This window comes from Abramis brama, assembly GCF_963993115.1.
Source record: "Abramis brama genome assembly, chromosome: 7".
Taxonomy (NCBI): Eukaryota; Metazoa; Chordata; class Actinopteri; order Cypriniformes; family Leuciscidae; genus Abramis; species Abramis brama.
In genome coordinates, this window is record NC_139969.1 from 24401095 (window position 1) to 24528531 (window position 127437).

Genomic DNA, 127437 nt, shown 5'->3' on the forward strand with positions numbered 1-127437 from the left:
GCGCTGATTCAGTCCGTTTCGTGAATGGTTCAAACAGGTTTTGTAACAGGTCTTTCTACCGATTCACTAAAAAAGATCCGAATCAAAAGAACGATTCGTCCATAAATAGAGCATTGTTATTCGCTCAGTTGTTTGGTCTAACATTTATGGGCGTTATAGCCATAGCCTACATGCTGTTTGAAAGCAATGCTGTTACTATAAAATATGTTTTGATGCTCATTCAGAATGTTAATATAACCAGTTCGACCTAACCGGCGCCGTATTCTAGCATCAGCAGACTAAACTCAACTGAAGTGACATTTCGAAACTCATTGGGCCCATGTGGTCTCCATAGGGGGTCTCCAGGACTGCATTAGAAAGTGGGGAAAAGTCTATTGTCTATTTAGAATATAAACATCTAGAGGGCATTCAGATAAAAAACATATGGGCATGCAGACCCTTGTTTGGACAAGATCCCCTTAAGATCCCCTGCGTTTGGGGCGGGGGATACTGTGGCTCTAGCCAAGCTGTTTGGGTTTGTAGAGGGGGGCTGCCAAACCTCCTTAGCCTACTACAAAACATCCCATGATTATGCATTTCTACAAGCCTGCAGTAATAGTCAGTGTTCAGTGTCAGTATTCTACTGTTAGTCCGTATTCTACTGTAATCATGCTTCTAAAGAGACTCAGTCGTGAAAAAAGACACATCTATGTGCACATCTTTGTCAAAATGTCACTTTCAAACAAGTGGATTTCATGCTTAAATATACCATAACTTTCCAAATGTCAGTTGTGGACTGAACAGCACACTATTCAGGATGGGTCAACGGGTGCATAAAGCTCTAGGAAGAAAATGGTCTTTGTGTAAATCCGCCTCCTTGTACCAAAATCCAAACGGTGACCATTAAAGCTGGTTTGAGATCAACCATGCTGGGCAGCTCTTGTCTTTGAGAGCTTCACAAGACTTTCCAAGGAGCCGTGCCTGTGCTGTGTTAAAGCTCACTGATGCACGGCTTGAAGAGGAGTGATTAACCTGCTGTCTAGACAACAGGAGTCTGCTTAATTTGCCTACAGTCGCTTGCCCTTTCATCTGGGCCGTTAGGGGGGCTCCATCCACCTTCGTCTCCATCTCTTCCCTAAAACTGCCCTCCACTCATCTCTCTCTCTCTCTCTCTCTCTCTCTCTCTCTCTCTCTCTCTCTCTCTCTCTCTCTCTCTCTCTCTCTCTCTCTCTCTCTCTCTCTCTCTCTCTCTTAAGTAACAAAGTCTATCTCATCTTTAATGTCTAGGCTTGTCTGAGTTTCTGAATTCATAGACAGCCAGTCTGTTTCCAATTTCAGCCAAAGTGTTTTCCTTACTGTCATATTTTTCTTTTTTTTTATTCTGCTCTCTATTCTCTATTCTCTCTATTTTATTTATGAATGTGTCTTGAGTTGCTTTTTGTCTTAAAAGTTTTTAATACTTTTTAGTTAATGTAGTAAACAAGACCTGTGCTACAACAACATTTGACTAATATTAGTGCCTTGAGAGCCATGACAGCTTTTACCCACAAGTTACACAGAGAAGTCGTTGTGTCTGACAATAATTGCCATTGTTTACAGATTTTCCATGTTATCATGCAAGTGTGCAGCAGTGAAGCACTGTGTCTCTGTCTTTGCCAGGACAGCAGTGAGGGGAGGGAGGATTTCCAGAGGCAGCCAGACGAGGTAGCTCAGTGGTGGGGTGAATGGAGCAGCTGGTCCACCTGTTCCCGTACCTGCGGAGGAGGAGTGCGCTCTCAAGAGCGTCACTGTCTGCAGCAGAGGTAAACCACTCTTAACTTGTACACACATGCTCATTCAGATCCAGCTCACCCGAGGAAAAAAGACCCTCTGAATCTGTACTAATCAGAAGTGACAAGTCTGATGCTTTGTGCAAGGTTCTCCACTATGGGTTGAGAGCTGTCATTTTGACCCTGGTCTGAACCCACTTTTCACACCGGGCAATGTCACTCACGATCAACTAACAAAATTCATTTAATGTTGGATTATTTGGCCCTGAATGCTCAGTCCCTCTTTAACGTTTTTTACTTTGATTTCATGAACAATTTTGATCTGTAACTGGTTTACATTTAAAGTCAGCATGAAACGGAAGTTGTGAAAATCTTTTCTGCCCTATTGTGATGTATGTCCGAGTCTCAAACAAGAAAGAATGTAGGACATGGGACTTGATTTTGATTGGATCTTTTGATAGTTGTGGTTTGCTATTGCTGTGATCTCATGTGAGTGACAGGTTGTCCAGTCCTCACGCCAGTAAACATCATCAGAGAAGAGATTATGAGAGCACATGGATTTTAAAAATTAATGATGTGCATAGATAAATCATTAATAATAAATACGGCAATATTTCATAAAAATAAGAATTGTCAATTTTGCTCATGGGGACTTTAATTATTATTATTATTATTTTACATTTAGTATTTATTTTAGTTTATTATTTTCTTCAAAGAAAGAGAGAAAATAGTGAACAATTGTCCCATCCATTGAAGATAAACCATGTATAAAACAGAGTTTCCCTTCCTCAGCCTATACCAGAACGCAGACTAACCCAAGTGAACCCTCACATGAGAAAGGGGGGAAGTGGGAGAGAATTCCCCTTTGACTAATATCCTCCAGAGCACCCAGAGGAATGTCATGTGGAATTAAAATCAATCCACTGGCCCACATGACACAGGGAATTCTGCTCAGAATGACAAACATATTTATAAAATGGCTCTTAAAGCAAATGGTCAAACATTTTGAGGAGATTCCACTGAAGATAAGAGCCCTGGCTGAGCCAGTCCAGCTGGCTCCCATTAGCACTTCCCAGTATGGTGGAGGCAGCGAAAGGTGTGTGTGTGGGGGGAGGGAACGGAGAGAGCTAGAAAGATGAGGAGAATCATATACGGATACGTTTAGAGAGATCCCAGTGGTTACCACCAGTATGGGATTATTAAACACATTTTTTTATTTTTTTATTTTAGCTTCATTTCAATTAACAAAAGTCAATAAATATTAGATGAACAACTTTTAACAAAACAGCAATTAGATTAGCAAATTTGCCTTGACATCTAACTGAAATAAGTTTGATATGAAGCACTAAAATTGCTTACTGGAAATAAATAAATGCTAATACTGAACTGAAACTAAAACTGAAATAAAAATGAACCCAAAGTGGAATATTTTTTTGATATTTTTATATAATATTTAATATTTTTTATTATAATATTTTTATTTTTATTCAATGACAAAATTTTTAATTAAAGCTAATTCAAAATATTAATAAAAACTATAGGCTAATATAAATACTAAAATAACACTGGTCCAAAGCTGAATAAGCACCAGACCAGTGCTAACCCCCCAAAAAAACCCAGCCTTGACTGGTTTGGTCCAGTCCTGGTGTCAGTTTTCTGTAGGAATAGGAATCATAGCCAAAAAAAACAAAAAAACACCTGAAATAACATTGCTATTTTCTAAGGATATCGATCCATAAAGATTATCAGTCCATATTAAAGATTTATTGGTATTTGCTGATATTAGATATTTAATTGTGCTGCTCATTTAGTCTATTTTTATATTCAGATCACCTTTGTCGCCATCTAATGCCCATTAAAAGTGAATCTTTAAAAACACTAATAACACTGTTAAATATAATCTTAAACTAATCTCATGCGATGCCTTAATTCACTTGTAGCATTTAAAATGACAGATCTCAAAGTGTTTTATTTTTTAAGAGGGAATAGTAAAGAATTTTAATGTCGCCCATTTATCGGTTGTCCGCCATAGCAGATCCTTTCATGAATGAGTAAAAATGTCCCATCAAGATGGACTTATATACAGATGAACTGTTTTCAGACTGACGTCGACCCACAACATCAACAGTTCCTTCTGCGCTGGACCATCCAAACAGTATCAGCTGTGTACAAACCAGGTATGACCTAAAGTTTATCTTCATAAAGATGCTTGTGTATAATTAAATTATAACCCATAATGTGACTGTGTTTACTGGGTGGAATACTCCATCCAGGCCAACTGGCATAACTGTGCATTTTTACACATGTTGGCTTGAAGCTCTAATATCTGCAGGCTGTTTGACCTGCTGCCTGGCTCACGAGCTGTGTCTTTATTGTTGTCTGGATGTTTGCCTAGCCGTGCCCAAACAGCAGAATCAGCTTCAAACAGCACCAGTGCTCTCAGTTCAATGCCAAAGCCTTCGGCAGGAAGCACTATGAGTGGGTTCCACTTTATCCGGGTAAAAAAACGTCCCTCAGTGTTTTCTTTTTCCACCTCACTCTCTTTCTCTGTTTTTTTTTTTTAAATCTCTCTAGTGTTCTGAGTTAATTTGCTCTCCTTCTCCATCTTTTAGCCTTTCAGTGTTCTAGACTCTTCTGAATTTCTTGTCTTGGCCCCTGGCCAGCTCTATTATAGCTCACAGATGCCCCTTTAGGATTATTTCCTCAGCCCATAGTCCCCTATGTACAAAAGAGGCCTCTCAATGCCATAAATACCTATTATCTCTAGAGGAATTCTCTAAAGCCTAGATCGTAATGATATTTTGCTGATGTCACCTCCTGTTCAGATGATTACATCAACATCTCCAATAAGCCATGTGACCTCCAGTGCACCACAACCACAGGAGAAAGGCAGCTGTTGGTGCCTGCCCATGACGGGACCTTCTGCAGGGACGGCATCTACCAGGGCGTTTGCATCGAGGGACAGTGTCAGGTGTGTCAGAATAATATTTGGTGCAAAGATTATTTCCAAGCTTCAAGAAGCCAAGGTTCTGAAAGGCGAGAAGGCTACGTTAATGCTATATGTAGGATGCTTGACATTCTAGCAAAAGCAGTTTTTCAATTGAATTTTTATTTGTTGATAGCATTGGGTCTCAGCTAACCGTTTTGTGTAGAAATCATGAAGCATCAATAAGCTCACACTTACATTTATTCGACATTTATAATAAGGCCAGACATGGAAACATGGAATCTGTTGAGCTAACATTTAAATATAAATTGATTATGTACTAATATTTAAAATTCTGACCGAATTAATTACGGTATTTGCATGTTAAGGCTGACAATTAAAATAACTAACCCCCAATATTAAAATTACTTTTGTCCAGTTACATAGTGTACCTTTAAAAAAACTGAAATAAAAAAAATAGTTGACTACACATGTATTTAGGCATCACTGCATTATAATATAAAAAAAGAAAATTAGAAATTAATTTTAGTATTTCTAGAGATTACATTTAACAGTGTTATTAAGTTATTAGTGATTTTAAATTAGTGTTAGATAGCAGCAAAGATAATCTGAATGTAACAATAGAGGAAATGAAAAGGAAGTGTGTCCTAATGGGATAGAGATCAGGGATGGAGGGGGCCTGTTGCATAAACTTAGCAACTATGTTAAGACTATTAAGAACTAGTTTGACCAACTTGCTGTTAACCAACGGGTAATCTCCATCTAACTTTTCCAATTCAAATTAGACCGATCTACCATCTCATGTAACTGACTTTAAAAAGTTATGACCAGTCTTGAAGAAAAAATTTAGGTGACTAAATTTTAAGACTAGTCTAAGCAGTTTATGCAACCGGCTGGTTTAAGCTCTTTGGTGTCGTAAAGTGATCACTGTAAACTTTCTGTTAAGTGCTAACTGTTCTGTTGTCTTTGTTGCAGGTAGTAGGGTGTGATGGGAAATTGTATTCCAGTAAAACCATAGACAAATGTGGAGTCTGTGGTGGAAACGGAGGTTCTTGTTATCGTGTCTCAGGATCTTATCGGAAAGGGATCACACAGTTAGGTATATCTTATGTTAGCATTAAGGGTTGATGAGACCATCTGTTTCCTTTTTTCCATGCATTTAATAAATTAAAGGAATAGTTCACCCCAAAATTAAAATTCTGTCATCATTTACTCACCCTCACATTCTTCCAAACCTGTATGAATTTCTTTCTTCTGCAGAGCACAGAAAACAAATATTTTGAAGAATGTTGATAACCAAACAGATTTGGTTCCCATTGACAACCATTGTTGTTGTTTTTTGTCCATACAATAGAAGTCATTGGGAACAGAAACTGTTTGGTTAGCAACATTCTTCAACATATCTTTTATGTTCTACAGAACAAAGAAAGTCATATGGGTTTGGAATGAGATCGAGTGAGTCAATAATGACAATTTGTTTTATTTTTGGATGGACTATCCCTTAATGAAGATGTTTCATTTGACACAGTCATTAAACACAAGCATTATTTTAGCAAATAATTTAAAATGTTTTCGTTTGTCTTTGTGTCTTTAGGTTATGTGTTCATAACCAATATACCAGTTGGTGCCACTGATATCCAAATCATAGAGCGGCGGAAAACTGAAAATATTTTGGGTCAGAGTTTCATTGGTGGATCAGTCAAAATTCTGGTGGGCAAAGAGAACAATAAAGAGTGATTAAATGTATCTTTCATTATCTTCTAGCTCTCTCTGATGAAGCTGGTCACTTCTTCTTCAATGGGAACAGTGTGATTGACAATCCACAGAACTTCCATGTTGCTGGGACGGTCTTCAAGTATAGGAGGCCGGCTAACCTCTTCTCTGATGGCTTTGAGTACATCATGGCTCAGGGTCCCACACATCAGGCCCTGAATGTCATGGTAGGTATATAGGTATGTAAAAATCACAACCATGTTTTTATTTTATCTCATATGTGACCATCTGATAATATCTCAGACAGCATGTAGTATGTATAATTAAAGACAATTAAAGGATTAGTTCACTTCAGAATGAAAATTTCCTGATAATTTACTCACCCCCACATCATCCAAGATGTTCATGTCTTTCTGTCTTCAGTCGAAAAGAAATTAAGGTTTTTGAGGAAAACATTCCAGGATTTTTCTCCATATAGTGGACTTCAAAGGTGTACAACGGTTTGAAGGTCCAAATTGCAGTTTCAGTGCAGCTACGCGATCCCAGACGAGGAATACGGGTCTTATCTAGCGAAACGATCTGTCATTTCCTATAATAAATTAACATTTATATACTTTTTATTCCACAAATGCTCGTCTTGCACTAGCAAATGTTTCCCTTTTAAAAAATGCGAATGTTTTCTTCAAAAACCTTAATTTCTTTTCGACTGAAGAAGGAAAGACATCCACAGCTTGGATGACGTGAGTAAATCATTCAGGAAATTTTCATTCTGAAGTGAACTAATCCTTTAATATTTAGTAATATTTAACTGCACTGACACTATCGGATGAGAACAAAATTTGAACAGAATTGAGCTGAATAATAACTGTAACTTTGCAACATCAACACTATTATAACAGAATTGAATCATCATTGAACTGACTTGAGCTGAATAATGACACTGTTGTCTTCAGCAGAGCTTGTTTCATAACTGATGAACTTTGCAACACTGGCATTTATAGAACTGAACTGAAACAACATTGAATTATACTGTGCTAAATAATGACGCTATTATCTTCTTGTAGGGTATTTTTACAGCTAAAATTTAATTTGTTTCATAACTGATGAATTTTACATTAACACTGTTATTCTCCTGTTTAATAATGTGAAGCTGCTTTGAAACGATCTATAAAGCGGTTTTAAGTACAGTCTGTTTTTTTTCTTTGTATGTTTATGTGCAGTATTACAACCTCAATGGAAAGATGCCTCACATCACATATGAATACACAGTTCCTCGAGCTCCAGAGTTGAGAGCGGCACCTCCCATGGCCTCCACCCCTGAGCAACCTCAAATAAGCAATCTGATGTCAAAGACATCCAAAGACCCTTCATCGGCAGAGCAGAAGGTTAACGGGTCCTCTACAGAGCTCTTCTCCACTCATAATGAAATCGAGGCTCGTAAGGAATATGGAAAGAAAGACAATCAGAGCAGTTCTTTGGTAGCCCAAGATAACGTGGAGGTGCATGTGGGCCATGAGGAGCTGTTGTGGGGACTTCAGGCCTCTGTAAACTTCAGTGAGCTCCCTGGTCTGGTGTTGTTTAGACCTGCCAGTGAGGTCCTCCAGAACGAGCTTGATGATGAAATGCACCATCTTGAGGCACAAGGCAGTTTTGGTAAGTCATTTTAAGGGGGAAACATTTTGGGTTCATTCGTTGGCATTTCATTCTGCTTTCACATGCAGACAAGGGTAAAGTTTAGTTTAGTCTGATTTGTGTAAAAGCTGTTTTGCTTGGGAATTACCTGTGGGTCTGTTCGGAAAAGGGGGTTCTGTTCATGTGAACTACAGTATGGTTCATGATTGATGTAAATGCGGGAATATTTTGCCAATATGAAACAAACATTGTTCATTGTACAATTATATACACTACCTTTCAAAACTTTGAGGTCAGTAAGATATTTTTTAAATGTTTTTGAAAGAAGTATCTTATGCTCACAATGGATGCGTTTATTTGATCAAAACACACATGGTATACACATTAATATTGTGCAATATTATTACGATTTAAATAACTGTTTTCTATTTTAATATATATATATGTAAAGTAATTTATTCCTCTGAAGCTGGACTACAGTCTTTCAGTGTCACATGATGCTTTATGATTGTCAATGTTGAATTTTTTTTTTTGAAACCGTGATACATTTATAATGATACAGCATTTATTTGAAATAGAAATCTTTTATAAAATAAATGTCTTTACTGTAACTTTTTATCAATTTAATGCATCTTTGCTCGCTGAATAAAAGTATTAATTTCTTTTAAAAAATGGACCCCAGACTTTTGAACGGTAGTGTATATTTTATTATTAAATATAGTACATTTTTCTATAGTACATTCTGTAGAAATAATTGAAAAAAAAAATCCAAAATTGTTAAGTGCATATACTGTAAATATTGTACAGAACATTTATAATATAAAGGAAATCTAATCTTGGCTAAAATTTCATGGACTCATTGACAGATTTCACATTTAAGCATGCTTTGCTGTTGTCCAGGTCCTGATTCCAACTTGATTGACGGTGATTCGTCTAGTTCCAGTGACTCCAATCACACCTCTATGCCAGTTCTGAAGAGTCTCTTCTATGATGGGGCGCAATGGCCCTCAGGCTCCAGACAGCCCTGTAAGGACGGTTCTGCACTCTCAGGTTGTGCCATCATCAAGCTCAACTCCAGCTCTTCACTGGACAACAGCCTGACACTGGAGATTTACCCGGGCAGCCTGGACATGCACGGTTCAGATGGAGAGCCTCAGCCTGAGCCCAGGACTAATGACTCCACAAAGCACCAGTCCAACCTTCTCCTGCTCCACCAGGTGGAGCCAGTGCAGACCCCCCACAGTGAGAGGTCAGACAGAGGGCATTTGAGCGGATTGAGCCTTTTAATGAATGCTCTGACATATTTATTGCCATGGTCTGGCTTGAGTTGTTATGAATGGAAATGTGCACCAATCTTTCAAAACGTCAATGCATCCTTTCCACAGATGTGCTTGTTAGGGTAGAAAAAAGGTAGAAAGCTTTTCCTTTCCCAGCCTTCAATGTTTTATTCTCAGAGGGCAAGTTGATATGAAATTATGAAACATAAATGAGCCTTTTCTTAAATTATGGATATGCAGGAACTCAGGGGATTTACATTTTCTGCTGTAGTAACTGTATTGATGGTAATGTAGTTCAATGAATCAAATTCTGGTTCAGACTTAAACTTAAAAAAAGTGTGAAAGCGACAAAAGTGTCAGGGTGGGTGAATTCAAGGTCTGATGAGTTATGTGCACTATTTTAGCCTATGTAATCTAAAACAACAGGCTTTAGTTTTTTTTTTTTTTTTAAGCTATATTTTTGTGCCTTTCTGGCTTTATTTGATAGGACAGTTTGAATTGAGACAGGAATCACAGGAACAGGATTGCCAGTCTCACCTTATTCAGTCAAATGCCATATAATCTCTTGTGGAAATCTCTTATATTTTGTCTTGTCGTAATTAAATTACTAATTCGAAATAACTAATTTCTGATTAATTTTCTTCTTTAAATTCTGATTAATTTCTTCTTAAATTTCTTTTTGTGCTGGTTTTTGTGGATTTATTTTCACTGTCCCAACCACAAAAGAATGAACATTTTCCTTTTAGCAATTTATTTTTTAAATATAATATATGTAAAATATATACATACATTTTTTAAAAAGTAATGTTAAGTTTTCTTTATGATTTTTTTTCTATACTTTGCCTTTTTGTTTCACAAAATTTTTTTTTTTCTTTAAACCAATTTATTTACTTTAAAAAAAGACAATTTGACAAAATGTGTACAGTTATACAGCTACAATATAACTAATGTATAAGTGAAAACAAAAACATCTGCATATTTTGTCTATACTGTATGATAGCATATAAAAGTCTATTTCCTTGTTAAAATATACTTGTTTTTTCCCTGTGAATAAATATGTTGACTGATGAAAAACATTATTTTAACACTATATAAGCTTAATATAGTATATACTACATAATATTTCAATTGTGTGACATGTCAAAAGTAAAAAAAAAAAAATGAATCAGTCATTTAAACTGTCCTTTCTCTCTCTCTCTTTTACTTACATCGGCAGTAATGAGTTTGAGGTGGAATCTCTGGATCATGACATCAGCATGTCCGACATGTACAGATGGAAGGTATCTGCGTATGCACCCTGCAGCTCAACGTGTACCACAGGTGAAATCACAAGCACACACAGAGCATATACACAGACACTGATGCACATTTGCAAACACACAATGAATCTGACCTTATGCTCTGTGTCTGTAGGTATAAGCACTTCTTATGCCTTATGTGTGAAGTATGATGGGTCAGAGGTGGATGAGAGCTACTGTGACGCTTTGACCAGGCCGGAGCCCACACATGAGTTCTGCACAGGGAAAGAGTGCCTGCCCAGGTTTGATACTGACACTTCGTGCTGTGTTATGAGTTTAATATAATTTGCTTCATTATACAGTAAGTAAATTCTTAAGCATAGATGCAGATGCTGTTGATGATAGGTATTCTGTATTCTGAGGCAGGTGGGAAACTAGTCGCTGGAGCGAGTGTTCCCGGACATGTGGGGAGGGGTTTCAGTTCCGCACGGTGCGCTGCTGGAAGATGATGGCGCCGGGATTTGACAGCACTGTGTATGATGCGCTGTGTCAGGCTGCGGAGCTGCAGAAGCCCATGACACGGAAAGCCTGCAAGAGCAAAAGCTGCGGCCCGCAGTGGGAGATCTCAGACTGGTCTGAGGTCAGTGTGTAAAGCCTTTAGTCTCAAGACTTTATTTAAAATGTGCACGTGAACTGAGTATTAGATGCCAAAATTGACGTATTCCTTCACAGTTAGTTGCATTGATATAAAAAAATGTGAAAAAATGTGCTTTACCGCTATAAAGCCAAAACAATCTCTGTTACCTTAAATTATACGTTTATCTCTGTAAAGCTGCTTTGAAACAATCTACATTGTTAAAAGCGCTATATAAATTAAGATGACTTGACTTGACTTGACATTGATCTTAATTCAGTTTATTTGTATGCTCCAAATCAGCTTTACAGAAAACCCTTATGGAAAGGAAATTAAAAAAGAGAAAAAGAGTACTTATTACAGAAATAATATACTTTAAAAGAATATACTTAAGTGCGTACAGAATGTAATGTTTTCAGACACTTAAGTGCATGATAATTGGAATTAAATGAAAATGTATTATAGTTTAAAATTATATTAAATGCAATTAGCTGAACTAGAGAGCTTTTTTAACCCACTTGAGTACAACTTTTTATGTAATAAGTCATTTATTTTACAATACTTCTATTGTCTTTGAAATATGGTTAAAGTGTACTGCCAAATGGACTGACAAACATTTATCATAAACGAAATATTTATTAAAACCTGTATGTTATGCATTTAAATATATTTGTAACTACACATTTGTAATGATCAAGTGATTTAAGAAACAGTCATAAAGTATACTCTCTTTAAGTACACTTAAGTGGTCTTTTATTTCATTAATATTATATTATCTGCATATACTTTGAAGATTTGAAGTACAGTAAAAGTTCACATTCAGTACAATTAAGCACACTTTTTGTTTTTCACAAGGGATGTGCCTTTCAAACCCAATGGACCCACATCTCTGGGGTTCTCAGAAGCAAAATTCGTCATAGTTGGGTAAACTTCTATAGTGGTGAATGGGAGAAGAGAGCAAATATAATTTTTGCATTTGCATTTGCAATAGCAAAATTAAAAATACACAATAGTGTTTCAACAAATTGAGCGTCAGCGTCAGTTCTGGCAGGCCAGGTAGTCAAGACGCTGCTAATGCTGTTTGCTAACAACACTGTCCCGTCAGCTGATCTGCTCCAGCTGAGCTGCATTAGCTCGTTAACTCCCCTCGCTGCTCAATGGCCAAGCTCAAACAAGGCGCCCTATTTAAAGCACATTCAGTTTGCTCATACATGCTTGCTGCTCGCTTCTGCTGCCTGCCACCTCCCCAGCTCCTCCTTATGCATAACATTGCATTTGCTTTGTCATGTTGCCTGCTCTGTTCACAGGGGGGATATTTTAGCTCTCACAGTCCTAAACTGTGTGAGCGTTCCCTAATGCTGCTGCTGCTGTCCTCTGACTCTCTGCTATTTCATGGTGCTCATGAAAGGTCAGAGGACTCCCTGAACAGAGCCATACCGCCAAATTTCAATTCAGGAACATCAACTTGTTTGCAATCTATTCAATAAAAATTCTTTAATTATTTTTATTGTCTGTGTTCTTGACTTAATGGACCTGACAGAACTTTCTATAAGAGGGAAAAATATAGAGAGATTGATTACAGCAATCAGAAGAGAGAAAGATTTCCCATCACAACACCCTCGAAGCAGCATTAATCCATTTTTTTCTTTTTTTTCCCTTTCATTTACTGACAAGGTAATATAATAAAGTTATATTATAATACTAGTAAAGTTTAGAGTCATAAATGTGTATTAATTTTTTTTTTTAAATATTAAACACTTTACTAGATTTGTTATGTTGATAACTGTGGAAATGCGTCCATAGTGAGCCGAATGTGGCAGGAACCGTAGTGTTTTTCATTGTGACAGTGTTCAGCGCGGTGCGGCGGTCGTGGGGTGAGGAGCCGTGAGGTGCGCTGCTCCATGGAGACCAGACTCTGTAACGAATCCACCAGACCGGCCAGCCAGAGAGAGTGTGAGGGGCCGCCTTGTGACCGCAGGTGGACCGTCTCTGACTGGGGGCCGGTGGGTTTCAGAAAACATCCTGTAAAATATCACATAGAAACTTCAAATAGATTGTCCATTAAACATGACATTATGTGTCTTTGTTTCTCCCTCTCTAAGTGCTCAGGGCCGTGTGGGGAGGGCAGGATGAGACGCTACGTGGTGTGTAAGAACAGTAATGGGAAGGTGATTTCTGATGGGCAGTGTGATCCAGAGCTCAAGCCGCTGGCGGTGCATCCGTGCGGAGACAAAAACTGCCATGCTCACTGGGTGGAACAAGAGTGGGAACAGGTGAGCTGAACTGCAGTTTATGAACGCTAACTCTTCCCATCCAACTCATATGCTGTGTTATGTACTATTATAATATTTATCAATATTTTTAATTGGTTCGATTTTTGTTTTAGTGAACGATAACAACACGGCTCCTATGTGTATGAGTTTTTTACTGTAGTATTTTGTCTTGAACATTCCCAGTGTAATGCCACATGTGGCCGTGGGGTGAAGACGCGTCAGGTGGTGTGTGCAGGGCTGGAGGGTGGTGTGTTCAAGGAGTTCCCCGAACGGATGTGTGACAGATCCCTCAGGCCTGCAGACAGTGTGGCCTGTTTCGAGAGACCCTGCTCCAAGTGGTTCACTACTTCCTGGTCCCAGGTTAGGAGTGGTTATTATAGTTTAACTGGTTTGGAAACTCATTATTAAATCTGATATTTTCTATAGAATTCAATTTATGCCATATGTAGCAAGTTCATTGGGATGTTTACATATTAGGCTCATGCTGTGACAGTGTCGTTCAAAATTCTAAATATTACACAAAATGTCATGTGCCATTTTTAAACTGTACAAATCAATTTAAAATCTCAGTTATAATTTTGATTTCCATTGAGTAGATGTTCAACATCCTACTGGTCATTTATGGAAGCCTGTTTAAAATAAGAAATAAAGTCATTGTGAGACATAGTCACGTCGTGAGAAATGGAGCCTCGGTTACAAGAAATAAAGCCACAATGATGAGAAATCAAGTTGCAATTGTGAGATATAAAGTCACAATTACAACAAATTGTCAGATTTAAACTAAAATAAGTTGTTTGAGATGATAAAAGTCAAAATTGTTCGATAAAGCCAGAATTATGAAATAGTATAGAATTTAATTGTAATTACAATAAATAAAAGTCACAATTACAGGAAATTGTCAGATTTAAACTCGCAATTATGCAAAATAAGTTGTTTGAGATGATAAAAGTCTAAATTGTTTGATAAAGCCAGAATTATGAGATAGTATAGAATTTAATTGCAATTACAAAAAATAAAAGTCACAATTACAGGAAATTGTGACATTTAAAATCACAATTACAAGAAATTAAGTTGTGAGACAATATAAAGTCAAACTTGCGAGAGAAAGTCTCAGCTATGAGATATTGTGGGATTTAATTAAAATGACAAGAGGTAAAAGTTGCAATTACTAGAAATAAAGTTGCAGTTGTGAGAAATTAAGTCTCAATTCTGAGACATGAAATCGCACGTGTGAGCTCAAGAACATGTCCTATGTGAACGCCTCCTGAAGGTGCAGTCACATTTGCTTGGGGTAATTTTGCGAGTGAAATCCAGTCATTTAAATAGGAATCCGCACGATCTGGAGTTTCATGTGACGGTGTAAAAGTTTTTGCTCATGTGCAGGTTGGTCACACAAATTTGTCACATTGACCAACAGGCTTAAAAGTGACTTCTATGTGAGGAGTGCTACATGCATCAAGGACAACAGACCTTTTTTTCCGAAAATGAATGTGTCAGCATTTTAAGAAACACTTCTGTATGGTATCTGATGCACATGACTGTAACCCAGCCTAATTACAGGGCTTCTGTAAGACCAACATTTTAGAAAATATTTGCTTTTTCAAATCTCTTTGAAAGTCATCAGTGCAAACAGGCTGTGATTTCTCTGTTCTGGTTAATAGTTCATTAAAATGTTAGCCGCTCACACATGTGTTTGTGTGTATGTCTGTGCCCTGCAGTGCAGTAAGACATGTGGGATTGGAGTGCGTGTGCGAGAGGTCAAGTGTTATCAAGGAGAAGAACTGGGCCATAGCTGTGATTCAACACTGAGACCAGAGGCCAGACAGAGCTGTGAGGTGCAGCCCTGCACCACTGAGCCACCAGGTACTGTTAAAGCAAACCGCAGCACTACAATACAAATAGATTGAGGTTTCCAGACCCGCTTGAGATGGTCTAAGCTTGGATACGGACAGCAGATTTTCAACAAGACAGGCCCTGAGAGAATTGAAAAGAAATCCAATCTATCTTTATTTGGAAAGATGCTATAAGGACGCACTCTGGCAAGGCTGTTATTTGATCATGCCAGTTGTAAGTAGTTTACGCTGTACCTTTTAATAAAACACAGCAACGAGTGCGTGTTAAAACGCTTGGCTCAATTAAAAGCACATGTGGATCTATCTTGGCACAACACAAGCTAATTCCTGTGAAATTTAGACCAGATTAATGCTTTGTTGTTTTTAAGCTTTGCAGGGCAAGTGCATTATGCATGTTGTCAATTTGGCAGCCAATTTTGTGTTTTTGGACAGCAGTGACATTCCTTGTTCTCAGTCAGAGATTTAGTAGGGAGAACATGGTACAGACCTGCGGTCGCTGATGTTCATCGAGATCTACTTAAAGCACTTTCCTCGACATCTCTGCAAAGACTTGCCTTATGAAGGTGAAGTGTGTAATGTCTGTGCAACAAGCCGTACTGCAAAAATCATGATAGTTTCCAAACAGGTTTCCCAAACACTCCACCCATTCCACAGTTTTTTAGTCAAACAGACAGTCCCCTGGGATTTGAACCTGAGTTTAAATCTTAGCACCGGTTCTATGCTTGTCCCGGTCCCCTTTTTCCTCTCCATTGTTTCTAAAAAAGGCATAAAAATGCCACAAATATACTTATAACAAAAAAATAACAAATGTCCTATGGGTGATTCAGAGAACGAATGTCCGCACAGAAAATGTGCGTACGCCTCTCTTCCAAATGTGAAATCTATACATCGCAAATTATCTTAAAGCTACACTGTGTAGGATTTACTTCGATCTAGCGGTGAAATATGACTACCAACTGAATATTACTTTCTAGCCCCCCCCATTCCGAGGTTGTTTAACTCCTACGGTGGCTGTATTATTTCAAATCTGCCGGCAGTCGCGAGTAATCTCCCCCTCGCATTCGTCACGGTGCCACTAAGTGTAAAAACGCGAAAGGCGAAGCTTGAATTTCCAGGTATGTCCCTCTTTGTCTAATGTATTTTCAAGATGGATGCGCAACATGGCTGCCGCCATTCGAGCGACTCGCTCGTATATATTCTAAATGGCAGATTATACACTTACGAGAATACTTAATTAGTTGGTTGAAGTGATTACTCATTAATGAGAACGTATAATTTTGAAAGGACAAAGTGTTCTTTGCTAAAAATCAACTTAAAATATTACACAGTGTAGCTTTAAAATGTTGCACAGCTGAATGATTAAAGATCTCCACCTTATAAATGCCGCCTAATTAATATCATTAAAATATAAAAGAGTACCAGTCAATGTCCAAATGCTTTAATTGAGAATGGCGAACAGCAAGAATTGTTTAGACTTCCAAATACCTGCAATGACTTCGACTCTCTGCCTCAAGGAAAAGTGTGTACGTCTGCTTAGATCCTGACGTGGCGCTAAGCACTTTTCCACTTCAAAGACAGTTTTTATAAATATGAACGTTGACGTGGATTTCAACACTCTAAGTTGAAATCTGCCCAGACAGCAACACAGTGTCGGCCCAGATCCGGCCCACATCTGGTACGCGTTAAATCCACATGCACCAGATGTGGCCCAGATCCAGAGGTGGACAGTAACAAAATACATTTACCTGAGTACTTTACTTTAGTACACTTTTTGAGTATCTGTACTTGAGTATTATTTTTTCTGGAAACTTTTTACTTTAACTTCACTAGTAGTAGTAGTAGGAGTAGTAGTAGATAACTTTATTGTCCCCGGTTAGATCTAAAAATCTAATTAATTTGGTTAGATCTAAAAATTTTGATCTGTTCTTGGTCAGAGGGTTTGGGCAGAAACGACGCCTAGATGGCAGTAGTTTAAAATGAGATATAGGCACATACAATATTATTGGCCTTTCTCACCATTCTGTCTTTGTAAATGTGTTCAATGCTCGGTAGTGTTATCCCAAGTAATTTGATGGCTTATTAAATTTACTGATTATCTTTTTCTGTGATTCAGTGGCATTTCCGAACCAACAGATAATACAGCAAGTTAAAACACTTTCAATAAAAGTCAAGGTCCTCGAGTAGAAAGTGGTAACGTCAGTCAGGGGATGATTTTGGTAGCAGGGGTTGCATTTTGGTTGGAAATGAAAGTCGGATTGACGTCAGAACCCGACTGATGTTGGTTTCTGACGTCGACCCGATTTTCATTTTCAACCACAATACAACGTCTGTCCAACGTTGGAGATTAATGTCAATCTGACGTTGGATTCTGACATTCAACGTTGAGTTTTGGTCTTCTAAATGCAAATTTTGTCATTGTTTTGGAGCACACTAGCTTATAGATAACAGTAAGGTTAACATTCATACTAAAAGCCAAAAAACTTTAAATAGGACACTATTTGAGGGAACAGCCATTTGGGTGTCTGAAACCATTGTGGACATTATTGAGTGCACTTATTCAATCTCACATTCCCACTACTGGAACTGTGTTCTAGAAATAAATATGATATTGATATGAGGGTAGGTAGGCAGGCATAGATTCAGAGGCATAAGGTACTGTAAGTATTAATGCAACAATAATAAAACAATGCATTGACATTTACTTTTTACTTTTGATACTTAAGTACTTTCAAAAACAAGAACTTCTGTACTTTTACTTAAATAAAAATCGGTCTTTACAACTTTTACTTGTAACGGAGTAATATTTGACCAGTAGTATCTGTACTTTCACTCAAGTAAGGAAGTTGTGTACTTTGTACACTTTGTACTATTGCTGACACTATGTTTCTGTCTGGCTGTGCAGTGTGCATATGCATGTTTTTATTATGTGAGACAATATAAATGCAAAATTGTGTGATAAAGCCACAATTATGAGATATTATGTGATTGCAATTACGAGAAATGAAAATCACAATTACAAGAAATTATAAGTTTGTGGTCCTTTGCCTGTCTTGTTCCCCTCTCTCTCCTCCCAATTTTTTTCCTGTCTCACCTACACGGTCCTATATAATAAACCAAACAAACAGATCAATCTTTTGAAATCTTAATTATACCAAGGAAATAACTCAGGATCCAGTCGTGAATGCAGTTCAACAGTTTATTTAATAAACAGTAAATAATCAAAGAAATGTAGTCAGATGTCATGGGTTGAAAATGGAGAACTGTAGGCCTTGGCAGAGAGGAGAGTGCAATGGGCTGAGCGTCGTCTTCCGATCAGTAAATCCAGCAAGTAATCCAGCAAACAGTGAGGCAGAAAATATCCAGAACACGAGCTAATTCCTGTGTAAACACACTGGCACAGAGAACTGACAACAAACTGAACAGAGAGATCCAGCAGACATGAGCACCACAACGATCTGACAAAAGACAAGAGCAAACACACCAGATATAAAGGCAAGACTGATGAGCTTCAGGTGCACCGAGCTGATTAGCTCATCAGAAGATTGGCGTTGCACAGCAAAAAAATTAACGAATTAACTAATGTATTTATTTATAATACAGTTTTCTCTGTTTTTCTACATGAGATTGTTTTTTTGGTAATATTTAAATGTATGTATTTATTATATAGCTTTCTCTACTATTACAGTAAACTGATTCTTACATGGGAAATATAAATGTAAATATTGAAATGTATGTACTTTATGTATTTATTAAATAACTTTCTCTGCTATTAAACTAGCAAAAAACATTTTTATTTATTTCTATTGTGATTTTAACATTTAAAAAGTTATAATATAATTAATGTATTTGTTTCATACAAATGATACAAATGTAAGAATCAAGTTTCACATCTTTTATGTCTTTTAAAATTTCCTATTTTTCCCCAGCTGAGGATGCTTGTCAGGATAAAGCGACAGCCAACTGTGACCTCGTCCTGCGGGTGAAGTTGTGCACTCACTGGTACTACAGGAAGGCCTGCTGTCTGTCCTGCAGGAACAAGAGCCAGTAGAGTCTGTCTGGCTCCTCACTGTGGCCTGGCAGTTAATGTGAAGACCCTCCTCCATATACTGGACGCACTGAACCCAGAACTTTACCCCTGCCTGTCCATATTCCAACCCTCCAACCCTCATTGCTGTCACTCTCCCCTCCTTAAAGAAAGGTGCTATATCAAAAGGGCACTGGCCCTTAAGTGGTCCCAGGAAAGGCAGCTCCTGTAACTGGACTGCGGAGGAGCCGTGGGTCTACTGATGATAGAGACACACTGTTCTCTGATCAAACAACTGTACAGGCTCCTCCTGTGTACTGTAGAAGCCTTGATTCTGCTCTTACATACTTCTAAACACATCGTATGATATATGTATGTACAAAGTTTTTTTGTTTTGTTTTTGTTTGTATTTTGTGTCCACTTTTGGTCTGGAAGAAGAAATAAAACTAAAGCGGATTTGAGATCTGGGCTGTCTTTTTTTTCCGTACATCCAGACTCTTGTGTTCACCCATACTGTAAACATTCATGCTTTCGTAACTAACCTGTAAAAGACACTCTTGCAGAAGTAAAATGAATGAAAGCAAATGTACTGAACTAAACATGTTTTTTTATTTTATACAAAATAAAATTGGACTCTCATATTGCTACAAAATCAAAGCCATATGTCTAACCAAGTTGTTGATACAAATTAAGCCTGTTTTCATGGTAAGGCAATGTCTAATTTCAAGTTTTGAGTGTTTAAGCTTTCAAATGATACCTAATTTATGATAATTACTAAAATATCTGATAGGAAAAAAAAGTGCACAATTTCCCACTACCGAGACACTGACATTTAACAGGCTACATAGTCTTAACATTTGATACAAGCTTCATTATATACTGTAAATATAAATATGACAGTAGGGTGCAATGAGGCTTTTATGTTGCCCTATTAAAAGAAAATTTATTTATATTACAATATCAATATACTGTATCATTGAAAAATGTAATATATTTTGAGACCATAAAAATTACTTTTTTTAATACCATTGTACTTCAACAATATAAACCTATTTGAATTTTAAACTAAAAGCCTATAAAACTGATTAGATTAAGGATTTTGTCCAGGTTTTCTTTTTTAAATAATTGCCAGCAGAGGTAGAAAAAAAAGAAGACACCATGTGAGAGATGTTGATGGACTATCGTTAGTTGTTTGGCTGGGTGTGGAGACCGGTGGGGAGACTGTCACGTTTGGAGGATTTGTTGCCAGAAATCTAACAGAATCACTTTGAACACCAACCCAGAAGAGAGTGAAATTCTGCACAAATGTTGCCCTGCAAAAAACAATTAAATCCATTTCCAATCCTCAAAAAAAGGCACTGCATATCATAATTATTTGTTGAAAGCCTCTTTTAGTGTGTCATTTCAAAGGTAATGAGGCAAGGGAAGTGAAAATCCTCAATTGCTGCATTATGAATGCAATGTTTAAAAATGCTTGAAATATGATTAATCACTTGAAATATGATGAAATTGCTTATCACTTTTGACCAATAGGTGTCGCTGTTACCAAATTGATGTTGTGTGGTTAGTGTGAGGAGACAATGACATGTACAAAGTTTGGTGTCAATATACCAAAGCATTGCAGAGATACAGCCTCAGAATCAGCTTGGCACCATGCCAACAATTTCGTTTATGTGTATATTCAAGAACGGTTTGTTCAACCAAAAAGCTTGTAATAACATTTGGCCAGCATGGTCTAAAGATGATCTGAGAATATATATAGGCCTATATGTTTTTTTTTTTTGAAAATCAGACTAACAATCTAGGATGAGTTCAAAAAGTAAATTCAAAATGGCGGACAGCAAGTTCGATCGGTATGACTCAAGGAATCTACCAAGACCAGTTTCATTAAAATAGGCAAAATTAATCAAAAGCTTTTAGCATTATTTGAAATTTCATTATAATTGGTGAACCTTTTTGAGAACCTTCAGGGCATGGTCCTGATGACACATAACCAGTTTCATAACGATACACTAATGTGTTCAGAAAATAAAGCATTTTATGACAATCTTTAAAATGGCCAATGCCCAAAATTGCTGCTATGGGAAAATCGTATGACTCGGTATGCTGCAGTGAATTAAAAGAGAACCGTTTTATGAAATTATGCAAACTGTATAAGCAAACTTAGCCATTTTTAAGATCTCCTAACCAGTATGTTATGCTGTACCGAAACATTGCCTCGGGTCATGCTTGTGATGGCATTTACCAAGATTCATCGCAATACACTAAAGCTATGCAGAGATATATCCTTGCATCCAATTTGACGTGCTCTTAGTCAAATTCGTTTGCACATTATTCAAGAATGGTTGGGTTTATCAAAAAGCTTTTAATATCTTTTTGTCTGCATGGTCTGGAGATGATCTGAGCCAATTTCTGTGAAAATTGGACGAACCGTGTTGGACAAGTTCGAAAAAGGTTTCTCCGAAAATTCCAAATAGCAGAAATTGTTTTTATTAAACTGTTTAATTTCAAGTTTAATTTAATTTTATTTAATTTCATTAAACTGTCATGTGGTTGGTTTTGACATTGGCTGTCATGAAGCCATTATAACATTTTAATGACAAATTAAATTTGTACCACTGTAGTTGAGGTCAAGAAAAACATTCATGACACAGTTATAATGGCCTCATGACAGCCAATGTCAAAACCAACCACCTGACAGTTTAATGAAATGTTAACCCATAAAGCTAAGTGGTTTCTTAAGTTTGATAATTAATCTGCTATGTCATGTTTATGACAATTTATGTTGTCTTGGTAATGTCAAGTTGTCATGAAAAAGACACTGACAGGTTATGATGTATTGGTTTATGTCAAGTTGTCATAACAAAGACATCTCACACAATGTCATATTTGCATTAAAAATGTCATAATTGAGCGAATGACACTTAATGACAGTTGTCATAAACATGCATAAGACCTCCTTCATATTTATGACATCTGCCATGACATGATTATGAAGGTGTCATGTCAGTCTTATGCAAACCCCTTCAAGTAAAGTGTTACCGAATACTGTTCCAAATAAGTAGTCATTCCTTCTGAAGGATTTGGTAATACTTAAGTCATTACTAGTAGGTTACCATGATCTTTACCAAATAAATTATACAGTACATTGTGCATACTCTCATTAATTATGAACCTGTATTTAGTAGTTCTTAGTAGTCCTCTGGGAGTTATGAAAATAATAGAAGTTACTGAATAGTTAATAGTGAACTAGCCCATTCAACTGAGTGCTATTACTAACTAATTCATTAATCAGAGCTTCTTGTTAGTTAATAGTAGTTACTAGAATGTAAACATTGTGTTACTCATTTGTTCCTGTGTAGTTATTAAATAATGACGGAACCATATTCTCTAAAGTGTTACCAAAAAGTGTCTTTAACTACGTACTAACATTTAAATTAATTATTTGTTACAATACACTTTTTGTGTACATACACGTTTTCACATTGTACTTATATTTACCTACATCTAATTACGGCTGCAATTAATTTCTGTAATTGCATTGGTGATCGATCGACCAATCAATCAAATCTGTTAGAAAAGGTTTTTTTTTTTTTTTTTTTTTTTTTTTGTTGATGCACGTTTCCATTCTCCTGCTCTTGTGTGTGTGTGTGTGTGTGTGTGTGTGTGAGGGGGCTCACATCTTTCCCTGGTGGGCGAGTGGAGGATTCCTGTCAAAGCATGACCCCCTATCACTCGAACTCTGAGTCTCAGACAAGCAGCTCTCCTTACAAAGTCTCTGTGAACCGCACCACATTCACACCAGGACAAACCGTCACTGGTGAGGGGCAGTTTCTAACTGCTGCTTCTTCTTTATAGGTTTTTAGATATTAGGTTTATTGGTAACCAATTGTTAATAAATTCGATTTTTAAAAGACTGACAAGCACAGTTTTCTATCCTATGCTGATGTATTTCCTATTGAAATAGCAAGTTTGGGCAGGACATATCCAAGGGCTTGTCCCTTTCAAAACACAAACAAAACAAAACTTAAGTTTCATCACAGATTCAAACTGCTGGTACTGAGGGAGGGACTTTCCCATTCTAGAGACCATCTGATTGGACAAAAATCTGTGCAGTGCAGGATGAGTCATTAATATTTAAGACTACATATCAGAAATTGCTAGTAAATTTCACAGTTAATTACTACGGAAGAGGATTAGGGCCAGGCAATAATAAAAAATAAAAAAAACATCTCGAGATTAAAGTCATTATAATGCGAGATTAAACTCGTTAAATTTCGAGGAAAAAAAGTCGAAATACAATCTTGATAATAAACTCATTAAATATTGAGAATAAAGTCGTTGTGTTTCGAGAAAAAACTCGTTAAATTTCGAGAAAAAGTCGAAATACAATCTTGAGAATAAACTCATTACATTTCGAGAATAAAGTCGTGTTTCGAGAAAAAAACTCGTTAAATTTCGAGAAAAAAACTCGAAATACAATCTTGAGAATAAACTCATTAAATTTCGAGAATAAAGTCGTTGTGTTTCGAGAAAAAACTCGTTAAATTTCGAGAAAAAAGTCGAAGTAATTGTGAGAATAAACTCCCTACTGATAGAGGACATGGCAGAGTTAGATCACTTAGTCAATCTATATTTTTGACTTTCTTTCAGTAACAAAGAATAGAACATGGTCTAGGTCGGCTAGGTGTTTTTAGAAGAAAGAATCAGTCCAATTTGCGCGATGTACTCGCTTTTGTCCAACATGAAATTCATCGAGGTTTCGTGGTTTCCCAGGATACCATAAGACGCATTATTAAACTTGTTGATCCTCAAGGTGTGGAATTTTGATGAAAGGAGACGCTTGAGAAGACGTCACTTGCGCTGGCCCAAATGCACTCTGGCATATGGACAGCTATGATAAATTAAAACCGTACAGCATTGCCATTAATGGCTGTATAGATGGTTACAGTCGTTACATTCTGTGGATGGAGGCGTACACAACCAACAACGATTAATAATGCGTCTTATGGTATCCTGGGAAACCACTAAACCTCGATGAGGTTGATATCAGTAGACTATGCAATGAACACTGATCGAATGCGTTATTCTTTACATTTCATTTCGACTTTTTTTCTCGAAACACAATGACTTTATTCTCGAAATTTAATGAGTTTATTCTCAAGATTGTATTTCTAGTTTTTTTCTCGAAATTTAACGAGTTTTTTCTCGCAACACAACGACTTCTCGATATTTAATGAGTTTATTCTCGAGATTGTATTTCAACTTTTTTTCTCGAAATTTAACGAGTTTTTACTCGAAACACAACGACTTATTCTCGATATTTAATGAGTTTATTCTCAAGATTGTATTTCGACTTTTTTTCTCGAAATTTAACGAGTTTAATCTCGCATTATAATGACTTTAATCTCGAGATGGTTTTATTTTTTTATTATTGCCTGGCCCTAATCCTCTTCCCTAAATTACAGACATAAGTGACATTAATTAAATGTGACATTTTGAAGAAGAATGAGAGAAAAAAATAATTTTCTTGTGAAATATACCCCAATAATCTTTTATTTACATCTTTTTTTCAGTGTATACATTTTAAGTGCCCATATCAACTAAAACTGAATTTGTCAACATTTGCACGATCACGTAGACGCTAGAGAAACAAGCGCGCAGCCATCTTTAGAAATTTGTGTTTGTACTTGCGTTTTTGCAGTAGCTCTGTATATTTCTATGGCTTCGCTATCAAAGAGTAATTAGCTGGTGATGTGGATTTACTTATTGTAGAGTTAGCAAAAGTTATCATGAGCATTGTAATGTTTGAAGGGGATGTCATTATGTAAGAAGATTTTAAAACAAGCAGTTCATTCATAAATCCGTAAGATTACCTTCATGCTGTGGAAATACAAACAGGAAGACAGAGCGCAGCGCTGAAAACAGGCAATGTTACATAAGGTCAATCCCAGATAGCAAAAAATATCTGCACGGCTTCTTTTTGCCGCCGGCCCCAAGCTGTCGGCTATAGGTGCGCCCCGCTGGCGGAGATGAAACGTTTGCCGCCGAATACGTCACTCCCATTTCTTGCGAGATGCCACCGGCGAACAGCCGCCGGGCCGCCGACTTCATTCTCTCTGACGGCTGCCGCCGTCTAAATGAACCGCGGCTGGCTGGCGGCAAGTCGCTTTGAAATCGACCAGCCATGAGTGAAACTGACAGCATTTTAACTACTTTTCACATTTAAAGCGATTATAATTATTATGTGAATTATATCAATTTTTGTTGTTGTTGTTGCTTCAAAGCCATTAGGGGTTAACAGATTTGACTCTGATTCCATGATAAGGTTTAGGAAATTACATTTAAATTACTTTGAAACTCTGAAGCGATAGCAGATATGTAAAATATATAGAATTATTTTATTCACTTAAGGTGACAATTCTTTACATTTCTTATGCACAATTTGAGATGCACCAATAGACCAAAAAGAATTCCTTTTGTAAAACTTACTTGGCAATAAATATCTTTCTGATTCTGATTAGTTTTTAAAATAAATATTTAATTCATGGTATGAACAATTTAGCAGAATAAATGGATGAAGTTAGATTTTTCACCAATGCTTGAAATCAGTGAACAGTGAACGATATCTGCAACTTGGCCAAAATCTTGGGTTTGCTTTATATTTTTTTTATTAATTTGCAACCATGGTAATGTCTATGAGAAACATGAAAATCCCTGTTTTGACCTGAAGGATAAAGTGAAATATTTAGAAATATTTTGTCTCTCTGTCACTCCAGGAAATTGTGGTTATGTCTTTCATTGTTTTACAAGCTCAATTTTTAATTTATTTTACCTTTTACATGTATAAGGGATTACTTTGCAGTTTGCAATTGCGAGTTTTGCGACCTGTACAAATGTTTAAGAAAGTGTTAAAGCACAAACAGAGAAGTACCTCCACCGGTCGAAAGGGGCAGCACCTAAAAAACTGAAGCAGATTTACTCGTCTCGTCACACGGTTTCAGTACCTTCGTAGTGTTGTGACGTATTTCCAAGTGAAGAGAATTACAGTGATCGCTACCACATGCTGTTTCACCTTTTTTACACACCTTTTTTACACACTGAGTTCAAGCATGTTCTAACGTTTCATGTTGAAATGTATCTAGCTACAGGTAGTACGCCCTCACGCCATTGCTCATGACCGGAAGAGAAGTCATTTCGAGGGGGGAGGGAAGGGTAACGTATTTGATTAAAGATTATAAGGGTACATGAATAAATAAAAAAAGTGCACAGATGAATCATTTACATAAACACTACAATATTACATATAAAAATACAAATAGTAAAATTTGATTTCATGCTGACTTTAAGATGATGAATCCTTTAATCATAATCTGTTTTTCACTAGGACACTTGATGGGATTCGCTGCAGCAGTTTCTGGATGAAAGGTGTTGAGGTGTGTTGTACATTCCATTCTCTTGCACAGTTCAATTATTGTTTCATTACTGAATATGCAATACTCTGCATTGAAATGAAAGCTGTTATGTTTGCTCCCCCAGCTCAAGTACTAAGCTTTACACCCCCGGCAGCAAATTTACCCTTGCAGCATATGGGTGAAAACTATGGAGGTATGTAATACGTTGCGCTTAACTAAGTGTTAAATTTAAGTCCAATTCATTAAATGTATGCAATAACTTCAAACATATTTTTACATGTCAATGATTATCAATAGGAGGGAGAAAGTCATTGATCTATTGTTGGCCCTTGTACTCCAATGACATCTCATGTCAAGCATGAAGTTTTCAGCTGTGAAGGTATATTCTAGCCCTATGTCTTAATGTCCAGTGTTTTAACAGTATTGAAAATAGTGCCTTTAGTTGTTTGTTTTATTTTATTTTTTAAATGTAGAACCAAGCCCTGAGGGAAAGCAATGCACGAGCAGGTGAGAACTTGCCCTGTTTCTTAAATTGTACTTTTTTGTGTGTGATGTAAGTCCAAAATTACCATATGCCTTTCATTTTGTAGCTTCGGATGACAGCGGCTTACTTCAAGAGTAGGTGAAGCAAGTTCAACAAACAATGTTGAAGACGTTTGCTTGCACTGGGCAATCAGGTTCAACTTGCAAACAGCACCTGTGGTTGTTGGTTTAATTCCCACTGGGGCTACCTGTACATGTAGTAGACCTAGATATAAATGTCATAGTTTAGTAGTTGAGGGACCAGGACTGACTATTTTATTCTGGGAAACCCTGTAGGTGCAGATCAGACCCTTATGCTGTGACGTCTTGCAGAGTTTGGCGATGTTGTGTCTGTTGGAGTTACTCCTGTCAGGGGATCTGTTACTCCCCCTACACACCCAGGAAGATTTGCCGGTTCTTGACAACAGTTTGAAGCAGGATAAAAAGCTCCAGGAACAACTTGTAAGTTTGCTGATTATAACGCCGTAGAGTAATCTAAAAAGTAAAATTTAAGATTGTATACTGCATATATTACAGTCTGAATCCTTAGCCTTTCACATTTTTAATTTATTTATGAGAAGCTTCAGAGAAATGTAATTTGTAACACTTTTTTGGATTTTCAGCTTGGTGTAGGGGATAAAGCATGTTTTAGAGACATGTTCCTTTAGACCATTGTTCAAAGTAAGTTGAATATTTTTTTAATTATATTTTAAGTAGATGTGTATGGCCTCATGCAATTCAAATGAAATGACAGATCTGTATTTTCTAAATTAGCCATCCGGATGAACTCAGCAACCCAGGATGCCACTGATGCGGTCTAGGTTAATGTTTCACGTTACCTGAAAGGAGCATCTGACCGTGAAGGCAGAAAAAGGCACCGCACAGCTGAGAGGGACCCACAGCCGACCACTTGGGCTGACTACTGAAACCCCAGAATCACTGACAACTGGAATCCTTTCTTTATCTTGCAGTCAGTAACATCAAGACCCCTAAAGAAGTCAGAAGTGTCACACTATACTCACTCACTGTGGAAATTACTTTCTTTTTTTTCTTTTTTCAAATAATGCTTGTAAGTCCTTGTGCCACAGGTCAGCATTGCAGTTATAATGGTCTATTCTACTCCAGAGCTTTACTATAAATTACTACCACTTATCCTATTGTTAGAAATGGCTTGTAAATGTGATGTCATACTTTGATTTATTTGGTATCCTGCACATTATTTGGTATCAAGTATTCTCTTTAATTGTCATAATGTTTACTGGTAATTTGTTTCACCCTAGAGCTGTCCTCTTTATATGAACAATTATTGTAAGAGTTGTAATTTGCTTCTAAGGCTGATTTTATTTTTTATTTTTAACCAAAATTTAATTAGAAACCTGCATGTTAGTATATTGATTTATATATTTTTCTGTTATGTTTCAGTGATCTGACACATCTTGTTTAAAATACAGTTACTGTACTTTGAAGTGGAATAAAAATGGCAAATGGATATTTGTCTGGTTTGAGCAATCATTATTCTTGATAAACTGCATGCTATATATATATATAGCCAGAATAAGCGGCGGCTGATCGCTCGAAAATAGCGCTTGCCTCCGGCGGGCCGCGGAAGGGCCGCCTGCAATATAAAGGCGGCGGAACGGTGGTTGGCCCGCGGGCCGGCCGCGGAACGAAGGCGGTAGGAAGGCGGCTGCCGCTTTTAAAAAGCGGCTGCCGCCGGCAGTGCGCCGTCCAACGTGTTTGCGATGTCGCCATTCTGCCGCTTATACTGCCGCCGGAGCACCGACGGTGGTCCGCCGACTCATTGCTATCTGGGATAGAGTTCATGGGGTCTTCTTCAAGACTTTTATTTGTAATTCTACCTTAACGCCTTAAAATTACGCTGCGTTATTAAGAGTAATTTCATGGTTTCACATTATACCACATCACTACCATTGTAGTTTCCCCAATAATGAAAAGCTCATGATTACGTAAGCAGCAGGGGTCAACTCGAGTTACGCTGACAGGCCCGGAGAGGTCAACACACATCTCTGCGTTTAACTCTCAGTAACCCTGCAGGCGGCGGAGAATGCCTCCGAATTCCAAGGCTTCATGTTACAGGCTCGAGAGGTGGACGGAAAAACTGCAGTGGGACGCTTCACATCAATAAATACCGTCCAATTCCGTGCCATGAACTGCTTTAATATAGAGGTGCTTTATTGTTATTTTAAGATGGAGTTAATGTATTACATTGTTCATTCGTATTCATTGCAGACATTTAAATATTAGCTGCTTTAGTGCTAAAAGGAGGCATGAGTCATGGAAACACTCTGGTTTTGGCCCTCAGAATTCAGCTCTCAGCCAAGCATCTGCAGTCAAGAAATCCCAGTTTGAGGCTACATGGGAAGCACCGACAAACACCTCCCTGGTTGATATTCAGTTTTTGTATGTATTTAACACTTGTTTAAATAGCCAAATTACTTTGCAGTCTCTTAAATTATTAAAACTCCTTGATCATAATTCTCCATTATTTTAATGCCCTTACAGTGTGACGTTTGTCAGAGACTATAGTTTTCTGGACCGCTCTACAATTCGTTCAATTGACTTTACCAGTGAGTATTCAGAGACATGCGTCTCATTTTCAAATCATCAGGTGCTTGAATGTTTTTTTTTCTTTTCACACACACACAAAAAAAAAAATTCCTGCCACAAAAACACACATCTGAGTGCGATGCAACTCACTGTGATTCTCCTTGCACTAACTTTCACTTCAATCAACCTTTAAGTATAAATAAGTTCTATAGAAAAATACTCTGATGTGTTAGATTAAAGGTAATAAAACTTGATGATAAAAGATTAGTATTTATAGCATATAGCCATGCAATAATTGTGGAGAATGTGAATACTTTAAACATGTAATAAAATAAATTGCTGGCAACAAAAATGTCTTCGCTTTTTGAATTAAAAACAAAAAGTTATAAAGTTTTTAAAAAAATAACATTTTCCAGATACTCAGTCTTTAAACCTTTTTATTTCACATTTATCCAATGTTTTTAGTTTTTATAATTATTCAGTCATTTCAAACAAGCAAACAAAAACATTTTTTTTTTAGTTTTAAAAGATGCATCCTAACCTTACAGCAGTGTGAAAGACGTTTGTGTGCAAAGAAGAAGGACTAACACCACACATTAACTTACAGCACTAACAATGGGTTAATGGGTTAATTATAGGTTATACTAGACAGGTTCTGAATATTCTGACAGAATAACAACCGCATTTTGACTATGCTCCTCAATTCAGCTAAGGGCAGATTCACAGTCTCTAGTAGTCTAGTAGAAGCTGGATGAGGGAGGGAAGACAGTGGAACAAGGAAATATCGTTTTAACATTACTGGAAGTAGAGCATGTTGTCTTGTACTTTATACTGTAGCTCAGGGAGGTGATGTGTCCTCAGACCTGTTGAAGTAAAGAGCACACAAATAAGATTGCACAGGATCTCTGCTCACAGGTCATGAAGAATCTCAAGCACAGCGGAAAGAGACCAGGCCTGAGTTTCACAGCTAAAAGGGCAGTACTGGCCATTCTCATTAGTGAGCTCTGGCAATCCCTTCCAGGATGACCTGAGGAATAAAACACAGATATATCAGATCCAGATGACATGGGATCTCCAAATACAGCATAATATTTAATCATCTGTTTTCATAATCATTTATTGTTCCATTCACATGCATAGTTTCTCAGTTGCTGGAACCGCATTTTGATGACTACAGTGGTATTGAAATGACTCACTGTAAACTGGATTATTGAACAGGTGTTTATCTTTTTTGAACTTACAATCTCATTTGCTACGTTTCGTTTTTTTGAAGTAATATTTGCACAATACCAGCCATTAGTCATGGCACCAGTAATTTAAAAATCCAATTTGTTCAACAAAATAATTAAGAGAAAATACTGTTCACTGCTTCGGAGAGCAATAATTGTTAATGCAATGTTTACCGTTCCATGTGGATATAATGGCGAGAGAGGACGTTCTTCACCAAATACACTGTTTTGTCATAAGTGTCTTTGCCTAACTTCTTAGCAAAGTAGATCTTTGCACGGAGGAAGAAACCGATAGGCCAGAGCCACTCCTGATGAGGGTAAATGAACAGAAAGGTAAGTGATCCCTTAGACTGAAAAGCTGAAAATGTGCTGATGAAGTAGTACATATATGGATCTTACAGGGCCTTGATGGTAGTTGAAGCCCCTGGCAAGGTTGTAGTTGTCATTGTCCAGAGAATTGTCATAAACGCCACAGTAAACCATGTCACTATTCAAACAAATGATCTTGAGTCACTCACAGGAAGCAGGAATAATGGTAATGCAGTATAATTAATGTAAGCCGGTAGGAAAACATGGACTCTCACTCTGGGTCTAAGGTCTTCATCCCAAGAGGTCCAAGCAGTTTCTCTTCTGTAACATTCAGTGCTTCCCAAGCGCGCTCCACGGTAAACAGCTCTGGAGCCTGGGAAGGGAAACCATTAGAAATATACAAATTACAAACTATAAATCTTTTAGTAACTAACCAATAATTTGCTCCCTGTAATTGATTTTCACTGGCACTTTTGAGTATTATGGCATTTTTTTCTTACCCATATAAAAACTCAGCATGTCGCCTATTTAATAAAATACTCGACTTGAATGATCTCATTTAAATAAACTGCCGATCTAAGTATTTATTGATGCTACATATAAAAATCAAATGAACATAAAACACAAAAATAACTGTAAATGATTCTAAATGCTCTAAATAATGCTAAAGATTAGGAATATCAAGATTTAAAATATCAAATAAATAAGCAAACAAGCAAATAAATAATATTTATAAAGTATATGATCCCCCTATTACGGCACCCCTGCTCACACGAAATGGAGTGAAGGGATCTTTGATCTTTTAGATCTGATCAAGACCTAGTGTGTTACATTTAGAAGGAATCCTCACCACCACCATGGCAATGGTAAAGTTGGGTCTGAGCTGGTAGTCACACCAGGGGCTGGAGGCTCCGTAGCTGTCTTTGTAAATCCCCTGCTTATGGACCAGCTCAGGATGCTTCTCGTTGGGGTCATTTGGGTCATGAGACACATAGAACATCTTCTCAAAGTTCTCTTGGATTTTTCTGTCCCACTCTTCATAGGACACAGAGAGCTGTTTGCCTACAGGTATAACAGAAACATTTGTGATTCAAAGGTTCTGGATGACAGGATAAACCGGTCACAAATATTAGCTCTGTTCCAAAGCTTAGTGAGCTGCCTTGTTGTCTACAAAGGCAGCATCCTATGATTTGAAATGCTCACAAACAATATACACAACACAAATAATTGGAGGAAATTATAAAAGGAATCTTAGAAGGTAACATCACTTGCATTGGGAGTGTGCTTGATGATGCCTTAAAATAATGTCTAGGTAGGCAGCTGACTAAGTTTTGGAACAAAGCTAATGTTATGAGCACTGTCTGGGCCATCTGAGCTCACCGTCTTTGTGAATGGTCATAGTATTGTAAGGAAAGAGCCCTTGCTTATGTAGCTCCACCAGCCAGCGCAATGTAGATTTGCACAGACCCACTATTTCCACCGCTGAGCCATCTCTGCATTAGGAACAAAAGAGTCATATTCAATCATGGGAACAGACATAGAATGTGAGACAAAGAAAAGAGATCCACTTATAAATGGTGTTTTATAAATAGAGTATATGTGGCTTTAAGAGATTTCAGTGCATGCCTGGGTGTAGCCGGTATCCCTTTATTACGGGCCCTCTCGCTCTCTCCCATTTTGTCCATCCAGGTCCCGCAGTTAAACCGATTTCCACCATACACAAAACCAGTGTCGGGGTTCACCTTGGCCACTATATTGAAGCCTGAGAAAGATCATAATAAAACAGATTCAAAAGTTTTTTAAAGAAAAGAAAAGTCTAAAATTTATTTCAAAAGGCTTTACCTTCATCTCTCATGTTGCGGTCAACCTGTGGCCCGGCGTTCCTCTCTCTGAACTCTATACCCTGCATGTGGCGCGTCATGGCCTCATGAATGACCTCATACAGCAGCTGATCCTGTGGCATCATCAAAACAAAGCAATACTGGTGACATCTGGCTAACAGTGAAGCTAAAATTTTAATAGAGTGCATTCACAATGCATTAAATAGTCATGCATTTTGAATGACTACTGAAATTGATACTCAGCAAGGATCAATTTAATTATGTTACAGCAAAGACATTTATAATGTTATTTCAAATCAATGTTCTTTCTATTCATCAAATATCATGAAAAAACATATCATGGTTCTCACAGAAACATTAAACAGCACAACTGTTTTCAGCATTGATACGAATAAGAAATAAGTCAGCATATTAGAATGATTTCTCCTGTTTTAAGGATAAATGTATACTTTTAAAATGTATTTTAGTGGAAATCAATACAAAAATACAGGCCAAGAAAATGATTTTTTGGTGGTGTGCTCACCACGGTTCCAGGTGTCAGGGGTTTTGAGTCATCTGTAGGGAACATCCTGGACACGGGGCTTTGGAGGATGTCATTGCCATTGGGCACCATAGTACAGTAGTCCTGAATGCACTGTAGCCACCACCACACTGCATCACGGCAATTAAAACGGGCCCCTACACCCTCTCCCAGCAGGTTAGGGATCAAGCCATGTCTCAGTGTGCCTGCAAAGGCCAGGATGATGTTCCTGTAAAGCAGGATGAAGAGAAACAGAAAGAACAAAGGGAGAAATCTAATAGTCACTCAAGAGTAAAATCCTTTTTCTCAGTCTGAGGTCATCCATATTAGCAGAGGGGGAAAATAATCCATTAGCGGTTGCATCACAAATCTTTCTCAAATGATTCTAGATGGAGCGATACTTCCCTGATAAGTCCCTGAATCAAAATCAAATTCTTACGCCTATTTCACATTGGTCTCAGTTGATTGCTTTAGAAATGAACTGAATTCAGTACCTGGCCTCCAGGTGACGGCCGGTGACCAGCATCAGTCCTCGCAGGGCGATGAACGTGTCCCTACCCCAGCAGCGAAAAATTCCAGCAGAGAAATGTGGCAGACCTATGGAAAGAGGAAATCATCAAGGCCAAGAATGATAACACAGAGCTTAAACACTGTACCTGGACACAGTTAAATTTAAATCAACAATCCTATGTTAGCAGCCCAGACACTTTGGCTATTCGTCTAACAACACTCAATAATTCATTTACTCTGGTGACCTGTGCAACTTGTGACATATTTAGGATTGTCTATGGGTAACTATAGAGTCACCTGCAGCCAAGGAGACACAGCACTGCTCCTTCTTCTCAGTGATTTCATTGACACGGTAAGGCACATCGCTCAGGGCTGGTGAGAGAGGTGGAAGAGCTGGATATCGTCCCACGCCACACATTTGGACCGATCCCAGAGCCAACATCTTCACAAAAGATGAGCCATTCTGCACAAAACTAACACACACATGCACACAATAAATAGCAATCTTATAACAGCCCAACGAAAACAACCCCATAACAACTCTCGAAACAGATTTTAAGTGGATAGATCTTGGCGGACTAGATCTGCAATGCTGTTCAGAATTACAGGCATTAGGATACGCTCTGCTTCTGCAAGGTAAAGTAGGTAGAACCCCATACCGAATCTAGACAAGTGGTGCTGGGGAGGATGAGGAGGGCTAAAGAAAATTCCCATGTCATACAGTATTGAGCTGAACCAGGTTGCGATGGTAATAAATAAGCTTGCTGAATAAGATAGGAAATAGAGATCGATTGGTTGCTGGATTAGGAGAATCAATCGGCTACTCAAAAGAGTTTCATGACTGAACTGTTTGTTTGTTTAATTAGTGATGCACAGACCCTGTAATATAGTTGTTTTTGAAAGTGGAATCATAATAATAATCATACAGCCCAACAAGTTGAGGATGGGCTAGGATCATTCTCAGTCTTGTTTAGACACTGACCTTGACATCTGTTTGAAGGTCGCATCAAGTGCAGTGGTGTAGGCCCCAACCAGGATGGCATCAAAGTAACAGGGGATGAGGTAGCGAGGGATGTGCTTCAGGTAAGCAAACATAGCCTGGAACCACTGACCCACCTAAGCACACAGAGTTGGAGTCAAATTTAGGTCACACTTTAGATTAGATTAGCCTATCTATTAACTTTGACTTTTGCCTTAGCAAACTCCTAATTACTGATTAATAGTTGATAAAGTAGTTGTTACTTTTAGGTATTCAGGGCTGCCAACTTTTGAGTTTAGCTTGGAGTGAGATTTTTTTTTTTGGGGCGGGGCGGGGGGCTTATGTAAAAACAAATATTGCATCACAATAAGTGTAATTGTGATTGTCAAAACATTTGGTAACTAAATAGAATTTTATGAAGTTTAGTGACAACATGTTACAATGTTTACATTGTACAATGACTGGTAGGATACAGTTTTTATTGCTTGACAAAAATTCTTGTGATTTGATTCCGATTTTGATTCAATATTGACTAATTTGGATACATGTTTATTTTAAATTTTATTTAAAAAAATAATCTCACCTAATGCTGTAAACATAGAGGGCCCAATCTGCTGGTATTATTAAAGGTTAAAAATAACAAATTAAATTAAATATAATGCAGTTTTTGTTATAATAACAATTATTTAATGACATAAGTAAAAATATAATAAATATGTAATATAGTGCTCAGAAAAATCTCCTCTCTAGCTATTTTTTCTATTCAATTAACATGCTATGGTCATTAAATGGCTTTCCTGAGGTAAATGTAACGTTATGTGACATAATTGTTCTCCTGCTGTTATATTCACCTCTTTCCGTGGTTGAAAAACACTAATTGGTCGATATTATGTATACTTTCGGTAAGTTGTACTGCATCTTTAAATAAAAAAGTAACAGATGATCGGTTCACGTGCACTTGAACTGAGGCGCTCAGCGATCTGTCACGTCACATTTACAAGCGCCAAACGTATTTTTGTCTGAATTTCGTAATAAAATTGACGGAATCTAAGAGCTGAGAATTAGTTTAATATTAAAAGTACCTCTTTGCTCCGCAATTTTTCTGTGCGTGAGAAAATGGATGTGTGGCGTGAGAGCGTGTGAAAAGTGTCAACTGCGTGAGTCTCACGCTCAATGCGTGAGAGTTGGCAGCCCTGGGTATTGGGTAGGATTAGGGTTTAGGATTATGTAGAATATAGTCATGCAGAATAAGGCATTAATATGTGCTTTTTAAGTACTAATAAACAACCAATATCCTAGTAATATGCAGGCTAATAAGCGACTAGTTAATAGTAAGAATTGGACCCTAAACAAAGTGTTACCTGAATTTAACTAACTACTGGATTTAAAAGTAGGAACAGCAGTTTTTAACTTTGGCTCTTCCCAAAGCTTTTAACAAACACCCTGAGATTATCAGGTATATACAGTATTTATTTTAATCGCTTGACTCATTCACCTCGGTCAGTGTGCCCCCGCGTGACATCAGTCTATTGCTCACATAGTCGATCATCCAATCCCCTTGCCTAAGGTTGTCACAGAACGGGTGGCCAAGATCGTTTTTGGGTCGAATGTCTGCCATCACAGACAACAGACCTGTGTGGGTGAAATCACAACAGTTATTGCCAGTTACTGTGACTTATTTAAAGGGATAGTTCACACAAAAATTCTAATTCTGTCATTAATTACTCACACTCATGTCATAACAAACCCGTAAGACTTTCATTCATCTTCGGAACACAAATGAAGATCTTTTTAAAGAAATCTGAGAGCTTTCTGTCCTGCCGTTGACAGCTGCGCAACGCTTCAAAAACTTCATAAAGAGATCAACCGAACCTGCTTGACGCGTGAGAACAAACCTCATTGGTTCTTCAGGAAGCTCAAACGTGCTGCGTAACACGAGAATGAACCTCATTGGTTCTCGCACGTCAAGCAAACATGCTTGAGCTTTCTTTTACCACAACTGATGTGTGAGTTGATGAAGGTTTACATGTAAATAAAAGCCTAAATTCAATCTGTTCATCCTATAAAGTGATCGTGTCTCTATAGAAAATTTGGACTAAACCACTCAATTCAGTAATTGATTAGTTTTACGATCTCTTTATGGACTTTTTGAAGTGTAAAATTGTTCGTTAATTTTTATTTTTAGGTGAACCAACCCTTTAAGACATCTGGAAAGAATTTATTTGCACAAAATACAAACCTAGTGTATATTGTCCTTTGAATACAAGTTTCAATACAAATCCTTTTAAATACAATCTGTACCTTGCAGACCACCGTATTTGAGTGGCGTCCAGTCGGGGATGTTGTAGCAGCCCCCTCCATCTTCCTTCTCCTCTGCGTCACAGCGAAACAGCAGAATGTTCATATCAGCCAGAGTCATCTTAGACATAATCCTGGTGTGGAGGAGAAACACGAAAAAACGTCTTCAGAACTCCTCAACAATGAACAAAACATACATGTTCAGTCCTCTGTGCACAGAAAGAAAATCTACGTGGGACAGAAAGACTATAAGGCTGCTGTAGCTGTTAAGCACAACAAAAAGGAACGGGATGTCCATTAGCGTCAGTGGAAATGTGCGGAACGGATCTAGATTGGGCACCGGCACCATGGTGGTGGAAACTGGTAAATGTGGATGTGTCTTGAATATATTAGAAGAAAAAACAGTTACATCACATCAAAAACTCAAAAGCTGAAATGTGTTAGTGTGAACTCACTGTGTCAGGGTGCTCTTCAGTATGTCGGGTGTGTTTGGATCAGACAGACTTCCTGCTTTATACAGTGGATTGAACTGAATGAGATGGTTCCTCAACACACCAACCAGCTCCTGGGATTTGGGGTCCAGACTTACCCTGAGAAACAAAGACATTTCACTACGTACTACAAAATACATTTTTATTTTATTTATTTTAAATTTTTATTTTTTATTATTTTATTAATAAATTTTTATTTATTATTATTTTCCATAGGTCAGTGGTTCTCAGTGGTGGGGTCACAGGAGTCTATACTGGATCAGCTGAGTGTGGATAGCAGGAAACAATTATAAATGCAAAAACAGCAAGAACGCTTTAAATTGATCAAAAGTTAGACATTTATAATGTTACAAAAAGATTTCTATTTCAAATAAATGCTGTTTTTTTTTTACTTTCCATTCATTAAACCCATCAGCACATCTGTTCTCAGTATTGATACAATTTTTATTGATAAAAAAATAATTTTAAAATTGTATATTTTCAACGTTGATAATAATAAGAAATGTTTTACTTTAAAAGTACTGAATCAGCATATTAGATTGATTTCTGAAGGATCATGTGACACTGAAGACTGGAGTAATGATGCTGAAAATTCAGCACAATTTACCATCACAGGAATGAATTATATTTGAAAATATATTAATATGAAAATAGAAAAGTTATTTTCTTTGTTTGTTCTTGTTTGTGTTATTGTGTAGTTACTGTTCTGACTCTCCTGCGTATTCTCCCTGTCCATTAAAGACTCTTGATTCTATTTGGATTTGTGTGTTTAACTACACCTGACAATTACTGTTTTTACTGTATTTTTTAATCAAATAAATGCAGCCGAGGTGAGCATAAGAGACTTCTTTTAAAAAACATTGAAAAATCTTTCCAACCCCAAACTTTTCAAAACTTTTCAGTTCTTTGTTGTTGACATTAAAGATTGTGTGTCCAATCAAACTCCATTTGAACTTTTTAAAGTGCTTTTTAAAATTATTTTAAATGGAGTTTACGAAAACAATTTCTCAAAAGTATTTCACGTCAATACCAGTGTATAAATGCTGTCCTATAAATATTGTCCTATTTCGCTATTACATGTTTATTTTGTATATTGTCAGGCCTATGCAGTTCATATTAATATCAAAAACATTTCAAGTTTTTTTTAGGGCCGATAGTCTGAGGACCCTATTGGATTTTTTTTTTTTTTTTTTTACTTTTTGTATGATACACAATTTTGGCATCACCACTTCATGTCCAGTGCAAAATCTAGGCAAAATCCTGATGTAAAACCATTTGAAAACCACTGTCATAGATCGGTTAAGGGACAGTAAAGCTGTTGAAGTCTAACCTGAAAGCAATAACGCTTCCAGGCGTCAGCTGCTCAAACACGATCTCCTGCACATATTCGCTGCGCCCTCGAGACGTCACCCCAGCCTGCCGCACCACCTTGCTGTCCTTCAGCTGAGCAGACAGAGACGCAAACAAAGGAACATCTGAGACCAAAAGATAAGATTAACTCGTGCAGTGTTGACAGTACAGCAAATCAAAAGGCCATGCAAGTCCAGGCGGCAGACTTTTACAACCAGGCAGGAAAGGGGAGGTTTACCAAAACAATTTGTTGAGATGAAACAGGAGCTCTTTGAGGGCTGTAGGGTTAGAGCTTTTGCTATTTTGTGAATGAGTGCTCTCTGCTGAGGCCATTGTGTCGGCTTAGAACGGTTATAATTAGAGCGGTCTCACAGCACTCGAGTTACCTGGATGTGCTCTTTAATTTCCACCGTGTACCCAGGCATGCCATTAATGCTCCTCTCATCTTTTTTGTAGGAGCCCGCCTGCCTCTCCACAGTACGCACTTCCAGCACCACCTCCTCTATCTTACCTGTGAGAAAGGATTTGTTCCAAGAGATTTCAGGGATTGGCTTCCAGTCAGGCATTAAGTACAAAGGACACATAATAGAGACAGAATAAAACCAGACACCAGAACTGAATCTCAGTAGCTGCGTTTACATGGACCCTAATAATCCGATTGTAATCAAACTAGTAGCACAGTCGAAAAAAAAAAGTCACATGTCGATCGGAATGAATTGGCCAAATACGATTAAAATTTCATTCGGATAGTAAGGGGTGGTTTAAACCTTTTCTAATTCGATCGAGAGGAAATGTAAAAACTGGATGGGGTTGAAACCCGAAACTGGAAAGTACTGTGCATGTGCAATGACGTAGAAATGGTGTAACAAAGTATTATGTGTGGAACGAGCTGTTGTTGCTCTCATCCACGGATGCCTTGTTTTGGGTGCGGGAAAGGGCGTTTTTACTGCTTGATAAATATAAGCAGCACGGCACAACGGTTCATGTGCTCGTCGTCTCCTATTTAGGACACGAAATATATAAATATTAAGTCTGCTCTTTAAAACAAAGAAAAGAAGACATACAGGAGAATGGTTAGTATGCATTAACAGCGGGATACTCTGTATATTCGTGCAGTGTCAATCGGAATGAATTCAAACAAAAGGTGTCCATGTAAAAGTAGCTAGTGAGAGCGAGTGAGAGAGGATATCTCATCCAGTTAAACACAAAGAAGGTTCAGCATCTCTGACGAGCAACAGTGAGCCTGTGACACACCTGGGATGCACATCGGTGGAACCTCATCTGCATAGCGATGGTGTTTGGGGTTCTTGAATGCAGTGCGGCACACAGCCACCACTGACTGGTGCGTGCTGGGACAATGACGGGTCACCGCCACTATGTCCTCATCCACTTGGTCCACAAACACCTAAGAAAAGACCCAAAGACATATTGATAAAGCTTGTCAAAGGTTTTTATAGTTTTGAATTTCAGTTTGGTTTTTATTTTAATCGTGTTTACAAATGTATTCTATTCTTTTCAGATAATTTCTAGTTCATAATTGTATATAGCATTTAGCATTTTTTATATATAGCATACTATACATCAAATATATAATATATGAAATACTATCTATAACATTTATTTATTTAGCTGGTTAGTTTCAGCAATTATTTATTTAGTTACACCTTTAATTGATTAAACTTTTCCAAGTTTATTATAGTTCTGCATTTTTTATTTTATTTTTATTTTAATACCATTTATTTGTATCTGTATTTACTCCAACATTTTTTTCTGGTTATTTTTAGTTTATAATATAGCGTTTAATACATATAGTTAGTAGTTTTTATTTTTCTAAATTTTAAAAATGCAGGTTATTTTTAGTTTATAATTAAAATGTAATATTTAAATTTATATCTAAATGTATACTTTTACATAACATTTTAATGTGTTGGCAAAACTTGCTAGATGAACTTTAAAAACAAGTACTGACAACCTTACTTGTGTCATGTGTCATATCGCCATCTGCAGATCTATATATTTATATATACATACATATTTATATATAAAAATATACATTTTTGGTCATTCTTATTTTTTATTAATTTGTACACAAGTCCCCGCTTTGTGGCCATGATGCTCCCTCCAGCCAAACCTGCATTTGTACAGACTTCACAGTGGACTACTACTCAACAGTCTATAGGGGCTTTCCCAAAGGGTAGTTACAGAAACTAGCCACCAGGACAGTCCTCCGAGAACTAAATTTTCCCCTAGGGCAATTTTCCTGGTTGCATTCGCACCACCAGTAGTAACTCTGAAGTGCCGTAATCTACCGCGGCATTCAACAACGTCATCAACTGGAGGATGGTGGACGCCGTGATCTGAGCTGTGTTTTTGTTGCGTGTCGTGGTCTTTGTGATAATGGAGATGGAATGTAGACATATAAGTTAAGTAATTGAAAGAGCAAAAAGGAGAGCTAAGAGACAAAATCTCCTACAGCAACTTGCAGCTACATATCACTGAGGCTGAGAAAAGAACATAATGCAAGGCTACAGGTAAATGCCGTTAACATTAGCTTTCTGTATGCTTATGTCTTATCGCTGCCGGTGTGTTACGTATAGCATGCGTTTGGCCAATCAACGTACAGTTTTATCACTGGTAGTTCCTATTGTGCTGGGTTAGACCCTACTCTGAAGCAGGAGCTAATTTAGTCCCTCCAAAAGGCATTCCTATAACTAAATTCATTCCCAGTTCCTGCGGTGTGAAAACGCCAAAAAGTGGGTACTTCTGCCAATAGTTATACTGTAGGAACTATGAAAACATTCCTCCAGTGCAAAAGCCCCTTATGTGGCTAAACCATCACTGTGGACCCCCAGGGCTGGATTTACCTGGTTAAAGCCTTTTGCAGCCAGTTCCTGGTGTAGCCGATTGAGGGCCAGCTTTCCGGCGATGATTCCTGACTGCAGGTTGACCTCACCAGGGGATGATGGCTTAGCCTGAGGATTCCATTTGCTATAAAAGCGCTCCTCTGAAACCACTGAGATCTGATGGTAGAGATAAAAAAGAAGGGCTTTGAAAATGTACTCAAATAAAGGAACTCAATCCATGTTTTGTGAGTCTGTGTGAAGTTGATATCTTGCCTGGTGGGGTACTAACTCATCGTAGCCTCTGGTGCTACCAGTGGCACAGCAGGCCATAGAAACAACAGCAGAGCTGGGCAGTGAATCATATACAGAGCGGACCTACAACACAGAACATCAATATAAGAACTCTTTCAAGAAGCTCTATCAACATTGATGTAATTCAATGTGTTTGAAAATGCTATACCTGAATAGGGCACTCATTATCATGTGTGACATCTAGGAACATGGCGTGGGCAATGCTGGGCACCAGAGGCCTGAGACTGGGCTGAAGAAAAGCCCCTACCGGTTCCCCTCCGTACCGGTACACCAGCCTGCCCTCCTCATGACTGTCTCCTGCGCTCATCGCCTCTACAACAGCACAAGGAATGACAAGTAACGCAATGCAAAGTATCAATACTCCATCAGTTTAAAGTGCCCCATTATGCTATTTTAAATGTCTCCTGATTTTGTTTTGGAGGTCTCCTCCTTTCAAAATAAACAGTGTTCTTATGAAAAGCTAAAGTACACTGATGTTTATTTTGAAAGAAATTACTACTATTCAGCAAGGATGCATTAAACAGATCAAAAGTGACAGTAAAGATATCTATAATGGTAAAAAGATTTCTATTTCAAATAATTGATTTATATTCATCAATGAATCCTGAAAAAAATAGTATCACAGTTTTCAATGTTGATAATACTAAGAAATCTTTATTAGAGCAGCAAATCATCATATTAGAATGATTTCTGAAGGATCATGTGACACTGAAGCCTGGAGTAACGATTCTGAAAATTCAGCTTTGCCATCATTTTAAAATATATTCAAATCGAAAAACACTTATTTTGAATAGAAATAAAATTTCACAACATTGCTCTTTTTCAAATAAATACAGCCAGGTTAAGCATGAGACTTCTTTCAAAAAACATTCAATCCTTAGTGACCCCAAACTTTTGAATGGTAACAATTCAGGATGTTTGATAATAGTGTTAGACTTCACACTATACACTTATGTACGAACAATATACACTGTAAAAAATGATCGTGATTTTAACGGTAAAAGACTGTAAAAATGCTACAGTGAAAAACTGTTAATTGGTTAACAGAAAGTTTCCGTACTATATACGGTAAATAACTGTGATAGATCAAATTGGTACATTTAATGTAATTTTACAGTAAAATACCGTTAAATTGACAGTTTTTGAAAGTGAAAAAGAACAACTCATTGTATAATTTACAGTGAAAAAACGTAAATTGACATTCCCACAATTCCCTGTGTGACACTTCACATTTGATGTATTTTTGTTGAAATAACTATGTTTCTTCATAGTTTTCTTCATTTGTTCTAATCAGTTATGTACATTAGGGTTTTATGTTACATTTAATGTTGTTAAATTAATGTTTATTGCATTTTTAAAATGTCATGATGTGTGTTACCGTGATGGTGTTTAATGTTTGTGTGAATGACACTGTGCAGCTTCTATATACTAACCTTCATGTGGAAGAGCTGCTTGTGATGAGCTTTGATTGATCATGTGACTCTCATTACTGCTGTGATTGGTGGTTATCAGTGTATTACAATGGTACAATATTAATACTTCAATGGGACGGTAAATTCACATTATATCAGATAATAAAATACGGTTTATTACTGTAAATTTTAAGTTAAGTCTGTAAAACCAATAACGTTGCTACCGTATTTTTGACGGTAAAGTACTGCCAACCACAGCTGCCGTTTTTTTACCGTAAAAATCACGGTTTAATTTTTTACAGTGTAATAAAAGAGCTACAATGCAATTTTGTCAAAGACCTGGGTTATTAGAAGACCATACCTCTGATGAGTGAGGAGATTCCTAATCTAGTCACAAAGACATTATCCAGCTCCTCGCTGCCCGTGAAGAGCTCGGCCACCACGTACAGGTCAGGCCTCAGTGTGCGGGCGGCATCCAGCATGAACTGCAGCAAGCAGGGTTAGTGCATGACAAACAGCCAAGAGGAAACCAAACCACAGGTGTTAGTATGTCAGGTGAGGGGCAAAAAAATGGGTTCAGAAAAGGAGGAGAGTCATGCCTCAAATGAAGCCAAAATGAGTGAACAGGAAACAAGGTCCAGGAGAGAGTTTTAGGACGTAAATATTCAGGAATGATAGTTCAGTGAGGAAATGACAGGATATGCAGAGCAAAGAGAGAAAAACAAACAGATAAGACATTGTTAGTGTCATGCTTACAGACATCAGTACCTCTGATGAGACTGGTTATTCCGAGCCGGTTTACAAACACATTGTCAATCAGCTCGCTGCCTGTAAAGAGCTCGGCTATCACATAGAGATTGGGTCTGACGGCTCTGGCCGCCGCCAGCATGGCCTGCAGGGCACAACATGTGATAAAATTCAGAAGTGTTGCTGCCTAGAAAACCATCAACTGATGTTAAATTTAGCCGGGTTTCATTCATGTCCCTTAAATACAGTACATATGTGTAAAAATAACTTTAACCCTAGAATGCATAAACCATAAAATAATCCACACGAATGCATGAAGTGGGTCAAAATGACCTGTATTGGAATTAATGGTTTTCTTCAAAAATAGGTGCCCTATTAATAGAATAATTAAAATAATTGATGATACACTAATGTTTTAATATATCAAACATAGTGTCCACTTTTCTTGTATATATGCATTATAAAAGATGATATTTTAAATGCAGTTTCTTAAACTCTAAACTAATATAGATTTACTGTAGAGAATATTGTGAAAATGATATTTTCAGACAAAGACAGAACATTTCAAGATCTGCACCTTTTCTAAGCATAACTTTTGGGCAGTTGCACCTTTGTTTGGGCCTTCAGCTGTCCTTTCCTATAGCCTGAAATCACATATACTGTCTTGAGTAGGTTCTACATTTGATGAAGAACTACATGACTGTTACAAAAGTATGCATGTGTATATGAATATTATCAAGCATGAATGTGTGTAGTATTAATGCAGTCTGAATGTACTAAATCTGCCACTTGTAATGTGAGCTATAGAGTGAGTTGCATCATTTCCCTGCTGAATGTTAAAGTGTCCATTGGATGTGATCTTCACAATCATGGCAGAAGTAGTAGGTAATCTGGATACTTTTTTGCCTACTGTTTTGTGAATGCCGTGAACTCAGACATACTACTCATTTAACATACTGCTTGTCACCTATTATAAAGTAGGGAGGTGTCATATGTGTATTGAGACACAGGGTATGTGTCTGAGGCAAATTCTTGGCTCAGAGCAAAAACATATTTTTAAGTAATCCATATTTTAAGAAAATAAGTATTATTGACAAAAAAGATATATATCCAAAGTTACTGTGTTGAGTCAAAGTTCCTAGAGGTAGTAATACAAAAAAAAAGAAAAAAAAAGTGCCTATCAAGAAATATGAAAAGTACATTGATGAGGGTCATGGAATATCAAATAAATAATTGTTTTCATTGATAAAATATTTTTTAAAAATCACACCTTTCCAAGTCAATTTGACCCACTTTATGCATTCCAGGGTTAACAACGAACAGCTGTTTCCAAATTTATATGTGTTATTATAGATATTTTTAGAAACGCGCCAGCTTTATTTCATGTTTCATCTTTATTTTTTCATGAGGTTACTTTTGCCCTTTACTTTCGACTTCTCACTGTATTAGCAAATATGCACATTTTGAAAGCTATCTATTTGTCTTTGTGCCTTCTGTATTTTTACATTTTAGTAAAATCTTAAAGTTGTCTTCAGTAGTCTTAAGCAAAGCAGACTTAAAGTTGTCCCCAGGTTTCACATTTTCAATAAATGCTTATGCAACATTATTTTAATGACAGAATCACTTTAAAGAAGTGAACTATTGGAACTAAGGAAAAGTCAGTCTCTTTTTAAACACTGTTTAAGAGACAATCTGTTACTATGTTTGTGTGTAGTAAACTGATCATTGAAAAACATCATGTCAACCCTGTTACCCTTCATGTATAACTGAGGGCATAACTACATCCCAACATAGATAAAAGATTTATAATTGTATAAAACCTTTTGGGTACCACTTTATATTAAGTGTCGTTACTATGTACTAGCATTTAAATGAATCATTAAAAAAAAAAAAAAAAAAAAAAAGTCGGCACACCATGGCTCCAAAAATGTGAATATTTAATAATAGACTCACACACATATTACTTTGGATGTGCGTGCTTTTGATCTGATTTTACCTAATGAATCATTTGTTACAATGCACTTCTTGTGTATACATGTTTTTACATTGTAAATACCTGCATGTAATTACAGCTGCAATTAATTTCTGTAATTACATCTATATTTACACTGTTGACCCATACCACCAAACCTGTCTTAACCTTACTTGTCTCCCACCTCAAAAGCAGCAAATGTGTTTTGCAATTCAATATGAACACAATAAGTGCATTTATTGTACCAAACCATTTTTTTTTAATGTAAGTACATAGTAGTTAAAAACACCTAATATAAAGCGGGACCAACTTTTGTAATTTAAAAATCACCGTGTTAAACTGGAAAAGGCGTCAGTTGCACAGCACGACTCTTATACCATCACTGATTTATCAATAAGCATAGGACAGAGAATAAGCCACACTTAATATTTCTTAGTGTGAAGTACAGCAAATGACGGAGCTATCGGTGGATGGGGAACAGTCAGCAGCCAAAACGTACTAACCAAGACAGTAACTAACGAGCTCGCCATATAAAAATGTGTAGGGGAAAAAAACATTCCTGCCCCCCATGTCTAATATTCATCTTTACACATAGTTAATCTCAAACAGGTTATTTATCTGCGATCTAGCCAAAAGTAATAATCCATCTTTTGACACTGCCGCTGTACCTCAGCCACATGCAGTGGAGTTGAATGGCAGTTATCCAGACGCACTCCCACAAAGTGCTTGGCCGTGATCTCGGTGTATTTCTGCATGTGGGCCCACAGGTAGGGGCAGTCCTCGGGCCCGTTGCCATACCGCAGTTTAACACTGTCACCCCAGCAGATCAGCTCCCTCCTGATGTAGACATTGGACCCTGACCAGAATGAGGAGAAGAAGAAAAAGCAACTTTGATTCACCTCACTGCCAAAAAGGTTTGGCAAGTGTTGTCAATGATTAGGATTTAGAAATGTGTTGATATCGCCACCTTGTGTTTAAAGTCAGAATGACATCACTGCCATCTTACAAATCCACTGTGACAAAATTCATTTTTACAATACACTTTTAAACTTTATAAAAACTTTTTTTCCCAGTAATTGTGGGGGGAAATCTATGTATTTCTGGGGAGTGGATTTAAATATGGTTAAAGGCTTTAAACTACAGAACTGAGAATATTAAAGTCTTAATGGTAGATGAAAGCTTTTTTTAATTTAGCCATGAATAGTTTTACCTTTTTAAACAATAAACTTAATTACACTACTGTTTAAAAATGTGTTTTTTAAAAAGGTCTCTTATGCTCACCAAGGCTCCATTTATTTTTTATCAAAAATAAAAGTAAACTTTGTAAATATATTATGTATAATAAATGTAAATTTAAGGAATGTAATTTATTCATGTGATGGTAAAGCTGAATTTTCACAGTATATTGTCACATGATCCTTCAGAAATCATTCTAATGTGATGATTTGCAGCTCAAGAAACATTTTTATTATTATCAATGTTGAAAACAGTTGTGCTGCCTAATATTTCTGAGGAAAACGTGATTATTTTTTTTATTTTTTTATTTTTTTAATGATGAATAGCTTTTTTTGGAAATAGAAATTGAATGTGTCCTTGCTGAATAAAATAATTCATTTATTTAATTTAATTTTTAAATCTTACTGACCCCAAACTTTTTAACGGTAATGTATTTTTCAAAGCTCTTTCAAAATTGCCATTTCAATGAAGAAAAAACTAATAAATCAACATGCAACTTTATTTTAAAAGTTTCTTTACGGTCCGTATATAAACTACTATATTTACATAATTAAAGAAAACATGTAACAAAATTCAAGGCAGTCTGCTAAACCTGGCTCTGCGAAGTTCCTCAGAGGATCGTCCGCCATGACCCAGCCATTGTGGGCCAGGAAGTGACATGACTTTTCTGGTTGATTCATCAGTTCCAGATCTTCCTCCAAAGTTGCCTCCTCAAATGGGAAAGTGAAATATCTGCATACAGACAAAAGTTTTCAGAAGCACCATAATTACATATATTGTATTGTATTCAGGGACATCGCTAGAGGGCCGAAAGTTGGTGACGATTCTAGGGCCCAACCGACAGAGACCCACAACAACAACAACCCGCACCGGGGCTCCGGCCCTTATTGTATACATTCATTTTATTAAACAAAGGAACATGATGCTAAAACTTCAGCAGAGGCTGATGGAAGGAACTGTGCTACCTGGTAACCAGAGGATGCTTCCTGGTGACGGGGCCCAACTTGGGTCCATGGTCAGCCAGTCTTTCATAGCTCACGGTTCCATCAATGCAGTTGGTAGCCTGAGAGTAAAGAAATGACATTACTGCACTGGACTACATTGAAATGAGAGGTAATGCTACAGAGAGACACTCACCTGCTCCTGATGGTGCTTAATTTCATGAAACTGTTCACCATTTATTTCCTCTAGTCTCCTCCTCAGCCAGTTACAGCAATCTTCAATGGCACCAGGACTGCTCCTACAACAACATAAATGTATAATTCATCTGTAGAATACCAAATACAGCATAATAAACAGTGTACAGCAGGGGTGCAAAACTCAGTTCCCTGGAGGGCCACAGCCCTGAAGAGTTTAGCTTTAACCCTAAATAAATAACCGCAGGTATGTGTGTTGGAGCAACTCTGCAGGGCTGTGGACCCCCAGGAACTGAGTTTTGCACCCCTGGTCTACACTGAAAACATGCTCAAATGTGCATCAGCATACTAACCCATGGGGCACAAAGGTTTCTAGAGCGGAGTTCATGTCCACTGTGTTACCAAAGCGCCTGTACTGAGGGTCCTGAATGATCTTCAGTTGTTGTTTGCCATCAGTCTTGATCCTATCAGGTTTGGCTCCTGTACAGACAATTTAGAACAAACCACTAAATACATTAAAGGGTTAGTTCACTCAAAAATGAAAATTCTGTCATAATTTACTCATACTCATGCCATTCCAAACCCATGAGACTGGTCAATGTTTATATGTGAATAACAGCCGAAATTAAATCTGTTCATCATATAACATGATCGTGTCTCTTCAGAAGACTTGGATTAAAACCACTCGATTCATATTCATTTATTTTACAATTTCTTTATGAAAGTTTTGAAGCATCAGAGTTTTGGGTGAATAGACTTTCAATGGTGGGACAGAAATATCTCCGGTTTCATTTAAAAATTAAATATTTTCATTTGTGTTCCGAAGATGAAGGAAAGTATTATGGGTTTGGAATGACATGAGGGTGAGTAATTGATGACATATTTTTAATTTCTGGGTGAACTAATCCTCTAAAGTCATCATGAAATCAAATGGAATATTGAAGTATTTACAACAAATAATTTATCTGTGCACATCATTATTTTTTTAATTCATGTGCCCTAATAATAATCTTTAATCGAAATATCTTCCTCCCCCTCTTGCAGAGACATTTCTTCTCTTCTCTAATGATATGTTTACTGGCGCGAGGGACAACCTGTCGCTCACATGAGATCAACCAATAGAAAATCACAACCATCCAACATTTTTCCTTGTTTAATAATCCGTTTCACTCAGATATCCATCACAAAAGCGAACAAAAGACTATCGCAACTTCCATTTTATGCCGAATTTAACATTTTCATTTCTCTTAACCTAAGTGTCTGAGAACCATCCAGGAACTCACCGCTTTGTAGTAAAGCTCTGAACTGCTCCACCGCCGGTTCCACTTTGACTTGGAAGAACTCCCACAGTTTAATCTTGGGAAACACATCCTGCCAGAGAACTCCACGAATGGCCTAGTGAAAACACATTACAGTTAGTTTTAAAGGAAATCAGAGCACCTTACACTTCAAAATGAATTCCATTCTATGGCTTTCACAGAAAGCGATTCACTCACATGGAGGTGCGGGTGATCCGTGATTAGGGCAGGGAGACCCCTGTCTTCGTATTTGCCATCAGCTATAGCACAGGTGACGTGCCACAGGGCCCTGTCCAGAACCCAGGCCGGCTTCAGATGAGGAGAGTTCACCAGGTTATAACCACACTCAGGATGTTTCTCAATCCATTTGCTGTTAGCAGCTGAGAAAGGCAGACGGTTAAAAGACACAGCGGTTATCGTGACACTGTAATGCAAAATAAATAAAAAAGGACATAGAAGATGAAACGGGCATTTCAGAAAGTCACTGCAAGTCACTGAATTGGTGATTCTACTTTTGCTGAAACAAACCCCCCCACCCCCTCAAATGAAAAAAATATGGACTTTTTTGGATTTAAATGACAACAACTTTAAGAATAAGTTGTTGGTTCTAAAGAGACAGTATTTACAATACATGTATAGATTACAAGCAATTTACAATGAGGTCCAAAGGTTTGAGATTTCTTATGAAAATGTGCCTATTTTGCATTTTCCTATTTTAATGCAACAATAGTAATTCCATTAGAGATCTCAAAATAATAATAATGAACATTTATTACTTTATTTTATTATTTATTCATTATTTACAATACCGTTCAAAGGTTTGAGGTCGGTAAGACATTTATAATGTTACAAAATATTTCTCTTTCAAATAATCAAAAATCATGAAAAAATGTCTTGCGGTTTATATAAAAATATCAAGCAGTAACAATTTTTTGTTATAAACTGTATATTAATTGTTAGAAAAATAAGGAATGTTTCTTGAGCAGCAAATCATCATATTAGAATAATTTCTGAAGGAAATGTGACACTGAAAACTGGAGTAATGTTGCTGAAAATTCAGTTTTGTCATCACAGGAATAAATAATAGTTTCAAATATATTAATAGAAAACAACTATTTAAAATTGTAATAATATTTCACAATATTACAGTTTTTATCATTTTTTTTTAATCAAATAAATGTTTGTATATTTATATATGTATATTTGACTTTGATTCTCATAATGTGGCCTCAGACTTTTGGACCCCACTGTATATATGTAACCTGCACAAATACACACATATACTATGCCGTACTGGACTTCCCCTTGTTTAAATGTTTGGCATTTGTACACAGCTTCAGATAAGGTATCACACACCCCCTGACCTTTAGCTGTGCTGAGTTCTGGTAGAAAGAAATGAACTATGAACTTTGCTTTCTATGAAGCCTGACTACTCTAACACATGCATGCACAGCAAGACAAGATTAAGGAAAAAGAAACATGATTTTATAGTGACATGCTTAGAGATGTCAAACAGAGTCTGAAGAAGCTCTGTAACAAGACTACGCAAGACAAGTAAACAATTCAAATTCCACTGCAGTTACTCATCTGTAAACACATTAGCCTTCTCTAAACCTTCACAGTCAGTCAGCTTGTCTGAAAGAAAGTTTTAAAGTGCTTCTCTTTATATTCTGCTCACGTATTGGGTCCATACAACAGCTTAACCGCACTATATCAGACAGGCTAAATGTTTTACCGGTAGATCCTGTCCTCTGCAAATAAACTATTTTTAGAATTGAAGTCAATGCAAAGGCTTTTAGTGGGGGCTTACTGGAGATTACAGTGATTCGCATTGGAACTGTGGCCTTTTCCATTGGAATAAGAGAACCCACTATATCTGGACCCTGCAAATGGATAATTGACATGCAATACTTTTGAGAAGTCACGTGGGTGTGATATGTTATACTTAATTTAAAATTATTTAACAACCTTTTGACAATTCTTTCATAACGGTTATGCATGTAGCTTTTCTGAGTTATTAGGATATTTTAAAAGTTAAAAAGTACCAAAAATGCATAAAGCATTGTTGAAAATTGTCTATAAACTAGATAAACGCGCACCCGTATGATTGTAAACCACATCCGTGATGCAAAGCATATTCCACTCATTCTTCATTTTCTCCACCAGGTTGCCAGCATCTGTCCAGGTGTAAGCTTGTCCAGGAGGGGAGAAGTCTGGGTTAAGCTCCAGCTGATCGGCCAGAGAGTAACAGGAGCGAGACTCACCCAGCGTCTGCAGTGGTGTGAAGTGAATCATATTATACCCTAAAAAATAGAAATGAAATATGAAATCAGTTACTTTGAAACAGAATACGTATTAAGATATATTTCAGTTAATTTACCAATGTAATAAAACCACATAAATGCAATCTATAGTAAACTATGACATACCAAATTAGCCATATGTCTTCATAAATTAACCTTGAAGGCATATTGCTTATGGGAAACATTACTCATAGTTTTAAGAAGTATGATCTACGTGCATTTCAATGATAGACCTTACAGTGTATGATTATATACGGCCATTAGTGATGCACTGCGGATAATGACATTCCAATTAATTGTGGGTGGATGAGAGATAAATCATTAATGTGTTGACATTAATACGATAAGACACGGAACTCTCATTTCATGGTAAAATGCAACGAACGTGCGTCACTCCTTTACTTTGTTTTCAACAACAACTTTTATCTCTTCAGGGAAAACCACCTCCTAGTCGTCATTATATTAAACACAAAGGGAAAAAAGATATTGCTTAATAACTTAACAGCTTTAACTAAAAATATACACAAGCGTAACCAAACTTATTCTGATAGAAGTGTTTTCCAACATAATGATGGAAATATTATTATAAGTGTTAAAAGCTTAATTTTTTGGTCAGGCACCAGTTTGCAGACTCTCAATAAACTATGCAATTGCAGGGTTAGTGGAAGCGAAACAGATCCGAGTTGGAAGCATTTTACTGAAATAGCTAACCAGGATGAATCAAGTGGTGGGTACGTGATATGTAATGGCTGTGAAACTGCAGTATGTATATGACAATAAACTAATATAGCCTATATCCAGCCTTTGCTTGGACTGAACATATTTAATTTCTTCTGTGTGTGTTCGGAAAGTTGGCGGAACTAGTGGCAATTTAAGTTTCAAGGGAGTAAAGCCTTTGTTAACTTTAGACTATTAAGGAAATGTAATTTTGCCAAAGAATAACTTTTACATTAAACAAATGTTCATTTAAAAGCAGCCTACTTCAGTGTAATATGTTACCATATAATTTCGCTTAACATTGAGAATTTGAATAATTGTAATGTGACGATTGGGTGTGGTTCGGGTGCAGATATCTAAATCAGAGAAAATCACTGTTCGGATGGGTGGCGGGTGGATGGTTTATTTTTAACAGTAGATTCGGGTGATGTTAGAGCTGACCCAAGCATCTCTAATGGTCATTATTCTGAAATAAAGAACTCAAAAATGTTCACTTTGGTAAAACTAACTTGGCCTAACTAACTTTGACTAACTTAACCTCATTAAATCTATTTGTTCAGTTTCTGCATAGTTATTGGTTATTGATTTGTTCATGTAATCAAATTGCAGATAAGAGAAGTTCAAATGGAGTTAAAGTTGTAAGTGTTCAAATTGTAAGCTTAACTAATATAGCACCAGCTGTCTTCTTACCTGCCTCTTTGGTGACTCTAAGCCTGTCCAGCCATTCATCCAGGGGGCCGAGGCATTTGGACAGGTATGTCTGGATACTGATGCAGTCTAGGGGCAAGATGTGGTTGTCCACCCCTACCCGGAGCACTGGGTCAACCACAATGTATCCACCACCAGACCTCTCCTTATCTCTGAAAAGTAAAAAATGAAATGAATAAGGACCTGTTGTACAGTTTTTAATAATATTTAAATGCAGAACTGACAGTATAATCTAAAAAAAACTTTTAGATAACACAGACTAACTCACCCATGGCCAAAATAATACTGGTATGAGCCTGATATCTTGAGGTCAAGGTTGCAGAACTTGTCCGAATCATCCTGTCTTCCAGTAGGGTTAATCCAGTCTAAGGCGTGAAACTTGTGGCGCTCAAAGCGCTCCCCTTCTGCAGGGTAGTTGGTGTAAACGTGCACGTGTTTCCCCTGAAGAGTGGGACCCAGGCGAAACTGGAGTTCAAACCCTGAGCAGAAACACAACATAAGCTTCATGACACAGATCTTGCCGTTTTTGAGTTACAATAAATAAATAATAAAAGGAATTGATACAAATACTGGTGGAACTTGGCACAAATTGTTCATGACATATGTATTTATTAACAAGCTTTCTTTTTTTCAAATATATTTCAATGTCTTGTGGTACCACAGTAACAGTATCAGATGGCAATATGATGGTACTTTGTATTGATTCCTTATTATTATGCCATGATATTTACATGGTACTTCAAAGTTCCTTAAAGTGTAACATGGTTTTACCATCATAGTAGTCTCTAAAATAAGCATTGTATTATCATACAATCACAAAAAAGGGTTATCATCAGAAAAAAAAAACATTTTATACCAAAGTATGTACTTATGAAGGATCTATAGGGCTCATAATATTATTATTAATAATATAATATAATTATTATCATTAATATAAAGGCAAATAAAATAATCTCATAGCTTTAGCAGATGCAAATTAGATAAAAACTAGACGCTAACTATATTCATCTATTCTGAAATTATGCATTAACAGTATCTGAGGAAAATGATGCATATGAATTTGAACATATACACTGATAAATGACAACCTCTTCATAAGAGTATCCATGGGATTAAAAGTGAAAAGTTCTGAACAAGATTTGTTTACTGGATTCATTGTATTATGAACAGATTACATTTCTCAAATTTATCATAGCCAGTGCCAATCTCCTCTGCTATATTTACTCTTTGTTAGTGCATGAATGAATAGGTACTTAATAAAGTTGGCTCCTGAGAACACCACCGTCTATATATAAACGAGCACAAACGTTCCGCACGTAACACAGACTACTGGCCATTATCACACTGCAATGAATACACTAGTACTTCTGTCGTGCCTCAGGACAATGCAAAGAGTTAAACATGAGCTGAAACTTGCCTTGGTCCAGACGGAACAGGGTCCTGTCTAGTTTCTCCATGTCATTGAGCACCATCACTCTTGTTTGTTTTGGTGTCATGATTGCCCTCCTTATTTTAGAACGTCCTTAATACAACGATGAACAGGAATTCAACGGGACCCCATTCACTGAAAAGTGAACCAAAATATATGCAAATCATCACACACACACTGAATTGCAATAGATGATGACTTCATTCAACTTAACAGAAACCTGTAGCTTCTGAAAAAAAACACAGAATTGCAACAGTTTCCTTTAAAATTATTGCAACATTTTACCATGACAATGTAAGAGCCACATAACATGATAACGAGTGAGCATTGCAACAACCAAAACACAGAGCTCTGCCGGAATACATACGGAATATACCTCAATATTGTCAAGGTTTGTATCCGTACGTTAGTATCTACGCTCTATGCACCATCTGATATTAACAGTGTCCGATATTCGTGAACGAATCGTTCATATGAATCGGATATTTTCAATAGGTTGAACCGGTTCACTGGATAGAACATGTCCGATTCGTAATGTGCCCATACTTGGAGTGACGTGACCTATTTTTTTACAGTCTATGGACGTGACCCGAGGTCGGATCTGACTAATGGGCGAAAAGTAATTTCATTTCTTAACCTCATATAAAAAAAAATAAAAATAAAAAAAAATTCCCTTTAAAACCTCACTTATCGGGCTTATGCTACTCTGAATGCCTGAACTTTGTATTTTGAGCACTTCTTGCGTTGTTTTTGCCTCCTCATGATGACTCGCTTAATTTAGTCCTAATTTGTAAGTCGCTTTGGATAAAAGCGTCTGCTAAATGACTAAATGTAAATGTAAATTTCATTTGCAGAAATTATTAGCTACACCCAAGAGATGTGAATTCATTTTAGTTTTGTCTAATGTAAATGCAAGTTATATTTATCTTGTAAAATACTTTTTTTATGAGCGACTAAAACTTAATAACACATGAAAATACAATAATTGTTAAAATTATTCTAATCATCCATAATAACCAGCATTATGTGTAAGTATTTACTAGATTATTTTATCACTAGGCCACACCGAGTTGCAAAAAGAATCACTGAATCGTTTTGTAAAGCGGTTCTCTGAAACAAATTGTTCGAAAGAACCGACTTGCGGAAATGTATCGGACTTCCCATCAGTACAGTAAACATGATATACTATTTAAAAGGCACGGCCAAAAAAGTATCTATCTCAGACTGGTCGAGGTTAAGAATTTAGCGGATAAAGGCCAAGTCTATTTTAAATGAGTAGCCTAATCGGGGCAATGTAGGCTAATATTTGCCAAGCCATATTACAACATGCATATATGTCCTATTCTGATGCACGACAGTCTAAAATCTAAACTGTTATAAACATTTAGATCAGTTTTGCACGACAATACAGTGTTATACAGCAGTAGGGTTAAAAGACACACCAGTGTTTTTTTCCTGTTTTCGGCTTAAGGACGTTCCAGTCGCTGGTGAAGGTAGGAGGCGTGTGCACGTCTCTGCTTCCCTCTACCGTAAATACACTAATAAAAGACACATTGACATTTGCATTATATGTTTTCAGACACAGTGTATGCTTATACACGTGATTAGATAGATTTTTTATTTTTTTACTAGTCACGTATAGGCATTAAATTCACAGGTACGAATAAATAAATAATGAATAAACAAATAAATCAAATATGAAAAGTGAAAACAAACATACAAACTGCTGGGAGTTGTTTCAGATTTTGTCTCCATCGTGTGGTGGCAGGCCTACAGACTCCTAAAATGCGACATGACCCGCCCATTCATGTTCAAACCATAAAACTATTATCTGCCAACATTACCTGGTCCTGAGCAGACAGGTTGCTGACAAGGTAAGAGCAGTGCTTTCTTTTGAAAATCTTCAATAACTTTTTTATTAACATCTTTATTTACACACATACTACATTTTGTCATTGTTAAACTGAGTAGTTTGGAGAAGTCATGGAAAATTCAATTAATTGGGCAGCAAATTATAATGGCTTTTTCACGAGAGAAAGTGAGTTGAGAACATTTTTTCATATTGGAAAAAAAACACATTTTATATAACTTTTATGTATATTAATTATAATAGATGGTAACTGACATACAAATATAAATTCACCCCAGCGAAAATCAATTTCCACAGAAATCACAAATGACTGGAAAAGTTAAGAAAAATTCATTTGTCAATAAATGTGGGAACCCTAATGTAATGTAATATGAATCATAAGGAGCAAGGTATAAACTGACATAATGACTAATGGTCATGTTGTACTCCTCTCAGGATCTATCCACAGACTAGGATCACTTTGCCTCTGCTGGAAATGTGGAATCTGCAAACGTCTCTGGTAATCCTTGGGACTTTGTGTTTGACAGCTGCAAGTGGATACAAAAATGGAAAGGTGGAGAAATCTTGCGAGAGCATGATGCCAGAACATCATCATAGCCAACCCAACACTACTGCCAGTCCATACACACTGACTGTGAATGCCAGTAAATTCAGCCCAGGGATGGACATCAGAGGTGAGGGGGAAAACACATTAAACAACGATGATCATTTTGACCAATTTAGATGTTTTGAGTAAAGTTGAACAATCATGTTGCTTCCTTTTGCCAGTTGCCTTTATTTATTGACACTTCCACTGTCCATAGTCACTCTCTCTGGAAGTGAGCACTTTGAAGGCTTTCTAATTCAAGCCCGAGACGCCACAAACCCTGATGGATCAGCTGTTGGCTCATTCGCATTGGTAGATCCCAAAATTTCCCAGCGTTTGACATGCAACAGCATAGAGGTACTTTATAGTGGAGGCCATGGTTTTCACGAAAATATTAATCAGCACAAATGTTTTCCACATTGATAATAATAAGAAATGTTTCTTGAGCACCAAATCAATGACTGATCATGTGAAAACTTTTTTTTATGGATTTTTTACCATCACAGGAATAAATTACATATTAAAATATATTAAAATAGAAAATTTAAAATAGTTATTTTAAAAATTGTTTAATATTTCACAATATTACTGTTATGTTTATAATATATAACAGCAATTTATAATATATATAACATAATATTTCTATATTTTTGATCGAATAAATGAAGCCTTGCATGAGAGTTTTTTCAAAAACATTTTGGTACTGTATTTAAAAATATCACATGAGCAAAAGTTCTATTATACTAAATATCATTTGGTTGCTTGATCACAGCCCTGCTGTTGTATAAATCACTTACAATGAATTATTTGGTATTACAAAGTATGTTGAAATGTGTCTCAAAATCTGCTTTTAATGTTAAAGAGTTGCCGTACAATGAAAGTGTGATGTCTTTTAAAGGGCTCTGCCGTTAGTCACACCAGTAATGCCAAAAAGACCGAACTTCAGGTGATCTGGAAAGCCCCGTCGAATGCTCCTCCCACTGTACAGTTTCTGTGAGTGTGTTTCTGATCTGACTTTGCCATTCAATGTTCAAACCAATATTTGCGATATATTCAAATTTAATGTTTTTTTTTTTACCCCATATCAAGTGCCACAGTTCTTGCCCACTACAAGACATTCTGGCTCAAACTTCCTGGTCCAGTCATATCTCAGGGTGACGTGACTCCCGCTCCACCTCAATCTACCACCGTCATGTCTACAATCTCTGCAAGCACCTCTATACTACCTGAGCCAGTACGTGCCAAAATGCTAAAGAGAATCTGCTCTTATAAGCTGCTTTACATAGCCTTTTATTGTAAAAAAAACCCCTGCATGATGCCACTTCTCTTACAGTTCACTCCAGAGGGATGTGGCAGGTGGAAGTCTTGTCTCATTGACCCTGTCGGCTGTAACCCTTCTATAGACACAAACTGCTTCTTCCTTTCTTTTTCTACTTTGGGTCAAAACGTTTCGTTTGAGCTCAGCGGTCCTGCACAGGGATATGTCTCCTTTGCCCTGTCCAAGGATGAATGGATGGTGAGCATGATCAAATGCATTTCAAATTGTTGTCCTAAAATTGCATTCAGTGCATTATAATGAACTGACTCAATATTATATTCATGTGACCCTTAAGATCTTATTGTTTTTCTAGGGAGATGATGATACGTACTTGTGCGTAAATGACGGGGGTCGTGTAAGCGTTGAGTCTGCACACACAACAGGAAGGACTTACCCAGAGGAGGCATCCCAGGTGAGAGAGTACTTTAGGATTGTAATGCTGCTTTTAGTTTTCAGTATGTTACAACATAATTTTAAAACCATAAAAACATTATAGTCCAAAAAGATGACATTGTGTGCTCTAAACTTTATGCAGTGTCAGTCATAAATGTAATCAGCAGGATTTTCACTCACTTTTCACTGCAGTCTGTGCTGACTGATGTAGGTTGGAGAGTTTCCGACGGGGTTATTCAGTGCAAGTTCTCTAGATCCATCTACACCCCTCAGGATCCGGTCCGATTCAGTCTTAACAACAGTTACTACCTGTTCGTAGCACACGGCACTGCGGAAAACGGTAAGCTTTTTTAACTGCATCAATGACATAGATTGTTGTTATTGTCAAATAAAGCTATAAAAAATCATTTTCACTCATTGAAATAAAGCTAAAAAAAAATATACACTGCTCAAAAAAATTAAAGGAACACTTTGAAAACACATCAGATCTTAATGGGGAAAAATATCATGCTGGATATCTATACTAATATGGACTGGGTAATGTGTTATGAACGAAAGGATGCCACCATCGTTTGATGGAAATGAAAATGATCAACCTACAGAGGATTGAATTCAAAGACACCCCGGAAATCTAAGTGAAAAAATGATGCAGCAGGCTTGTCAATTTTGCTGAAATTTCATTGCAGCAACTCAGAATGGTACTCAGTAGTTTGTATGGCCCCCACGTGCTTGTATGCATGCCTGACAACGTCGGGACATGCTCCTACTGAGACGACGGATGGTGTCCTGCGGTATTTCCTCCCAGATCTGGACCAGCGCATCACTGAGCTCCTGGACAGTCTGAGGTGCAACCAGGTGATGTCAGATGGACCGAAACACAATGTCCCAGAGGTGTTCTATTGGATGTAGGTCAGGTGAGCGTGGTGGCCCTTCAATGGTATCATTCCTTCATCCTCCAGGAACTGCCTGCATGCTCTCGCCACATGAGGCCGGGCATTGTTGTGCACCAGGAGGAACCCAGGACCCACTGCACCAGCATAGGGTCTGACAATGGATCCAAGGATTTCATCCCGATACCTAATGGCAGTCAGGGTGCCATTGTCTAGCCTGCAGAGGTCTGTGCGTCCCTCCATGGATATGCCTCCCCAGACCCTCACTGACCCACCACCAAACCGGTCATGCTGAACGATGTTACAGGCAGCATAACATTCTCCACGGCTTCTCCAGACCCTTTCCTGTCTGTCACGTGCTCAGGGTGAACCTGCTCTCATTTGTGAAAACCACAGGGCACCAGTGGCGGACCTGCCAATTCTGGTGTTCAATGGGAAATGCCAATCGAGCTCCCTGGTGCTGGGCAGTGAGCACAGGGCCCACTAGAAGACGTCGGGCCCTCAGGCCACCCTCATGAAGTCTGTTTCTGATTGTTTGGTCAGAGACATTCACACCAGTGGCCTGCTGGAGGTCATTTTGTAGGGTTCTGGCAGTGCTCATCATGTTCCTCCTCGCACAAAGGAGCAGATACCGGTCCTGCTGATGGGTTAAGGACCTTCTACGGCCCTGTCCAGCTCTCCTAGAGTAGCTGTCTGTCTTCCTGGAATCTCCTCCATGCTCTTGAGAACCTTCTGGCAATGGCACGTATTGATGAGCCATCCTGAAGGAGCTGGACTGCCTGCGCAACCTCTGTAGGGTCCAGGTATCGCCTCATGCTACCAGTAGTGACACTGACCCTAGCCAAATGCAAAACTGGTGAAAAACAGTCTGAAAAGATGAGTAGGGAAAAAATGTCTGTGGTCTCCACCTGTAAAACCATTCCTGTTTTGGGGGTTGTCTCACTGTTGCCCATCTAGTGCACCTGCTGTTAATTTCATTAACACTAAAGCAGCTGAAACTGATTACCAACCCCCTCTGTTACTTAACTGACCAGATCAATATCCCAGGAGTTTAACTGACTTGATGCTATTCTCTGATTAAAAAGTGTTCCCTTTATTTTTTTGAGCAGTGTATATATAAATATTAGATGAAACACTTAAACTTAAAAATTAGAACCACTGTCTTGGCAACTAAATAAAATAAAAGAAGTTGAAGTTGAAGTACTAAAATTACTAAAAGTAAAAAAAAAAAAAAAAAAAAAAAAATCTAAATAGAAATCTAAAAAAACATACTAATTATAATTTAATATAATACTAAAATGGAAAAGAAAGTTGAAAATATAAAACAATAATATAATGCCTTATGTGTGTTGTCTCTTTTTTTAACTGCTACATTTCCAGCATGATGAAATAGCAGGAATTGTCTTTCCGGTCATCACGTCCTTCAGGGCTGTATTTCTCCTTTTGGCAAATGATCATGCATCTCATCAGATACAGTGTCACATATAACTTTGTTTTTATGGCCTCCCCACTGCGTGTTACTCCACAGATCCGGATTTCTGACCTTACTGGTTAACAAGTGTCTGTGACGGCCTGAGCAATCAGTACTCATTTCCTTTCATTTATTTTATGGCGTGTCATTGGGTGCACAGGGGATAAAATAGTTTCAGCTGGCTTGCTAAAGTCTGAATTAATCTTTACAAGGAAGCAAGCACACGTGCATTTCATAAAACATGTTCTATGATTTACACAGCAATTGTCTCACATTTTAGATGCATATTTTTAATATCCTATCTTTATTGTATAATAAATCACCATTTTTATTGATAGAAATGGTGTGAGATTATGCTTTATCCTAGTTATCTCATCCGTTTTATTGTTGTCTTGTTGTGCTGCAGGTATGATCCATAGACACACGTGGCAGCCACTGATATCGTCCCACCATCAGATCATAACCGGCCCTCCTGAGATACTGACAGGTTCTCGATCTCCACTGCTCATGAAATGTCATGGTAAGTGTTTTGCTGCAATTAAGTTTATTGCAGGATACTGAGACTTCCATGTGTTAAATATATGGTCAGGAAAAGGAAATGTTGCAAGTGCAATTATCATCATTGTGCCATTGAAAAGTGTATCGTAACAGCTGTGGAATAAAATCATGGCAATTTTGTAATTAGATAAACTACTACATGTTATTGGTGTAAATTGCAAAATGCTGTCATTTGCAAGTTTACAAATATAATTCCATTGTAAATGCAGGAGCTCTAATGCTGATGGCCTGGATGCTAGCAGGAAGCACTGGAACATTAATCGCTCGCTATTTTAAACCTGATTGGCCAGAACAAACATTGTTTGGGCAAAAAATATGGTTCCAGGTATGAATTATGTTTTTATACAGGACATTTATTTGTCTATTGCAAAAAAAAAAAAAATCTATGAAACAATCTATTGGTTGCTGCTTATTACTTATTCATGCTTTAATACTTTTCAGTTTTCTGCACATTTCACTTGTAATCAGCTTTCCATAACTGCATATATTTTTCATTTTCTCTGTTTACAGGTGCATCGCATGTTGATGTCCCTTACAGTTTTGCTCACAGCTGTGGGCTTCATTTTTCCTTTTATCTACCGAGGAAAATGGAGCACAGTGAGTAAAGCCTGTGCTCTCTGCCTAGACAATGTTTTGTAATAAAATGCAATGCATATTTTAAACAGACAATATTAAATGTATTAAATGCCACAGTTACGCTCTTTGCCCTATTTCATTTAAAGAGTGTCTTATAATTATGGTGTGGTGTTATATGTTGTATTGTCTATAATATGTGTTTAGCTGTACAGTAGTATTTATTAATATTTTTAATTAACTTTTATTTTTGTTTTCAGATTTTATTTCAATTTTAGTTTAAGAGTAACACTTTACAATAAGGTTTCACGGTAACACTTTACAATAAGGTTCATTAGTTAACTACATTAGTTAACATTAACTAATAATGAACTGCACTTATACAGCATTTGTTCATCTTTGTTAATGTTAATTTCAACATTTACTAATACTTTATTAAAATCTTGTTAACATTAGGTAATGCACTGTAAACTAACATGAACAAACAATGAACAGCTTTATTTTCATTAACTAACATTAACAAAGATTAACAAAAACAGTAGTAAATGTATTGCTCATTGTTAGTCCATGTTAGTTAATACATTTACTAATGTTTAATAAAGGAACCTTATTGTAAAGTGTTACCGGTTTCACTTGTTTGGATTAGTTAACTACAGTAGTTAACATTAACTAACAATGAACAATACCTTTACAGCATTTATTAATCCAGCATTTATTAATACATTTTAAGGTCAAAAGTTGTATCTTTTAACATTAGTTAGTACACTGTGAACTAACATGAATTTGAACATTTTTATTAATGAACATTAACAAAGGTTAATATATGCTGTAAAATATTGTTCATTGTTAGTTCATGTAGTTAATGCATTAACTAATGTTAACAAATGAGACTATTTCAATTTTTTTTTTTCATCTAATATTTAGATTTTCATTTATTTCAGATTTATTAAAATTTCTGAACATAGTTTTGGTTTTAGTTAACAATCCTATACCAAATGTCTTTGCAGAGAGCAGGTGCTCATCCTTACCTAGGCTGCACAGTTATGATTCTCACTTTCTGTCAGCCTATAATGGCTGCATTCAGACCAGCTCCAGACTCCTCAAGGTAATGACTCATCAGTGAACTCATATTTACATCTTCTGCTTACATATCTGAGTAGAATAACACCAGGATAATCATTTCATTTTCCCAGGAGGAGGATATTCAATTGGTTGCACTGGGGTGTTGGAAATGCTGCTGAAATTATTGCCGGTGAATTCCGCTCTTTGGAATTTTGTTGTTTCGAAAATGTATCTCAAATAAATCCATTTCTATCTGTAATAATTCCGTTTTTATTTGTATTTTATTGTTGCAGTGATTTCCATATTTTTTGGAATAAAGCAACAGTCTCTTTTGCTACCTTACCCGTGGACCACAGGGGTTCTCTCTGCTTTTGTGGTTTGGACCATTGTGTTAAAGCTTGTGTTAAAACTTCATAAGCATGATGTTATTAAAAAAGGTTTGTATAAATCATTTTTACATTAAATTCCTCTGAAAGACTGTGCAAAAGCAAGTCTGATTTATTTGGAAGTACACAGTACCCTTTTCAGTCACGTTCCCTCTTCCTGTGGTTCAGACATACATTTGAAGATGATTCCAATTGAGAGTTAAATTAAGCAAAATATGTTTTCAAAGATATGTAATATTAGTAATTTTTCTTGTTTCAACAGGAAGTGTCAATGAAGATGAACTTCCAGTTTTCCCAGACTTTTCAGGGAATGTAAACTGGGTAAGTTTAAATTTTTTTAAAAAAAACTTAATAAATAATAAAAGAAATCAGTGTGTATTGCAATAGGCACAACAAAGACTTACAGTCAAATTATAAGGCTCAAAAACAACCTTACATAATGTTCATTTCTTTCTGCTTCCACAGGATACTAAGTTTAGAGTGGCTGTCCTTGCTGTGTTTGTGCTCGGAAACTCAGCTTTCTGTATCTCAATGCTCGTCTCCATAGGGAACGTATAACCAACATATGAATCACATGGCAGCTTTTCAGGACATAAACTGGGATGAAAGCCCACAATTATATATACAGCAGAACAAATCATTATCAGTTGTCATTTCATTTTATTGCAAGGTTTGAACAGTATTTTTGCATTGAAAACATCCTGCAAGGAAAAAGCATATCTATTAAGATGCCATTTCAAACATGAATATTATGAAGTGAAATTCACACATATTTTCGATTATTATTTTCACACAGGAAAAAATGTTGACATTATAAGCAGGCAATCAAAGCATAAAATATTTAAAAGGCTCACAATGTAATAATGGTACAGAAGCCAGCTACTTATCTGTAACACCTCTGGAAGCTACATCCATAATATACTCTATAATAGACATTCCAAGAAGCGGTTACTCTTGTCTTAAATTGCACTTTTAATCAGACTAAATTTACTTTTTATTTACTTCTGCTCTCCACTGTATGGCTAAAGTGACAAAATATCTTATAAACAAGAAACTAAATTGTTAAGACTCAAAATTAGTATTTTTTTTTTTAAACAATGTATGTTATGTGAAATCAGAATAATATATTTCTCAGTGTTTGGCGTTATTTTTGTACATAGTGCAATTTAGGAATGCATTACTGTATAAATTTTCCATCTGCAGTAATATAAAAGTGTACCCAGGATATAATTCAAAATGAAAACACTATTCGCATCCAAAAAATAAAAAAAGGTATTACATCAGTTCTGAATATTTTTACTCACCTAATAAGTTCCAGGTTTGTACTAATGACTGTTTTACTCTGAATCTATTTCTACATGCGTATACTGTATTGGAAACTTGATTTGTGCGTCGGTGCTTCATTTAGGTAAATCATTCAGTCTTGTTGCTGATGATTGGCAAAGATACCTGCCTCCCACCTCTGGGCCAGGGCACTTTTTCGTCTGACTCGAGGGAAAGGAGCTTCAGGGAACTAAAGGAGAAAACTTCACCTGTAAAACTGCATGCAGTTTCCAGTTTCAAGGTGAAATGGGCACAGATCAATGAGATGCCAAAGATGTGTAACAGATGAAAAACAGTTGCTTTGCAATGGAATTCAGAACACTTATATATGATTCATGAGAGGACAAACAGAAAAATATGTACGATTTAAAATCTGCAACTTTGAATCAGCATGCCTAAACTGAATGTACCTTGTGGTCGCAGGACAAAGCGAAGCGATCCATTTTGCGCATCTTTGATGGAGATGAGGGTGATGACTTGGATTTTGCTGGTACCTCTCCTGTAAAGTGTCCAAATAAAAGAACGACGTTTGCTTAACTACATCTTTGTGTAATAACATCATGAAGTAAATACTTTAAATGTGCTACCTGGTCTCTCATAAGTGAAATTCTGCAGTTGGCTGGGGGACACGAGGACTGTGTCATATCTCTCCTTTACATATAGTTGTGCTCTCTGCCTCCTAAGCTCCTCTTCTCTTTGCTTCACCAACTTGATCTCCTGATCCACCAGAGACTGGGTGCTGTGAGAGCGCAGTTTGAAGAAGGGATTGTTCTGAAACGTGCTCTCTTGTGTCTCTTGACATGCAGTGCTCAGGCAGAATTCCGAGGCACTTCGAATTATGAGATTTGATGTCTCCAGGATTATCACGTTGTTCATGTCTGGCCATTCATGGAAACCGCTGGTCCCTGGAGAGAGCAGCCCACCATTCCCTCGATTCCGTGGACTTGTGGGGTACAAATCCGGCTCGAGTATAATGACATTGCTGGCGGTCATTTCATGGTATGTGGGATTTCTTCCAGAAGATGCAGTGACGGACAAAGTTGGAGTTCTTGCACTAGGGGACCTCTGAGACCTGCATCTGTCCTCTGGTGTGTCAAACATCCGTCCTTTCTCCCCAGGCTCTGATCTGCTGTGGTGAAGAACACTAGGCCTGGGTTGAACTTGTGTAGCGTCACCAGCAGACATCTTTGCCATTGCCCTCTCTCGTCTGAAATTCTCCTCTCGCTCGAGAGCTTCACGGATCTCCCGCTCCACTGGAGTCTCTGGCTCATCGTAAGGTGACCTGTAGCTTGTGTCGTCCAGACCAGAATCCTCTGAACAGGGACTGAATTGAGTGTACTGGTTCTCCCCCAGACCAAGACTCTCAATGTCAGGGTCTCTTCTAGGGCGATCAATGTTGCGGACAGGTGTATACATTAAGCTGTGCCCACCCTGGCAAGATCCCTGCTTCATCACTGGCCGGTGCACCAGACCCTTGGTTTGCTCTTCCATCTTCTGCCATTGCTTGCGAGCCACCCTGAAATCCAGATGCTCTGTGCTGACATTCTCACTCTTTATTTCCTGAACCACGCAGAAGTCCTGCGGCAACTTCTTGTCGAGCTCTGAAGTTGAACAAGACAGGCGCTGCAGGTTGTGCTTTGAGGTTTTCCCAAGCTCATCTTCGTCCTCTTCGTCCATCTTTGTTAAGCTGCAGTAATGGACAGAGGAGTCCAAAGAAATATCTTGCAGCTCACATTCGGTGGGACACTCTGGTTGTTCTAGAATCTCAGTTTCATTAAGGTTCAAAGCTAGGGCTTCATCTTCAGGTTCAGCATTGCTATCAATCACTTCAACTTCTTCCTGCCTTGCTTGGTCTTCCGGGTTTACCTCTGCTTCATCCATACCCAAGAGATCACCGTTCTCTTCAGTCTCCTTTTTGTTGACAGCTGGTGGAACTAAAGATCTCCATGGCTCCTCAGCATCACTGTCTGATGAAATGATGGCCATTTCCACAAGCAGACAGTCACTCAGGTCATCTCGATCCATATCTGGGCAAGTTTCAGTCTGGACTTCAGAAATCACCAGCTCGTTCATGTGCTGCTCCAGCACAGATTCTTCTTCTGCCTCCACCCTCTCCTCAGGTTCATTGTGCTCCTCCTCCTGGGCATCATCAGAATTGTTGATTTCCATTTCCTCTTCTGGTTGGTCATTCGTGTGAAGGTCTTCATGAGAATCAGAGGTCAAAGATTCTCTACCATTCGGCTGTTCTTGTTTGTTGACCATAACGCTATCTTGAGATTCTTTGCTCCCATCAGATTCACCTGAGCTATCACTTGCATTGGTTATGCCTTTGTCGTCTTGCCCATCAAGGTCTTCGTGGGGGTTGCTCTTTCTGGTATCCAGGCACTCTGAGAAATGTGTGTCAAAACATTCATTTACCTCCTCAGTGAATTGGCATGTCTGGCCCTCTGTACACCCAGGATCCATTTTACAGTCTGTTAGATCAGCCATTTCTGAAAGCTGGCTGGTCTCCATGGTGACTGTTTCAGAGAGGTATTTCTGCTCTTTTTGTTGCTGATTTACAGAGGTGCTTTTGCCTTCATTTAGTTCACTTCCATATGACCTTCCCACACCAGCTGTGGCTCTCTAAGAAAGTTACATTGAAACAGATCTGTTTAGAATTAAAGGAACCAAGCTTAGAAAGACTCAAAACATGACAAACGCTAAAAAAAATTTCCAGTCTTGGTCCTTGAAAAGTCTCAGATCCAATTAGCATAGACAACCAGCCTTGTGCTGTTTTCTGCAGAACTGCACAGTGGCACTTTAGTTTCATCAAGCTATTCTGGCATCCATGCTGTGAGGAGTGGGTGGACCTCTTTGATATACCAAATGTCCATGAGAAGTGGTTTCTAACAAAGCAGGCAATTACAAATGGGCTAAAACTCTACATTAAATGATGTTTTAGTAGCCTAAAAGAAAATATGTGACCTCTGCTTTAATTTTTTTTAATTTTAATTTTGTCATTTTAAATAAACTCGGGTTAGCCAATGAGTTAATTCAAGTTGTGATCACAAAACCTTCTAAGCTTAAATAAAGAGAATGCTAACACTACTGACAAAGTACACTACTTTCTTGAAAGTACTATAAATCCAAAAGCTAATTGGACGACTGCACTCAGTTACAATCTACAACAATTCATATTTCCTTAAAATGTATCACTTAATCAATTATCATTTCCCTTCTTTGTGCTGGTTCAGTGCTCACACTCATGAAACATAAACTGAGAGGAGCTTATGTGGATGATCAAAATGCCATTTTATTTAATACTGTCATAGTCATAATTTATTTGCAAGATATGACTTCAGAGGGTCTGTTCTGTGTTTTTTTCCCGAAAAGTATTGGTTGCCTGGCAACATGCTCCATCTGAGGAGGCTGTCTTGTTTATTATACAGTTAGAGCCATGTATAAGCAGCTCACTAGTCAGAGACAACCTTATCAAAGTGCCATGATGCAGTTGGTTTATTAGAGCTATCAGCCTGAGTTTATCCAGTAAGAGAGACAGAGAAACAAATCTATTGCTCATATCGAGCAGATATGATGTTATTTTATGCATGCCTGCTGGTGCTGTGACCACCATTAACCCCTGTCTGTTTTGGAAAATAGATTTCTGATGTCTGAACATCGCATCCACTGTGCCAGAGGTGGAATTCTGCAGATAGCAAAATTATGTCATCAGTTATTAATTATCCAATAAGTGTGACTGTTGCATTAAAGGGAAAGATCCCCCCAACATTAGGGACTAACACCCTCTGTCACCATTTACTTTCATTGCATCTTGTTTCCATCCAATGAAAGTGAATGGTGACTGATCTCATTTTGTTTTCCACAGAACGTATATGGATTTGCTTTTTGTGGTGAAGGTGATTTATCCCTTTAAGTCAAACTTCTCTTTGGTAAATGGGTATATTCTAGCTACTCTATCACTGCAGTGTTGACACTACAAGCAGATATGGAATTTATACCGATCAGTCATAGAGATTTCGGATATAGACAGCATCATCGTAACTCTTTTTAAATACACTGGACACTCTTACAAGCACGACAGTACAAATGCAGCACACATAATTCCTGCATCACTCGCTCGTCGTGCCTTGCGCATGCAGATGTTCACCAAAGCATACGGATGCAACAGATGCACAAAGCTTCAGTATTTTGATACCTACCAGCAGCTTTAAAAAGAGGAGCCAAACGGATATCATCTCCAATCTACCGCAATACGCACATGCCTGAATAATTTGCACTGATAACGCGAGTAACCAAATGGCGACGCGTCGCGAGTAATTCATATGGTTGAACTCGATGAGGGAAAATATAGCTCGCGACAAATTCCTGTTCAGACCTATCGATCCGTCAGCAATTGTTAAATGTGAAATAGAGCAGATAAAGATATTGACAGAAACGACAGCAACTGAATGCACGAGCCCCGCAGCTCTGGTTGCACTGAAACGGAGCCGCTCTGTCCCTCTGGCGCCCACACTTTCTCAACCAACTATTGAACGCTTGGTTGTGCCCACGCGATTTTTGAACATGCAGTCCATATTCTAAGCAAGGTCACTCTTGGACTCTTCTTTTATAAATGGGTAGGATGGGGACCCATATATAAAATCATATTCTTTTATATTCCCCTCCCCCCAACAACAATGTGGATTTACTTTTAAACTAACATATTTAGATAACTTTAACATGTGCAAGATGGTGATGCATCAGTCTATGTTATTATTGGAAATAAATAGAAACATTTGCTTATTTAGTTGTTATAGCACAAAAAGTAAAATATTAAAAAAGGGATAAGATGGCCCCTACTGAGGTAAGTTGACCCCCTCCCCTACCTGGGGTAAGAAGCCCCAGGACACACTTTTGCAGAATGAATAAATAACTTTTTGTATAATTCTTATTAATATTTATATATTGTTTTGTAAAGTGTCATTCATTTAAATACTAAATCAGCTATTGTATTTAAAATTTTATTCTGACAATTTGGTTGATAATAATTGAATAACCATGACACAGCAGAATCCCAGTAAAAGAGATTTATCTGAAAGGTACAATTATTCTATGACTTGTATATGTAACGATTATATTCTGTTATGTTGCTTGTTTAGTTTGACCTATAATTTCCCATGCTTCCGCTCCTTATTGGTTGTCATAGTTATTGATTTGATTTGTCATACACCTCTGTGCCATCTAGTTTCCTTTGTTTGCTCTGTGTATTTAAGTCCTCAGTTTGAGTTAGTTCCCTGTCCGGTATTGTTTGTGTTCAAGTGTTTGCGACTTCTTAAGTTCCTGTTGTTCTCTCAGTGTTTAAATAAATAGTGTTTTGATTTACTCCTGGTTTGTTCCTGTGCAACCCGTGACATATACAGGCATTTTATATTTAATATTTTAATTGAAGATATGTCATAATAGCAACACTATGAATGCATATTTAATGATTTCACTCAATTAACCTATAGGTTTTAAGCAAAGATGTCTGATATGTACATCTAATTTATGGAAATACTGAATAATAACACCATTAATTACAATAATTAGTCAATTTAAAAATAATAACACAACTTGGCACCAATTCTGGGGGAGGGGGATCATCATACCCCAAGGGTCTAATTTTATATTTTATACTCCAAAATAAAAACTATAACTTTTACTCACACAAATCTAAAAAAACAATGATGTGCCCACTAATTTCTCATTAACAAATAGACACAAAAAAACTCAACATAGTTTCCAGAGACACAAATTTGGATCAGTTAACCTCAAAACTGTTTAGACTGACTAAATCTCACAAATGTTGATATTCTATTTATTATCTATAAAACTCATCCTCTCATCCTTCACTTAGACTCTAAGCCAAACCAATCCTCATGTATCATTATGTTTTTCCAGGACTAACCCAGAATTCAGTATTACTCAACTGCCACATCTGTTCTATTGTAATAATGTCACGTGTGATGCAAACTCTATTCATGGTGTAATTCCACACTCTCTAACTTTATATCCAAATGTTTACATGTCTTTTTGTAAAACAACAATTCCAATGACTTGATCATGAAATCGGCGTGGGTTAAAGTGATAATGTTTTGACAATGCATTTAATTTTGTGCAAACTAATCATGGTTTTTAGACCATATTTACAACACCCATTTTGTGTGATCTGATTGCAAATTAACAAATGTAAAGATCCAATGCATCTTGTAGATAAACCGAGATTACCTTTGGATGTTGAAGGGAATGAGGCAAAGTTTTTTTTTTTTTTCAGAATAAGCCATTCAAATCTGCTTGCAGAGCATCACAGTAAAAATAACAAAACTAAGTTTGTTCGAGGATATTCTGTCTGTTTGCTGCCTGTGTTAGTAGCTCAGTCTGTGCATGTTTCCCCCCATCTTTTCTGTTTTTGCTACCAACCCACACAATTGACGGAAAAGCAGCATGAATACACTCCAGCAAATTGCAAATAACACCAAAAAAGGCATCATCTCTCTCTCCTCCGTCTTTTCTACTTAAGACCTTCCCACTACAATGCACAAATCTGCCAAAACTCCAAAGTGTACATCTGAGCCTTTTTTAAACTCTGCTGAAGACGCATAAAAATGTTTCTCACCAGACGCAGGTGCACAATGACTCTCCCCATCCAGACCGATGTCTTACACTACAGTAATGTGCATTCTATATCAATACAAAAGTTTGAAATGTGAATACTTACTGTCATGGAGCTTTGAGGTCGGCTGGTTTAACAGTGAAGGTCTCGTTTCTTCCTTTGAGTGCATGTATGTGTGTGTTAGTGTGTATGCATGTGTTTGACAGAAGCCACAGCTGTGATTGAATGCGTGGGAATCAACCAATGGCAGCACAGTAACTCCACTGACAGACATGACAAGCTCAAACACACACAGACACATATAGGGAAAGGAGAATATACCTAAAAAATATATTTGCACACAATCCTCAATGATCAGGGAAAAAAAAGCTCACACCAGACGACTTATCAGACAGTTTCGCCGGTGAACAGAATTAAATAGGCTCAGTGTATTAAAGGATCAGCTTTAATCTGATTTAGTATTTTATTATTTATTTTTTTCACGCTACCATCACTTTTGCAAAACTACAGGGGGACCAAAAACAACATTATATGGTGTTTATGCATCAAAAATATTTGTCAGATAGGCTATTTCATAAAAGGGACAGTTCATCTATCATCATTAACTCACCCTCGTGTTATTACAATAACCCTGTATGACTCTGTGAAACACAAAAGTAGATTTTTACTGTAGATATTTAGCAGATTGTCCAAGCTGCTCTTTTCCATAATGAGAACGGATAGAGTATCCCTGGTCCCCATTCACTTTCACTATATGACAAAAATATCAGAAATGTCAAATATTTCATTAACATTGAAAGATATCTTTATATCAGAATATCAGAAGATAGAAAGTTTTATAAAATGAGGTTGAAAAACTGTTGACAGATTTTACATTTTTGAGTGAGCTATGCCTTTAATTTTTTTTGTTGTTTTGCTAAAAACAGGTAACATGGACATCTAATGAAAAATAAATCCCCACAAAAACACGACAGAAAGATTCATTCATTAGCACAGATAATAAAGCTGTCCCAAACAGCTGTCAGCCACATACACACGCACATCATGAGGTTTGACTGTCATTCTGGGGTTTTCTCAACAAGGAGAACACATCTGAAAGGAAGCTTCAGACTGTGACATATCATATGACAACAATATCTTCCTTTTTGGACGTTTCAAACAGTCAGTGTCAATTACAGCAGATATTTGTGTGTGTTGTATTTCTTTGAAGCACCATTATGAATAAAAGAAACCGACAGAGGCACAAAATGTTAAGCGGTTTAGTTATGGAATATTTTTCCTGAAAAGTGTTAATATTACATCCTCCTTTCACTTTCAGAAGACTCCACCGAGATGTTGATCTACGTTTCTTGTCTTGCTGGCCACTTCGGACATTCGTACAAGATTCTCAGAGTTCGCAGAGTGTGATTTCCACAAAATGTGGGTGTCGGGCACTATGCGGTTTGACCCAGTTTCTCCATCTGGATCTGTAATGCTGTTGGGAGCATGAGAGAAAAGACATTGATTTAGCTGCTCAGTTCAATCCTCCCAACCAAATAGAAGTTAATGGACAGCTGATGCACACCAGTAGCTTCCCTCTGAGACCCATCAGCAGTGCTCCACGTCCTCACTGACTCATCTTTTGTGCAAGGGCAGTTTAAGTAAAAGGGTAATCTTAATAACTCAAGCTATAAAGACATTTGTCCACATGAAACAATCTATCCCCATTTATATAATCTCCAAGATTGATTATATAAGAGTGTTTCAAGCACACCAGCCAGCCTTCTTAAAAGCCTCTTAAGGTTGGAAGACATGCACAGCAAATTATCTGCCCACCACTGGAGCGCTCCGGGTGTGCGTGTTTCTGAAGAAGATTGACAGGGCTGGATTGCGTATTCTACAATGAAGAGATGACAGAGAGGGGGCCCATGTGTGGGAGTGTCCCCTATTTTTTTTAGATAAAGCATATTGTTAAATGACATCATTTATATTGAGTCTAGCAGCAAAATATTGCCATAATGGCTTTAAGTTAGTGTAGCCTCAAAAGTTGTGAGTCACTTATCTTTTCATGCAACATTTGTGTAGGTGGATGCTGTCGTAATCAGTTTGTTTTTCAGCATTAAAGGAATAGATCACTCAAAAATGAATATTCTGTCATTTACTTGTGACTTTCAAAATGTATAATAATGACAGTGGCTGTAAAGCTCCTTTTGTGTTCCATGAAAATACAACTATGGATTAATTACAAAGCTGCTATTGTTTACTAAAAGTAAAACGATTAAAAATTGTTTTTGTTAAAGCTGAAATAAAATAAAATATTAATATTAAATGAAAACCGTAAAAAAAAGTTGTTTTGACAAACAAACAAAATAAGTCTGTTGAAGTACTAAAATTAGTAAAAGATTATCTTCAAAAATAAATTGAAGCTAAATATATAATAAATAATATAATAGCATTTAAATAATAATAAAAACCTATTAATTAGCATTTTGTGTGAACTATCTCTTTAAATAGAACATATTGGGATATTAAAAAGACAAAAAAACAAAACAAAACAAGACTCATTCAATTAGTTTTATTACAAAGATTAATCTCTCACTCTTTTCACACTCTCATACACTCAATGTCAAAGCAAAATAAAGGATGCATGACAGAAAAGAAACAATCCATGAAAGCAAGCATGACTGTTCATGTCACAGCAGATGGCATGCTCTCATGCTTATTATTGCAAGTGGCAAAAGCACAGGGAGGAAAGTATAAGCAAAATATGAAAAAAGAAATATAGCATAGAAAGTTTGGCAGGTGAAAACAAAGGAGAGTTATTGCATATTTCATGTATTATTTTGAAAGAGAAGTGCATTTCTACCCTTTCACCATTAGAGGGAGGTAAAGCTCTAAATCAGGGGTCTTTTTTTTTCCAAGGAGCCCTTGGTGGACACATTTTGCATAAATTTTAATTGAGGTATTTTAAGCTTGACCATTAATAACATGTATACTCTATAGGCCCTAATGAATGCATTTACATACTTATGTTTACATTGCGAATTCATTAAAATGATCAGAATCACATATTAAGTGTATTAGGTGAAATTAAAACGTAAATTAAATGTACATCTTAATATGGGAGGTACAATGACATACACTTCTGTTCAAAAGTTTGGCGTCAAAGATATTCTGTATTTTCTTTTTTTTAAATTAATGATTTTATTCAGCAAATATGCATCTACTTGATCAAAAGCGACAGTAAAGACTTGTTTTTTTTCGTACAAAAAAAAAATCTATTTCAAATAAATGCTGTTCTTTAGCACTTTCTATTCATTAGAGAAGGACGTGTATCACAGTTTCCACAAAATTGTTAAGCAGCACAACTGTTCCCTTTCGAGGGAATGAGACGCTGTGTCATAATGTTGATGCTAGGGCTGCGCAATTAATCGCAATGAAACCGCATGCGATTTGGCAAAGGCTGAAATTAAATTAAAAATTTTATGCACAGCTTGTCAGTGCAGCACAGCTGATCGGTAGTAAATGCTACTCCATCTGAACACCAGAGGGCGCTCTCACGCAGACACGCCAAATATGCCTCGCTGGAGAAATGATAACGCACATTATTCCTATCGGGCATCATACTATCTGCAGCTGAATGAACAGAAGATTGATTAAACATGACTAATAAACACAACTGCCTTATTCTGTGTAAGAAGCCACATCATCTCACAGAGGGATGCTCACCTGTTCTCATGAAGTGAGCTTGGAGTAAATGCATGTTATTAAATGTTGTCTTTTGTTAGACAAGAGGTTCATAAATGCTTCTCATGTTTGGAAAGATGTTTGACGCGTGTTGCTTTTTCAAATGCACGTTATAAGTGACTCAAACTCACAGTGCTTTCAGTTATCAGCGTTTACAGAGCTGTACATCAAGCTGCGCATAAAAAAATAATCGCTTTCTGTCCTCCTCATTAAAGCTGTGGGAATAGGCATTTATTAGCCAATGAGGCTAAGGGTATAGAGCTTGGCCCTCCCCAATCATCATTGCATGCTCCCCTGGGTATGAGTTGCTGTTAATAATGCCCTTCTTCAAAAGGCGTAGTGAAGGTTGAAGCAGGCTCCTTGACAGAGCAGAAGTAGATTGAATCGCAATTGGTAATTCATTCTCTCATCTGTCACCCTCTCCTGTACTTTAAGTCTGGAGATCAGCCTGCTGAGGAGTTACCTCACATGCTTCCTTCGCTAATGCTGTTCCTAGTGCTTAAGAGGTAGTAACGGGTTGAGGATGTTTAGAGTTGCAATAGCAATTCTGTATCTCATCCATTGTTGGGCTGTTATGGAATTTACCTGGTTAGTTAGAACATTGAGCTTCGGGAATGTCACAAGCTGGGCTGCTAGCTCTTCTAGGTATTAAGGGCATTGCATGTCATGGTTATGCGCCTGAACAGACTTTGACATTTATTTCCGGTGCAAGTCCCTTGAGTTATTGACACTGGCTCACTATGATTGTGCATATCTTCACAGCTTAGTGAAGCAGGTGCTTGTTGAAGCATGGCGAAGTGGGTATTAACGTTCCCATAGCGTCAATGTTATGACACAGCGTTGAGTTCCCTCGAAAGGGAGTGTCTAGGTTATGAATATAACCCCAGTTCCTTGAGAGGGAACGAGAGCTGATGCTGAAAATTCAGCTTTGCCATTAGAGGAATAAATTACATTTTAAATGTATTCAAATAGAAAGTTATTTTGAATTGAAAAAAATATTTCACAATATTACTGGTTTTACTGTATTTTTGATCAAATAAATGCAGCCTGGACTTCCTTAAAAACATTAAAAACTCTTACTGACTCAAAACTTTTAAACTGTAGTGTATTTAGATTACCTTAGATTTGTTTTTAGTTAACTTATTATCGATTTCTTTGTTATAAAATTTCATTTCATAAAAATGATAATTGTTGGACCCCCTGCAGTTGAAGACCCCTGCTCTAAAGCTACACATATACGACAAGGTGTTTTTACACAACAACATAACAAATGACAACATGAAGGACAGTTTAAGACACTGAACAACTGAAAACCACAGCAGTGTCCAGCATGCAGAGTGAGGAAAGCCAGTCTGGTGAGAAGCTGCATCATAGAAGAGCTGATAGAGTGTTAGTGCAACTACATCAGCACACAGCAGTGCTTGTGTCTCTCTTTAACTTTTTTAATCTTACGGGTACCTGTAGTTGATGGGTCCTCTATGCCCTCTCTTTTGCCTTTCCATCTGGCAGAGTAGGAAAAGGCATTGTTGACGTTGGAGCTCTGATGAGGTTGGAAGCTCTTGCTTGCGTCATCTTCACCGTCTCCAACTATTACCAGCTCTGCCCGAACTGAGCCCTCATAGCTCTGGCTGTCATCTTCGGCATTCTGGTAGCCCATGAAGATCATGGTGACGGGCTCGTCCGAAGGCATGGCATTCAGGATGCTGACTTTGGAGTCCTCAGAGTAGGCCGAGCACAGGCTGTGGTTTCTGATGTCACAATCCAAATGCTGCGTTCCCCGGTTGCTCTCTCTTCGGTTGTAATATTGTCCATGCGCGTGTCTTTCCCCTCTATATAACTCACGGCTGTAGTTATTCCCATTGCCGTTTTGATAGTATTCGTCTGGTCTGTCATTATAATCAGGCATTGGAAGGAGTGGAAGTCTATGACCCGCGTCCTCCGGATAGCGAACACCATCATTGTACACAAGCTCGGGCCATGCAGATAAGTCGATGCTGTAGGGATCTTGGTGTCCGTTGGGTTTGTGGCTCTCCATGTTGTTGGGGTCTGATTGTGTTTCATGGGAGATGTTGTAAGGATAAGAAGGGTCCATTTGAACCTGACTGGACCTCTTCTTTTTCTCAGAGGCCTGTCTCAGCAGCTCCTCAACCTCCACGGGACTGAGTTCATCCACTCCGTTCGCACCAGGCTGATCACCGTCCGTGCGTAAGGCGTAGACTGACTTCCGGCCATCGTCGTAGACTTTGATGCCTCTCTGCTGGAGCTCTTGGGGAGAAATGGCGGAGGTGGACAGCACTTGGCTTTCACCTGTGCGTAAGTCCTTCTGAACATTAATTTCCATGGCAAACAAAGCTGTAAGAGACAAATGGAATGTGTTTAATATATAAGATTTTTAAAGATTGTTTTAAGATGTTAAAATATTAACTACTATCTTTGAGTATTAAACTTGGATACAAGAAAGTAAGACATTTGTGTGTCCATATCCATGAAAGTGTAAAGACTGTGGCTGTAGTGCTCAACCAATGGTGTGATTTTTGAGGCAACCAAACTGTTTGAACAACCAATGACACCTGGGCTGTGTTTCTCAAAAGAATCTTAAGCCTAAATATAGATCATAGAACCATTGGCACCAATAGTGTCTATGATCAACTTTGTCTGCCCTTTTTGTTTTAAACAAAACCTGTTTGAAAACTATCATTATGTTTTTTCCCATTTGGTGGCACAGAAATGACACACTTCAGCTATGAACATTTTGCAACATGGATTCCCAATTCTTTTTTTCAGCAGAACCCATTTGAACCAAAATATTAACTTGAAGTACACCCTGAGATTTTAAGTGAATATTTCAAAAATTAAAACAGTAATTTTGTTTTGTAATAATGTTCACAGTAATAATGTTCACAGTTCTCTGCTTTTAGTTAATGGTCACATGACAAGCAGGTAAACAAACAAGCAGGTTTTTTTTATCATCTTGGTTTAGTAAATGTTTCATTTTGATTGTTTTTATTTTAACTTTTAGTCAAAATTATGATTTAATTCATTAGCTTTAAATAATTAATCAACTCACAAACTCCCTGCTATTCCTCAGGGATTTGTGAAACCCAGTTTGGGAAACCCTGTTTTAAAAGATTTGTTTTGCTAGTTCTACATTATAGAAATATATTGAAGACTTTTGAAGTCTTCTTTCAGTTTACCAGGTTTGGCTTGATAATTTTTTGCTTCAGTTTCCAGGTCTTGTTTCTTCCTCTGATTTAATAGAGGTGTGCTGGGCTTTAACATATTTGGAATTGTTGAATGTATATAGACCGGGTCTGCAAAAAAAAGTTACAATATTCATAAATAATCCAGAATTCAAAACAACAGTTTTATGGTCCATAAACATTGTGATTGTGATGTAATTTTACAGTAGTTACCTGATATGAAATCTGCATTCACTGCCTGTGAAGATATAAACAGAATAATTTTCTAAAATAAAGTGTCTTCAATTTTCAGATTTTTTAATATAGTTCAAGCAAAAGACAGACAATCATAGTTTCTGATTGTTTTAAATGAACCATAACAAAAGTACTGTACCTTAATGATGTCCTCTGGAGATTTTTCAATGGCTTTTAGCCTCTTTAGAATCAGCCCCTCATTTGTTGAGATGTTCATTTCCTCTCTCTCCAACGCTTCAATCTCTTTTTCTATCCTACAGAGAATTTGTAAAAATAATTGCTTTCTAAAGCTTCCGTCTTTTAGCGTTCTCGTCACACGCACACACACACACACACACACACACACACACACACGTACGCACGCACACACTCACACACGCCTCTGTTACTGGGTTAAGTCACACAAGAGTGACAAAGCCTGTCACTCTGTTTGTACTTTTTGCTGCATAGACATGCTAGATCCAATGAGTTAAAGACACATTGAGTTGTTAAGAGGGTATGAAAGCATTATAAACAAATATTTAATAACAGACATTAGAATTTTATTCTCTCATATGAGGTTCAGTCAGAATCACCACCAACAGCAATATTTGTACCAGGGTGTGACCTGCATGTAGCAGCTTCTCAAGGACATGGGAAAAGCTTTTTTAAGCATCCTTTTCTGACTTCATTGCTACTACAATGCAATGCGGTTACAAAGCATTGCACACCGCTTGCCTCATACTTCACTCTAAAAGATTTTATTAGGACACCACAGGGCAAAAAACATTAGCTGAGAAACATCAGGCCAACCCCTGAAGCTAAATACAAAAGACCCTTAAGTAAAGATTGAAAATGTTTTAACTGTATTCAGACGATGCCAGAATGCTAGATATGCTATGATAATCTCAACAAACTAGCTGACATTCTTTATGGAAAAATCTTAAATAGCAAAATGGTGTTTGGATCAACAGCCACTGTTGTGGTAAATATGGTATAAATAAAACTACAGTAATGAAACCATTGAAATTAAAAATACGATAAGGCACAACACAATAATTTGTCTTACCGAAATATATTACTCTTGAGGCGTTTCGTTTGTTGGGCATCTTCATCTTTTTGTGTTTCCTGTGCATTACTGCTGTTCATCCCATCCATGAGCCACAGATCTCTCATGGACCTTTTCTATAAAAGACAAATAGAGAGATATACTTTAAATTCCAGAACCTTATAATTCAAAACATAAAATTCAGAAAAATGCTGATGAAAATGACACTATACTTCTAACATCAAGAAGGTACAGTACCTTAACATGCTGAAGCTTCAGTTTCTCTCTGTCAATCTCAAGCCGTTTGTGGGCAATTTCCTCTTGGATTTTTTTCTTATTCTGTGGACAAATGGACACGTGTCCAAACAGAGACATGGAACAACAGTAGCACATCTATGTGATAGGAAAGCGGTTGTCTGATGTCAACTATACAGTTCATTGTTGAAAAATAATAAAGCTGAAATAAATGTCTTATCAAGTTGAACTACTAAACCGGAAATAAATATATAAAGCTAAATATGAATATAAAGCTAAATATGAATAAAAAAAGCATGTAACAATTTCTAAAACAAATTAAAATAAACTGAAAATATTAAAAATAGTTAATTCAAAATATTAATACATAGCCTACTATAAGTGTATAATGCAAAAAGGAAAAATCATCATCATTAAAAAATATTTTAGCACAGATTGCAGCATTTAACCAATCACAATCAAGTATTTCAGAGAGCTTTGAAACAAGTAAACAAACCCATGTAAGGTTACCGTAATAGCTTTAAGTCGCTCCTTTAAGAGTTCTGCTTCCTCCATCCTGCCTCTGAAAAAAATAAAATAAAATAAAAAACACACAAAAAAAGATTAATTTACCTTTATATGACACTATAAATCATCATCCATACTAGTGGGGCCTCAAAAGGGTGTTGGCCAATATGTAGGTCAAACTCCATAAGGTGACATTGATATTTTGATACATTAGTTAATGTCCATTCATCACCACTTGCTTCCTGCTTTCTAAAGATCACTGTGGTTCCATGAATAGCAGCAGTGGTAAAACAGTCTCTGCGATGCACCATAAATTGTCTGCCTGACAGGATTTGGTTGCCTGTGTCTGAGTGGGTGACCCCTAGTAGATATTGTCCATTTTAATAGACATCCAAGTAAGGCCTTAGGCTAGAACTTGCCCCTTGAAGTAGCTTCATGATTCATTCAGTTAAATATCTCTTACAACTGGCCAGATGTGACCTGCAGTGATTCCCACATCAGTGCAATGCATGAGTATGAAATATTGCAAAGGTATGCATGCTTATGTATAAAAAGATTATGTTTTATTAGCATGTGTAATCCACAGTCATGAAAGTTATGCTGACTTTTTGACCTCATAAATCTATAATGGTTGTCCTGCATGTTTGTTTTTGCATGCGGCCACAAAGACGACGGAACTGAAAGACATGCTGTCTTTGCTTTATTTTGCCATACTTTTAACTGATATAAGGTAAAATACGTTTTCTTTTGCTGTGACGCTGTAGATTTAGCAGTGGAAAAGAACAGAAAACACTGCAGTTGACCATCACTTTCTATTTCATTTCAATTGACATCATCTTCTATACCCTGTCAGTTGTTTCTGTGCTAAATATACTTCAGTTACAAGTTTTTGACCAACACAAGTATTTGAAAATGTAACACTGTCATGTTATAGTGACGGCAGGGCCTGTGTCTGTGGGTCTCCAGGCTGCTCTTTCTAGATATGTGAGACCGACTCCAGTCCAGACTTCATGTCTCTGTCCTTGCTTCACATAGACAGTATCCAGCGCTGACTCAACACAACCCTGCTCATCTGCTTTAGATATAAGGCATCTCACTGCCCACAGTTCAATGTTAATTTCAGTGACATATTCTAAAAGCTCACAAGAGAAACCGCTTTATGTATGCAATCAATATTAACGCACAATAAAAACATTACTCAATACTGTATATACACTACCATTCAAAAGTTTAAGGTCAGTATTATATATTAATGTTTTAAAAGGCTGCATTTAGTTGATCAAAATACAGTAAAAACAGTAATATTGTGAAATATTACAATTTAAACTAGCGGTTTTCTTCAGTCTTCAGTGTCACATGATCCTTCAGAAATCATTCTAATATGCTGATTTGGTGCTCAAGAAACATTTCTTCTTATTATCAACTTTGAAAACATTTGTGCTGCTTAAATTTTTGTGGAAACAGTGATACATTTTTTTCTTCAGTATTCTTTGATGAATAGAAAGTTCAAAAGTTAAAAAAGGTTAATGTAAAAGTATTTGCCGTCACTTTTTAATCAACTTAATGCTTAATTTTTGCTAAATTAAAGTAGTTTCTTTCCACTCAAAAATTAAGTACAATTAATTGTATGCCTATAGATTATTTTTTATTTGCTTAGTTTTAGATTAGTTACCAGCTCTATTTAATTTAATTAGTTTTAAATTAAATGGTGTAAATACAATTATTGTTCAAAGATAATATGTTTCCAGGAAAGATAGAATTTAATCTTTATCTGATTAATAGTTTTACTTAATATCAAAAAAAGTTTAATGTAGTACATTTTGTTTGAAACAAATTTTATTTCATCTTAAACTTTTCTACAGTTTTTGAATATACTTTACACTATAAAAAAAAAATGCTTGGTTGTTTCAACCCATGTTTGGATCAAATATGGACAAACCAAACTGTTGTTTTAAAATTTAAAATTACATTTTTAAACCCAACAATTGGGTTTGTCTATATTTGACCCAAACATGGATTGAAACAACCAAGCATTTTTTAGAGTGCCACAGGCCCTGAACCATAAAAGCCTTTAGCATAAAACTACAATTCCCATTACAATCTATCTATCTGTACCTCCATCTACAGACCCCTATTGAACCCCTTATGCTCCAGAATTTCACTAGACTAAGGCACATCTAAAAATAGCAAGGCCACCCAGGGGTACATTGCCTAATGAGTCTGAGGTTGTGGGACACCAGCACTAGGTCTCTGTTCGTCTCCCTGCCACAAAAACCCACCAATTGTTCTGAAAGGGACCAAAGTGATGAAACACTTGTGAAGCTGATGTAAAGAATGGATAACATGAGCAATGAATTAGGCTATTAACAAACACCTTCATGCCTTATCTGAATGTTTTTGATGGTGTAAAACCCAAAATAAATGCAAAGATAACCAGATAGGCTACATTTGCATTTGCCTATTTATGAAAACTATGCATTAAGAGGGACAATAACAGTTCCTTATATAAACAGTTTGGGTTACAGGCTAGCTGACAGCTTTATGGCATATAGGAACATTTCAGCACAGATCCAAAGCAAACTGAACTAGCTGATTGGCAGATACAAATATGATACTCTTTGCAGGCCTCCTGCACATGGTCAGTTCTCCTGTCAGTTTTAGCAGAGAGGAAGTTTCTCTCTAATCTCCTCTAATCTGATCACAAGTCAGTTAAGATGTAAATCTCCTGTTGTGGCATCTGCTCAATATCCTTACTGGACAAACATCCAGGAACTGTACAGTTATTGTATTTGAATAATAAAGATAAAGAACATCTTAAACTTGATAAAATAATACTTAAAAGCCCCCACACACAGACACAAAAATCAATAATAATGAAAAAACATGCTTTTTGTGAGCATGCAGGTGTGTTCATTTGTGTAGAAATATAATAAACGGATTGAAAAAAAATAATAAAGTTTCCATATATCAGAATTTTTTAATTGCTAACTTTAACTTTTTAATGACTTGTGGAAGGTGTAAACTTTCACCTTATATTAACTTTTTCCAAACTAAATGTCACCCACTTTTCGTAGATTCGTAGAATTCTTCCGCCTTAATGACATTTAGATGATACGAGACCCTCGATTCATTTATAAATGAATTAATTCTGCAAAACTTTAGACAAACCCTAGGCATATTATGGCATCATTAAATTGTCTTTCACGCTATGTTGTGTGTGAATCCACAAGAAGAAGTAAAATAGCAGAGAACACACTTACCGGGCTGCTGAAGACGAACGGATATCCAGAAGGGTTTTCTGAGTTCACGCACAGTCGTCACGCAGCGCTCATTAAATGGCCACAGCGCTCGCAGGTGCTGTAGGCATGATTGACAGTTCTGCCCTCAGCCAATGAAACGCCAGTAAGCTGTTTCAGTTGTTCAGTCTCATCAGTTTCATCAGTGAATGTTTGAAGTGAATGACGACAGCCCACACCCATGCAGGCTTGAATGTGTCAATATATACTTCTGTTTGATGTCTGTGGAGGTTAACAAACCTTTGGAAACAACATTGTCTTGGGGGTGGGAAAAAAACATAATAAAATACTGGAAAAGTTTTTAAAAAGTATTTTTCACTTAAAGTCACCATGAAATCAAAATTGATAATTGTTACTTTTTTATGGAATATTGCAGTATTTAGCTTATTATAAACGATTTGTCTGTGCACATTTAAAAAAAAATAAAAAAATAAAATCAAAATAACTTAATAAACAACTTGCAACCACTTCTCTTCTCTGATGACGTGCTTACTGGCGAGGGTGGGACAACCTGTCAATGTCCAACTGACAACTCCAGTGATCCAACAATCCAATCAATTCCTGATAGACAAAATCAAGTCCCGCGGCCCCCTATATACATTTGTTCTTGTTCACTGTTTCACTCAGATATACGTCACAATAGGGAATAAAATATTATCTTTCATTTCATGTCACTTTTAATTGGCCTTGTAAATGTCTACATTTTGTCTAAATTGAGTTTTGACTAAAATCTAAATCTTAGACTATGGCTCAATGCTGAACAACAAAATGGAGTGAATGTTGATATCAAATTAATCAATTTATAAGGAAAGCTTGTTAGCTTGTTTCTCAGTTTCAGTGTTAGTGCCCTTTGTAAGGCAGAAAACAATACGATACAGTAAATGGTTTCACTGCAAAGCTGTTCTTTTAATCCAATTTGTTCAAATTTTTACTGGCCTTTAAGGGTGTACATTAGAGCAGTGTCTCTTCACTTCAAATTTTCCATTGGGCTATACACTTCAGAGCTGCTTTCGGAGCAGAAAAACAGTGTCACAAATCATTTTGACGTGGGGCGACTCACAAGCTGCAGTCAAGTGTCAGACATTCCTACATGCACTCTCCTGTTTGTTCACACTAGCTGTAGAAAATGAGACCCACAGCAGGATGGGACATTCCGACTGTTGCATCTAATGAACAGAATGAAGAATGCTGAAATCTTTCTCATCTAATCTTTTAAATCAATCTCAAACTGATGTATTGGCCCACGCATTTCAAGCAATAACACGCATATTTTATTTGAATGTAGTTAATGATTTCTTGAGAAACAGACACTGCAAATGTAAAGCAAAACTATTCAAAGGATATTGCACAAGCCTCCCTACAGTAGCATCTGTCATACTTTCTGCTTCCTGATCAAATGACATGTGCATTTAGATATTTAGGGTATGTGTGAGGTGGGGCATTCACAGGCTCTTGCCCTAGTGACAGCTGAGGGCACCCAATTCTTTTACAGAGACCTCTGGGAAAAAAGCAACAATCATCGGACTGTAAGCCTGCTTCTAAAATAGCATATTGATAACACATTTTACCTTTGTATTAGTTGTAATGATTAAGACAGAGAGACTCTGGTTAATTTGATTACTTGTCATTTTAACTGATGATTACACTAAAAATAAAATATACCCCCTCAAGGACGGCCCAGCATTATTATTAGCCCTATATATAATATATGTGACCCTGGACCACAAAACCAGTCATATGGGTCAATTTTTTGACATTGAATAAATAAGCTTTCCATTGATGTGGTTTGGTATAGGACAATATTTAGCTGAGATACAACTATTTGAGCATCTGGAATCTGAGGGTGCAAAAAATCGAAACATTGAGAAATATCTTCATGGAACATGATCTTTACTTAATATCCTAATGATTTTTGGCATAATATAAAAATCGATCATTTTGAATACAATGTATTGTTGGCTATTGCCACAAATATACCCGTGCGATTTGTGACTGGTTTTGTGGTCCAGGGTCACATATATATCACATGAAATATAATATCATACATCAAAATATAAATGTCAAATATTATTAAATAATAAACATAGATATAAATAATAAACAAATATAATAAAAACTAATAAAAAATAAAAAATGCTCATGATTCAGTGTAATCGCAGTGTGATTATTTTATTCCATATATGTATTGTAAAACATATTTTTGTCAGTAACTTTCTTATATGAATGAATTTTCATTAAATGCATATTTATTTAATTAGTGTGAATTTGATGTTCTAATACTGACTGATCAGATCAGCTAACTTATATTATTTACTGACCTCTAGAGATGAGACCTTTAGTTTGTCTCTATCACTTTTAACTCTTCTAAATTTCTACAGAATTCAAGGCCTTTTTTCCCTGTTTGGGAAGTGACGGAATGCACTACGTCTGATATATTTGTGGCATCCAAGAAGATGCTTAACCCACTTTTCTGTCCTAATCCAATAAGGCTGTGATTCTTTCTGGGTATTGATCAGACAAGTTGTGAGTGTGTGTGTGTTCAAAAGTCACATGATCCTCATACCTCATACTCAAACTGCTTATTAAATTTTAAGGTGCACTATGTAACTTTTTTTCAAAATTAGGTAAGTCAACCACTCAACAGGTAAGTGATTTCATTGAACAGAAAAATTGCCATATGTAGCTCTCTTACAGAGTTCATTATAAAGCATTATATATCGTGAAGGGTCATATTCATCCACACAGTCATGCAGAGCCGAAGCACAACCAAAACAATGTTCTTCCACAAAATGCATGCAGTTTTTTTAACAGCTAGAGGGCAAAAAGTTACATACTGTACCTCCAAAAGTCACAGAGTTGTTATTATTCATTGTGACCAGATCATATTTTCCCACGCCCTGTCATTTTTAACTCATAAATTCAAATTTGTGGGTGCTACATGTTACACAGCAGAAAGGCATTTGTGCGGTTCTTGTGAGACAACCAAGGTCTGGTCAACCCCATAAAAATAGATACCTGAGAAATGCGCTAATTTTCAAGCTCTGTTGCCATGTCATACAAAATGACTTCAAAGAGACCTTGCTTTTAAAGAACATTTAGTGCTGTAAGGCTTAGAAGGAACAAAAACATGTCAGGAATATAATGAGGTGAGAAAGTGCTTTTTATATACTTTAAGTGTAACCCATATTAATCGGCAAATGAGAATAAGGCAAACCTTTTGTTCAATGTTATTATTTTGCCATTTACACCACATTCTAGCAGCCTGTCATTAGTTGCTCACAGTGAACTGTTCATTGACAGTAGGAACTAAATGTAAATTTAGAATCTAAAGCCTGAACAAGAGAAAGGATTCCTGTCTATAGAGCAACTCTTTTTTACCAGCCTGAATGATATGTTGTTTCTCTGTATTAGATTTTGACCTTAAATGTATTTGTTCTGATGCATCATTATGGTTGCCAAAGCTCAATCTCTTGTTCATAAACTCTGTTTAAATATAGACAAAAATTCCATACACAGATTTAGAGTGTTATAATGTTTAGGACAACAGTCTAATTTCTTGTATTTCTATCAAAAAAAAAAGAAAAAAAAAAGGCTACCTATAGGAAAACAGTATCTGGGAAATGGGATATTAATATACTGTAATATATATAATAAAGTTCTAGTTTTAGCTTTCAGGAATAATATGCGTTTAAAGTCAAATAATAAGTGGTTATCTAAAATAAAATGAAAAATTTTAAGTAAAATGCATGATTGAATTCAAAGAAAAAATGGACATCAAAAATATATTTGTATATCCCAGCATTGATTTATAAATTGTGCTTTATTCAAAGTTCCAGTAGATGGCATTGCTCTGCATCCGATGCTCATTCCAGGTGGATTGCTCAAAAGATAAAGAAAAATCAGTAGCAGATCTAATATACAGTAGCTTGACACACACATAACTCAGTTATGCAATAGCATCATAGACATAAATAGCGTCCCACATAATGAAAGTGTGTTGACCTTGCAAAATTTGATAAGAGCTTGCCATTTTGAAAAGCTGCTTCACTCCAGTGATGCATCAAGAGCTATTCTTTGAAACATTTTCATGCCGTGGCCCATGGATATAGGAAAACAGATTGCTGGCAAGACTACAATACAATCATGTCAATTATTCTATTACATTATATGGTACCTTCAATAAAAGGTCCTCATGTACCTTTGTCATTCATTCTAGACTCATTTAAGCTTAAAAATAACAATGGATTTGCTCCACCACCGGTACAGGCTGTTTTAATATGCTAATGCCCCTGATGTAGCCTTAATCACACACTTCAGTTTGCTTTAACAAAGGTTTTGGGGCAGCGCCAAATAACACTTCAATGTTCTTTGATAGGGGTTGTGATAACAGCACACCCACCTTAAAATTTACACACATGCTTACACATGGCTAAAAGCATGCCTACTGAAATCTGTACATTAGGAAACACAAATAATACATGCCAAAATGTACATGCTATTGTATGCATGAATTAAATGCATAATTGATTGCTGTATTAATAATGCATAGGTGAATACTGTACATATTAAAAGATAAATCTGCAATATTCAAGGATGTGACAGTATTCTGGCTGTGCTGTGTCAAGCTGAGTCGTCTATTGCAGTGAATGACGCTCTAGTTGCTTCAGTGGCATGGTTGCTATGGTGAATTTTCACATGGATTGCATGTTCTCTAGTGCCCTCCACAGTATGTCATGCATCAGACTATAAAAATGCATTGAAAAAAGAGGATGGGAAAAAAACAAAGGTATTTTATGCCTCTCTCTGTAAACATGATTCACTTTGGGCCTCTCTGCTCCTGAATCTCAATTATAAAGGCAGTTTTCTTAGATTATATGAACATTATTCATAATCAAATGAGAATGGAAGGATGTAATTGCAAAAGGAAATGTAACTGATTTATTTTAATGGATATTGTATCACTAACTGGTAAGTATGGGATGTATTGATTGAAAACAGCTGTGCAGTCACCCCTTTATGACACCCCAACCCACATGTTTCTTTAGAGGGATAGTTCACCCAAAAATGAAAATTTTGTCATAACTGATCCACCATCATGTTGTTCCAGACAATTGTTCCAAACAAAAAAAGTCAATATGTGCCATCAAATGTCTGGTGACCAACATTCTTTAAAATATCTTCTTTTGTGTTCAACAGAAGTTAGAAACTCATACAGATTTGGAACAACATGAGGGTAACCCTACCCTAGTCTACTAAAACTCAACCAATACTCTAATACAGTGGTTCCCAAACTTTTTCTGCCAGGCCAAGACCCTAAAAGGGTCTTGTATCTCCTGGAAGAGGTTTTTTTTGCATACCAAACTGCTGACTGAACACATCCTTTAGTCTTGCCTCACTCCCCTTTTAAAAAAAATCTTACCCCAAACTTTTGAACGGTAGTGTACATTCTTGAACTTACTGTAATGCAGTGTTCTTCAACCCTGCTCCTGAAGGACCCCCAACACTGCACGTTTTCTTTGTCTCCCTAATCAAACGCACCTGATTCAATTCATTAGCTCATTATCACATGGGTTAATGAGCTGATGAGTTGAATCAGGTGTGTTTGATTAGGGAGACAAAGAAAACGTGCAGTGTTGGGGGTCCTTCAGGAGCAGGGTTGAAGAACACTGCTGTAATGCATTTTGCCCACACTGAAACATTTAGCTGAACTTTTGTTACATTTTTGTTTATGCATATTTCATTTTTCACAAAACTTAGTTTGAGAGCATAAAAAATAATAATCGGGGGACCCCCTACTGTCCCACCACAGACCCCCTGTGAAGACCTCTGGTTTACAATGTATTCAGACACACAAGCATGCATGCTTGCAGATGCACAGACTGCTTTAGCCAAGTAGACACAAGCACACAGTGTAAGTTCTTCAAAGATTCTATCCCTGTCAGGACAATGCCTAATGAGTGTCATTCATGGATGAGCTGAAGATGATTCATCCACTTCATGTCTATAGGGACATCACTGAGTTTGCAAAGGAGGAACAATCTGAGTGTACTTAGATGAACTCATATTTCACAATAGCTTGATTTCTGTTCCCACATCTATTTCTAATAGTGATGCATGTGATAAATCATATACGTGTAGGTTGTAACTGACAGTATATGCATTACAAGATATTACTTGTAATACTGTATATTATTTTATTTGTAATGAGGTGCTATGCAGAATTTCAGTGCTGCTCCACTACATAAAATAAAAGTGTAAGTTGATTTTCATACTTATCCATCACGATAAGTGGTAGGTTACATAACATAACACAAATTCAGACAGATGGGATTTTCAGTGAATAATGGCTAAAATGACAGCCACATAAAACTATTATTTGATTTCAGAAGACATATTTCAGAAGACAGGAATATAGTGGACCACATAGTACACACATATACTTTTGGACCACATATACTAGGCCATTCAAAAATATAGGATCAGTAGTTCTGTCAGGACCACTACCGTCAAATACGATTGACAATTAGCATACAGTTAGGATTTGCGGTATGGTTCTGTTCTGGGCGAAAACTCCCTGCGCATCCATGCAGCCTAGCATGGATAAGAGCAGGGAGAGCAGCAAAAAAACCCAAAAAACCTTAGGGTAAACATAACAGAACCAACATGAATGTATTGCAGATATCATTAATTCAAGACTTTAAAGTACAACATAATTCAAGAATTTATTCTGATTCAAAGGGCACTCAGGCGGCCAAATCCTGACTGACGAGAGGAGGAGCTGGGGATGGAGGAGGGTAATTAGCTCCTGAGAAACACGATAGCTGCTGATAATACTGAAGGAGCTTATATATGTATATGGTGATAGGCGTCATATTTCTATAGGTAGACGTGGATCAGCTGAGAGTCACTGATGTGAGCTTGACTAATGTGACCTGCCAGAACTGATGCTACGCTTAATATTTATTTAAAAGTTTTTGATAAGTATCTGCATTTATTTGATAAAAAACTGTAAAAATAGTAATATTGTCAAAAATTATTACAATTTAAAACAACTATTCTATTTTAAATATTTTAAAATGTTATTTATTGCTGTAATGGCAGAACTGAATTTTCAGCAGCCATTACTCCAGTCTTCAGTGTCACAGGATCCTTCAGAAATATTTCTTCTTATTATCAATGTTGAAAACAGTTACATATTCTTTTATGACTAGAAAATTCAAAAGAGCTGCATTTATTTAAAACGGAAATCTTATGTAACATTAAAAATCTCTTTACTTTTAAACAATATAAAACTTTTGATAATATTTTCTGAATAAAAGTTTTAATTTCTTTAAAAAAAAAAACACTTTTGAATGGTAGTGTAAATCCTATATTTTCCTTAGTCACCTTGTCAAGTCACGTTTATTAGCGCTTTATACAGATTGTTTCAAAACAGCTTTCCTATGATAACAGGAAAATTATTAATTGATTGATAATTGATGTATTTATTTTCTACCGGGTGTTCAAAATATGTAATTTTGGGTTTTTACTGAAAAACTATAGTTCTTCCAATGTTTCATCATCGCGCTCAAATTGATAGGGTAAAATAGACGCCATTGGTACTGTCTTTACAGTGTGTACAATCGCTGAGCTGTAGGAAGCTTCCGGAGCTGAAATTCAGTCATGGTAATGGGCGTTTAGCTTTCAACACGTGCTGCAAGATGTAGGCTAGACCAATGACAACTGACTGGGCCATCTGGCCAACCAGAGCAGATTAGGCTTGCGGAAAGGAGGGATTTTGAGAGACTGAATCTTCGGACGAGTCGTTTGAGAATCATTGAAAAATGTAGTGATGTGCAATATATATTATGAGAAAATGAAAGTGTTTTTTGACCTTTGATGCATGTAAACCTGTTGTAGGAGACCTTCAAAACAAAATCAGAAACCTTTAAAATAGCATATGTAGCGTCTGGACCAATCGGACACACACAAATTACTCATTTATTTAATGAATAATCCAGCAAACTCACTGTGAAACTTTCACCAAAAACTAACATCCCAAATGAAGCTAACACACTGGCAGGACGCGGTGTCTTGTTACAGGACACACAGAGAGTTTTACGATCCAAAGGAATGCGGCCACATGCACGAGAGAGACAATGGAAAGACAGAAACAATCTTCCATGCAGACTTTGCTGCATTAATCAGAGACGGACTGATCTAGAAATTAACGTTCATCCCAGAAACTGTGTGAATGAATGTGATGTTCTGTGTCCTATTATGTATACACCATGGTATGTATTTTATTATACAACCAACGGTCAATGTAACCTTACCTGTATCATGTCTCCTATCTAATTAATCCTCATTTAATGACTCACGCTTTGATGTACATCACCTTCTCTTAGAATGCAGTGTGGATTTGTTATATCTACCTGAGTATTAATGAACAGAAAAAAGGTAAGGCAGATTTAAGACAAAGGCTCATAAATCTTCGTCACAGAGGAAACTCCCGCCAGAAATTCCACCCTTCTCATTGGGTGAGCCAGCCTCCAAGGTGTGTCTTTTGTCAAGCTTTAAAAGGCCGTTCCGTTAGCCCTGCCTTCCTCTTAGCTTCTTAGCTGCTGGCCTCAACTGTCCTTCACGTTGATAGTGGGAGGGGGGGACCCCCCCCCACAAGGGCCCCAGCAGTCCTGATCACCGCCCGCCATGCCTTCATGCTCAGAACGGCCTCTTCTTCAATCCAGAAAACTGCAACCTCACCATTACTGAAGGGCAACGATCAACTCCTGGCCTTCTCTGCACTTCAGGATGCCGTGCTGTCCAGCGTGGCCTCAGCAGGCCCAGGGCAGCAGGCTTCGACTCACAACAGCCATGTGCTCGAAACCACCATGCAAGTTTATCGTATCTTCTCCACCCAGCAGAGAAGAAAACGACTGCAACTTGCACCATGACTTTTGACACTCACGGATTCATCAACGAACTCAATTTTCAACCACTTCAAGAATTGTCCTCTGCACGGACCATGCAAGTATCAATTTAATGAGGTGCTCTGAAAATGATAAGCTGATGGTTTCTTTTCATACTTAAATAGATCTTTTCCATAGTTTTATTACCTGCTTCCGGTTCCATAACACTCACCACTTTACCTATGCATGTATGTATGGATGGATGAATGTATGCATGTTTGTTTAGTTTAGTTATGTTTGTGATTTAGTTAATAAAACTTGTGCACAATTATGCATTTGGTTTCTGATTCTCTGCTTGCATACAAAGTCCCTTTTACGATCTTGATCTTGTTACATGCTCTAAGTGCTGTACCTGATAAGGAATAATTATTTTCAGTGACCATGAAAGATACACTTTTCTTAGAATAAATGAATAATCAAAGAGTTCGTTGGAACTGATTAATTGATTGTAATATTAATTTAACTTACCTCAAAGTTAATCTAATTAACTGACCCAAATATGAATAATTAATCATAATTGGTAATTATGGATTATTATTAAGATTTCCCCTTTGAGCTAATATTGTTACACATAATAGGGGCACTTTAAATAAACAACTACCTAACATCTCCTTTTCTCTTTCACCGAAGAAAGAAAATAATACAGGACTGAAAAGACCGAATTGCCGAAAACAAATTTATTTTGCCTTAGGTATTGCAGCCCTTGTGGGTTTGAGATCTCCCATCACTGCCTGTAACAACACATTTACTTTACCACTCAATTCCAACTCTTCTGACTCTCATGCAGGCCAAGGCATAACTTCCTACATACAGGCTGAGCTTCTGCCAGTTCTGTGCAGTTCTGTGTGTGCTGCCCAGCAGGGGGGAGGCTAACAAATGTTTTGTTTTTTGGTTTTTTTTGCAAAAAGACTGCTGCACGTTCACATGCATGAGAACAGTTTCTTCCCCTGCAGGCAATGAAACCGACTGCTGATCACTCCAATCCACAAGCAAACACTATACACATTTCTTTCCAATATTACAGAGGGTCCGTGCAGAAACAAAACATGACATAAGCCTCACAATAACTACCAAGCTAACAAAAATATGCCCTAAGAATATTTTGCTTATGTTCCCATTAAGTAATGAAAAAGGTTTTTCTGAATGTTCTCAGAACGTTCAAAACGTCCAATTTATTAAATGTTTTTTTTTATTGGTTATACGAACGTTAAGGGAAGATTCAATTTGATCATTTTGCAAACATAATGGGAATGTTACTTTTGACTGTTTTCTGAAAATTCTGAAACAAGTAGTCACATTAAAAAAACATTACATGAACGTCCAACCAAATAGTTTAAAGAAAAAAAGTTCCCGTTCCCTGTTAGCTGGGTAGAGTGTTTGTCATTCAGCTTCACATTTACATGCTTGACAAGAGTCAATTTGGTTTGTTTAAATGGATTTGTCAATACTCTGATGGAGTACAGAAACATCTACATTAAAATGTACAAATGTACATCAATAGATTAAGCAAAAGTTCATTACTATCATGATCTAACAATAAGTGAGCGTATATTACTCTCAGATCTTTTTGACACATTTACTATGTTTCAATCAACAGAATTTCCCTCAAAATCAGTGCCGGAAATGCAAAAACAATCCACATATTCCAACATAGCCTATAATAAGCCAGCTTTTAACTATGTGGATCAGTATATTTTAGTAAACAGCAAGATTTTTTTGCATTCCCAAAGCCTCTGTGTGGCTCCTTGTAACAGGATTTGGGGGTTTCACAAGGCATGACCTACATTTTCCACAATCACCATTTTCAGGTGTTTCAGAGGACACACTGCTTCGACCCTTCAGCTACACATGAGAGCCAGAGAAAAATGTGAAACAGATACAACAACAAAAAGCATAAATAATTCTACAAAAAAGGTGAAAACAGTCAGAAGCATATATAAAGCAGCAGGATTGATCTATCTGCTGAGGGAGGGGAGAAAAACAACCCTGCAAAAGAATGAATGAGACTGAATGATGATGTCTACTACTTCATTAACAACACATTTGCTTCTGGATTGGCTCAACAAATTCAGACAGCAGCCAGACTGGAGTCAAGGGAGGACCTTGGAAGCTGATAAACCAGTGTAGCTGTTTTCACATATTTACTCTGTAAATGATTACACTATAACCACATTTACATATTAAACTTGGTCAAATCAAAATGTTTGAAATGACTTGCAGTAAATCAGAAAAAATTATAAAACTGTAAAAAAAATAAAAAAAATAGTGCAGTTCATTTGATTAATGTGTTCACACTTGCAGTTCGGATCTCTTTGTTCTGGACCAAATAAAGGAAAACAATATCGCGAATAGCAGCACAGCTGGAATATTCAACCTAACTCAGACTAAGGATCAGGTAGTCTCAGGTTCGGTAGGCCTACCCAGTAGGGGTGTAACAATACATATGGATCGATGCATCAACGTCTAACGATACGATGCCACGCTGCAGTTTGATTGTTGCATTAGTGAGTTATATAATAAACGCACTGGATGTGTAAATTTGGCACATAATATCTAAACATCGATAAATAAATCGATATAGCCCTGAATCGAATCGTGATACTATTGGAATTTTTTGAGGTATAGGCAAATATCATATCGCTGGCTGAGAGAATCGATCGTATCGTGATGAACTGTCCGATTTACACCCCTAGTAGGCTCCCCAGGTTAGCTCCTAGCTCCTTTTCATGAGAACCGTAGAGTTGGGGAACTCGGACTCGATCCAGACTCGAGTCCAATTTTGAACTCACACTCAGGTGAATTTGTATTCGGACTTGACACGGACTCAGACATTTGGACTCTGGAAATTTTCCGAGTACAGTCGAGTCCAGGCACTGGAGGACACAATATAGTATTATTCAAAAACGAAGTTGTTTCAGCATTGAGCAATGTAGACAATCACAAACATATTAAGCGCATGAACGCAGTGGCCAATCAGAGGCATTTTAGAATTCGCTCAAAATGCATGTTCAGAATCAGCACGAGCTTTACACTTTTGCAAATCCCCTCATAAACAACAAAGTCTAGACGCAATATAAATAAGAGATTCAATGTGCAGTGTGGACAACTTCAGTGTTTATGACGAGAGTTTAGTGAGAGTGCAGAACGCAGTTAGCTGTTGTGATCATAGATATCATATATAAACGCTAGATGTCTTATGGCGCAGTCACTTCCGGCATCACCGTTCGGCCATCTTACCGCAGTGAAGCTGTGCATTAGGTGAGTGATCAGCATGCACACAAATCCTCATATCTCGCTGAAATATTGACGGATTTACAAACGGTTTGGTTTCTTACAAACGTTATTAACGTGGCTATAATTCCGAATGCTTGAACATGTATGTTATAATTATTCATATGTATGCAGTGTATGTATGCAGTGTCATAACTACATCTCTGACGTTTATAACAAACCAAACCGTTTGAAAATCGGTAGAAAATTGAGCAAGTTATGGTTATTTAAAAGTATATACACCATTAAATGAGTGAGCGAGCACACTGTGGCAAGATGGCCGCCACGTGCGGACGTCGACCTCCATTGGCCAGCAGCGCGCACGAGACATCTAGCCTTTATATATGATATCTATGGTTGTGATGGCTTAAGGGAGCCCTACACTACGGTGGCCGAGAGAGCTCAACGCGCTGCAACTGAAGAAAACACATGCAAATAGAAAAACACCTGCAAATTAAGAAAACATCTTCATCAGTTTCACAACACACGTGTGCTCCAAATACTCACAACACAACCAAATACAGAAACGCGCTGCAAAAGTTCACAACACAACCAAATACAGAAACGCGCTGCAAAAGTTCACAACACAAACAAATACAGAAACGCGCTGCAAATAGAACAGAACACAACGGAAATGTTTCCGGGGAACCCAATAAGTGACGGACCCGGCTAGGACGGCTTGGTGAAACATTTTTACACTCAAAAAAATTGAGTAAATTTTAAAGCTGGGAAATCAATGAAATATACTGTATGAATTGAGTAAATGCAAGTAAAAAAAATAAATAAATCTGAGTAACTGCATCTGGTACATTAACAAATAAAATTGAGTAGAAATAATTGACCATTTCAACATTTAAAAAACAATATTTATGAGTAATATTAACTGTTTTTATAAATTATGAGTAATATTAACTTTTTCTATTTCCTCTAAACCTTTGTAAAATAGAAGTCCATACAACCACCAGTTTACATGACATTGGCCTTTATTGTCAATGAGTACAGCAATACAGCATATTTTACACTGTTTTAACATTTAGCCTATACAATATTGCCTACATTTAAACTAATTTAACATTTTAGAAGTAAAAATGAAACATTTAAACATTCAGGTAGCCTAATTCAAGTGTAATCAACCAGTCTGTTATCCAATTTCCACCGGATCAGCGCTGGTTCTCGTGCTGGAGATGGACTCGCCCTCTGCGGGTGAACTTCAAACTTCAGACGCTGTCCTGCGTTTCACTCATAGCTGAAAGATTCTGCGAGCAACTGACTCCATAACCTGCCAATAAACAATCAGTGCACAGTTCTGAGGACATTTTATCATCCAAATTAATTATATTCATTATCATTAGGAATAAAGTCGTGTGTCGACTTTCGGACTTGGACTCGGACTTGATTGGTTAAGGACTTGGGGTGCTTCTCAATTCTTGTGCATCCTTGTTTCCTCGCGTCTCAGCTCCACCCCCTGTAGGATGCGAGGGAAGACTGCAAGGAAAGAAAAGGAGGACAGAAGAATCAAAGGAAAGCCGTTTTTATACATTGGAATACTTGATCACTCGAGCGTCACTTCATAGCGTCATCAGCTGCGCTCAAAGAATCTGCCCTTATGTTGTATTAGTTTGGTTATTAAAAAAATTCATAATATATAATAATAAAGCAAGATACCCTGAAGGGATGATACCCAGGGGATCTTGATACCCAGTTCCTCCATACTGGCATTTTCCCTACTGCATTCAAGCAGGCTCAGGTAACTCCACTGCTTAAAAAAACAGCATTAAACACATCATTTGTAGAAAATTACAGACCTGTCTCTCTCCTACCATTCATTGCGAAAACACTTGAACGAGCTGTTTTCAACCAAGTAACATCCTTCTTGTCTCTGAACAACCAGCTGGATGTCAACCAGTCCAGGCTTCAAGAAAGGGCATTCAACTGAGACTGCATTACTGTCGGTCACAGAAGCTCTACGGATTGCAAAAGCTGCTTCCAAATCTTCAGTTCTCATTCTCCTGGATCTGTCTGCTGCCTTCGACACTGTGAATCATCAGATCCTTATGTCCAGCCTCTCATCATGGGCATCACAGGAACTTCCCTCCACTGGTTTGAATCCTATCTCACAGGTAGGTCCTTCAGGGTTGCATGGAGAGGCGAGGTATCCAGAGCACATAAACTGACAACAGGGGTTCCTCAGGGTTCAATTCTTGGACCCCTCCTCTTCTCCGTCTACACCACATCACTGGGACACATCATACAGGCACATGGTTTCTCTTACCATTGCTATGCTGATGACACACAGCTCTTCCTCTCATTTCAACCAGATGATCCCACAATAGCTCCATGGATCTCAAGTTGTCTGGCGGATATCTCGGCATGGATGAAGGAACATCACCTGCAGCTCAACCTGGCAAAGACTGAGCTTCTCGTCCTCCCTGCCAATCCGTCTCTACAGTACGACTTCACTATCCAGCTAGATTCATCATCAATCACCCCATCAAGGTCGGTCAGAAATCTTGGAGTAATATTGGATGACCAGCTGACCTTCACAGACCACATTTCAAAGACAGCTCGATCATGCAGGTTTGCACTGCACAACATCAGGAAGATCAGGCCTTTCCTAACTGAACATGCAACACAACTTCTCGTCCAGGCCCTGGTCATTTCTAGGCTTGACTACTGCAATGCTCTTCTGGCTGGACTTCCATCATGTGCAACTAAACCTCTACAAATGATTCAGAATGCTGCAGCTCGTCTTGTCTTCAACTAGCCCAAAAGGGCCCACGTCACTCCTCTGTTCATAGAGGAATACTGGCTACCACTCGCTGCACTGGCTACCACTCGCTGCTCGCATCAAGTTCAAGGCAGTGACGCTTGCTTACAGATCTATCACAGGCTCAGCTCCCTCCTACTTTCACTCGCTCCTACGAGTCTATATCCCTACCAGAAGCCTACGATCGGTCAACAAGCGACGTCTCGTGGTTCCATCACAGAGAGCCACAAAATCACTTTCCAGAACATTCTCATTCACGGTTCCATGCTGGTGGAATGCTCTCCCCACCCTCATTCGGAATGCAGAATCCCTGACAACATTCAAAAGACAGCTGAAAACCCATCTCTTCCGTGAGCACTTAACCTCATAAAAAAAAATATCTTTCCCTTTCCTTTAATCCTCCCTTATCGGGCTTATGCTACTCTGAACAATGCCTGAACTTCGTATTTTGAGCACTTCTTGCATTGTTTTTGCCTCTTCACGATGACTTGCTTAATTTAGTCCTAATTTGTAAGTCGCTTTGGACAAAAGCGTCTGCTAAAAGACTAAATGTAAATGTACCCTGTTGAAATATGTGGTTTATATAAACTGCAGAGGTAAAGTATAAATTAAGATTGTTGTGAGAGATGTGAAGGGGGAGGAGAATTGATACGTGCGTCATGTTTAGTCGATAAAACTCTTCCGCATAGGATACACCTGTGCATCCTTGCTCATAATTCCTCAGGAAGCCTCCTCACTCCTCGGTCCTCGCCTCCTCGCGGTGCAATTAGAGAATTGAGATGTCCTTCAAGATGGCTGAGCTCGATCGGTTTCCAGGTCATAGGATGGAGGACGGAGTAGAGAGGAGACGAGGAGGGATATTGAGAAGCACCCTTGGACTCGACTCTGACTCAACAAAGATGGACTCGGACCCAACCTAGCAAACTGTGCCTTGTTCCGAACTAAACTGCCAGTGTAAAATTGTGTAAACAATTTGTGTATTTTCTTCCCTATTGTGATGTATATCAGAGTTAAACGGCTTCTTGAAAAAGGGCGAATAATGTAGGGCGGGACTTGATTTTGTTCATCAGGAATTGGAATGTTGTGGATCTCATGTCAGTGACAGGTTGTGAGACATAAGGTTGCATTGTGAGATATAAGGTCACATGAAATATAAAATCAAAATGTTGAGTAATAATGTTGCGATTATGAGATATAAAGTCAGAATGATATGAAATAAAGTTGCAATTGTGAGATATAAGGTCACATTGTGAGATATAAAATCAATATTATGAGAATTAAAGTTGTAGTTGTGACTATAAAGTCAACATTTAAATCTATTGCGAGATTTAAAGTGAAAATGGTTAGAAATAATGTAATTATAAAGTCACATTATGAGATTGGAAGAATTTTTGAGGCAGAACCAGGCTTCCATAAGCAAGAGCCCATCAGATCATGCCATATTCTGCATACAAAGAATATTGTCATCATTAGAAAAGTAACTTACTGTTTCTTCTGCTCATGCTGTGAGGATCCATAAAAATTAAAATACATAGGAGAGAAAAATTAGTGCAGCATCCCAAGAGAAACATCTACCGACTGATAATACTGCTATATCATCATGCACAGTCTCTTAGATTCACACAGGAATTAATGATATCATAATAGCCAAACGACTTAATTTACATGCCAGGTTGTGCATGAATACAGTTTACAACTTATTTACGCACCACTATTCCCAAGCAGCTCTTTGTGCCTCCCAGGGCGATCCCATTAAATTAGGAAAAACTCTGCAGGAAACAGAAATACAATTTCCTCATTCAGCTCATGAGAGAGTTTTCATTTTGCGGTTAAACCCCAGGCTCACCATAATGGACTGGCTTCCAATAAAAGTTCAGCTTTATTTGCCTGCCTCTGTTGCCACAATGAGGTGTTGTAAGAAGAGACATATATGGTAGACATGCAAATGTTCAGTGGCTTGAGCTGAAATTCGTTAAACAGTCTTCATCGGAGGATAAGCGTAGGCGTCCTGTCCTTCTGGTAACCTCAAGATGTCTGCACAAGCTTTTTGCACCTTGCTTATATCAAGCATGAGAGTATGAATAGTGTCTAAAATGTTGTTTTTCAGATTCAGAAGCACCACCGCCAAGGCCATCGGCTACACAATGTGCTCTCACACTCATCTTAGAGGGAAAAAAAGCATTGATTGGAAACACTCTCGTTCTATACAGAGTCTGCTGTGGAGTTGCCATGGCAACCTCGCAGAGATGGAAAACTTGCAGTTCTTTGCCTCACAGATTCATCGTCTGGCTGTGGTTAAATAGGACAGTGTGTTGTCCTGTGTTGATAGCACTGTGTATGATGGACGGAGCTGATTGTGTTAGGTACATGCACCTGATGACTCTGTATATCTGTGTTTATGAAAGTACATATGTGACTGTGGAAAAATACCACTTTCTGAGGCAATAGCGGTAGGAGGGCATCAAAGCACGTCCAAATCCACTGTTTACGTATCCACTGTTTCGCGCTTTAATCCAAGTCTTGTGAGGAGATATGATGGCTTATATGATGATCAGATTTAATGTAGGCTTTCATTCACATCTAAGCACATACATAGAGCTCATGAAATATGGTAAACATGGAAGCTCAAATGTGCCTGCATCACACTTTAAAATAAAACTCATTGGTTTGCGTTTGAACTTCTGTGCTTACCATATTTGATGGGCTCTATATATGTGCGTTGACTATTGTTTAGATGTAAAAAAAAAAATCTTAAATGAAATATGTTAATATAAAGCGATCTTATATATTCACAGGACTTGGATTAAGAGTGAATAGATAGAAACCTTTCAGGTTTCATTAAAATATCTTAGTTTGTGTTTAACGGTATAAGGGTGAGTAAATGACAGATTTGTCATTTTTGGGTGAACTTTCCCTTTAAAGTTGCATTTCTGCTGATAAATTAGCACAGTCATCAAATATTTGCTTGGTTATGTCTTATGCATCATTAGATGTGACATAATGGTGCCTTGTAAACCCGACAACAAGTCGCATTCTGTGTTATAGGGCATCAAAAGAACAAAGAATATTTATGTGCTGCCACTGTTACCTGTTAATATGGTCTAATGCAACATACAATGTAGTCCAGAATATGCAAAGTATAACGAGAGGTCTGCTGTGTGAAGGCTTTATTTGACAGTCATGTCTGTCCCTCTCTGTTGGAGGAACCACCTTGACATTACCTTGACAGGTCGTGCCTGACAGCCATGAAATGAACTTGACATTGTCTCTCCCCCTTGGAGCTGATCTGTGGATGCATTATCTTTGCCAGATGACCCCTCCATCTGTCTCTCTCTGTGTACTGCATTCAGGCTGTCCTCAAAAAAAAAAAAAAAACATTGCTTAGATCATGCAAAGCAAGTTTAGACGTTATTGCACGTATAATCTCAAAAGTTTTTGCTGTTGAAAGCTGAGACATTACAAGGTGAATTGATGGGCCATTTGTAGAGAAATCATAAAAAGAGCACTTCTCTCACAACAAGTGGGGTTCAGCTACTTGCAGTCCTTTATTGATAGAAAGTAACACATTATCTAGTCTAGTCTAGATGCAGATCAACTTCTAAACCATCAGTTCACATTCAGATAACACTGGCAATTATTCAGATAAATATCTCCTTTTTTGAAAACCAAAATTTGTCTCTTCAAAGTCTTGAAATAAGACAGCATGATGCAAAAAAGAGCACATTAATACTATTCTGAAATCAGACTTATTATAGACAATCTGCTGGTATATTTGATAAACCCATGTTCCTTGCCCATTTTGTTAAGCAATCTATATGGGACAGATGGTTTGGATGTATACATGCAATGTTATTTTCTGCCAAATGACATGCTGATAGCTATCAGAGAATAAACACAATGTGCGCTTTCAGGTTTGAAATGACAATTTAATGGAACAAATGGAAGAAATGCGAGAATGTAAAAATACACTATGTACTTTCCAATGTTGGAATGATAAGGGACTCAAACATCACTCACCTTCATTTTAACAGACGCTGTGCTGTTGTTTGCATTAGCCAGGTGACATAAGAGATGTTTTCATGTTGCAGTATTTTTAGTGAGCAATGGCTCTTCGCTTCAGGGCAATAACATGATGTGCATCGACCCAATGACAAGCTCGAAAGTAATGGGTCAGGCATCTATTTATCACTTTTTCTCTTAGATGTCTCTGTTTCCTTGTTGTCTTAGTCTCTGATACATTACACGGCTATTCACACTCTACTCCCCTCTCAACACAATGCATTAGGTCTTCAGGGGATGCTGTATGAAATGATGGGGAGTGAGAATATCGTCCTCAATTTAGGTCAGCTTTCTGACCTACTTAGGACCCACTGATTGGATTCAGCAATGCTAACCAGACCCACTTTTCCGGCTTTTAACACTTCCTAGAGGAATGTGTTTAATCCAAAATGCCACATGTACTCTGAGCCAAACACTGAGCTTGGCAGAGGATATAAATAAAGATGAAGTGATTGTGAGGGAAGGGGGACTTTGATTCTAGCTATGAACATAATGTGAGGTCATTTGTTAGAGCTGGTCAGTGCGTTTACTTTAGATGTGTCCTAAGGACAGACAAGGCTTGGATAAATACACTTGTACTGAGACATGGAAACTACAACTCAGCAGAGAAAGACTGAAGCAACCTTAAAGCACACATACAAAGGGAAAATACTTTCCGCTGTTGCGCAATTTCTGAAATAAGATGCTGAAAACAGGTTCTTTGTTTAGCTGAACCCCCACATTTTTCATTTACAATGTACAACTACATGTAATAAAAGCATTGGCTGAATGGGGTTCTGGCTCAGAGATGTCAACTTCAGGGACATTTTGAAAGGCATCATTATTACTATTTGTCATACTTGGGTATTAAACTTAACCATAAATACTTAAGGATAATTATGCTAACATGCTAATAACCACTCAGAACACCTTAGAAACTGTATTGCAAAGGGTTGGCAACCATGCCGAAAACCCTGGCCTCATGGCAGAGAGTTTATTCTGACCAGGAACCGAGCCGCCTGACTGACAATTAATCACAGTTATTGTTGTGCATATATGTGCCATTTAGGGGCAGGGTTATTATACCAAAATAATAATGTCATGGCTCTATGAATGATTGTACAGAAGAAAATAGCAGAAAGCATGACAGGACAGTATTGGAAATTAGTACTATTTCACAAAAATAACTGAAATCAAAGCACATATATACAGTGTAACAAAACTATGAGAATAATTCAAAGATTTGATGTCACTAACCTTGCAAACAACTGTTGTTTTCCAGACTGATACAATTTGCGCTCGTACTCACAGAAAATTGCAAAGCCAGTTAGTTTTGTGTACAATATGCATCATCAGATGTTTAGTGAACTGACTGTGGGTGGTCCGTGGGCATGTCGTTTGAGGCTGAGACTACATACTGTCACATATAGAAGGTGTATTTTCCTATAAATGTGGAAGAAATAGATCACTTCACAAAAGGCACATAAACAATGTGATAATATACTTTTTGATATTTTATGATACAATGTGAAAGTGTGGAAATAAAGGAAAAATGCTTATTTTGGCTATGATACCAAATATTTATTTCAATATATATTAAGACATATCCTCAGTTAAAATACAATGCTAAACAAAACCCCAACAAGGCAAAACTTCCAAATATCTGTCAACGGGTTCAACTGAAAGGCCATTTCTCTGATTTATCGGATCTGGTTTAGAGCACTAATAAAGGAAGTGTGTCAATAACACTTAAATTATAACCCACTGATCTCTTTCACATCTCAGTTTGCTGGCAAAGTTACAAATACTTATTTACAGGGGTAAAAAGATTGAATGATTATCCTGTTGATTCTGCAGAAAGTACCAGCCATCACTATTAAAGGCATCATTTACAAAAGAAAAGCAAAACGAAACAAATCCTTTAGTTACAGTACATACAGTATTAAGTCACCATGCATATGTAAGGACAGGTTAAAGCCATAATGTGGGGTACAATTATACTGTACAAGCACATATAAAACTTCAAAATGTGTTGGTTCTGATTCACTCTTTTAAAACAGACACATTAAAATAGGTATATACTATATAATTGAAATCTAAGTTCAATTAAAAAAAAACCCAACATCATATAAATGACACTGTACATGAATTAGGTAAATGTATCAGTCCCCTTTTTCAACATACATTCTTATTTGGCAATATTTATGTATATTACAACATGATCCTAACAAGGATGTAAACAATGAGCTTAGAACTGTTTAGAAATACACATGCCACACAGGACAAATCCTAACATTGTCTATTATGTGGATTGTATTAAAACTTTAGTTTATGCAGCACTTGTCATATGCAACGAGTGAGTCCGTTTTCCAATGCCACAGACAGTGGTTATTTAAAGCAAAGTCAATGAACATCTGTCAATTCTTCACCATAATAATTACAGCAGCAACTTGTTGTACAGTTACTGCAAGATGGAGCTAAGTAATCACCAGCTAATAGGCATGTAGTTCTTTTTGAGGCACTCTATGAATATGATTATTAGTGTTTTTTTAGTTGTTTACAAAAATAAGCAATGAATTCCCACTAGTACCTTTGGGGGCCTCCTATTGCTCTTATATTGTGTATGCTGCTCTGCAATGTGCAGTGAAGTATGAGTCATTTGTTTATGCCCACACGCTTAACAATGAAGAGGACGACGCACCTCAGTAGCTATATAACCCCATTCTGCCAGGCAAAATGGGGGGGGCAACCAAGAAAATATGCCTACTACATCACTGTAAACATACAGCAATGGACCATAAAACACAATTATACCTGTGCTCAAAGCACACTAGTACAAAATACAGGGGCTTGCAAATCAATATATACGAGTGAAATAGTGCTCATTGGCCTGTGGAACCAAATAACAGTTCTATATTACACAAAGGCAATACGACATTAATATCTGAAGAATGTATTGTTCTCTGCATTACAATGCCAAAGGCTGAGTCTCTATAAATTCATTGTCTCTATGCCAGCAAAGAGCGCTTTCAGCTGTTTGAATGAAAATAGCTCATTCATGGTCACCAAAACACACAGTGCATATGGTTAAACAAGCCCACCAAACAAAACATCCATTTGGTTAAAACGCTGTCGCTAAAACCTTCTGTAAACATCACAATAACATTCTCCTATTTGTCTAAAAGCTATGAGTCTGATTGAAAGACCGTATTAAATATTTCATAGCGACATAGTGAAAACAGTTATTTTCCTTAAGCGTGTGATTGAGTGGTCCAGTATACAGTACATACAAATATTTATATTCAGAAAATATATATAAATTTACAACGTTTTTAAAAGCACCCACGTTGCCATGAGACAACAGACAGATTCCGATAAGACAATGGATTCAATAACAAAATGAATCTGGAAAATCAAAGGCAAATCAAACAATCACCTTTACCAAACAGCCTCAAATTTTATATTTTGTGCTTATGTTTCCGTAACGAGACCTACAGAATGTAGATTGAAAATGCACAACGTTGCCTTATGTGTTCTGGAGAGTTCATGTGTGTCTAAAGGTCAGGGAATGTAGATTTACCCAGAATGACTAGCTCTACTCATTCCCTTAACAGAGCCTCCAGTCTTCAGAGTTCAGAGAGCGGGACAACTCTTAGGATTGGTACGGAAAGGGGCTTCTGTCACTCTTTGAAAGTCAATATGGGGGGAGGTGTAGGGGAGGGTTTGAAAAAGTGAGGCAGGTTCCTGGTGTTATCCGGACTAGGTCCTCTGTCAGGCAGCAGGATGATGTTGCCTTTCCTGCGTAGGGTGGAGTCTCGACTGGAGGTGGTAGAGAGAGTTTCCGAGGTGGCTTCACTGCTGGCTTCCACCGGTGTGACTCGGATAGTGGTGATACTCTGTTGGCGGTGGTGATGGTGGAAATGGGGATGATGGGGGTTGCTGATGTCAGGTAGGCTCCGGTTGCCATCTATGGAGCCGTAGCCATCTTTCAATGACTCGCAGCTTTCAGAGTCCCGGTTCAGGTCGTTGAGCTCAAGCGACTGCCGGATGCTGACCCGCTCCTGCGGTTTCCACCTCCAGGACCCACTGCCATCTGTGGATGGTGGTTTAACCACGGGCTTGCTCTCAGGGTGCGCCTCCACTCGAACAATGGCCGAGTTAGGTTCCTGATCCATCAGGGCTTTGTAACGGATGGATCCAGTACAACTCACGGTGCTGCCCTCACTTTTAGGACTACCATGCAACATGCCTTGCTGCTTGGACATTGCGATGACCTGCATTATACGTGGCTGGCTGTTAGTCCGGCAGACGGTGCTCTTCTCTGCCACCTTCAACCATTTCGACCGTGCTGACCCACCCCCTCCCCCACCATCATTCTCCTCTCCACAATCCTCCTGAGGTGAGGAGCTCACATACTCTTGGGCCTCCTCAGGGATGTGCACCAGTTGAGAGGATCCTGGTCGTGACTGGATAGATACCCTGGCTCCACCAGCTAGGCCACCAGAGTTATTATGATTGGCTAATGGCACAGCACTAGCGGCAAGCTTCATGTACTGTCCGGGAGGTCCACCACGGAGTTCACCATCCAAGCCCACAGCTGAGGGTTCAGAGCTGCAGCGGAGCTCCATGTTTCGCTGGGGAGAAAGTGGTCCAGCCTCATTCTCCATCACCTGCAGAGACATCTTGCGGTTCTCGTTCTTGGTCTTCCATTGTGAGAGCAGCTGCTTGGAACGTGTGGAGTCCATGGAGGCATGGATAGCGGCGTGGCGGCGAGGCACTGGTTCTTCAAATCCGGTTGAGTGCACGCGAGGCAGGGTGTTACTGAACGTCACAAAGCTCTCCTTGCAGAGAGGACTAGGTGGCGTAATGCACTCCACCTCTGTGCTTGCCCTCTTCAAGCTGGACATGGAGTTCTCTCTGTAGGACGGGCCACGTAGCAGGATACTTTCAGAGCGTGCCGAGGTGGGACGTTCCCGCATGCTCAGGCTCTTAGGTGGCAGTAAGCGTGGTGGATCTGTGTTCAAGTTGGGTAGAGGTCTCAGAGGCTCCCGCATAGAAGGTGGAGGCACCACTGGCTGGGGCTGTGGTGGAGGCTGTGGTGGCTGTGGTTGCCGGAGAGGAGGATGTGCATGTGTCTTCAAAGATGTGTCTTCACTAGGTTTAAAATTCCCGACTGCATACAGACCCTAAAGTAGTGCAAAAAGGTAGAATTTTTACCGCAATGAATCAATGCCGATAAAGTTAAGATGCCATAAAGTTGTTAGTCAGGATAGTGATACTGTACTTATTTTTTTGCATATGAAATTAAGGCTCTGAGAGATACTTGCACAGTCTGTTCAAAAAGTTGTATTCCCTGCTGAAAAAACCCTCTAGATGTTTAAGCTGGTCAAGCTGGTCTCCCAGCCTGGCCAAGTGGGTGCTTGGCTGATTAAGCTCAGTAGCCGGCAAGACACCCAGCCTGACCACCTGTAAAGTACCCAAACCCCTCTAGGACCAGTCGGCAGACCAGCCTGACCAGAAGATTTTGTTTTTCTTTTCCTAACAGAGTTGTCCTAAGGTCCAATGTCACCAGTAATTGTTTTGCCAAGATATATTTTCAACATTAATACTACCTGAGTGATTGACAGCCTTTTTATGTCAGTACGGTTCCCCTACAGACTAAGGTGCATTATGAGCCTACATTAACTTCTGAGAACTTTCCTCATACTGTCTATGGTCTACACTCTGAATGTGGGACTTCACAGTCAAGAGTATCAAACAGCATTACAAAGCAAATCTCTTGGCCTGATTAATGTACTTTATGTTAAGCAAAAATAAAACCAAGACCTGATGTACTGATTTGTCTCAGCTTTGTTAATTCCTCCTAAAGGTGTACTGGCATTGTTGTCGGTGTTAGAAACCACGGGATGTACATAGCCCTCAGAGCAGATTGAGCAGAGAGTAAGCAGAGAGAGTGAGAAAAAACGAAAGAAATGGTGGGAGGTATGTGAGGGGTGTGTGTGGGTGGAGAGCAGAAAAGCAGCCACAAGGGATTTGCATGTATGAGCTATTTTTACCTCTATTAAAACAGCATTGTCTTATAGCACCTTGCTAATTCTCTATGATTCTTCTCCAGAGTCAGGTTAAATAGAGAATTATGGATCGGTCATAGAATTAAGAAATGAATTATCATCCTCACATTGCCTTTGTTTCTGCTGTGACAGCAGGACTCACCAGGTAGACGGCTATGCTCCCTCCGATAAGAAAGCCACAGTAGACATCCACGGCATGGTTCTTGAACTGAATGATACGAGTAAGGCCGCAGATAATGCCGCAGATGATGAAGGAGAACACCAGGAGTGGCTTCAGGAGCTTGGATGAGTCAGTCAGAGTGGCATTAAAGTACATCTGTGGAAGGAGACCAGCCTTTTGACTGAAGTTTTAGGAAATTCTTAATAGTGGAAAGGACAGTGAGATTATTTGGCAAGCAGTTAGAAATCGCTTGAGTCAACTGTGCCATGAGTCAAGTGGATTACTTACGGAGATGTACACAGCCGCAAAAGCTGCCAGAGTGGCATGCTGAGATGGGAAGGACTTCCTGTAAAAAGAGACAGACCGCCTTGTTAGATCATTAGATCTTTTTCACACTGAGCACATTTGAGGTACTGTACCATGCTAAAGGACAGATGGGAACGGAAAGCCACAGATGATCACGTCCACAGTGCCACAATTCTTATAGTGTGGCAAACAGAATCAGGGCTTTTGATTTCCAAGAATGTTCTCATAAAACCAAGAGATATGTCTGGATATGCATGTCTGCTTGATATTCTGGAGAGACATTTCAATACACGTCACAGTAGTGTAAGCCTTTGGGGACACACGCACCACATGACCCTCTTTGCGTCTAATTTTTATGTTATAAAAAATGTCTGCACAACATATAATTGTGGCTATTGAGAGTGCATGAAATTAGTGGAAGATTGAAAAGCAGAGCTGTGCAAATGGATGTGAGTGGGTGTGCTGGAATGGGCAGTCATGTTGTGAGTGAAGCTTCAAGACTCAACCCTGTGTGGGTTTTACAGGAACTCCATGTGCCAGAGGACAGCGCCACATTCATTCTGCTGCCTTCACATTTATCTACACTGTTTACACCAATGATTTTATACAAATCAATCGATTTAGACCTTTACTGTAAATAGAGTTGTTGCACAGCAGGTCCAATTAAATTTGGTCAGCCGCAATATGTCTAATCATCTTTGCTTGGTTATATTGTTAATCTCCCACACTCCATTATCAGAGTTTCTGAGCCAGTTTTTCATAAAGTCAGTCTTGCAGCGTTGATTATGCATTGGGTTGACAAACTACAACATGACACAGATACCGCTCTCTGACCTGCCGGCGTTGATGGCAGCTGGATCAGGCCCAGAGCAGATGTCATCCACAATGAAAGAGTTCTCATCACAGGAAGTGTTGAGGCTGGTGTAGTTGGGCTTGCACACAGTAAGGAAGTAGGGGGCGTGATATCCTGTAGCCAGCTGGATAATATCTGTGATGAGTGCTGTGACACACAGGCCAAACACGTGGACCCCTGCAAATGAGACACACAGACATAGACACACACAGAGACAGACAGACAGACAGACACACACACACCTTTTTCAAACACTAGATTTCATAAGTAGCAAACAGACTTAATAAGCTTTTAATAAAATAGATGGAACTTTCATTATTACTAGCAAACTCAATTTAGTACAAGACTATAAAAAAGACAGAATGAGTCAAGATCAAGAGTGTATTATTCCAAACAATATTTATACAAACTATATGGCTTTTTATAAAGTCACAAAGGGCAGAAAAATATATACCCACCCACAAACCTCACAGCCCGTCGGATGTAAGAGTTGAAATTGCAGCCAGCTGCATTTATGTTAGCCTCTGTTTTGATGCTGATATTTCTTCTGGCCAAGCAGCAGTATAGGATCCCTTCCCCAATCATAATCTGTGGGAAGATGGTCATCTGTGTTTACCCAAACATACAACACTGTCATAAAACTCCCATCCCTCCTCTAGTGGCTTCCAGGGGTCATTTCTAATAGAATCACTGACACATCAACCCCATTACTGTAATTAAAGTAATCACTCTCATCCATCCATCCATCCATTCATTCATAGCCATATGAGGGGGATTTCATCCAAAACTGTAAAAACCGATGAGGAGAAGGGGGTATCTTGTAAGTCGTTCGGGCCTCCACTAATGCAAAGACTAAAATGTTAATGCCATGAAAAATGAAAAGCAGAAAACCATAGATTTTCATGTAAATGCTTCTGCTGTGAATGACGAGATAGAGAGTGAAAGAGATGAACAAGTGATCATACCCCCCTGAGATCACACTTGCCACACACCTACAGTCAAGTGCAGCACTCGAGTGTAGCAGGCACTACCGTAACAGCTGGAGCTACCAGCAGGACACACATTCACATGCTGCCTGCTAGCACAGGCTCAGCCATCATACCCATACAGCACTAAGGCACAAAACTCAGCTGGGTGTCAAGAGAGTGTTGTTGAGTGATTAGACATGGAGCAAAAGTTAAAATTCTAACTTAAATATTTGTGCTGAGATTTTAAGGGTGATCGGCTAACGATTGCTATCGGCCGATAATCGCTTTTAATGACTCAATCTGCAATCTCTCAATTTGTCGATCTCAGAAACCAATCTCATGCTGAGGACACATAGAGATGAATACCTTCTTAATCTCTGCTGTCTCAAAACACATGTATAACAGTATTTTGGATCCGTGCTTCAGGTCTTAAAGGATTAGTTCACTTCAGAATTAAAATGTCCCGATAATTTACTCACCCGCACGTCATCCAAGATGTTCATGTCTTTCTTTCTTCAGTCGAAAATAAATTAAGGTTTTTGAGGAAAACATTCCAGGATTTTTCTCTATATAGTGGACTTCAATGGGGTACAAAGGTTAGAAGGTCCAAATTGCAGTTTCAATGGAGCTTCAAAGGGCTCTACATGATCCCAGCCGAGGAATAAGGGTCTTATCTTATCTTATATATATATACTTTTTAACCACAATGTTCATCTTGCACTAGTACTAGGAAGTACCAAACTGTTTTTTACAAAGCGAACGTGCAAAGACTAAGGACTAAATGCTAACCTTTCAACGTGATTACGTAATGTGTGGCACATCGCAGAACTAGTGCAAGATTAGCATTTATGGTTAAAAAGTATATATATATATATATATATATATATATATATATATATATTTTTTTTTTTTATTTATTTTTTTTTTTTATTATTATTATTATTTATTCATTTTATTTTTTGAAAATGACAGATCGTTTCGCTAGATAAGACCCTTATTCCTTGTCTGGGATCATGTAAAGCCCTTTGAAGCTGCATTGAAACTGCAATTTGAACATTTTAATTCTGAAGTGAACTAATCCGTTAAAGTGACAGCAGCCTATAAATACCTGTTGCTGTCTGCGTCATTAATGGTAATCAAACAACAAAAGACAAAGAGAAAATCGCTCACTGTTCTTGAAAGAATAACTTTTGTAACTTTAATTGTAAGGATTAATCTGTATTTAATTAATTCAGGGAAGACTAGATTATGCCAGAATTCAGGCCTTGAATTTATGTCTGTAAAATCCTGATTGGAACATCCCTATAAATAATTCTACATGATAAAAATAAGGTTTCATATAGACCCCATGATCGGTATCGGTAATCGTTATTGGTGATCGGTTGATCGTTTATCTGTGATTGGCCCCAAAAATTCTGATCAGAGCACCCTTAGGAGATTTGTACTCATGCTTCATTGCAGACCCAAGTCTCCTTTAATTTACAGTGGCTGACAAATGCATAAGGCACAGGATAACCAACAGTGATAGCAATTAAAAGAGCGTAGCCGCCTTGCAAAATTAATTAGGCCAGTATGGTGGAGCACCTAATGTGATGAAAACACCCAAGCGACATGCTGTGAGGAGTTGATGAAACAAATATGTCATTAAACATTAAACGAATCTGCTCTCTGATGAATATAGGTGGAGCGAGGCAATTTTTTAAGATGATGTTGATGAGACCAACAGTGGAATAACAAACTTTGAAAAAGCCATTGTGAATACATAAGCAGCTGGGACAATGCCGACAATGCATCTTTTTTTGACTCGGATCTATTAATAAAAAACAACATTAAAATTCAATTCACAAAATCTTACTGGCCTTAAACTTTTAAATGGTAGTATGACTCTCAAAAGCTACACTTTCCAAACATTTCCAATTTAACTTCTAACTTTTGAAAGTTTGAAAGGAAATGTGATAATTAGCTATTGGAGATATTTCTATTGAGTTGCCTTTGCAGTGACACTCTTGTAAACCTCAACATGTACAGATGGTGAAAAGCAATTGAGGACAATCTATTAGACTCATGAGTTCATCACCCAGGGTCTTGATAATACACTCACAACATGCCTGGAGAGGCTTAGAGCCTTGTCGCCCAGCTAATGCTTGAAATGCATGCTGGGAAGGCGGAAGTCAAAACTTCAATGACAGTTTGGGGAAAAGACAAAATGCAAAAGAGACAGGCAAAGAGCATAAAAGAAAGGAAAGAAAGAAAGAAAGAAAGAAAGAAAGAAAGAAAGAAAGAAAGAAAGAAAGAAAAAAGAAAAGAGAAAGAAAGAGAGAAAGAAAGAGACAGAGAGATGAATATATGTTAACAACAATTTAGACGAGGTGAAAGCCGAGAAACTTATACTCAAAGTTAGGGTAGGCAATGTTTTTCATAAACACTTTTTGTTATACTGGTTGAGACTCTTTACATCCTTTTAATAATCAATAAGAGAAGTGGGCTAAATATTAAAACATTTACATATATATTCTGTGGAAGTCTCAGGACCAAAAAAAATGTTCATCCAGTCATTGCATTCGGTCCTGCCTGTCAACATATGTATTTCTCAACCTCCGCACACCCTGCTCGCTCAGACATCACACGTCATCAGTGTGTTTCATAAGGCTATGCAGAGTTGTAGACAGACAGTCACTGCGTTCACACCATGTCATAACTGTAATTACAAGATGGCAACCCCTGACGTTCTACCCGGAGCTGTTCGTGTCCTCAGACTCAGATTTATGTGCTTCTATGGCAACACTATCAATGCCAAAATGAATCTGCAGCAGTCAGGTGGTACAAGTTAGAGCTCTGTAAGTGGTTTATATTTATTATTATTGTAATGTTATGTGCTTAGAAAATCATCTCTTGTGATGCTTTGCTACGGAGCCCCGCACATGACATGCAAGAACAAAAAGTAAATCGTGCACACGATTTAGCCTACTATTTTTTTTCCTACATATCATGTGCGGGGCTCTGTACTTTGCAGTCTCTGCTGTGTGCGTTCATGTGTTTTGAAGAAAGCGTGGCTTTGGAGGGCACTCTGAAGGGAGGGTGGGATCTTATGATTTCAAAGCTAGCTTGCTACTGCTAGCCTCTCTGACATTGCCAACCCTACCTTTAATTATGTAATTTTTACGCTTACATTGGCATATCTGTCTATTAGCTTTGAAGACATCTTAGTCAAAAATATTGATGACTATATCTACACTACATGTAGTGTCCTACACTACACAGACTTTTGTCCAATCAGATGCTCTCTAGAATGAGAATGTCCCTCCCCCTAATGCCGGGGACACACTTAACGTCTAGCTGAAATATTCTAAGACAGAACTGAACACACTTACAGACTGTTTTCAATGGCTAGAGCAGATATTCAACACAGACTGTGAACACCGACTGAACGCAACGGTTTCTGACGTTTGGGCATGATCAGTCGTAAGTATCAAATTACATTAATAATCGGCCTTACAGTCATTAAGTGTGTCCCCGGCTTTATGTCACCTCCAAAAGACTAGGAAGCTGCAAATCATTGTTCATGGCTAAGATGAGACTAAAGCCATCAAGCAATTTCATAGGCCTTTTGACTTGAAAAACATGCAAAACTAGCAACAATTTACAACCAAATACAGCTAAAAATTACCCTGGAAATCCAGTTGAATTTGCTCAGCGAGTTACTCTGGTGTCGAGTAATGATGCTCATTAAATATGCCCCTCGATCTGAGCTGCACCAATCACATCGGGTTATCTGATATAGGCGGGCCAGAGGCGAGCTAAACAGATGACGACAGAGATGTGATGTCGAAGTCATTAATAAACATTGCAAGATGGCTATGGATGAATACCAGTTGTTTGAAACGGCTTTGGCCGCTACAATGAACGAGTTAGACTTGGCTTTTTATCTAAAACAGGAACAGAAGACGCCGCTCGAATCGTTCCTTTGCAAGAAGGACGTTTTTGCTGTTTTGCCGACCGGATACGGTAAGAGTATAATCTACCAGTTAGCTCCGCTGGTAGCGAAGCGTATGGGGTTTATTGTTGTGATTGGTCGTAGTGTTATCCAATTGCGTGCAGTGAGATTTTCAAATGCATGCTTGGTGCCACCCCTCGAGCTGGGCGATTTTCATTAGTCGACGCCAGACCATTAATCTTTTAGATTTAGGTCTGGATTTCCAGGCTAGCTAAAAATCATCTGCCACGTTCAACTTCAGGTGACTACATAGAAATTGTAATTTTGTCTTATGTCATATTGAGTCATACCATCAAAAATAGACAACTTAGTATTCACTTTAATATTCATCCTTGCCCAACGAAACTGAGATCAAACACTAAGCCTGCATGAATAAGTAAGAGTGCCCTCTAAACTAAATAAGAGCAAGAGTGGCTCTAAGGCATTTACCGTTGCTGCCGGCCCGGCGAAAGCCAGACTGAAGAGCATGAGGAAGGGGATGACCTCCTTTGTGGGCTCAATGTAAGGCATGCTGAGACTCCGGTCATTGCAGCTGTAGCCTGAACGTACTGGCTTAAAAATGTCTGTCAACTCCAAGAAGTACAAGCTGACCACAGAGGACACCAGAATCGGGAGCTGAAGAGATAAAACAGAAGGAATATGATAAATATGCAAGATGAGAAGTGAACAACAATAAAATGATGCTAAATTTATCAAATGGTGCACAGCACAGTCCCATAGACTCATCCAGGCTTGAAAACCGTTGCAAACGTGATAGAAAGTAATTATTCCATTGACAAGGTAATCAGCACAATTATAGCACAATGGAGGCACTGCATCTGATCATGTGACTTTTGAACTGTATTTTGCCACGGTTTCATGCTTAGGATTTCAGCGATAACAGATTAAGCTTTCGATCCGCTGTTATCCTTTTAAGTCGCAATCCGTAAAAGTTGTTCTCATTAATCGAAAACGCTGTTGGTGTTGAAGCAGGAAATGCATTGGGAGGATACTTGCTTCTAAAAAACCTGGCTGTGTAGAATAGATCAGCGTTACGTTGGTAAACGAGCTTCATACTCTGATATCAGCACATAATGAGGGTTTGGATGAAACTATGCTGGAGTTATATCCCTTAAGGCTTTTTACACACTTCAACGATACCAGGTTCATGTTAAGGTTAGACAGAAGATGTGTGATTACGGCAGAATGAAGGTCATTCTCAGGTGAATATGCATGGAACGTCTTTAGATATCGTAGAATTACTGTTGTCATTGACACGGTTCACCCAACAGTGTCTCAGTGAACAAGGATCAGCTGGAAATGTCATCGCAGCAGCAGTGCTCCAATGAGGAAATATATTGCGCTGTGCTATGCAAAGTGGAAATGTGCCACGTACTGAATTATTACGAAACTTGAACGGACAGCGTGAAGATCAAAGGTGGGGGTAGGGGGTTTAATTACTGTAATCAACCCCCATCTAAAAAGGGGAGAGCATCTGCAGAAAAAGCCCCAGTGGTCTAAACTCCTATTGATGCTACATTTTACAGCACAGATACTAATAACCTCTATGATACTGTACTGGATTGATTAGCATATACTCTTACCAGTCATAACCATTACTAATTATGTACTTTGACTGTACAGATGTTAACCAGTGACTTGCAATTAAAAGTGTTTTAAACTTAAAACATTTGTAGTTAATATTTTCTACAAGTTACTAAAACTCAACTTATAATGCACAGACACCAGAACAAAACTTTGTTGTAATCAAAACTTGTCATGTTTTATGATAATAATGCAACAACTGAAATTAAATTGTAAAACAATTTACTTTTTAAACAACATTTGTTGCTTGTTCGGTTATCGGCTGATATTTGAGATTTTTTTTATTATTTATCAATATATTGTCATAAATGGATATTTACTAGTATTTACAAACATACTGAACATTCTGCTTTGATGGTTTAATGTTATTGTTGCACTTAAAAGCACTTTATTTTAGATTTCTGTGTTTTTCAAAATTATTTTTTATTTATTTATATAAAATAGTATGGTTTTATTATCAGCTATTTATTGGTTATCGTCCAGAAATAATCTGCTTATCGGTATCGGCCATTGATATTCTTATCTGAATATCTGTGTCCAAAACCCAAAATAAAATCATATTTTGATATTAATGTCACATACAAAACACAGCGTTTTATTCCAAACAGCATTAACTGGGTTAAAAAATTATGGCTGAGCAAATGAACAAGAACCAATTTGATATTTACATCATCATTATAAGTAATTGTGGAAACTTTTTGTAAGAATGCGGGCATGTACTGTAGAAGGCTGACATGGCAAATTACAACCTAAAGTGAGATCTGTCAGCACATTGTGTTTTAAATATGAAGTTTTCAGGAACAATCAAAAGAATCTCTCTCTCTCTCTCTCTCTCTCTCTCTCTCTCTCTCTCTCTCTCTCTCGAAACATTAGTGAAACAGGGAAGTTAATTAGCCAAAATTAGTGAAGTGAAGCAGATTAAATGACTGTTTTTAATTCATTTTCTGCTTAGGACAGAAACAAGGTCTCTGCATGCAGCAAGGAAACTCTATAGAAGGTAACCAGGTCACACCTGGGGACATGATATTAATGTCAGTGCAGCCAGTGAGCTTTGATTCTGTCTGATCTGACAAAACAGAGACTATTTCAAGTTAACTGTTTACAGAAGCTTTTTACACTTGGTTTACATAGGATCTGGAGCATGTATGTATCATAAAAACTTTCTCACTGCCAAAATGATAAAGATAATCTATATAAATATAACTGTAAATATCAAATATATTGTTATGCCTGTATCAACAACATGAGTAAAGCATTATGTCAGTCATTAAGTGTTTTGTTAAATCTTTTGTTAAATCTTGTCTACATGGGGAAAAAGGTTTTTATATGTATCTTACATCTTCATCATACCCACATTCTCAAATGAAAATTAACTTTTAAAACTGAATAGAAAGACAACATCAATCGTTCATGATCATGCTGTTTAATACATAGAACAGAATGTTTAATATTCTGCAATATTAAAAAAAAATAGGGAATTCAGTACTGCAGCTTGACAAGTAAACAAGACAGATCAAAGACTGCCAGCATTAACTCCAGGACACCAGCCATCAGCACTCATTTGTTTGTGATATCTAGGGCACGTCAGATTGGCCTTCATTTAATAACTGCCTATTTTCTAAACTCATTTATGCTCAATGGTGCCCTCTTAATTCTGTAATAGACCACATTGTTTTTTACCAAGACGGTTTCCAGTACTGTTTTATAAGCAATATGGATGATTCCCTTTACCTTGACTTTGAAGTAATACTTTACTAAGGCAATGTTGCCTATACCAATGAATACTGCACCTTACAATCAGGAAAATAGTGTTTTTGAATGGCTGACATCAAGAAGCAAGCCAAACTTGATGCGCAAAAGCCAGCAAACAATTGTTCCATGTATTTCCCCCCACATAGCCTGTCTATCCCCTTAACATTAACATGACATACAACAAGTGCAATGCATTTTGTCCTTCTCATGACCATGACTGCATATGCCTATGTAAAGTTAACGAGCAGTCATGCAGAATGAACACAGATTGTGGTTCCAATCCGCTTGATTGCTTTGATTTCGAACGTGACCATCGCGTGACCACCATACCCTTAACTCTCGTCTATTAGTCAGACATAATACACAAGAAACATCTCTGTCAATGTGTAGGCTACTAGACTCACTTACCTCCACGAAATAAAAGCACGGCAGCAAGGTAACGCTGTCTTTGGTCATCCTGCCTTTGAGTCTTTCCTTCGCAGACATGATAAACGGTACGTCCCTTTATAACGCGGTGCGTGAAGAGAGGAATAGTGAATTTGTCCCCTTGTGCAGTAAACGCGGTCCTTCAGGCTGTCGCTTTTTCCATCCCCAAGTGCGCCTTTACTGCGGATACAGACACACGGAAAGATGCTGTCTCAAACCTGGCGACATCATGACTGAAACCATGACAACACAATCACCATCCCCTGAGGACGCGCCGATGGAGATCTTAACAGTGTCCAACAGCGATTAATGTTTCAAACCAACACTCAAACCTTCTGATTAGAGGCAATATGCTGACCAGATGACGTCAGAGGTGTGCTAAAAACCCATTTTCACCAGAAGCGCGCGCACGTGTGTGTGAGAGGTGGGGGCGTTCACGCTTGTTCACACTATCATGATTGTCAAATGGCTCAAATACGGCTCAGAAATGATTATATAGCCTATATAACTCTGTAATGATTTTTCCCAGCCATAAATACACTGGAAGCATTAGGCATGAGGTAAAATACCTCATATCCACCGCTGGTCTTTTAAATAGCATGGACGTGAAAATTACAAATGCAGTTTTTGGTAGGCTTTTGGAGTCTCAACAATATCTGTAAATATTGCATTCAACATGAAACAATCCCTTAACGATTATTGCAGTGCGCCAAGGACCATACACTTAAAATAAACATCTCAGACCTCATACAAAAATGTCCTTCTGCCAAATATGCACAAAGTGATAATAAAGAGCCTACATTATAAAATGAGAATCTGTCTGGAGTTCTACATAACTAGCCAACAATTGACAATTGTTTTATTCAGTATATAACTCCGGGTTTTCTTAAATGTTCTCCTAAACTCATTCAGAGAGAAATGAGAAATAGCACAACTCCAACATGAATCTATTTTTCTTTGAATTTTGTTTCAGTGGACAAACACGCCATCTAGTGGATATTTCATGATGACAATCTTATAGATGGATTAGTGGCGACCGCAAGCATTTTAAAATGTAGCCCAAATCCAACTTTATCAAGTTATTAGTATAAGCTTTAAAGCAGAGTCAAATAGGTTATGGTACTAAATAATTAATCGTCTGCATGTTAAACAGTTCACCAACTCTACATTATCGGCTAGTTTTACTTGCTGTCTGCCTAATCCCATCATGATTTTCTCTGCCCCAAACCCAGCGTTTCTACATACAGTACGTTCAGCTTAACGTGTCACTGGAAAACAATTTGCATATCAGCAAAACATTACGGTATATGCCACTTAAATATTGTATTGGTTAAGATATAGGCTGGGCTAGATAATTTGCAACATTATTTACCCCCACTCTTTTTTCCAACCACAGGTGACACAAGGGACGTGATTTGTCCCCTTAAATTGATTTCCAGGGGCATTTTTTTACCTTTATAAGGTCAAATTTTTATTTACATGCATTCTTAAATTTAGTCAGTAGATGAAATTAGAAGACACTATGCGGCTATTACCATGATCACAATATCAGGAGGCATACTCAAACTTCAACCCCCCCCAATGTTCAAACCAAATCTACGCCCTTGTACACCATGAACATTTACACTGCAGGTACAATTACAAAAATAATGTTATGAGATTAATAATAATAATAATAATAATGTTAAGAGATTATAATAATATAATAATGTTAAGAGATTATAATAATATATTAGTAACTTTGAGTGTAGCTGGAGAAGGGCAGACTGCAATGAGTTTGTCTATGGATATCAACGATGCAGAATCCTAACTGTGAAAGACTTGTGCATGATCTGCTGGACTCTAAAAGTGATACCACCTTTGTCACTCAAGGTGTAAGTAATGCTTTTAAGGCACAAATCAAGTAAGATTGAAACTACTACTATGCTTGGTAAAGATACAATTGTGCAAAGCGAGAGAGTGTCAGGGTTGCAAGTACGAGCATATGAATCAGGTAGTTTTATTGAGCTTCCTCCAGCTTACCCCAGAGATTACATACCTGTGAACCATGATCACATCCCTACCCGTGAAATCGCAAAGAAATGGAGTCATCTGTCAAATATTGCAGATAAGGTACCAACATTAAAAGATTGTGAAATTGGTCTGTTAATATGCTACAACTGTCCCAGGTCGATGGCTCCTTGATAGATGATTGTTGGAAAAGATGAACCCTTTGCTGTGTGAACTGATTTGGGATGGAGTATTGTAGGGTGTTTATCTTCACATCTTGATTTGCCTGAAGAAAGCAGTCTATGTCACCGCCTTGCAGCCAAAGAACTTCCTCCCGTCACTCCTACAGACGTGATTCGTGTTTTCGAGATGGACTTCAAGGACATTAACGAAGAGAGAATGAAGGTATCTCAAGATGACATTCCTTTTCTCAAAAAAATGAAGGAAAACATTCATGAACATGCATGGACATTATTCTATTCTACCGAGTAATAAACAATTTTGCCATGGCTAGACTTGACGGTATAAGGAATTTATGAGTGAGATCATTCAAAGAGGGGATGCAAAGGAAGTAAACGACTGTGGCAAAGAAGGATTTCGTCAACATCCCATGCTCTCATGTGTGATGTGGAAAAAATGCATCACCAATTTCATGTGAATGAATCTGACAGAGATTACCTGCGTTTTCTCTGGTGGAATGACGGGAAGTTCAATCAAAATCCTCTTGAATTTCGAATGAAGGATCACATTTTTGGTGCCGCCTCCTCTTCAGGGTGTGCAAACTTTGGCCTGAAGCAAAACAAGAACAGCCATTTTAGAGTTTATTTTGAGGAATTTCTATGTGGATGATGGGGTAACTAGTTTGGAAGACACAGAAAAGGCTATTAAGGTTGCTGATGAAGCAAGAAACCTTTGTGCAATGGGTGGTTTATGACTTCACAAATTCATGTCAAATGATGGAGAGGTTTTGAATAGTATTCCTGCATCTGAACTCGCATCTGATGCTAAAGATTTTGTATTTGATTTGCTGTTGGAAAGAGCCCTTGGAATACAGTGGCAAAAGGATGTTTAGATTGTTTCAAGTTGCAGCAACAACCTGCTACTTGTCGTGGAATATTATCTACAGTTGCTTCAGTGTATGATCAGTTAAAATTTGAAGCTCCTATTCTGCTTAATAGAAAGATAATTCTGCAGGAGATATGCAAGTGTGGTACTGGATGGGATGATTCCTTGTCAAGGGAACTTCAGTTACGGTGGAAACAAGAAATTGGAGTTGCAAGAAATAAGCATACCAAGAACATATGCACCTAACAATTTCGGGTAAATTGTCAAGGCTGAATTGCATAATTTCTCAGATGTTAGCACTCATGGCTACCGTCAGTGCTCCTACTTGAGACTCCGCAACGAGTATGGGAATTTTCACTGTGCTTTAGTTATTGGAAAATCAATGGTCTCCCCTCTGAAGGTCATAACGATTCCCAGACTAATTCACAGCTGCGGTCATTTATTTTGAAATGAGTAATGTGCTTAAAAGAGAACTAGAATGATGATGTTGAGGAATCATTCTGGAACGATTCAAAAGTGGTACTGGGGTACATAAAGAATGAAGCTCGTAGGTTTCATACCTTCGTGGCAAATCGTGTACAAAGGATATAGCTTAGTACAACCCCACAACAATGGAGATGTGTTCCTTCTAAAGACAATCCTGCTGACCATGCCTCCAGAGGTCTAACTCATGACTTGCTGTCATCAAACTGGTTCTATGGCTTTAAGTTTTTGTGGGAAAAAGACTTACCAAAGCCAATAGAGAAAAGTTCAGAAGTCTCCTTGGAATACCCAGAGGCAAATTGAATTTGATCAATCGCTTGTCTAAGTTTTCTTCATGGTCATGAGCAGTTAGAGCCATTGCTTGACTTATGAGAAGAGTCAACAAAGATAAGTCAAGCCACCTAAGTACTATATTAGAATAACAGAGAGCTGAACTGCATATCATTAAATTCTTGCAAAATCATGTCTGCAAAGATGAATTGAAGAGGTTGTCATCTCATTCTAAATTGTATCCTCTTGACTCATTTATGGCGCTTTTCCACTACACAGTACCAGCTCGCCTCGACTCGGCTCAGCTCTGTTTGGTTTTCCACTGTGTAAAAGTTGTACCTGTACCTGCTTCCAGGTACTTTTTTTCGTACCACCTCCGGCGAGGTTCTAATGGCGCTTTTCCATTACCAGTACCAGCTCAGCTCGACTCGGCTCGGCTCGCTTTTCGCTCCGTTTTCCATTGCAGATAGTACCTCCACAATAGTACCTGGTCGTCATAGCGACGCCGCAGGAAACTGCCGTGACTTAATCTTTTACGCGAGACACACCCGCTACCCACACACACAGGACAATGGAGGAAATCGAGTGTATGCTGTTGTGGATGTTTTTATTTTTGTTTTTGCTGTTTTTTTATTCAGGATACTCCGTCTGGCGCGTGCTATGATGACGCAGTGAATAGTGACGATTCTCTCTGACCAATCAGCAATCTGTCGTGTTTTCACGTCACATTTTAGTATCGCCTCAGCTCGCCTCAGCCCGCTTATAGATGAAGATGGGGTGCTTAAGGTGGGAGGTTAGTGTCACCTTCATGGACTTTTAATTTGTTTGTCTTCAGTCACATGTTTCATTTGTTCTATTTTCCCGCCACTCATCAGTCACCATGGACACTAATCCTCCACCACAGCTGCTCATCATTTAATTCGTTATCTCTGTGTATTTAGTTCCTCTGTTTTCAGTCTTCAGTTGTCAGTTGATGTTTGTGTTTACATTTGTTGAAACATGCTCGCATTGTTACACCATCTGTCTGTACCTGAGTTTATTTTATTATTAAAGACATTTTGTATTGGAACCAGTTATCTTCATCTTGTGACAGAGGTAGGCTTCGTCACTCAGATTATCCAGAGGCCTTAAAATATCCTTAAATATCCATCATTCCAAAGAACCACCCTGTCACTAAAATGATTATTGCACATTATCATGAAAAGGTCAAACATTGAGGAAAAGGATTCACCAAATTGAAAGGCCTATACAAAAGCTGGTACTGTTAATGGAAAACAAATGTAACTAGAGTACTTTCTCTTAAGGTATTTAAACACCTGTGCTTTGCATGAAATTATTTTCTTTTCATGTTTAATGTGTAATTGAGGGCTTTTATATCTGGAAATCATTCATGTTTAAGTACATGGTAAGATTTGATGGGAGTGTAACGAATCCTGATATGTTTGTTTAATTTTTTCATATTTATTTTTTTCTAGCTCTTACAGTGGTTCATGGTACGTTGTTGTGTGATGGCTCTACGGAATGAAAACAATAAACATACTGTGAATCATGAGTGAAAGAGTCAACCGTTTATTAACTAGGACTCAGCTGTGGGAAAACAGCTTATTTAATTAATCAAATTACCAGCTAATCTTCAACATGTTTAGCCTACCAGCTGGTATTAGCCTACCAGCTAATCTTCAACATGTTTTCCATTAAACATATGCTTTTGGATTGATCTATTTAGTTTACACTGAAAAAATGCTGTTTTATAAGAGAAGTCACGGACAATTTTGCGACAGGTAGGATTCAGTTCTCATTCAGTTTGATGGTAGGCTATACACAAAGAGTGATTGACTATAACACAACTCCGACCAAGTTGGCCGTTACGCTTTCTCCAATGGTAGAACCACAGACCCTGGTATCTCCCAATAATAAGACCATCTCTGGTGTTACAGACAGACTTTTTTTTGCAAGCATGAAAATGTATTACTAAGTATTATTAAACATAATACTTAAGAGACAGCAAGGTAGAAAAGGTGGCATGACAAAAGGTACATCAGAGAAGGAACGCTATTCCAGAGCGGAAGCAACTTTTCAGATTTTGATTAAAGTTTACTATGCCAAAAAAAAATAATTCTGTGTATTAACTTGCACGGTTTAATTGTTCACCACAAGACTAGTAATGTGCACTAACAAAGTAAATAGGGTCAATTTTGATTTCATGACGACTTTAAACTATAAAACTAAAATTGACTGTAGGTGGCATCAATATCATAGTGAGTGAGTCATTGGGTGCATCAGAAATCACATACTTCCCTATTAAATAGTAGAAAAAAAAAATAAAAAAATCCGAATTCACAGACTATTCAAAGAACAGACAAAAAGTACCCAGATGACTTACTGCTTCCAGTGAGATTCTGAAGTGTGCATACGATGGACAATTTCTATTCAATGAAGCTGCGGGAGAGGATTTGTGAATAGTGAAGTACATATATCGTGAAGTAATTATTCAAAATAAGTACCTAAGAGAGTATGTGATTTCAGATGCAGCCACTGCTCCTTTCAACCCATTTGTCCAAATTGGCTGATTCATTTAAGAACGAAGACTGTTTTTATGAATGGGTCATTGAATCATTGACTCACTGGATTCGTTCAAAAACGCTGAATGACTTTTGTCTTCTGTGAGACTGTCCTATTTTTGTTTGCAAAACAGAGTCAATTTTGACAATATAAAATGTACGTCACTTAATATTAACTAAAACATAGCATTTTTTTTTTTTTTTACATTTATTTATTATTTTATACACCATTGGGTATAAAATAGTTATGATCTTAAAAGGAAAAAAAAATGAACGTCTGGATGCTGCGACGACAAGGCCTATTTCAAACCCGAACGGTCTGACTTACAACTGGACAGGTGCCCTACTAGTGACTCACCTTTAGTACTTGGGCCCTGGCAAGAATGCCTTTACTTTATGTAACACTTGTAGCCAGTGGTCTATAGAAATATATAGTACAATGTAAACAAAAGAAACAAATCAAACACACCAACAGAGCGGAACAAGAAAATGTCCAAACAGTAGGATACCTGCTGCAGCGATGAAACAAACCTCGTTGAAACAGCGTGGAAAAAAACATTGTTAACATGTTGATTGAATCAAAACATTTAAATGATTAGTATGAAACAGACCAGACAAAAAGAAAAACAAACAAATTCACAATGAAGCTTCAGCATGTGGTAAACAAACTTAAAAGCATCCAGACCAGTAGGTGTCAATACAAAACCCCAACAAGCTCTGGCTTTATTTTGAGGAATAAGAGCCAGCTGCCCAAACAAAACGTAAGTGTAAACTTAATATGCACCTTTACCTCTATTTATTTTTATTCATTTTTATGTAGAATCAAGTTTTTATTATTTTTTTTTTATTATTGTTATATATTTTTTTATGTTATCTGTTTTTAAAATGTGAAACTGCTAAATCTTTTTCAAAGTCTAACATACATTCACAAGAGGGCAGCAGCTCACAGTTCCTCATAAGTCTTCAAAAATACATCGAAGCCTTTCCTACATTCCTACATTCCTACATCAACAGTATGCAAATTAAATATCCAGAAGAAAGACGTTTAATCTTTCAAATAAAAATATAATATATATATATTTTCAGGCATTATTTCAGTATTTCTGTTTAGAGACATCTGTATGCTGGTCTTCGTATTT

The 127437-nt window shown here is 37.7% G+C and overlaps 6 protein-coding genes and 1 long non-coding RNA gene across 20 annotated transcripts; 3 read left to right on the top strand and 4 right to left on the bottom strand.

The window, feature by feature from the left end:
* Positions 1-1593: 1593 nt before the first annotated feature.
* LOC311087520 (ADAMTS-like protein 2) lies at positions 1594-19798 on the top strand (the record flags this gene model as incomplete). The annotated part of the gene is made up of 17 exons (XM_084120845.1): positions 1594-1781; positions 3850-3925; positions 4144-4246; positions 4574-4719; positions 5671-5794; positions 6290-6370; positions 6460-6635; positions 7629-8061; positions 8941-9289; positions 10534-10637; positions 10731-10857; positions 10982-11195; positions 13037-13192; positions 13292-13462; positions 13646-13822; positions 15181-15325; positions 19242-19798. 17 exons carry the CDS (start codon positions 1594-1596, stop codon positions 19361-19363), a joined length of 2892 nt encoding a protein of 963 aa, XP_083976971.1. The 3' UTR covers positions 19364-19798.
* A 6546-nt stretch (positions 19799-26344) lies between these two features.
* On the top strand, positions 26345-28765 carry LOC311087603. 2 transcript variants are annotated; one of them, XR_014607316.1, is made up of 9 exons: positions 26345-26490; positions 26727-26775; positions 26879-26947; positions 27052-27133; positions 27228-27261; positions 27345-27431; positions 27574-27738; positions 27900-27957; positions 28051-28765. It is a non-coding gene; the product is annotated as an uncharacterized lncRNA (long non-coding RNA). The 2 variants fall into 2 exon arrangements; XR_014607317.1 differs by lacking the exons at positions 27900-27957; positions 28051-28765 and having other exon boundaries at positions 26351-26554.
* A 1499-nt stretch (positions 28766-30264) lies between these two features.
* agla (amylo-alpha-1, 6-glucosidase, 4-alpha-glucanotransferase a) lies at positions 30265-57024 on the bottom strand. Of its 4 annotated transcripts, none has more exons than XM_084119171.1 (34): positions 56927-57024; positions 55473-55619; positions 54324-54534; positions 54038-54207; positions 52427-52630; positions 50526-50707; positions 50313-50424; positions 49383-49509; positions 49031-49133; positions 48859-48956; positions 48486-48625; positions 47326-47513; positions 44300-44423; positions 42675-42838; positions 42488-42589; positions 42236-42391; positions 40626-40776; positions 39758-39882; positions 39352-39464; positions 37986-38120; positions 37534-37664; positions 36728-36864; positions 35236-35369; positions 34551-34726; positions 34238-34340; positions 33747-33972; positions 33225-33336; positions 33009-33144; positions 32763-32875; positions 32233-32444; positions 31658-31755; positions 31473-31560; positions 31248-31381; positions 30265-30871 (listed from the first exon to the last, which is right to left on the bottom strand). In XM_084119171.1, exons 2-34 carry the CDS (start codon positions 55549-55551, stop codon positions 30754-30756), a joined length of 4602 nt encoding a protein of 1533 aa, XP_083975297.1. In that variant the 5' UTR covers positions 55552-55619; positions 56927-57024; the 3' UTR covers positions 30265-30753. The 4 variants fall into 4 exon arrangements, with proteins under 4 accessions (XP_083975297.1, XP_083975300.1, XP_083975299.1 ...); XM_084119174.1 differs by lacking the exon at positions 44300-44423 and adding an exon at positions 44707-44830; XM_084119173.1 differs by lacking the exons at positions 44300-44423; positions 56927-57024 and adding exons at positions 44707-44830; positions 55861-56037.
* Positions 55760-65681, top strand: frrs1a (ferric-chelate reductase 1a). 6 transcript variants are annotated; one of them, XM_084119179.1, is made up of 17 exons: positions 55775-55875; positions 57253-57358; positions 57790-58028; positions 58158-58297; positions 58839-58933; positions 59030-59174; positions 59274-59456; positions 59572-59670; positions 59844-59991; positions 62419-62532; positions 62780-62895; positions 63081-63167; positions 64151-64248; positions 64337-64395; positions 64499-64642; positions 64854-64912; positions 65057-65285. In XM_084119179.1, exons 3-17 carry the CDS (start codon positions 57830-57832, stop codon positions 65147-65149), a joined length of 1779 nt encoding a protein of 592 aa, XP_083975305.1. In that variant the 5' UTR covers positions 55775-55875; positions 57253-57358; positions 57790-57829; the 3' UTR covers positions 65150-65285. The 6 variants fall into 6 exon arrangements, with proteins under 6 accessions (XP_083975310.1, XP_083975305.1, XP_083975309.1 ...); XM_084119183.1 differs by having other exon boundaries at positions 57882-58028; XM_084119182.1 differs by having other exon boundaries at positions 55788-55875; positions 57227-57358; positions 57882-58028; positions 65057-65681.
* Positions 65232-72953, bottom strand: LOC311086347 (uncharacterized protein). Of its 4 annotated transcripts, none has more exons than XM_084119175.1 (4): positions 72654-72953; positions 66502-68539; positions 66325-66413; positions 65232-66104 (listed from the first exon to the last, which is right to left on the bottom strand). In XM_084119175.1, exons 1-4 carry the CDS (start codon positions 72657-72659, stop codon positions 66009-66011), a joined length of 2229 nt encoding a protein of 742 aa, XP_083975301.1. In that variant the 5' UTR covers positions 72660-72953; the 3' UTR covers positions 65232-66008. The 4 variants fall into 4 exon arrangements, with proteins under 4 accessions (XP_083975301.1, XP_083975303.1, XP_083975302.1 ...); XM_084119177.1 differs by having other exon boundaries at positions 65232-66131; XM_084119176.1 differs by lacking the exon at positions 72654-72953 and adding an exon at positions 70117-70496 and having other exon boundaries at positions 65232-66131.
* An 889-nt stretch (positions 72954-73842) lies between these two features.
* palmda (palmdelphin a) lies at positions 73843-84843 on the bottom strand. Of its 2 annotated transcripts, XM_084120045.1 has the most exons (9): positions 84758-84843; positions 81501-81552; positions 80994-81074; positions 80757-80872; positions 79848-79962; positions 79688-79712; positions 79469-79585; positions 77733-78626; positions 73843-74022 (listed from the first exon to the last, which is right to left on the bottom strand). In XM_084120045.1, the coding sequence occupies exons 2-9, from the start codon at positions 81543-81545 to the stop codon at positions 73982-73984; spliced, it is 1434 nt and encodes a 477-aa protein (XP_083976171.1). In that variant the 5' UTR covers positions 81546-81552; positions 84758-84843; the 3' UTR covers positions 73843-73981. The 2 variants fall into 2 exon arrangements, with proteins under 2 accessions (XP_083976171.1, XP_083976170.1); XM_084120044.1 differs by lacking the exon at positions 73843-74022 and having other exon boundaries at positions 75084-78626.
* Positions 84844-105357: 20514 nt separating this feature from the next.
* plppr4a (phospholipid phosphatase related 4a) lies at positions 105358-120267 on the bottom strand. The gene is made up of 7 exons (XM_084120423.1): positions 119913-120267; positions 116598-116783; positions 111665-111794; positions 111188-111383; positions 110336-110393; positions 110030-110203; positions 105358-109002 (listed from the first exon to the last, which is right to left on the bottom strand). Exons 1-7 carry the CDS (start codon positions 119988-119990, stop codon positions 107497-107499), a joined length of 2328 nt encoding a protein of 775 aa, XP_083976549.1. The 5' UTR covers positions 119991-120267; the 3' UTR covers positions 105358-107496.
* Positions 120268-127437: the final 7170 nt, after the last annotated feature.

Bases quoted from the DNA above. Each gene is read 5' to 3' on its own strand.
- agla (XM_084119171.1), bottom strand. From the start codon at position 55,551: ATGACACCAAAACAAACAAGAGTGATGGTGCTCAATGACATGGAGAAA. The intron at 32,876-33,008 runs GCATGCACTGAA...TTCCTAATGCAG, and splicing joins GGGATACCGGCTACACCCAG to AGATGGCTCAGCGGTGGAAA. The intron at 31,756-32,232 runs GTGAGGATTCCT...TTCCCTTCCCAG, and splicing joins TTACCATTGCCATGGTGGTG to GCTCCAGAGCTGTTTACCGT.
- frrs1a (XM_084119179.1), top strand. From the start codon at position 57,830: ATGTGGAATCTGCAAACGTCTCTGGTAATCCTTGGGACTTTGTGTTTG. The intron at 58,029-58,157 runs GTGAGGGGGAAA...CACTGTCCATAG, and splicing joins CCCAGGGATGGACATCAGAG to TCACTCTCTCTGGAAGTGAG. The intron at 62,533-62,779 runs GTAAGTGTTTTG...TTGTAAATGCAG, and splicing joins ACTGCTCATGAAATGTCATG to GAGCTCTAATGCTGATGGCC.
- LOC311086347 (XM_084119178.1), bottom strand. From the start codon at position 70,239: ATGAATTACTCGCGACGCGTCGCCATTTGGTTACTCGCGTTATCAGTG. The intron at 66,414-66,501 runs GTAGCACATTTA...GACACTTTACAG, and splicing joins TTTCACTTATGAGAGACCAG to GAGAGGTACCAGCAAAATCC. The intron at 66,105-66,324 runs GTACATTCAGTT...TTTCTCCTTTAG, and splicing joins CTTTGTCCTGCGACCACAAG to TTCCCTGAAGCTCCTTTCCC.
- palmda (XM_084120044.1), bottom strand. From the start codon at position 81,545: ATGGAGGAAGCAGAACTCTTAAAGGAGCGACTTAAAGCTATTACG. The intron at 79,713-79,847 runs GTACAGTACTTT...ATATCTTCACAG, and splicing joins CTCCAGAGGACATCATTAAG to GCAGTGAATGCAGATTTCAT. The intron at 79,586-79,687 runs GTAACTACTGTA...TTTTTTTTGCAG, and splicing joins GAATGCAGATTTCATATCAG to ACCCGGTCTATATACATTCA.
- plppr4a (XM_084120423.1), bottom strand. From the start codon at position 119,990: ATGTCTGCGAAGGAAAGACTCAAAGGCAGGATGACCAAAGACAGCGTT. The intron at 116,784-119,912 runs GTAAGTGAGTCT...TTATCTCTTCAG, and splicing joins CGTGCTTTTATTTCGTGGAG to CTCCCGATTCTGGTGTCCTC. The intron at 110,394-111,187 runs GTCAGAGAGCGG...CTCTTTTTACAG, and splicing joins GCTGCCATCAACGCCGGCAG to GAAGTCCTTCCCATCTCAGC.